The sequence below is a fragment of the Cyprinus carpio genome, chromosome B6 (assembly GCF_018340385.1).
Source record: "Cyprinus carpio isolate SPL01 chromosome B6, ASM1834038v1, whole genome shotgun sequence".
NCBI lineage: Eukaryota > Metazoa > Chordata > Actinopteri > Cypriniformes > Cyprinidae > Cyprinus > Cyprinus carpio.
Window position 1 is genome coordinate 7,221,540 of NC_056602.1, and position 122,412 is coordinate 7,343,951.

A 122,412-nucleotide genomic window follows, 5' to 3' on the forward strand; every position below is an offset into this window, starting at 1 on the left:
ATTAGAGTTCATTATACTGTTGTGTTAGTGGTCCTGTCTGTTACCCGAAGATGGAATATTAGGACTACTAAGCTTGCAGCAGGCTTGAAAGTAAGCCAGTCGGAGTGAGTTTTGCCTGTTCATGATTCTGCTTGTGTTACAGGGGTCAGTACCTGAAGGATGTTCCTGTGACACTTGTGCCCTGTTCTGATCCCTGGTTTTTTTGATCACGACGGCGCCAGCTTGCAACTCAGGTGACAACTGGCAGATGGAATCGTCTTCTGGCTTCACTGGACTGGGGATCTACAGGGTTAAAGCAAGCAAGAGCATGTTGTGATCTTGAAGTTATCTGTTCTTTCTGAAAAAATGACTCTTTAACAATATAGCACCATGTTTCTACATCTATACCTTACATTTAGTTCATTTAGCAGACGCTTTTATCCATGCGACTTACAAATGAGGACAATGTAAGCAATCAAAATCAACAAAAGTCTCAGTTAGCTTAAAGTAGTACATGTAGCAAGTGTGTTTTTAAATGATATAATACATCGAAAGCAAAACAGATAGAATAGCAAAAAGAATAGAGCAAGCCAGCGTTAGAGGCCTTTTTTTTTAGGAAGAACACAAGCAGCAAAGAATAATAGAGTGCAAGCGACTAAAAGGGGACAAGTGTTTTTTTTAAGAATCATAATTAAAATAGAGTGCTAGATGTTGAAACTGGGTCAAATACAAGATGCAAGAGATGTGTTTTTTAGCCGATCCTTGACGATGGCTAAGGACTCAGCTGCTCTCATATTGATAGATGGACAGGTCAGTTCCTACCTCCAGGACAGGGAACATTTAATTTAAAAGTCAGTCATCAGTTGTGGATTTGTTGTGTTTCGTCTTTGGATGGCACCATCATAAAGCGATGTTCACTTGCAGAATGCAAGCTTCTAGAGCGGCACATAACTGTCCTGAAGTACAGTATCTATTAGGTACAAAAGGGGTGCAGAGCAGGTGATTGGTCTTTTGTAGGCAAACATCGAATGCCTTGAATTTTATGCAAGCAGCTTTATTTGTAGCCAGCGCCGTTGTGACGTTTTGCTGCATTCTTTTGGACCTCATATAAAAATAAACTGCTTGCCCTGCCGCTTGCGCGTTTCTTGTTTTATATCCTTTATTAGGGCGTCTTTGATAGAAACTGGCTGGAAGACCTACTACCATGAGAGCTCTGTCAATGGTCCCAGTCCTCCTGACAGAACAAAGAGCTTGAACAGTGTTTGGGGGGCTGTGAAGCATGTTCCGAAAAGAAAGGGCCTTGATCTTCGTGATGTGGAATAAAAGCAAATCTGCAGGACCGGACAGTTTTAGCAGTGTTGTGTCTGAGAAAGTCAACTGATCATCAATCATACTCCTAAGGTTTCTCTGGCTGTTTTTGAAGGAGTTATGATTGATTGTAGCCTAACTGGATTGGTGATTTTGTTGATTAAACGATGGAGTTTGATGGGAACATACTAAGCAGTTCTGTCCTTGGCAAGCGTTGAGTTGAAGATGATGGCCTCATCATCCAGAAAATCTTCATTCTCAGCAAGCTGAGATGCGAGCAGCTACCGTCGGATCATCATGTGGAGATGGAATGAGAGGTCCAGTTGACCGTTGTCATCAAGCATAGCACTGGTATGAAAGCCATGTTCGTCTCTGAATCGTAGAACCTAGTGCTGCTGATGCCATTTATACAGAGAAGATCAGAGTGGCCCAAGAACTGAGCCCTGAGCGCACCCCAGTAGTAGAATGTTGGTGACTTGGACCACCTCACCTCTCCAAGAATACGTATCCTTGAAACTGGACCTATCTACACCAAAGGTAAGACTCAAACCACAGGAGTGCGGTTCCTGAGATAACCTTTGCCATAAGTGTGACAGGTGGATCTGGTGGTGGTTTAACTGTGTCAAAAAGGCGGCAGACGGACAGATCCAGCACCGGCAGATCAATATTCGACTGATCGTTTGCTCCCAATGGACTGCTCTGTTTCTACTGGTTGCATGTCACACAAATTGTACTAGGATTCTTTACCAACAAGGATGGTGAAATGCAATAACCAGAATAAGACTGACAAATGTTCACATTTCGATAAAACAGGTATAAATTCTTTGCAGAACTTACTGCAGTTTCGGAGCGCTGCTAAGAAGATAAAAAAAGGTTACAGTATATTACTACGTCGCGGATCATCTTACCTGGCCTTTTGTTTACATGTATGAGCTAGTGTTTGTCTTCTTTCCCATGCCTTTTCTGTCATTTTTTGTTTCGCCATTTTTCTTTGATACATTTTTGGGTTTGGAGTTGATTGGTGCAGGTTTTTGTTCCCTGTGGGTTTGGGCTTTGATTCTGTTGTGGGAAGATTATTGATATATCTCATCACTACTTCCAATTGCTGAACACTAGAAATTTTATGGATTTTTTAACTAATACTTAACACCTGCTTGGTTCAGCTCGAAGGATCCATTGAGGTAAAGCAGCAATTGGTCGAGTCCTTGTGTGATCGTCGCTCAACCTGGAGGCAATTTTCAATGTGAAAGAATGTCACAAAAGGCTTAAAAAATTTATATACACGATTTTTAGTTCTGTTCAGTTTTATACACTACTACTTGGAGTATGTGTGGCTGCTTTAGTTTACCTGATCTTCAGAGTCGTTGAATAAAGAGAATATGCTGGTTCAAGTGGAGGAACACATCTCCCAGCAACCCTAAACCCAGACACCATTTTCTGTATGTCAAATGTTTGGTTTCAACTATTTAAAAGTGTCTAAATTCACGCAGTATGGACAAGATTCTGTTATCCAGTCTGTTACCTTTTCTCTCTGTATCTGTCCACGTCCAGAGGCTGTCAGCCTGCCTGTTGAGATCACCTGCAAAACATAAGTTTAGTGCTTCAAATCAAAAAAACAAAGTACAGTACCTATATAATTATAAATAATGCTTTGCCACTACCTACTACCTTTGGTCTTGATACCTTCCCTGTCCTTGCCATATTTGATTAAATCTGCAAATTCACCAAGTGCAACCCCTACCAAGTCAACAAATATTTATTCATCGTGATCGTATTGGTCTTATAATAAGTTTGTCATGTCATTGCTTGTGTTTATTGTGCAAATTACAATTCAAACCACAAATACCTTACAATGTAAAAATCCATAACTGCACTCATCTAAAACAAAGCAATGAAAACAACCGCTGCCCTGTTTACAAATCATCAGCAGCATAGTTCAGTTTGCGTTTCAAAAAATCGGAGCCTGAGTGCCGTGGACCAATAGGGAGGTAACATGAGACAGTTTACAATCTGGTGGATTTCATTTGTGGATTCCGGCCCCGGTGGGGGGGGGACATCAAACCTGTCATCTATTGGCCTCTTGGGCTCATGTCAATCAAATTGCGCACTTCTAGCCAACACTCAGATTCCTCAGGTTTAGCCAACGCACCTTTACGGCTTCAGACGCCAAAAAGGGTGTTTTCTATGGAGATGGAATGGCAGAAATAATCATTCTGAATATTCGCGGTTCTGCTAAAATGATATCTCAGCGTTGATGTCAGTTCTAGAATTAACCTACTTTTTAACTTTTATTGTTTTGTTTTCTATTTTATTTTACTTTTTATTTCTTTTTTTGCTTTTTAATCTAACTTTTTTATACAGTAAGGTAAATAACTTCTTTCTATTTTTTATTTTCGGTCATCTTAAATAGTCAATATGTTAGCACAAGAGGCTCATGCACGTCAGCAGAAGTGGTCCACCATATTTCAGAGCAGAGCCCTAGTGCGAAATACCCCCTGCATTACATCCAGTCTTGTGAGGGGCGAGAGCAACACGCTAAAACCCTGAACGCTTACAATGGTTATTGGACTGGGGTGTTTATTGCCCGGTCCTGGGTAATGGGTAGAATGAGGTTACGTTCTGTTTCTCTTCCTCTCGTATCCCATTAAATTCTCATCCAAACACAGTCTTTTCACCCACAACTGATGAAATCAGACACCCTCCACGATGCCATCTATGCCTTCCTGTCGATGAAAGAAATCATAGAGCTTTTTCAGCAAGGAAAGATGGGACCACAAAACTATTCATGTTTTGATCGTTTTATAATGTTTATATCTTTGAACAAACTACATCTGTAAAACTTCCTTTATATATTTTAAAGAAGGTTTATATTATACAGGGTATCCAGATGAGATCCCCTTCTGGGGTCTGATGCGAAATCTCTCTCTGTAAGATAGAATGCTACAGGTCACAGAACATCTCCAAATGGCTAACATACATTAGGAGCACGCACATTGGTTATTGTTCTTCCAGATGTGGCATGAGCCATGACATTTCGATTATTATTACTACATTTGTGTAACTCATGAATCTTTTTTGCATATGTTTTAGATTCAGCGTACTCTCAGAGTCAAGAATATGCAATCACCCTTTGCATGCCCAGCAGGGTTTGGAGATCCATTAAATCAAGCACTTTTTCCTACGGGGCAGAGGGTCCTTCATTACGACCCACTGCTCTGAAGATCTCATTCTCACAAACTGTTCCCCGGCATACTCTGACGAATGTAAATTCTTCCTTATGAATGTTTGATGTCTTATAGATTTGTGATTTCTGCTTTCTCATAGCAGGTTAACTAAATCTACGTAAAGTGACGTGAAGCTGTTCGTTTTGATCCTCCAGCGCTGCGCCTATTCAATGAATGTTTTCCAGCTGGGGTTTTTTGATGACATCCTTCAAGGAGGGATGATCACCTGCCTTGGTGTAAGAACCCGTATAAAAGACCAAGCATACATCAAGAATCAATCCATCTGAATCAGGTTAATTTAATATTAGCCTAAATTAAGTATGTCTACTAGAACACTGCCCCATGCTTTCAGATTGAATTGCTTGCCTACATAGAATTTAAAAACAAAGTGAATACATTTTTTCGATTGATTGTTGGTATCAATTTCTAACAACCACTGAGGCCCTCTATGAAATTCATATTCCTCAAGCAGGGCGGCACTTCACCATTTCTGCGAGCACGTTTTCCTTCACATACCCTCACTCTTTCTAAGAAAGCGTTTTGTCTGTCATTGAACTTAAGTTATGTATGACGACCGATTAATCGTTTTAATATATCATTACAAATCATGCAAGCTCGTGCACGTGTTTTAATTACAATCAATTCAGTGGGCCCATGTCGGCATTTGTTTTTCGCAGATGTTTGAATTTTCACACCTGTAAACAATCCTGAATCACAGGAGACCCAAATTTCCTTGCATGGTATAGAGTCGACAGGGCTATTACCGATAACTTCTTCCAGAAACCACATAACTGTACCCACGCTCCAGCATCAACTTTTTGATTTCTAAACGAACATTCTCAGATCTCGCTGAGTGCGGAGTGTGTTAATGACCAGCAGTGCTACTGGCACATTCTCACCAAACTAAATCATATTGTTACAACTAGAACATTTTTATAGACCTGTACTAAGAACCTGATAATAGGCCCTACAAGTGACACAATGAGACAACACAGTAATATTATGTGTACGTTTCTATATAAGAATAATCATTCAAATGTCTCTTTTATAGGCCTGCAGGTTATTTCCTGCTAATCTGAGGAACAAAGTAGGCTACTTGAACTAATGTCTGTGTTTGCATGGAGCAGGGGAGAGCTTAGGAGGTTTCTTATTAGTTATTTATTTATTGTTTTATTTTATTTATTTTTATTGCCTAATTTTAAGTGGAGTTGTGTGTGGTTTTGCCTCCAGCATTTATGAGCGTTTTTCGCTTAAAAAAAAAATCACCACTCGGCAGCAGGGTTTTCTCTCATCAGCAGCGGAGAGTGGAAATCGGAACACCTGGAGTGGATTTAGAGCTTGGATTTGGAGTTGAGAGGGGAAATCTAACTCTGCTCCACTCATAAATGCTCCAGACAATGATGCTTTGGTTTCTTTTTTTTTGGAACCATTTTCGTTCGTGACTGAAAAAGAACGATAGTGTTGTTTATCAAAAATAAAATAAAAAAAATCTTAAGCAATAAGGTTTCCTTAATATAATAAATAGTTATATAATAAATGTATTAAAAAGTCGCTTTGGATAAAAGAAGGCGTCTGCTAAATGACTAAATGTAAATGTAAAGGTATTATATAGTGTAAAAATCTATAAGTTCTCACGGTTTGTGTGATACTGTTTTAAAAAATCTATTTTCAAAAAAAAAGATTCTAATATCACAAGAATATCTAGCTACCTACTAATGTTATTTTTAAAGAATAACATGACCAACAATTTATTTAAACAACGATATTCAGTGAACAAAATAACCACTTTTATAGAAATCTGCATATAAGTTTTAAATGGATGATAAAAGCATTCTAACAGACCGCGATTCGTTGATTCTAATTAGTAGGCATCCCTTTAACAGGACCGAAAGGTGATGGTTGGGGTTCTCCGGCCTCTTGAAAAATACACACACCCCATTATCAGGAACGCCTGAGCGCATCAGGAGGACAGATTGGTTCCAGTTCTCCACGCTGCGCCACAATAAAGAACCTCTTTCGCGCTAGAACGATTGTATACTACCTCTATAACAGTCGCTGCATTAGCTGCATTGTTTGCATCTGTAATAGTGGGAGGCTGGAGCGTATCGTGGGAGGCAGAGTTTGCGGTTCGCTCGGTCAGTGTAAGTTAAGCGCTGCCATTATATCCACTGGGTTGTGCGAGACATCAACGGATGGAGGACTATACTACGGGTGGAGCTGGAACCGGATAATACGGGATTTTAGAGACCTGCATTAACATTGCATACGCGTTTTTTTTACGGCTCTCTATATCGGGATTCCCCAAGCAGTTGCTCTTGCAGAGGCGGGTAGGCTTTTTAAACAATAGCGCCCGGATGGAGCGCTGGATGCACAGTATCGCTGAGCGCACAAACCTCGTGCATCATCATCACCATTCACTACTACTGAGCGTTCACCGGCTGGGAGACGGCCAACGCGCTCTATGTTCCTCACACATAGAGTTCAAAGAACCGTAGGCGTAAAGTCCGACCATCATCAGAACCATCATCCGTGGAAACGTATCCTGCAATGATGAATTCTGCCGAGTGCGGCTGAGGAAGGACCGAACGATCCGAATACGGCGCCGTTTTGTCAAAACTGGTAGGCTATTATTTTCTTTTGTTACATTTGATGGCAGGGAGTTGATTTTACTCACTAGGTGCATCCATCCGCACACATGCACTTAGAGGTTGCATTACAGAGTTTAACATCCATTATAAGCTGTCGAATTTGTTCCCCATTATGGTCCGAATGGCAGAATTTTTTTTTTTGTAGCGTCTGGATGTGCATCACACCCTTCACATATAGGGTATGATAGCATACATCGATCCTGTGATGCATATGTGTGATAAACCTCCCCTATTCCCTTAAAAGCCTGTGTGTGAATGTTCATCGACGTGCTTTGGCACGTTCCCAACGCCCCGATACATTGCATACTGGGTTTTTTGTGTGCACAAGACAAGGAATCCCCCCTGTAAATAGATACTACCTCACCTGTCACTTTTTCTCACAGCACCGTTCAGCACTTCCTTCTAAATTAACGTTAGCTTCACACCTCTGGACGCGCCGGGGAATCGCGCTCTAGCGCGGCGCGGCGGGCGCGGGAGTGGCCTCAGCCTTTGTCGGGTCGTGACATTGATTCCATGTTTATAAAGCCTGTTGATTCAAACAAACAGTAGATGGTCTGAAGTGCTGTACTTTCTTTTTCAATGATAACAGAAAAGCTTTTTATGATTAGAAAAGTCAGCGTGGAGAGATGCAAGGAAGGGAATCTACTCTTCTGCATCCAGCCAAGCCCCTGCTCAATGTCCACCCTGACACCTCCACCAGCTGTGGTTTCGGTGAATTTTAGTTTCACTTTTATGTACTAAGATTTTTTACCCATGCATGAGCTGAGGACCCTTAAAACTGAACTAGACCACTTCTGGGTAACATAAGCCAATAATGCACATCTGTCTGTATGTTCCCTATGTAAAGCTCTGTGGTGCTTCTGTGTTTGGAATGTGAACATGCATCTATGCATGTCATAAGGTGAGTAATGAATGATATGGCGTGCACTCACTTTGTTTTGTGAATAAATATATATTATGCGTCATTTGCATACTACCCTGGTTTGGTGTGCGGATGGTGTTTGTTGTTTTACATGGAAGATCACTACACTGTTATTATACACACCAGTGTCTGCATAACTTACTGTTCTATATAATCATTATATGAACAGAGATGGCTAAACATATAGTTTTTCTACTGCATGTGAATAAGTGTATTTAGGGCTAGTTGTCATTTTCACTTCTCCTGTTAATAGATTTCTCAGATTGGCTTATATGCCTTAGGTCCTTGCTTTTGAGCATTTCCATCATTGTTGCACAGGTAAAAAAGATACAGTTAATTTAGACCCATATTGACCCAACGATTTGTAACAACATTCCCCAGTGAGCGGGTCAAATTATATGAGAAAGTTGTCACACTGAGAATCTTCCGTTATAGCAACATTTAAACAGATTTTAAACAATTGCAAAACATTTTAATGCAAAAGCAAAAATGCAATATTGACATACAAAAATATTACCATTGTTTATGGTTTGAATATAAACCATACATATATATAAATAAATTATGGTAAATGTTTTTTATGTTTTATAATTCTGTTTTCCTCTTCCTTTACTTTTATTTGCATATTGTGTTTTGAATGATGTGTTATTTGTAATCTGATTGAAGCACTTTGGATACCTTGTGGCTGCGTGTAAAGGGCTACTAGAATAAAGGTTTGGTACTTGATTTAAATTAAGGTAAATTGTATAAACTGTAATAGAATCATAAATAAGTAATAACTTGCAGAAGATTCACAAAGATTGTGAAACACATGACTTGCTTCAATCTAAAATTAATATAAAAATGCCTTTTGTTGTAAAGAAAAACCCACATTATAACACATTTTTTAGTTTATTTTTTTCAATTGCATTCCAAATCTTCATATGGATATTACATTTATGTTATGTCATTGGTGGTTTACTTTTTATGCATCAGCTAGAAAAATATTATATTGGAATTTCTGACTCTGTATAAAAGCAGAATTTATTAAAAAAAACCATTTGCTGGCAAAATATAGACTATGGACATATCTCAATATTTTATTGGTCATTTTTGATTTCTTTTAAGTTTCCAGTAACAAAAATTAAACACTCCTTAATTTTTCAAAGAAAAAAAACGGAAAACACGTTTATGTTTTTCCTCTCAACCTCACCCCCTTTTTTGCAATGTTTTTCCTCTTTTGTTCTAAGCATAAAGGTCATTAAATACCTTTTTCAGAAAAGTACCATATCTTCTTATTTATTTTTTGAGTCTTAATGCAGGTATCTTTGATTTAGGAATGCTTACATATGTGTACTTGAAACAAGACACAATGTAACGTTTGAACCAATTTTTTTTTTTTTTTTTTTTTTGCCAGTGTGTGATGTTTAAGAACAATTTTTTTACAAAAAAAATCTTATATATTACAGAGCCACATACGAAAACCACTACTTCATACCACTACTACACCTGGGGGCTAGAATCAGGATTTTGTGAAAGGATTTTTGACCCAAACCCCCGATAATTACCGCCCTTCCTATATAGCTTGACGTGTGGGGTCAGTCAGCTCCTCTCTGTTTGTCAGGTTTAAGCAGAGGTGTGTGCACAGGGCAGACTCTGAGTGTCTCCCTCCCTATGTACGCGAAGGTTCTCGCTGGCATTTCCTCGCCACAAACCCCTGTGTGTAATCCAACCTATTCACCATCTAATAGTGCCTGTATTTCTGCTTCTCTTCAACGTATTAGCATGAATCACACTTGGTGTGGATACTCCATGTGCCATAGGATTGGACCGTCTTGTGATCACAGTTGTCCCTAATCCCACAAGGATGTCAGACACATGAGAGAGGGCGGCAGATGCATACACCCGCTGTTCCAATGTGGGCGATCACAAATCACACTGTGTGGGGCTGAGCGTTCTCCGTTCAATATCGGCACAGCATTCCTGCAGATGCTCACTGGGGTCTTTGTTTTGAGGTGTAAGAGGGAAGGCATAATGAAACAGATCTTGAATGGTTGGTTGAGGAACCTGAAGCACTTCATTTTTGCCCTACTGGAGTCCCCAGATAGATAGATATATAGATAGATAGATTGATAGATAGATTTATCGTACTACCTGGGTACATAATATACTTCCTACACTTTAATAGAGCTATTATGCGTCTGGTGGGTTCCTTCATGCTTTGCAGAATTTAAAAAAGTAACTAGTCCGTAGAGTTTCTCACTTAAGCATTTTGACACTTTAAAAAGGTTGAGATCTCGCCAGAGAACGGATGTGTTTAGATTGTTGTGGACCGGATTTCTTAGCCCCAACCCCCAGTTTTTAAATCAACATAGGCTATCTCGCACACTGTGAAGCAACACAGCTGTTGAATTTAAAGGGAAACAAATTTGCTCTTTTAATTCACTGTTCATATCTTCCAGTGCATAGAATAAGGGTATTTTGGCCTGTTTCCTGTTTTTTTTTTTTTTGTTCTTTTTCTTTTTTTTTTTTTTTTTTTTTTTTTTCTTTATTTTTTCTTTTGTTTTTTTTGCCTGATGGACAAACCAATTCATTTGGAAATCCGTTCTTCTAACAGTGAAGAAACCACAATAGTGGACGCTGTAAAATGTTTTTTGTAGAGAAACAAACTGGAAAACATGCTGTTAAAACTGAGTAACATGCGTTGACTGCGTGCAAACTTTGGGGGGTCATTAACATGTAAAATACCATCCAAATTCTTTGCTTTTTTGGGCAAGTAACAGGTAATAAGAACCACCAATATCCTCCGAGAGTCCCTGAAAGCACATCTGATCGGATGAGATTGCACTTCAGTATCTGTAATGTACTATTTATATATAGATGAACTACAATAGTATATTTATAAAGTGTATATCTTTTTCCAAAGAAAATGAGTGGTGGCTTTCGTTTTGAAAAAGTCATGTCCTCATTTGCTATTAATATTTGGGTCTCTAACCTCTACTGTAGATGTCTGTAATGTCCAACTAAATCCTAACATGCGAATATCGTCCTTGACTAAGTGACCCTTGTGTAGTGAGTAAATGTAGTTTCTGTCTTATTGGAGTGAAAATCCAGGAATGTTTTGGCTTGTAACTGTGTTCAATGGAGACAAATTGTTTGATGTTGTGGCCAGTCAAACCAGAAAAAAAAAAACTAGTGAACCTGTGTTATGCAATTACACATATGCATGTGTCAATCCGCACAACATGAACTAGACAAAACCTGTGTCTCCATAATTCCATGAGTGCAATAGTAACACAAGTATGCAAATTAGTGAAGAATAATGTTTCAATCCCCTCGGAAATCTGTTTGGAATCTTGATCAATGACTATGACTTTAGGGGTCAATATCACATTGTTTTGATGTTGTGAAGGTTCCCAAACATTCATCTCCTCTGTTCATCTTTTATTCCTTTTTCACACCTCTTCAAACTTCATCTTCCAAGTGCATAAAACAACCTGAAAAACTAGTGCATGAAAATGAACAGCAGAAGTAAAGTGTTAACTATACTGTAGTTACTGTAGTTATACAATAGAAGCTCAAAGTGGCAAAAGAACCGTGCTGCTTGACTGAACATATTGTGACTGAGCAGCCTGAGAATCGAAAAAGTGGTTATCTTCAGCAAACTTAAACTACACAAGCAAATCGCGAGCCCTGTGCTATTATGATTTACTGTAATCCCTGCAACATATGGATTTTTACAAGATGCAAGAGTTACCCGAATCTAGACACCTCGTTCTCACACACGAAGATTACTGTGCTTAAAATTTGAAACATTGTCTTCAGTCAGGAGAGGTCAAACCTTGCAACCACCACACTTCATCCTCAGCAGCAGTCGCTTTCTCCTACTGAATAGGGCCAGAGGTTGCATGCTGTACGCACTCTTTGTCCCTGCCAAGATTCCTGCTTCAGGACGGGAGTTCTCTGAGCAGAGGCTGTACATTCCGTGATTATGTTGGGCCCAGGAGACAGTATGAAATCAATCTCATCGCATGTCATATTTTGATGATAAAATCCAGTTAAGGCAACTCAGCTGCACTTTTTCCATACAATACTTCTGCTTCCTAAGTTCCTGTTCCATCCTGTGTCGGGCACTTGACAGCTGATGAGTGAAACGGTTTCTATAGAAAACCTTTAAAGGGTTAGTGTCGCCAAAAATGAAAAATTATGTCATTAATCGGACTCACCCTCATGTCCGTTCCAATACCCGTAAGACCTCCGTTCATCTTCTGAACACAGGCTAAGAATATTTATATTTAGTCCGAGAGCCTTTTCAGCCCCACGATTATTACTGTAGTACGTTTATACTGGTCCACTCCGAAAGGTAATAAAAACATCTTCAAGTAATCCCTGTGGACATCAGAGGGTGGTCCGTTAGAATGTTGTGAAGCATGTGTCTGTATTATTCGAAAATACATTTTGCTCCAAAAATACCAAAAATTACGAACTGTTATTCATCGATTTTTCTGTGTCTGTCACCGGGTATGTTGGGAACGCGACTGCTGTGACTGGTTGAACGTGCGCACAGACTGCCTAGTAGCTCGACGGTGTTTGCGCCCCTGGTGCGGCCCAATAAACAAAAAAAAAACATGTCATGCAGCGTTGTACGTCAGCGGTTGTGCACTGGCGTCTTGTGAATCGGCGTCTCACAACAGACCCGGAAGAGAATAACATACGATAATAAGTCGTACATTTTTGTGATTTTTGGGACGAAAATAGGTAGCTTTGTCGTTGCTTCAATAAATTCTAACTGAGACCCACTCTGATGTCACATGGACTACTTTGATAGATGTTTTTTATTACCTTTCTGGACCGTTGAACAGTAATACCGTACGCATACATTCTCAGTGGAGGGACTGAAAGCTCTCGGACTAAATCTAAAATATTTCATTAAAAAAAAATGGTGTTCAAAAGAGAACGAGAGCGGCCGGGAGGTCTTACGGTTGTTGGAACGACTATAAGGAGAGACTGAGCGTCCCTTAATGAACATAATTTTGAGTTTTTGCGCCTGAGTTACTGCCTTTAGAAGGAAGCTTCAATAAATGTAATATTTTAAGAATAGTTCGCGCCAAAAATTCTAACTCTGTCACCATTTACGTTGTGTGTGGTCACACTGCTGAACAAACCTCAGTTGTTCTCGTACAGCAGACACGCACGGTTGGAGCTTCCGTGGGCACCATATGTGATGTCCTTTTATGTGTGTGAGTGGTACGTGTCATTGTTTAGATGTTAAAAAAAAGCCTAATGTAAAGGAGACGTTTAGTATGTCCACCTTTTTACATATGGGTAATATAAGTATCAAGTGTCCCCAGAATGCATCTGTGAAGTTTAATATCAACATACCCCCACAGATTTATTTGTTAATTATACTCATTTTAAAAAATGCCCTTGTTGAGTGGCAATCAGAAATATGCATCTATTTTTGTGCATGTCTCTTTTAATTTCAAATGAGCTTGCTGTTTTCCCCACCACCCTTGTCCAGCACCCAGGGGCTGTGCCTTTACAGCATTATACCCTCAGACACATACCAAAAAACATCGATTTGGTTTTGATTACCCATGGTCTATCATAACTGAAAATCATGCGTTTACATACAAAAAAAAAAGTAAAAAAAAAAAAAAAAAAAAAAAACCAGATGATTTTTAAAAGGGATCCTCCATGGCCCCGCAAAAGGAAAATGTTGTCATTTAAATCATCACTTACCCCAGGGTCGTTCCAAACCCGTGAACAGCTTTGGTTCGTCTTCAGAACACATTTAAGATTGTTGGATGAAAGGGACTGGCCTTTGAGACTTACTGAGTGGCCTGTCGCCACTTCGCAATCACTGCCGCATAGAGCTCGCCACAGTCCAAGACAAACAGGCTCTGTCCTGTTAATGTTCCAGGAAAGTATGAAAAGCACTCGTCATAAGAGTCCATTCTGGCCATCAGTGATTCCACGCCGAAGCGTTATAGAAGGCGACGAGTGAATACTTTTGTGTACATGCAGAAAACAAAATAAACAACTTTTAACTTCAAACATCCCCGTCTTCCTCTCACTCTGTGTTTCTCCCAAATCAGTGTAGTGCCATTTGACAAATCTGAGCAGTACGAGCGGCGCGTACCTCTTCTGGGTCAGGCCGCATGACAGAGGAGAGACGAAAACGAAAGAATAACAAAAAGACAAAAAACAAAAAAATAAAAAGAACAAGGGAGGAAAAAGGGGAGAAAAAAAAGGGAGAAGAATAGGAAAAAAAATAAATGTATTTTTGACAGTTGTATTTAACACTTTCTGGATTTTAAAAGAAAACCGTGCCTCGGGCACATGCCCGGCTTATCACAGAAGAGATGTAACGCTGCCTGCGTACAGCCTTCAGATCTTGCCAAATGGGCGCTAGGGCTGCGTTGGAGAGACCCAAAGGAGAGCGGAACTTGTTGAATAAAGCTTGTTATATTTTGTTTACTTCTCATGGTCCAACAAGGGTGGGGGTGGTGTTCTCGTCGCTTCTGAGTAATGTTACGGTGGTGGGCGGAGAGCTCCGCAGGGCAGGGGGGAGGGTGGCGGGGTGTTCTGCACCGATGCGGGGGGGGGGGGGGGGGTTTCTTACGGTTATTTTTTACATTAACAAGGTAGGGGGAGGGAGGGAATATATCATACTGTACGTTCGGGTGGCGCCTGAAAATGTTTTGCATTGGATTTCCAACGCATATGCCAGTGTTGAAAGACATTCAGTTCTCATAATGTCGGGAGGGAGGTGGTGGCGGTTGGGGGGGGGCCACTAGACTAGATTATTGGCGGGTACGATAGAGTTGTATTCCAGAGGCCATTTACCCCAAAGAAGCTGGGGGCGATGTGGTGAGGGGAAAGTGGAGAAATATGGAAGAAAACATGACTTTAACATTGGGACTAAAACAAAGCAAAGCCCCAGTGACTTCATTTTTCAGATGTCCACCACATGCCATTGTGTTTATCTCTATTTACATTATTTCACCGCCCTCTGCCTATATCAAACGATAGTTTCATACCGTTAACAGACTGTTTGAATCACATTACACTTTCTGGCTTTTGACATCACGCTTTAGCCAAAACGTGTGATTTACACCAGTGCTGTAGAGATTATTTTGATTTGCTGGAATCCGATTCATCTTAAAATATTAAGATATTGGTTTCATCCTTTTTTTGGCTCTTTATTTCTTCTGCTCACTAATGTTTTTGTGCTAGGTTAATTTTAGTTATTGATATTTGATGATCTGTTCAAGTATCTTTTCCTTTTTCAGGCCTTGTTTGTCGATTTGTGGTGGGTCTGTTACTCCTAAAGCTAAGCAACACTTCTGAAAAAGCCCCCAATGCCCCAAGTTCAAACCTACATTCCGCCTGAATAGTGACCAGGCAAGACTATCAGGGGACAAAGAAAATGTTTGCGGTTAGTGAGATCACCGGCCATGAGCTAGTTTCTTGGAACCATGGGGAGCCCAAAGTTAATGGAGTTCACAGCATTGGACTTACACAAGATCGTACACTTTACTAACATAAACCACAAAGGAACCTCAGTTTGCCAGGCCGATTATTGAGTCGACTTTTCTGACTCTCCCAGGACTGTAAGAGCCATAATCGTAGACTTTCTGGCCCTGTCACAGTTCTTGCTGTCCTTGGGCAAAGGGATACAATGACCTGTTGGTCCATTTGGCCACCTTTTTGGCAGGAATGGTTTCATTTAGTAATTGCAGAGAGCAGACTGTTTCCCTGGTACACTTCTATGCGCTTATATAATTTACTGTTTAGTGTGGATTCACCCTGTAGACCTGAATAACATGGGAAGTTTCAGAATGACCATCTCATATCACCAACCTCTAGGTCCGGTTGTATAAGTGTGTTAACCGTGGGGAGCGCATTGATTCTTTTTTGTTTTCTGGAATGTTCAGTGAATTTCACACAAAGAGTTTAGTCTGCCATAACCTAATACTAGTACATCAACATGAAGCAAACATGATGAAGAGCTCCATAAAAACCGGCAGATTTAAAACGTAGCATGGCATCCTTTATTAAAATTGTATACTGCACTTTGTGTTATGCAGTGGATTACTCCCCTGACATCCTCAGTGATGCCAGTGTCCGGTTCATTCTGACATCTTAGTGTGACAATCGATCTGCAGTCATTCACAAAGCTTGAAACAATCCCTGCGTCGGCTGGTTTAAAGCAGCAATCCCGCATTTTTGTTTTAGGAGGTCACAACTTGTGGTTTTCGTCCTTGTGGAAACTAATGATACTGTTTCAAAATACATAATGCATTTTTTGCCAAGTTGTGTATTTGGTTGCTTCATGAGTTTAATTTGGAAGCATCAGGTCCCTATCAAGTTTTGTAATAAGCTGCGTCCCAATTTGCACTAGTTATATAGGCACTGCAAAGTACGTTTGCTGATGATGGAAAAGTACTGTGAGAACAGAACAAAACATACAATAAAATTGCACCTTGCTTCACAAGGACTATCTTTGTTCTTACTGATTGCATGTACGCGTTAGCATCTGGCGAAATTCGTTATTACGTAAAACTTTAGAAATGGAAAGCATTGTAAAAACTGGTTAGAAACTAAACCTGAAACATTGAAAGAAGGCAAGGAATTGCAACTCAGCAAAAACTGAAAATAAATGTAAAGAAAGAACTACAATGGAAGATACTGATTACAGATTATTTGTCCAGTGTTATGTTTATATAAACTCTAATGTTGTTTAGACATAGCAGGTATGCTAATTTAAAACTCCTTTGAAAGCAAATGTGTGAGTAGCGAGTGCTTTGCTATTAGGATGAGTTGATGGCAATGCTACCCATGCAAGGTGCATTACAAATCAGTCCCTTAGTTTCCAATCTCAGCATCAGCCACTGCTTTATAAAGCAGGACTGTCACCAGATCATGCAGTGAGAGCAAGATTTCAGTAAGGTTTGTAACTGAGCCGCTTTTGTTGATTTGAACAAGAGCTTGAGTGGGCAATACTAGGCCAGAAACAGTATCATTTGTATCCTCACTGCGTAAAACAATATCCAAAAAAAATGTGACATACTCTGGGCCACATTTGTGGTTAAAGACATTAATGAATTTGCTGTAAGAGTATTATGTGACGCGATTGAAGGATGCAGTGTTACGTTTTTTTTTTTTTGTTTTTTTAATTAGCAATTAAGTCGCAAGGTGTGAATATGTGAGACTTGCAAATAAATACTGTGATTTTTTTTTTGTTACGACCTTGTAAACACACATCTTTGGCCTGGTAACAATCAATATTTGCGTATTCAAGATAGGGAATGGTTGTTTACACTAGAGACAAAAATTTTAAACAATGCATTTCATTCTGTATTAGCATTTAAAACTAACTGGGTGAAAAAAAATATATACAGAAACAATACCTGTATAAAAAAACATACTTTTTTTTTTTTTGATGCAAGCGTATGTTAGATCATCTGCGGATGAATTGATTCTCATTGATTCTTTCGTTGTTTTTGTTTATTAGTCCACGAATAATGAGAAAGGTCTGTTATCCTATTCGAGTATGACATCCATACAGGAGCATTGTCAGATGCATGTGGACTTTCGTCACACAAGTGTAGGATCGGTGAACTGGGTCAGTAAATTCATGAGAAAGATCTGCTGCTATTGAGAGTGTCATTTTCAGTCTTGTTTCTTTCAAAAAACACAAGTCACTGGAGCTGCATGTCTTTAGAAGACTAAGAAATATACAGCATCAGTTGACAGGAACCACATTATGTAAATGCTTATTGTTTTTCAACAGATTATTATTTGAAGCTTGTCAACAATAGTCTTCATCACTTAATTATATTGGCTAAAACAATCGACAATGTTTGTTTGTTTCCACAGCAGAAATATATGTTCTGTGTGCAATCAAGATCCTTTAAAATGTCAAATTTATGGCTTTCATGGTTCAATCCGCGTTCTGTTTCGACAACAAGGTCAGTAAGATTTTTATCCACTTTTGAAAGCAGGAAAATAATACTTTGATGCATGCATGGGAAAAAATTACAGTAATAAAGGTAGACAATTTTTTTTTCTAATTTCAAATAAAGGTTGTTCTTTCAACATTCTATTCATTAACAAAATCTTAAAACTCCTTAAGCAACCAAAACATGTGTATTTCCACAGAATAATTGAACAGCACAATTTAAAAGTGATAATACCACGAGTAATATTTTTGCAGTAATTTTTGATCAAGGAAAATCAACAGTGGGTGATTCATGGAGATACTTCTTTCAAAACAACATGTAAAAAATATTACCAACCCCAAACGTATAAACTGTATAGATTAAATACCTATTTCTTGTCGAGCGTTGTGAAATTTACTTTGCCGTACCACTTCACTGAACCTGTCTGGACACAGGTGTTCACCAAACACTAGGCCATATCAAAGTAATTGGTAAAATGAGAAAATGACTGTGTTCAAGAGTGTTTAAGCAGCCTTGAGTCCTCATTATGTGTGATGTGTGAGAGGAGAGTAGTGAAATATCATCTGCCTCTCTAGGCCGGGCTGTGGACAGTAAAGTTGCGCACAGTAAAATTTAACCTACTGCTGGCCATGTTCCGCATCACACACGCTGGCACTACAGAGTTTAATAGTTTATGTTATTCTGCAGACCTGAGAGTGAGCAAGAGAGATTAAAATTAGCCTAGCCCATCAGCAATGTAAATACCTTTTTAGAGCCCCTCAGACAGACTCAACAATGTATTTTTTTTTTTTTTTTTTTGGTTGCTGTCTGCATAGTAGGTGTGTGAGAGCGCATGCATTTGTGTGGTGTGTGTAAGCAAGTGCATTGTGCAAGTCTGTGAGCATGGCAGGCTTGTGATGTATACTGTTATTTTTTTTGCTGCGGTCTAGATTGTGTTTTTAACGGGTAATTGAAACTTTCCCCACCGGCTGGTCCCGGTGCCCAGCTTGTCAGCCATGGGATTACGGAGCGAGGGAGAATTACACCACTAATGAATCTTAAACAGACAGAAGACCGTGCCAACAGCTGGGCCTCCTCTGACCCCACCGCATTCGAACCTTACTATGGCCTACTACCTTTTTTCCAAAATTAAGCCCATTATTATGCCTAAACATTGTTGTCTGTCCAGTCAGTGTTTACAGAGTGTATGTGTCCCCAGTGGATCCTTATCCAAAACGTGGAAAGCCAGGCACATGTTGGGAACCATCGCCCACACAGCATTCTGGTGTATAATGATATTACCAAGAACAAGAACTGTTGTTGTGACCAGTGTATTTGTTATTTTTTGCCACACATTTGCATGTCAAGGATGCTGTAGTACATACAATGTTTGATGAGCCACAATGACATTACGCAGATTACAGAGAAAACCCGTTTGCTAACGAATAACCTTGGTGCGGGGAGTAAAAATGAGGATTTAGCTTTTGAGTTGAGGGACCGATTCAAGTCAGAATATACCTTTTTTAAAATACCATTCTTCTCGCCTTTTTCCAAGCACATATCAGCTATGCGAGAGACTATTGTTTGTTTTTTTTACTAAAAGTGAAAGTCCAATATATAATAGGTCTATAATTTAAATATGACTATATGGTTTCTTTTAAACAACCAACTTAGGAGGTCAGATACAATACCATGACTAAAAACACGTTTTGCATTCCGTCCAAGTGACATTTGCTGCGGCGTTAGTATGGTTAGGGGGAGAGATGTTGTAGTGTTGATTTTAAGGAACCTCAATATACGTACTCTATACTATGAAATCAAAAGAAGAATAAAATGCAAAGATACTGTCATAAAACTCTTAGATGGCGTTGGCTGATAGGAGTTCTAACTCTATCTGATATAATTACATCTCATTCACATGTCTCAGAGCTGGATGTTGTGAGCTTGCTACGATTGCTGACTGCAGCATTCAGCATATCTCTGGTTAGTGCTCCCTTGTAGCCAGTTTGCAGTGGGCTTCAGACATCCTACACCATGTCCCTCAGGCCCACCTGTATTACTGCAGATCCGGGCTCCAAAAGGGAGTCAGTCCCATATGGACTCCCCATTTTAAGAATGGCCAAGCTTTCGTCAGAAAGGGAAAAAAAAAAAAATTTTTTTTACATGCCTGGTAGAAAAAGGAGGTTTTGGTCCTATATAGCTAAATGTTGCCCTTCCTGACAACTGTGAGGTGGGTGGCATTTTTTTATAACTAATCTTTTTTTAAACTATAGTAAGCCTTAAAAGTCTGGCATAATTAAAGGGTGTGGCCAATTGAGTGACAGGTGGGATTGCTGCTCGCTGTCAAACACCGTCGAGCTAGGTGGGCGTTGGTTTCAGTAAAGATTTCATGTTTTAGTTGTACAGGTGTTATTCATATATGTGATACCTATTCAGCATCAGTATTTGCCTGCATGCCTCACAGCAGCATAATCTCTGGATGTATTAAAAGACTCGGTACTTGCTGTACCGCATCAAGCAGCAGCATTAGCCAATCAAATTTGCCACCAAGACAAGCACATAAACATTGCCCAGGTTTATTTCCCTGCTAGAAGTCCTCAGAGAGCTTGTCATGACAGAACTGTTGTGACGCCATTTTCTTTTAATAAAATCCGGCCAACACACGGTTCCACTTGGAGTTTCATTTGGAAGTTCGAAACATGTTGCCAAAACTTTCTGGAAAAGTTTGCTCTGGGCTTGTGTAAACACCTTCAACTTATCCTATGGTCTTTAGTGCTGTTTCTGGGGCTGTGTGTTCTGAGAGAGTGGCTCATTTGCTTCGTTTAAGGCTCCTCAAGGTCAGAACTAACGAAAGTAAACACATGTAACATACTGGAGAGCTTTTTTATATAGGAGTGAACTTAACGTTTGGTAAGCGACATTGACACTTGTTAATGTTTAATACGGTAAAGCTGTTGACTGCCTAAAGCAATGCTATTATAGAACATGCTCTATAAAATGTGGTAGTGACTTGACTTGCGTGCCGAATTGCAGATCTCGTGCACAACACGTCACTATCATCATGCTTTCTTAACTGCTGTTTTTTTCTCACTGTTGTGTCAAAGATAACCACTTATAATAGTTTTTATGATTGTATACTGTTTTATTCTATTTGCACCTGCCTTAAAAGATCAGAGACCACGGATCGTTTTTTAGTATTTGTGACGAACCCACATGAATATAACCTAAAGAGGATAGTTCACAACCAAAATTGAGCGTTCTGAGATCATTTTACTCACCCTCATGTAACTTAGCTAGCTAAAGTTTTTATTTCAGAGACCATTGTTCATTGCTAGAGACGTTACACGAATGCTAATGTTCTATGCTGCTCTTTATATCATACAATGAAAAGCGAGTGGTGACCCAGATTTACAAGCTTAAAGAATATCTGAAAAGAACTATAAAAATGCATCGATTAGTAGTAAATACACTTCAACTCATTTATCATTGTTATCCATTCAAATACTGAACCACAAAGACATGTCACCTAATTTTTAAGGGATAGTTCACGCCAAAAATCGAAAATTCTGTCAGATAATTACTCACCCTTCTTGTTGTTCCAAACCCGTAAGACCTTGTTTGATGACTTCCACATGGACTATTTTAACGACTGTCCATTAACTACCTTGCTACTACCTTTAAGGTTTTTTTACTTTATGTGTGGTTGCTATTATTTACATTCTTAGAGCTTAACGGGCCCGTGTCACTCAGTTCACGCGTTTAAGTGTATTGAAAAAAGAACAGCAACGCTAACAATTATCTCCAGTAATTTCCACTTCTTGACAATAAACTATGTTGAAATTAAAGTAATATGGTTTTCAGTAGGGACCACATTGAGGTTGAATAAATTATTAACGTTTTCCGGTGAGGAATTCATGTGCAAAATACACTTTCCTCGTTTCTCAGTCAATCTTCTGAAAACATGAAGCAGGCGTGTTTCCCTTCTTGTCCCTGTTGGTGGATTACAATCCTGAGTACTATAATAAAAATTTGATATCCCTTTTTTCCCTCCCTCTCTTTTTCCCTCTCTCTCAGTTCCTTCTTTCTCATCAGGATCTGTCTTAGCGAATGATGGAATAAAGGGAGCTGATGGTCTACAAAGTGTTAAGAGGAGAAAGGTGCCTTTGTCTCCAGGTGGGAAATGTATAATTGCATTGTTAAACGACACCACACACACTCATTTACTGTGGGACATGCTTGTCTTAGCACCCTTCTAAATCACGCACGCCCACACAGGCTCATAGGGATATAACCATAATTAGGAGCCATTGAAGTGCTAGCTGAGTAGTAAAAATTAGTAATAAAATCGGTTCCTCTTCTAGTTTCCAGAGGAAGAGACAAAGTAGAGGGGGACCCGACCTCCTACATGTTCCTTGCAACGAAGTAATCATGACCAGATGGAAAAACAAGAAGGCTGTACCGGAAACTGGTGACCTCCTCTGCTATCCTGTCTTGCCCGGTTATAAAAAATTCCACATTTTTATTTGGAACCACCTCACTTACAAAAATATCCATAAAAGATTTTCCCCTGAAGTAAAAGTGTCCCGCAGTATCAAGCAGTCCGCTCTGTGGACCAGTCCTAGACACTCTAGTAAATCCGCATAAACCAGCGCCTCTGCTTGTTTAGCCCTTCAAAAATCTTATTCAAAACAGCATAAAATTGCTTACAGCAACCACACCCATGCGACACTTTATCTATACTTCTATTACCTATTTCTAAAGTTTGAGTACATACGGGGGAGAATGAGTGGTATCATTAAGCCTTTGATTAGAGCATCTATTGTGATTTTAAGGTCGTTCTGCGATGCAAATGTGATTGCAACTCTTAAAAATGTATAAGCTTCACTGATGCGAACTTTGCGAAGTTTTAAGCAGTTGTTCAGAAGATACTGATATGGCACGGTTTTATTAACAGTTCCTTGGAGTGGCTTGTAAGTAGTTGGGGCTTCCTCTAACTTTCTCAATCTCTTTTATCTGGTGGCCAGTTGAGGATGTAAAGTAGTAAACGAGGGTTTACAGTGATCATAGGACGATTGCGCGGCTCGACAAGTAAGTGGGATCTAATTCAAGCCGTTGCTGAAGACGCTACAAGGAGTCGTTTCCAGCTGAGATCGCGTCGCTCTCATTATCAATACCAGACAACTTCTGGCAGAAAGCAGAAAAAAAGAAGACCAGACGTTGGCGTGTGCCAAGTTCACCTTTGGAGGTATACAAATGGAATTTTTGTCTAATAAGAAAAGGCCATCTATGAAACCGATCGCTATTGATTTATAAGGTATTTTATTCAAAGGAGTTAAGGATCTAAAAAACTGACATAAATTTAAACATTTTGCCAAGTGCAAATGCATTGTGGTCTGTTCTTGCAAAACAAAGTTATTTTTTTGTGACATGTCTTTTAATGCTCACCCAAGGCAAAATAAAGTAAAAACCCATAATATTGTGAAATCTTATACAATTTAAAGATATCAGATGTTTTTTTATTTATTAATATACTGACTTTGGTTACATCAGTGGGTTGTTCTTTTTTTTCATTTTAGACCAGTATATGTGTCAGTGGAAGTGGTCTGACCTAAGTGTTGTGGTGACGCCGTCCTCAGCCTGACAGCAGATCTGGAAGGGACCCTGGAGTACGACAATGTGGAATGGATTGAGCTCCGTGTTTCTCTGGCTCAGAGTTCACTGGATGGGCGCTCTGCACCTCCTTTCTCGGCTGGAGGAGCTGCGTGGAGGTGTGTCTCGCCAGGAGCTGTGCCACTTATGCATGAAGGAAGCACGGAAACTCCTGGAGGGCCGCTCGACTGAGAGGAAGACTATGACGAAGGCCACGGGGATGAGTTAGACCATGAAGGACAGCGCGCTCCTTCAGAAGATTCAGGGACGGGCGGAGAGACGGAACGGCTCTCTCTGCGCGGGCAGACGTCCAGAGTTTGGTACCCTTCGATTTCCCATCCCCTGCTGGATAACACTGCAAGTTACGCGGGCAGCACACTGCTACAGGCTGGCACAAAATACCGCAAACAGCAGCTGGACCAGTGTTTATTCAGCGTTACGACTGTACGAGCAGGATGCAAGAAAAGGTCAGAATGAAAGTCGTGAAAATATGGAGAAGAGTAAACAACCAAAGGATAAAACAAAACTATCAAGTGAATGAAAAAAAAAAAAAAAAATATATATATATATATATATTAGTTGCAAATTAGATCACGATAAACACTAAATTGTAAAACTGTGTAGTTTGGTGTGATTATACAATCACACTACAATAATAATAAATAAACTTTTATCATTTTTATAACTTTTAAGACAACTATTTTCATTTTATTATGGGATGTATTTAAATAATATATTTTTATATTTATTGATTTACGGCTTATTATTCCTTGTTTTAAATTATCATCTTATTCAATAATAATATAATCATAAACTTCTAGTATTAATGCTTTTGTTATATTATTATTTTACTTTTTTAATAACAATATTTTTTTTTAAATATTCTTAATTTTTACTGTCCGCCACCCCCTTTCTGTTCCCCATTACATAAAAATGATTTAGGTGATTTGAATCGAAAATAATGAATCGTTAACATTATAGATTATAGTCAAATTAGATTGAAAACAATGATATAAGCCGAACAATAATAAGCAAACAATAACACTAAACAGTTATTTAGTTAAATTTTATTTATTGATATATTGTGTATGTTTTACTGTACTAATATTACTATTGTATCTTTAATAAATGTATTTAGTAATAAACAATTAAACAAAAACATGCTAAATTACCAAGTAAGCAATTTACTAAAATTTATCCAAATTATGTATTATATAGCCGTAATAAAATTTCTTTCTTAAAAAATACATCTTTGTGTCAATAAAATTTAATTCTAAAAAAGATACAGCAATCTATATTATATATGTAATAAAATTGTCTTAAAAAAAATACATATCTGTGTCAGAAAATAGTGAAATGCATCTCATTTACTAATGAGTATCCCCTCGGCTGTCTTAATGCCTATTGCTTCCGAACTTGAACTAGAAGCTGTTCTCTTTGTTTTACACGCATTTATAATATTAACTTTTTCACACTCATCAGAAAATATATAGGCGGTTTAACATTAGGCCACAAACTAAAGAATTCATTCTAATGAGTTTAAAGTCCACGCCTTTTATTACACATTCCCTGATTTTCTGTTCAAATACCCGGCTGTAAACTATGCTCCTTCCGTTTTACGTATTAACTGCCGCCAAAGCTATGGATACAATACTTGTATTTCCATACACCGTACAATTACTTGCACTAGTTAAACACGACTCACATTTTTTAAAAAAGCTACTGCTAGCATGACTCGCTGAACAGAAAAAATCATGTAAGGTAGCTAGAGCACCTGTGGTGCAGCCCATGTGAAAGTGTTAATAATGAATGCTGGGAATGATAATAGCATGTCACAATGTACTCCCTTCTGTGGCCTGATGTCCTGCGGAAGGCCGTGTGTTCCTGTTTAAAAAGCCCAAACCGCAGGGCAGTCTTCACGTCCCCTTTTCCTGCGACTGACCCCATCTGTGGCCTTCACCAGAGCCCCAACACTACCAAGGGCTATTTGCGCATTTCTCTAACATCCATCCAAAGACAGAAAATCTGTGTTATTAAGTATGAGTCACGTGTGGAATCACTAGAACACTAACTTGGGAGTTAAATCACCCGCCAACCTCCCCTACGAACCCCTTGGTAAGCTAATTTTTCCTGGGCCTTTGTAAATTTTTATGTCCCCCAAATGTGAACCTTGACTGCGTACAGTACTGGGAAAATCTACAGGCCTGTTTGGTCATTCGTGTTGATTTTTTTGTCCTGGAGATTGTAAACAACATTGTGAAGGGTGTTTGAGACCAAAATTCTGAGTGATGCAGCATTTTTCTCTCTGTTTCCTCTCTCTCTGTGAATGTTTTACTGGATCGGACACAATAAGAGCTGTTCCTGCAGACAGCAGACAGACATTGGCGTGATCTACAGCAATGCAGCAGATCGACAGGAACCAGCATGACCACTTGCTATGAACTCTATGGCGTACGGATGGAGGAAAGCTTCAAGAAAACCCCCTGTATTCAGTCTTACTGGAACAAAATTGACAGCTTGTTGTGTCTTCTTGTTGCTCTATTTAATGGGATATCTTGCTGCCCACCTGTTTCTCTCTTTTCAGGAATGCGTTTGTAGGTCAAGATTTCGTCGTATTGTCTCGGTGGCGCAGCATGGGGCTGCATGTTGAGGGCGAGTCATCAGTATGCTGCCGCTCAGATACGCGCAGATCTCTGGTCAGCTGGATCAGGACTGAGATGAGCTGTGCTTCGGCGGGCTGAGGAGCGCAGTTGCAATCTTGGCCATGTCCTCTTGTGTTCCACCAAAAGTCTGAACAGGTAAAACCCTTTTTGTGACAAACATGAATTGTTTTTAGAAATATTGAAATCTATTGCATTGTCTATTTATCATTTGGAAGCCTTTGTCATGAGTGAACAGTTTCCACATATATGTGAGTCTTTTTTGTGGCCATTATCCATCTTTTCTTTTGAAACAACAAGAAATTATGATTTTGCTGGTTATTTTTCAATAGAGAAGGGTAAAAGCAAATTAGAAACACCATTAGAACACAATGCAATATATAAATGTAAATTTTGGTGTTTCTGGGTTCTGTTTTCATTAAATGAAAATATTTCAGTTTAAAGTAAGTTTTTTTTAATGTAATGGTGGTCATTTAATTTTCATTTAATGTTATTACTTTTATTAATTTATATCTAATTTACATTTGATTTTAGTATAAATTATATATTTTAATAAATGTAATATTAATGTTTTATTTAGGTTTTTTATTATTTAGTTTTAGTGTTTACACTATGTTCTAGTGGTGCAAAAAATTGCTCAGACAAGAATGTGATTATTATTCTTTATTAACAATGTGAAAGTCAACAATTTATTCTGAAGAAATTTGGCCCTCAGTTTAATATTCGATTTACGATTGATTCAGTCATTTGGTACATTTCACATTACAATTTAAATGTGTAATATTGGAATCATGTGTATGAATTTAATGAATCGCATTATATTTTTATTGTCAGATTTGGGATGCATTGTGATGAATCATTTTAAATTTTACACCCCCAGTGTTAACTATTTTACCCTGAGTATTCTAACGCTGTAAAACCGTTTTGGGACGGTTACCTAAAAGTGCTCATGTGGTTTTTACTAAAGTGAAAATATGATTTAATATATCTGATTCATACTATGACTGTGCATTAGACTACCAAGGAAAAGTAAATTATTAATCAGATCTTAGCACCTCACCATAAACAGCTCTGCCCGTAAGTACTGTTTATAGTTTTTTGATGTTATATTTTCCCAACTAGTTTGCGTTCCTTGTCCTTGAGTTCATTTGATCCCTTTTTTAATAATTCTGAATTTCTTTTATATGCAACTGTACTTTTATGCTCCACTGTCCGTTTTTAGTCTGTTTCTTCATTAATAATCCTTTGTCGAAATGGGCACACATAGCTTCTTCATGCCTTTGATTTATGATCCCCATTTTGTATGATCCTCAGCAACTCTGTTTAATTATGTCTTAGATTGTTTTTAATGAGTGTGTACAAACTGTGCACCTCGTCCTCTCTGGTGTTATTACACGGACCTTTTATGCATAAAGTTTAAGAGGGTTGTTCTCTCTGTTAGTTTCTTTCCAGCATGGAGAGGATGGGTGAAGTCATGGCGGTGAGGTCGGCTTGCCGACAGCAAACGCAAAAGAACTTGAGATGGCCATTCACACACCACCAGAATCTGTACCGAGCAGGTCACCGTGACAGCATATACAGAGGTGAGCCTTTGAGGAACTGCTTTATTTAGTACACCGTTTAAATCATGAAATGTACGCCTACAAAGCATTTGTGTTGGAGATTATGGAGACACTTGTACATCCACTTGCTCACTAATGAATCCTGGTGTTAGTGAAAATGGGTGCCGTCAGAGAATGGAAACGTCAAACAGCTGAGTAACAACCCATCACAGATAGTACACCAAGTAAATCACAAGACTTCTCCAGTACATGAATTAAACATATTGTGAGTGAAATGCTGCATGGGTTTTGTAAGAAACATAATCCACCATTCCGGACTCAGTTTTATCACTTAAACCGTAATCTTAAACCTTGCAGACACCGACAACTTTTCACTGTAATGGGAAAGTCAATTTTCATCAAATTAAAAATGGTTTTGGGTGAGCTATTTCTTTTAAAACATTCTAGTTCACAAACAAAGATGGCTGTCACCGTCTGTATACCGTATAACAAGAAACCATACTATAAACTGGCAACTTACTATAAAATAGCAACTTACTGTATGTTCCATTAGTCAAATCTTTGCACACTTGAAGCTCTGAGTGTCATATTTGCTTCTGGTTCTAGACTAATTTTGAGTCAGACATGGACCGAAGCTTGATGAAGGTTGTTAACCAGAGACTCGCTCTATGACATGATTCACTGAATCAGTGAGTTGACTCTAGAAACAGCTGGCTTTCCTGATCTTCCCATTCACACACAATGAATCACTCAATGTAATTTGTCGAAGTTATTCATTGAAAAGAACCAAAAGAATTTTTTCAGAAACTGAACTGAATGTTTAATGTGTCTGGGAGGGTGTCTCAATTTCTTTAGTTCGAAATCAATATTGTTTGTGAAAATGTAGTAGTAATGATTTGTTTGTCCTGTCCACCACTGACTATCAGATGTAATATTTCTTGATTGAGGTACGTCAGTCAGAAAGGAAAGGACACTACTGGATGTGTTGCAGAGGCCTCAGCCTCCGGCTGGATCGGGGTCTCTGACGGCAGGGGGCCGACTACAGTCAAGGCGGTGAGGGGGGTCTGGAGGGGTCCATGAGGTGGGTTCATCAGTATCGCAGACTGAGGGCGGGTTGGCTTCGCAACACTGCAAGCTCCGACTGCCACCAGAGACTTCAGCTGTGTGTGTTTCAACAAGATGTGCAGCAGGTAAATACATGTAAATCATGTGTAGAACCAACTCAGAATATGCATGCAGTGCACAAACATGCATGCACTTCACACACAGTATACCCACCAGAATTCAACATCTGACGAATGTGACCCCAGCCTCTCAACCTTTCAGCAGCTGTTTTTAGATCTTTGCATGTAACGATGTTCTCCTACGGCAGGGAACAAATATCAAGTGCAGAGAGCATTAGAAGAAGTGACAAGGATGTGACATGGACTCTGACTCATAGAGTTGACTGAAGTTGCCTCAGTGTCCTCGAGGGACGGCAGTATGTTCCTTTGGCAAATACCTCTCCACATTTCACTCTACTTCCTGAGGCCGTTCGCCTTCAGGGGCTTTTATTGTACCTTCACCTGTTCTCTGTCAGGACTGTGTTGGTTGTTTCTTGAGATTGTGACTTGATCCTTTCCAGGACCTCTTTAGACAGCAACGAGGCCTACATGAGCACTGAGCTTGTGCAGTGAACTAAGAACTTTGACTTCTAACTGACAAAGTTTGCTGAACTAACCTTCAAAAATCCCCTGAGCCTCTTCCCCACTAACTGTTTATTAAGCTCTGACCTTGCTTTTTTTTCTTAGGATGTGTATTTTTTTATATACAGAAAGAAACATCACAAATATAAAAAATTTTAGCATAGTCATAAAACTTTAAGAGCCGTCATGGCCTAATGGTTAGGGAGTCGGACTTGTACCAAAAGTTCACAGGTTGTTCTGGAGTCTCGGTACCAGTAGGAACTTGTTGGTGGGGGGAGGTGAATAACCCAGCATTCTCTCCACCTTCAATACCACGACTGAGGTGAGATGCTTTGAGTAAGGCACCGAACCCCTAACTGGTGCCGCAGCATTGGCTGCCCATCTGCTCCGAAGTGGTGTGTGTTCAACGGTGTGTGTGTGTGCTCACTACTTAAATGCAGAGCACAAATTCAGAGTATGGGACGCCAGAAGTCCAGCTAAACATGCTGCCAAATTAAATTTTTATTTATTTATTGCCATTCAAATATAAATTATTTTATTGTTGATTTTAGTGATGAACATGCAGTTTATAACTGTTAATCCGCAATATTCCTTTTAAATTTGAAATAGACTATCCAGTGTTATGTATGTGTGTGTGTGCAGGGCTTGGACGGGATTGAAAACCATGGCGAGGTATTCCTCAGTAAGCACAAAGGAGTTGGGAAGTCTGTACACAGGGCAAGAGCACTACAAAAACGGCACGATGACTTCCAGGAGGTGGCACAGGTTGGAACCAAATCAGTTTATGTTGTGCTTGAGTGTGTATTTTTTTGTTTGATGAGAGAGGAGCAAATGAGCAGTAGCAGTGATATCATTCATGTTCATACTACTTGAGTTTCCTGTTAATATTCAAGGAAGGAAGGTTTTTAATGTACTACTCTCTCTCCACTCGCTTTCTCTCTCTTTCGCTCCAGAACACTTATACTAATGCAGATAAGCTCTTGGAGCAGCGGAGCAGCTGGCTCAGAAGACGGTAGAGAGGTGATCCAGAAGAGATTTACGCTGCCGCCCATCAACTGGAGGTCACAGAGTTCAGGAGTTTGTACGGAGGTGGAGCAGAGGAAAACTACTGCTGGATATCTCAGTGTCTTTTCACACCCACACTAAAGAGGTATTGCACACACACACACACAGTAAACAGAGCTTCTCAAATAGTTTCTAAGAGTGTTTGACTGATCTCTGTTCATGCGTGAGAGAATTTTTGTTGTTTCGTAAGCTGCTTAACGCCACTTACTGACTGACAGCACAAATTAAAAACTAAACTGAATGGACAACAACAACATAATGAGATTTCTATTTAAACACCTACCTCTTGTTAACCAGTATTTTTAACTGAAAAGAAGAAGAGAAATCTTTTCAGCACTCTTGCAACATTCCAAAAAAAAAGTTCCTAGAAGGCTCTAGCAACAACCCTAGTGACCCCCAACCATGATCTAGAAACTACCCCAGAACACATTACCAACCACCTGTCAATCAACTAGCAACACCCTATCAGCCCCAAAGTGACACCCTGGCAATTGCCTTCCAACAACCAAGCAATGCTTTAACAAGTACCCAGAACACAATTTTGCAGCTGTTACCATAATGGATCCATTCAGAATTACTAAACCACTGACCCTCACATTAAACACACTTTTTAGCCAGCAATCCATAAAAAAAAAAAAAAAAAAATTTTGGCAAACTACACAGAATATCTTGAAAATGTGTTCCTGCAAAATACGCAGATGTACAGCAATCAGTGTGCATCAGATTTGTTTGCATATCGATATAATACTGGACTCGTGCATGCCACCTAATGTATGATTCCTATGTTAACTGTAATTGTCTTTACCTTGATTACCATCGTCATGCATCAAAAACTTTACTAACGCAACAATGGGTTTGTAGTTATCCAGACCGAGAGAGTAGTTTTCTGGTATCATGCTCTCATGCAGTGGTTTGGGTGTTTTGAAGCTACTGTTTCAGTTTCTGTATTTCACACAGCATGATGAAGAAACTGCTTGGGCTGCTCTGAAACAGCATATGAGAGAGGTCAAGGCTTTTGAAGCCAAAAAACACACTTCTGAAATGAATTATGTACTAAAAATCTGGACATGAGTAACTATTCTCTCCACCCATCTCTGATGTAATTCAGCTGGGCTTTTCAGCATTAGCGCTGTTTTTAACTGACTGCTTGAACTGCATTTGCTTCCTGGACGCTTGGACTGAAAAACTTTCAGTTTTGAAAATTATCTGACCACAAACAGAGGAAAGTGGAATATAATGTCTCGTCCAAAAATTGGTCATTCTGTTCTGTCTGTCTGTAGCTGTGGTCGTGGAGTGGAGGACTTGCAGAAGACTCTTGTGGAGGCCATTGGTGAACTCTGAGTCTGGGATGCTGTTCAGGAGCTGATCAGGACTGTTTTCAGCAGCAGCAGCAGCAGAGCAGCACTCTGGGATGCCATACTCAATGTCATCAAAGAAGGAGAGGAGATCATTTCAGCATCTGCGAGTGAGGTTTAACAGCACACTCCTATTGTACAGTATTTCATCATAACCAGTGGTGAAGTATTGAGTACCCCTACTTGAGTACCTACCCTTATAAAATAGTAAAAGTAATAAATAATGCCTTTTGAATTTTACTTTAGTAAAAGTACATACATTTTTTTAATATACATATAATAATTAAATAGAGATAAAACGTAAATGTTTTGTTTAAATTTGTAATTTAATTTTTACTTCTTTATTTTTATTTAATAAATTTTTATAGTATATATTTTATATATTCCTACTGCTCAGAATACCTGGGGAGTTGGGCTTGTTATACACTATCAAAACATTAAATATACTGTAGTAAATATCAATTTAGGTTACTGATAGCCTACTTAATTGAGTGAAAAAAGTGTGTTGACAAACAATAAAAGCAGATGCCACATAAGACAAAATGTATAACATTAAAAGAAGAATGTGTTATTTTTGCATAAAACCTAACCCACTGAGATGGTGATACACAAATATGGACATGTTTGCATTCAAGTATTTCACATACAGAATATATAACAGACATAATAAATCCTTAAATTTGGCATTGTTAAACTTATTTTTTGTGCTATTAGTATGCACATATATTCTGATGCTTTGATGGTCTCACATTCCTGGCTCATTTTGAGTCAGAACTCGTGAATTTACTGGAATTTTTAAGTAGAGATTCACTCTGACTACATCAATTGAATCAGTGAGCTGTCGACTCAAGAACAGCTGCCAATCCGATCAGTTCAATTGGCGTAACAAATCTTTCAATGCGATTTGCGAAAAGATTTGAACAGTTTCATTGAAAAGAATCAGCTGTTTCATTAAATTGCACACTGCTATCAGGTCTCGGAGCAGGGAGACAGTTTTCTCACGTTTTTGACATATTTTTAAGAAATGTAGTGGAGTAAAATGTCACAAAATGATGCTTTGCAATGTAGTGAAGTTAAAAAGTGGAAATTTCTCAAAATAAAAAATTCTGATAAAGTACAGACTACTTGAAAAATACAGTTACAAAGCAAAAAAAATACTTTGGATTACTGTCCACCCACTGAGGCATTAAAACCAACTATTTTCACATCTTTCAATCCAGAAGTTACCAATTCTTCCTAATATGATACTTGAAAACGTACAAAAAACTAGTGAAGAACAGGATTTAGATCCAAATCTGTTAACCATAAAGCCACAGCAGCTCCAACCATTTTCAGTTTTTTTGCAGATCAATTTTTAATAATATTCTTTTCAGATTAGTTTCTGAAACAAGTGCTTTCATGTTATGTCATGCTGATATACTGGTTCTGAATTAACGTGGCCTCTATTGATATTGATTTGCTCTTGGATGTGTTGGCGTGGGTTTGTGTTCGTTCAAACAGGGACTCAGCGTTGGCCTGTAATAAGCTGCCTCATGCCAGCTCTGTGGCTCATATCGAGGGCGTTCTTCAGCAGTTGGATGAGGCTCAGGCTTCAGTTATGGAGGAGTATTTTACACGAGCGCAGGATCAAACTGGACATCTTCCTGCAGCTCCGTATCTTTGAACAGTTACGACCTTGGAGGTGTGTGTGTTTGTGTGTGTTGATGGCCTGAACCTGAAGTCATTATCAGCATCAAACTTTATTTGAACAGATGTGCTTCTGTGCCGTCTGTGTTTGCATATCTGCATGTTTGTGTATTATGTAACAAATTAATGTTTTGAGTAGCGTTGTTTGTTTTACGGTATACACTTTATCTCATAGTTTCATACCCCAAATTCTGTCATCATCTGAGTGGCCTTCGTTCTTCTGTGGAACTCCAGATGAGAATTTTTTAAAAGAATATCCTGCCTGCTCTTTTCATATGATGAAAGTCAATTAAGACGACTGCTGTGCCAAACTTAAGAAAAAAAAAAAACTAACACTGCATATAATAAGTGGTCTGTATGACTTGTACACTGTATTTCAAGTCTTCTGAAGCCATACATGTTTTGTGTGATTGACAAACCAGCATTTAGGTTTTTATCCACTGATTATCCTTGCCTCCAGTGCAGTTATTTTACTATTATTTATATACTATTATTTTTTATATTATTTAGGTTTTTTTTGTTTGTTTATTCTTGCCTCCAGTGCAGTTATTTTACTATTATTTATACGTGAGACCTCCGTTTCATCTTCGGAAACACAGTTTAAGATATTTTAGATTTAGTCCGAGAGCTTTCTGTCCCTCCTCCATTGAGAATGTATGTACGGTAATACTGTCCACGTCCAGAAAGGTAAATAAAAACATCATCAAAGTAGTTCCATGTGGACATCAGAGGGTCCGTTAGAATTTTCTGAAGCATCGAAAAATACATTTTGGTCCAAAAATAGCAAAAAACTACGACTTTATATCAGCGTTGTGTCTTGTCTTCCGTGTCTGTTATGAGCGCGTTCACAGCGCTGCAGTTTAGTGATATCCGGTTCGCGAACGAATCACTCGATGTAACCGGATCTTCTTGAACCAGTTCACCCAAATCGAACTGAATCATTTTGAAAACGGTTCGCGTCTACAATAAGCATTAATCCACAGATGACTTAAGCTGTTAACTTTTTTAACATGGCTGACACTCCCTCTGAGTTCAAATAAACTAATATCCCGGAGTAATTCATTTACTCAAACAGTACACTGACTGAACTGATGACCGAGCCAGATAAATGAACGAAACATTGACTCGTTCTCGAGTCAAGAACCGGTTGCATTGGTTTTTGGATCACCAGTAGTGATGGGAAGTTCGGTTTCTTTTTCCGCGAACCGGTTCTTTCAGAGACAGTTCGATTCAATAAACCGGTTTGAAGAAAACGGTTCACCAGTTCTTTTGAGCTGGACGTAATGACTTCATTGGCGATGATTGCCCTTGATATTCAAGCCTTTTCGTTTACCCGCGCTCATAACATTAGCACAGAATCAGTTCAGAATCAATCATCAAAAGAACCAGTTCGTTCAGACGCGCTGTGTGTCAGTCTGAATCACGCATGTGCAGTATCAGCTCCTCGGTTTCTCGAAACGGGAAGCGTCCGGGACAGAAACGGTTCTTGACTCGAGGAACGAGTCAATGTTTCGTTCGTTATCTGGCTCGGCTCGTGTGCATCTTCAGTTCTCTCTTCACAGCAGTTCAGTCAGTGTACTGTTTGAGGTAAATGAATTACTCCGGGATATTGGTTTATTTGAACTCAGAGGGAAGTGTCAGCCATGTTAAAAAAGTTAACAGCTTAAGTCATTTGTGGATTAATGCTTATTGTTGACGCGAAACCGTTCAAATGATTCAGTTTCGTTTTTTGGTGAACTGGTTCAAAGAAGATCCGTTACATCGAGTGATTCGTTCGCGAACCGGATATCACTAAACTGCAGTGCTGTGAACGCGCTCATAACAGACACGGAAGAACAGACAACGCTGAAATAAAGTCGTTATGTTTTTGCTATTTTTGGACCAAAATGTATTTTCGATGCTTCAGAAAATTCTAACGGACCCTCTGATGTCACATGGACTACTTTGAAGATGTTTTTATTACCTTTCTGGACGTGGACAGTATACCGTACATACATTCTCAATGGAGGGGCTGAAAGCTCTCGGACTAAATTTAAAATATCTTAAACTGTGTTCCGAAGATGAACGGAGGTCTCACGGGTTTGGAACGACATGAGGGTGAGTCAATAATGACATAATTTTCATTTTTGGGTGAACTATCCCTTTAATATTCACATTTTGAATTTGCTTTTATTTGTATATTTTTAGTTTTCATTTTAATTTTAGTTTATGTTTTAATAATTCTGTAATGTGCTTTTGTCATTTTTATTACTTTTCAGGTTTGTCATATTTCTGTTTAAGCTTCAGTATATTTTTCATTTTCAATCTTAGTTTCAGTAATTTTTAGTACTTTACAGTAACTTACATTTATTTCAGTTAGCTGTTAGGCAGGCATTTCTTCTTTGACTTTTGTTTGTTTTATTTTATTTTATTTATTTTATACCTAAAACCTTTTAGTTTTATTTACTGATAACAGCACTGCTCCAGTGAGCACTGAAACCAGATTGTTGAATGAATGAGTTGAACTGGATCGGTCTGATTTATGAGCAAATCATTGAAAAGATCCAACTCAAAAGAATGATTTGTTCACAGATTGGGCATCATGGATGTCAAGATTTCTGGCAATAAGTGACCTAAATTCTGGTTACTGATCTCACACACCATGAATCATATAGATTCAAACTACTTTTATGTTACTTTTAATGGTGCTTTTTTGCATCCTTTTTTAATTATATTGCAAAGATTTAGTAGTTATTTTACTTATATGTGTGAAAACTGGTAATATATGCATCTGTTTCTTAGGTTATGGGTGAGCTGGATGCATGGAAACAGATCTGATCCGACAAGCAACTGATTTCAACACAGAAGAACTTACGCTGGCTGAACAGAGATTACACAGACACACTGAGCGCAAACTCGCCATGAACAACATGACCTATGAGGTTATACAGCAGGGACAGGATCTTCACCAGTACATCATGGAGGTCCAGGCTTCAGGTGAGGAGATATAGAGACAGAGTAAAGGACACAGGAAGAGTGCGAGAGAGAGTAATAGTTTCATACTACAGTTGTAGGGTTCTGCTGAATCAGTGTGTTAATGATTTTGCTGTTTGTTGGCAGTTGTTGCTGTGTGGTATCACTATTGGTGTTTGCTTTCACGCTTGGTTTTTCCGATGTTCATTTCGCATTTGTCGGGTCATGGAATCTTTGAGCAGTGTGGAATAATTTCCTCCAACAAACCCTGATATAATCAGGGTGCTTGATCAGAAGCAGGTTCCATGACAATGAGATACATTTTTATGAAGTGAATTAAATGATTCATGACTCAAATGATTAGGAATTAATCACATATTCAATATTCATGGATAATGTAAAGACATTCCTGTGGCAGGTTGTGGAAAACTATTGAATAGACATCACATGACATAATAATAGACATTATTTCCATGTAATTAAACATAAGCCTATCACTAGCATACAGTCCACAGCAATCCATATTTGTTGGCGGTAGACAAAAGGCCCTTCAGACAGAAGACGTTCTTTTGTGACTTTCACAACATCCATGTGTTCTGTTCTGTCTGCTCACTATAAGTGTGGATTACTGAGTTGCATTTCCTGTGGATTTCCACAAACGTGAAGTTTGGTGAAGCATGTTGATATATCATAGTTTATCGTAGTTTTTGTTTAATATTTCTATTTAGCTTATCATTTTAGTCAAAAAAATAATAATTTAATCTAATGAACTTAGATGTATTGACAGACTGTTTATTGCAACTGGTGGCATGAATGCATTTACACTGCAATTTACAATTGCATTAATAATGGGTTTTAAAAAGGTTTTAAAAAAAATTGTTCACACCAAAACTTTTAAATTATTTCTTCATCTACTCACCTTCATGTAATTTCAGCAGTGTTGGGGAGTAATCAGTTACCTGTAGTGGAATTATTTAATTTAATTACAAAATAAATGTAACTAATCTGTTACGGTTACTGGGTAAGAAAATGTGTCATTAAAGGGTTAGTTCACCCCACAAAATGAAAATTAGCCCATGAATTACTCACCCTCAAGGCATCCTAGGTGTATATGACTTTTCTTTCAGAACAAATCCAATTGTCGTTATATTAAAAAATTGTCTTTGATCTTCCAAGCTGCTTAATGGCAGTCAGCGAGTGTTGCAGTGCATCAGTCCAAAAGAAGTGAAATAAAGTGCATCCATCCATAATAAAAAGTGCCTCACACGGTTCCGGGGGGTGAACAAAGGTCTCCTGTAGCGAATCAATGCGTTTTTGTAAGAAAAAATATCCATATTCAAAACGTAATAATCCATTTAATCTAGCTTGTGCCAACAGTTGTAAACGGAAGCAGCTCCAGGCGGATGACATATGAGGTCGCCATTGCGCATGCGCTGCTCAGAAGTGACAAACGCGGAAGTGCAGCAGAGAACTCAAAACAAAACAACGGTCACGAATTACAAGTACAAAAAATGTACAGATGTTGGTTTTCACGAGACTTACCAGTGGCATGCGCAACGCTGACATCATACGTCATCTGCCCGGAGCTGCTTCCGTGTACAACTGTTGGCACAAGCTAGATTAAAATTATTATTACGTTTTGAATATGGATATTTTTCTTACAAAAATGCATCAATTCGCTACAGGAGGCCTTTGTTCACCCCCCGGAGCTGTATGAGGAACTTTTTATTATGGATGGATGCGCTTTATTTCACGTCTTTTGGACTGATGAACTACAACACCCGCTGACTACCATTAAACAGCTTGGAAGATCAAAGACTATTTTAATATAACTCAGATTGGATTCGTCTGAAAGAAGAAAGTAATATACACACTGGATACCTTGAGTGTGAGTAATTCATGGGCAAATTTTCATTTTTGGGTGAAAACTAACCCTTTAAATTACAGTTACTAAGGAAAATGTTAACATTTACCAAACAGGGGTTACATCTGAATACTTCACACACACAATTTTGATTGATTTCTTTCCCAAATTGCATTTACTGCTCTAAAATATGAAACACCAATGTTTCAGGAGTTTTAAAAAAAAACACAGTAGGGCACATGCTTATTCAGTAACTGTTTTATTTACTGTTTTATTTGAGTTTATGTATATGGTTTATTTAAAAAAAAAAAAAAATTCCCAAGGCATTGTTAGATGCCAGTGTCATAGCTATGCAAAGATTTGATCTCAAAAACATAGCTATTAAACTATCTCTTGTTTATAATATGTAAATAATTAAATTAATATGTTTATAATATATACTGTATTTAAGATGTAATATTTAATTTAATTTCTTTGCTGTTCTTTTTTCTCCGTCCATTTTTTATTTGTGCAAATGCCAGTGGTGCTTCTCTTTTAAAATAAGTGCCATGTCTCTCACACATGTGATGAAAACATCATTTATTTTTTTTACCAACTATAACCCCTTCAAATTTCATCTTGTTGGGTTTAATGTGAACATTCAACATCCAACATCTGACTTAACAAAACGTTTTTTAATTCTTCTGTTTATTGGGTCAGTAAGACGGCTTTGCTAATGTCTGCTGTAGTGTCCAGTGAGAGATGAAAAGAACGCAGGAGTGATGATGAGTTAGTGTTCGGTGGAGAGATAAGAGTGTGAATCAGTCATCGCTTCACTCCTCCGTGCTCTGATGCATGTTTTATTGACAGTTACCATGGACACAACAGCAAAATCCTGCTACCCACATTATATGGGCTGTCTTAGATACGTGTGATGAAAGAAGAGAGAGAGAGAAGCGGAGAATTGGGTGGGAAAGATAAAGATGGAAAATGTGTGCATGACAGCCAGTGAAGGTGAAATGGATTGGAAGGAGCAGAGGGAGGAAGACGGAGCTCCATACTATTAACTCTGCATGCAGGGGTGAGGTTGCTATGGAAACCCACCCCTTTACAATCCCATATACTGAGGTTTCCATGGTGATGGGGCCTTCGCTCGTCACTTTGGGGTTGCCTTGGAAGCTTGGGATACTGCAGAGGCCATCCTGTCACTAACGCATCACGTTCCCATTGGAACCGACTCCTGCGGCCCACTGTGAGGCTGTACTGGAGACAGGTAGCTGAGGAAGTGGGCTGATGTAAGGGTCCAGTAGAAGAAAATGGCCTTTGTTTGTACCTGCATAGAGTCTCTGTCTCTGGAACGCTGTGGTTGTCTGTCATGTGTTAATGCAGTTATAGACCTGCGAAGGCACGTATGATGGATCTAGCTCACCTGTCTGACATGTTTCCCCGCTTATCACCTCACATGCCATCATAACTGCTCACTGAGATCAAAGCCGACAGAAGACCGTCAGCAGGAGGTTTCACAGCACAGCAACCCCCTGCTGGACAGAGGAGAGAAAACTCACTGCAATAATCTATAGTCATCTGAAACAGTTTTAGTTTATCTGATCATAACCTTAAACTAAAACTTATATGTAAAATGTGTAATTCTTTTGATGTATCACATAATGATATACAGAGATAAAAGTTTTGGAATAATTCTGTCGCTAATGCTGACCAAGGCTGCATTTATTTGATTAGGGAGGAAAACAGTTTGATTGTGGAATATTATCACAATTTAAAATAACTGTTTTTAATATATTTTTAAAATGTCATTTTATTCCTGTGAAGCAAAGCTCAATTTTCAGCATCATTACTCCAGTCTTCAGTGTCATATGATCCTTCAGAAATCATTCTAATATGTATATATAAAATTTCTTATTAATCTAAATGATAAATAACTTATAATAATATATAAAAATTAAATTATAAATTTTTTTTTTATATATATTTTTTTACCCTTTAGATTTTTAAGGAAACCATGATAACACTACCCATTCAAAAGTTTGGATTATAAGATTAAAAAAAAGAAAAGAAAGAAAATAATACTTTTATTCAGCAAGGATGCATTAAATTAATCAAAAGTGACAGTAAAGACTTTTATAATATTACAAAATATTTATATTTCAAATAAATGTTATTCAGCGAACTTTTAAATTCATCAAAGATTCTTGAAAAAAAAAACGTATAATGGTTTCAATAAAAATATTAAACCGCAAAAACTGTCATTATTTTTAATACTGATAATAATAAGAACCTTTATTAATTGAGCACCAACCATAAATGATGATACTTGAGCAGTAAATCTGCATATTAAAATGATTTCTGAAGGATCATGTGACACTGAAGATGGAGTAAGTGATGCTGAAAAAATCTAGCTTTGCAGTAGTAATTGTTTCTTAAAGTAACTGAGCACAAAATCTGCATATTAATCATGTTACACTGGAGCAATTGCTGCTTAAAGTTGATCAAATGTAGGCGTTCCATCTCATTTCTTTCAAAAACATGAAAACATGAATCTTTTTTTTCCCACATTTTAAATGGTAGTGTATACCAAGTTCAACTATATTTATTTGTTGGTTTAATCTGCCAAAACAGTGTAAACACTACATCTCTTTGGCAGAAATATTTGATTGGTTGAGCGTCCCGACAGCTCAACCAATGGTCTTTCAAGACTTACTTGAGACTGTTTGACTAACACATGGCCAACAGAGGAAACCTGTTTGAAATCTATAATTGTTTTGTCATTTTATTTTCTGATACTAGTGGCACAGAAATTACAACAGGTTTAAATTGCATGCCTACTTTTATGTGTTTGTTCATTAGTATTTTACAAATGGGGCTAATCTCTGAAATTAGGACATGGTGCTGATTGATGTGTATCTAGTACCAGTATCACTAAATCATCTGTAAAAGAAATATTGGACAAGTATAGCACTTTTGCAAGTAAAACATTTCATGAAAAGAAGTTGATAGAATTAGGATATGATCAAATTAAATGATTATATACTGTTCATGCAGAAGACAAACAGCATTTGGACACTTTCAGGTTGTCAAAGATTTTGTACAGCATGATATTTCATGAAACGGCATCATTTGTTTGTATATGGTTCTTAGATTGATATATTTTATCTGCCGTAGGCGTTATATGTGTCAATGTGTATATGCTGCTGATATTTATTTTTAAAATCTGCGTATGTTTTTCAGGTATGGAAATCACGTTGGAGAAAAAGATGTTGACTTGGCGGCAAAAGTTCAAGAGCTGCTGGAGTTCTTGACTGAAAAAAAGAGCATGAGCTGGAAGTGAGCGCAGAACACACACACACAAACGTCTGGAGCAGTGCCTTCAGCTACGACACCTGCAGGCCGAGGTCAAACAGGTGTGTGTGTAAAATCAATTGCTACATCTCAGCTCATGGTCAGATTTAGAGACCCCTAAGATACACTCATCAACATGTTGTGAGGAACGCCTGACTTTTAGATTCAGGTAAAAAGCTTGTGCTCTGCTTCCATCCAAGATTCTGACTGATGCCATTAGCCTTGAGTACAAGTGCCCAGCTAATTGCTTTTATCTTTGACACTTTGAGCACACACACACACACACACACACTGTCGCTCATATCCAGAGCAGTGCGGGGGTGCAGACTGCAGCCCTGCATTTCAGAAAAATAATAAACTCAATTCACTCACACTATTTCCATAGATGCCACCGCTTTCTTATTGGGAGTGCTGTCACCTCGGGACTTTTCAGCTTCATCTTAGTTCTTTAATTATTTATATTGTATCTTGTTTCTATTTGTACTTTCTTGTACATCAGTAGTTTGGATAGAAAATGAATGTAAATGTAGGCAGGGTTACAGTTTGGATAGAAAATGAATGTAAATGTAGGCTGTTTTTGCATCCTTAATGCCCATTTGACAGATTTTTAAGAATGAAATGTGTTTACTTTTAACTTTAACATTTTTGCTTTAATATGAAGGAGAGACGATTACTAGAATGTTTATTAAACAGCTGCATTATTTAATGACCTCAGAACACGAATAAATATATAATGTAAATTAGAGAAAAATGGCAGTAGTTAATATGCTTATATACTGGACAAACTACTGTTCAAAAGTTTGCAGTCTGAAAGATTTTTTTAGTCTCTTATGCTCACCAAGGCTGCATTTATTTGATCAAAAACAATAAAAACTATAATATTGTGAAGTATTATGCAAGCTATTTTAATATGTTTTAAAATGTAATCTATTTTTGTGATGGCAAATCTGAATTCTCAGAAGCTTTAAACAATGATTCTAGTATGCTGATGTACATAATATTTTTTTATAATGACATTATTGTAATTTTTGTCAACAGTGAAAGTTATGAGAATTCAGTAGATGGAGCTGAAAATCAGTTTGGAAGCATCATACAAGTCTAGATTTATGGTTGAATGCTAGATTTGGAATGATTAATTATTTGACATGGCACATTATTTCTGTAACTGACAGTGTTGAGACATTGAGTTACAGCAAGGAAAAGCACATTTCTCAAATTTTGCCCGAAAATGGAAAAAGCAGGAGGCTGCACCAAAACGTAAATGAATACCTCTGAATGTTAACAGATTAATCCAAAATAATTCATTGAGTTTCATTTTTCACTTTTGTAGCCTGTTTTTTTCACATGGCGCTGTGTGTGGTGTGTGTGTGTGTGTGTGTGTGTGTGTGTGTGTGGTGTGTGTGTGTGTGTGTGTGTGTGTGTGTGTGTGTGTGTGTGTGTGTTTGATGAACTGTGCAGGTGCTGGGTTGGATCCGTAACGGTGAATCCATGCTCACAGCGAGCACAACGAATGCAGGTTCCCTATCATAGGGCGGAACAACTTCAGAGAGAGCATGAACAATTTCAGCTTGCCATGGAGGTCAAAACACACATATACACATTCTCCTTAATAGGTTCTGCAAGGGGGCAGCTTTGTTAAGGCTGCATTATGCTTATGCTGTAATATGAAGATTATATTAAAATATTAAACCTTGTTTACACCATTATCTGCAATAAGGAAATTATTTTTGGCAGGGTTATAAACACATTTTGTGAAATGTCAGAGAAACATCATCCCTTTTGTTGTTATCTGATCATAGACAGAAGGTAAATTGGTCTATAGGTTGTAAAGGCCCTCTTTATTATGTTCATCAAAGAGATGGAATACAAAAGAGTTGATTTAAAAAAAGTAAAACAATTACTCAGCAAATTTATGAGCAGTAAGAAGCACATTAGCCTGAAATGAGGACTGAGTTTTAATTCAGCAAATTGCTGGCGTATAATTCTCCACTAACGACAGCCTCTCTAAATCAAAGAAAGTCAGCGCTGAGTATCTGCCAAAATCTCCCTTCCGCCAAATATATGTTTTAATCATCTACAGCAGCGGTTCTCTACCCTTTTCAGGCCAAGTACCACTTTTCATCAAATAAGACCAAACAAGTACGCCAAAATAAACGTGTGAATCAGGCTGCTAGTTTTATTCATCAAACATGTGCTCTTGTGAAAGCATCAGGCTGTGCTTCACCACTGATTGTTTTGGCCTTGAACGGCAAGGACGTCTAACTGATCGTGTCTTAATTGCTCCTTTAAGGAGCCCCTCCGTGACCTTACCCGCCTCTCATGTGGTCCTTGTGTACTGGCAGTTAACAAACTTAATTTAAGCACACCTCAAGAAATTAAAGCGAGCCACTTTTCTCTGCTGTCCACAGTCTCTTCTCCATGCCGACTCCCTGCAGCGCACCCACCAGAGTGCCCTGCAGCTCCAGCAGAGGGCGGAGCTGATGTTGCAGGCGGGTCACTATGACCCAGACGCTGTCCGGGCCTGCGCTGAGACCGTGGCCCTGCACTGGCAGACCCTCATGCTGAAGATGGAGGACAGATTAAAGCTGGTTAATGCCTCTGTGGCCTTCTACAAAACATCTGAACAGGTGAGTTGTACAGACTATGTGATGGTTACTGTCACTGTCCACAAACACTAGTGGCTGTGATTGTGGTTGAGAATGTGAACTGATGACAAAGTTGCGGAATGATTTATAGCAGTAGTTCTAAACCACTTGGACATATGCATTTTGCAGTTCATATTATGTTTTTTTTTTTCAGTTGCCTCACACCATGAGCACTGCCATTTTAAGATGCCCTGTTTTTAAGTAGTTCATTTTTTTTAAAAGGGGGGTTTCAAGAACCCTTTTGCAGTGTACATAGAGTTACAATCTCGGAAGGATTGTCATGGTAATGTACATGACAATGTATTTGGTCTTAGCGGAATAGATCTGCTATGCTGCTGCTGCTGCTGCTGCTGTGACAGAGCAAGTACCAAAGACTTGCAACTTCCAAAACATCCACAACATGCTGCTGTGAGCATGTAAGAAAATACTGCTGCTGCACATATAACATGAATAACCCCCATAGCATACATGATCACCCCGTAGCAGACCTATACAGGTGGAGCTGGGGAAGGTGGAGGGTTTCTGAAGTGTGCTGCAATGGAAGTAGTCTTATCTATTTAAAAAAAAATCTAATTATGGGACAGTAACCATGCCCTCTTGTCCCTTAACAGAAAAATGTTAGCTCCCCCTAGTATCAGTTCCAGCAATCTACTGAAAACGCACTCTGTTATCAGATATTTTTGTAATGAATTCTGGAATAAATATTATTTACATTGAATTTTTTTTAATGGCAGAAATTTTATACATGTCTCTTTACTGTCATTACATTGTATTCTCTTATTTATGTTGCCAGTATATCTGTGAACATTGTTAACAGTACAGAGACTTGTGTGTGTAACGTACTGTATGTCTGTTGCAGGTATTTAATGTATTGGAGCGTCTGGAACTGGAGTACAGGAGAGAGGAGGACTGGTGCGGGGGGGTCATGATAAATTGGGCTCAACGGCAGAGACTGACCACGTCAGCCCTCTCATCAACAAACACCTGGAGCAGAAAGAAGCCTTTCTCAAGGTACACCTTGCTCTCACACACACAGATTCAAACACCTGCAACAGAAGCTCATCAGCTCTCTCACCAATTTGTCCTTTTTATATTTAAAAAAAAATGCATCTACAGCAAAAAACTAAAAAACTGCCATATGTGACCACATGTGTGTCAGTTTAAATCGGGGTCAACGCATGGAAAAAAATTCCTTTTGAAAGAAAGAAACCTTGAACAAAATTATTAGCGTGTCTAACAATGTCACTGACCATCTTACATCAGCACACTCCTAAAACTTTAGCTGCTGTCAATATGGTCAATGATGATGTCACTGTACAGTTGTTTAACATGTTGCATTTCTCGGGTTCCAGGCGTGTACTTTAGCTACGTCGTAATGCGGAGGTCTTTCTTAAATACATCCATCGAAACAATGTGAGCATGCCTGGGGTCGCTCCCCACAATCGAGCCACTGAGTCCCAAGTCAAAGGTCAGTTCAGGACTACTTAAAAAGCCATTTTACCTGCAAAATATCTGTCCTGTAATGTCTAAAAATGTAAAATGTTTGTCTGATATGTGTTTGTGCCTGAATGTTTTTGTAATTGTTTATTGATCTTGTCTTGTGTCTTCTTATGTATAGCCATTCTGAGTGAGCTCCTACAGAGGGGAAAATCGTGTCCCTTCATTTCTGGACTATGAAAAAAAAGACGTTTAGATCAATGCCACCCAGTACGTTCTGTTTGAACGACATGCCAAACAGGTGAGTGAGAGAGCGTTTTTGCAAGCACTGTTTTTTCAGGATTCGATAATGATGGTTGGTTTGGTTTGGTTTGGTTTTGCCTTCCCTTGTGAAAACGAGCTTCACTTTAGAATACATTTAAAAAGAGTACTTATTACAGAAATAATATACTTTAAAAGAATATACTTAAGTGTGAACTGAATGTTATGTTTTATACTTAAGTGTGTGCTTGTTGTTTTGTTTTTGGTGAATTTGTATTATACAGTTCAAACTATAATCATTACATGTGCTTTAATTAGACCCTCTTAAGTAGGACTTAAATATGTAATTCTGTTGTTTTTTTAAAAGGGTAAAGTATACTGCTAAATGTATTTGAGAAAGAATGTTCTGGCAAGCATTTATGGTAAACTAATATATATTTTATTGTCATTTCTTTTTGTATTTGTATGTATTGTTTTTTAATATTTTTGAATGTTGTGGTTGGGATTTATGGTAATTGTCAGCAAATATATTTATTTAAATACATTTATTTAAAATAAATGTACTTCTTTTAAAGTACTTCATAATGATTTAAAATGTACTTTAATGTAAAAACTTTTAATTTTACTTCACAAAATTGCACTTTTTAAGTGTTTATGAAACAGTCATGTGTGGAAACATTGTCAGGAAAGTGTACTCTTAGATTTGAAATACACTAAAACTGCACATTCAGTACAATTAAGTGCACCTTCTTTTTTTCAACCCAGCAAACTGAGCAACCTTTTATATTTTAACCAGTTAGTCAGTTATTTGTGCAGTAGAAAATATGCTAAAAATATCCCAATAATGAGATTGTAAATCAACACATGAAATGTGTTTTTAAATTTTTTTAAAACTGTTCTCTCTACACAGGCCATAGACTGGTTTACAGGAGACAGGAGAATATTTTTCTGTCCACACACACATCGCCTGGTGATACCAGCGAAAAAACTCAGGAACTACTATAAAGAGTACGAAGATTTCCGTGTATCCAGTAACCTCGAAGATCTGGTAACCAACCTCAGTCAGTGAGGGCAGTTATTCAAAATTTTGTCATCATATATTCACTGTCAGGTTGTCTTAAACCTTCATGCTTTTGTGGTGCATGCAAGCAGAATTATTATGAAGAATATCCTGGCCAGTCTTCCTCAGTCAGTGAGGGCAGTTATTCAGAAAAATTACCGTAAACATAACTAAACAACCAAAAGCCTTTTTAGACTTCATCTAGAGTGAAAAAAGTATATCTGTCTATCACTAAGCTTTGTACAATATATGTTCTATTCCCTTTATTCTCTTTACATATATTATGTAGAGGGATAAAATGTAACATGCATTCATCTAAACCTGTTTGAGGCGTGGGATTCTAGACACGATGGTGGATATTATGTATATAAAATGATTTGAAGGTAAAGCTGTTGATCCAGCTGGCTGGTAGTCTGGTTGAGAAAGGGCATGTCCATGTGACCGAGCTCAAGAGGTGTTTGGGTTTCTACGGTGGACAGAAGGTTACAGAGACTCTCTCTATGTTCCGGATTTTTTGGGTCAGTACCGCTGCCAGCTTGGACCGTCGAGCGGTAGGAGTGTGTTCTGAGGGTGAGCGGCTGAGAAAAAGCCCATCCCCTTTTAAAGAAATATATCCTGCATTTACTTCTTAATTTTGTGCATTATTTAATATATTTATAAATCTTGTATATTTATAAAATACTGTATATAAAGGTTTATATCCTGAGGTACAGTATAAAACATTTTGCATAAACTCACCCTGCAGTTTTTAGTATTTCCTCTGACTCCTCTTCAATAGGGCAGTAAAGATCTAGAGCTGGACATTATCCCAGCCAGCTTGACCCACACTGACCCAGAGGTCAACCTCAGCGATCCCGACCAAGAGGTTAATGAGGAAAAGAAGAAATCTGCCAGAAAGAAAGAGTGAGTGATGAAATTAAGTTCATGAATAAGAGAGATTTTAAATATGACTCAGAATCCTCATAATGTGTGGCAGCTTCCTGTGCGCAGGTTAAGCCGATAGTCCCCAAACTAAATCACAGCATCAATAGCTTCGTCTTTCACATGAAAATCCTTTTTAATCTTTATCATTTTCCTGAGGAATTAGCTTTGTGTTATGAAATGCTGTCTCAGGCGTTCTTTGCATTTCAGTGTCTGTAATTTGCTGGGCTTTCAGTGGGGTGTTTTGGTCTCTGTAGGTATATTATGGCTGAGCTGCTCCAGACAGAAAGAGCTTATGTCGAGACCTACAGGGAGTGTTTGGCAGGTGGAGAGTGTTTCTTCTGTCAAAGGGAAGCTCTAGAGGTTTTCTTACTGATCTCAGGACAGTCATGGCTTTTGATTGCAAGATCCATCCAGGTGGTTGCATAGTGATAGACCGCCTACTGTACGTTGCCTGAAATGCTGGTCTGATTTAACAAAGAATTGTGAACTTAGGATGAGTGATGAACTAACCTCCCTTGTGCATTTATTTGTGCAGACCTTTCTCTGGGAAATGACAAGCGGTGCTGAGATCCCATCTGGGAAATTGCAAACAAAGAACATGTGATCTTTGGGAACATTCAGGAGATTTATGCAATTCCCACAACAAGTATGTTTTCAAAACAAAGCTTTAAAACTGAAATAAAACAAAAATAAAATAGAAATATTGCAGATGAAAAGATGAAATACTTTAAGCTTAAAAATGAAAATATGAAGGACTAATATTTCTAAACTTTTACTCAAAACCAATACTATATATAAATATTAACTAATAAAACTAAATAAAATTAATAAATGAAATAAAAATGAATAAATAAAACAATTAAAAATTCTAAAACGCATAACAAATGTACTAAAACTTAAAATTAAAATACAAAAGCCTGTTCACATCAAGGAAGATAACTATAAAGATAACGATAAAGATATAGTTCTAAAAAATCGTTCTCGATATTAAGAATAGCAGAGTCCACACCACAACTATAAACGATAAAGACAGCGAAACGAAATCGTTAGAATCACTTTCAAAATGACTTTTTCTCCAGCTGATGAACGATAAAAAACTGACAGTCAATCAGAATCCATCCTGCTGTTATCAGCTCGAGAATTTAAAGCGGCAGGCGAGCGTAACGTGCGCTTAGAATAAACAGACAATATTGTTCACTTCTCTGGTGTGGACGCTACTATTGTAATCTTTATAGTTATCATTCTTGATGTGAACAAGCTTGAGAACTGACAAATAAAATCTCGACTATATAGTATTAGACCGTAAGTACACTGATCTCACACAAGGCAGAATGTTCATGCTGATATACTCCAAAATGGGCCAAATGCATTAGTCATTAGCAACAACAACAACCAACTATATTTCTTCAAAAAGTGTCAAATCTAGTTATGTTTTGCCCACTTGTTTGTTTTTAGCGTAGCGTTTTTTTTCTGAAAGAGCTGGCAAAACTATGAGCAGCTTCCAGAAGATGTGGGCCATTGTTTTTGTCACATGGGTGAAGATACAGATGCATCCATCGTCTTTTCCTTTAATTTTTCTTTGTTTTGAGAACATTGTGATTTCAGTATGGACTAGTCATCATCATTTTACTCCGTTATGACCTCAATATTTAAAAACCAATGTGTGCTGCGAGGCCTGTAAAATAGGAAATTTGCCAACGCTGTATTTTGTAAATCATTATTTAAAACTTGAAAGGTCCCAAAATATAAATTCAGGTGTGAAGAATTAATTGTTTTAAGCAGTAGCTTCTGGTTCTCTGGTGGGTTTGCCTACATCATAAATAGTGAATGTGTTTAGTTTTTTCCCGGAGATTACTGCAAGGCTGATAAATTCCCCATATTACTACGTCACCTACTGCAAAAACAACAACCTGACTCCAGTCAGCTCATCCAGGGCCAGCTGGAAGACTCGCGGGTGATTGGATTCGGCAAGATTTCTTTTGATGTGAGTCGGCTCTCTTTTTTCTCCTAGTCCGTTCCTTTTGGAGGTTTTGGGTGGCAGCATGGGTTGAGAGTTGATAGGTATGACTCAATAACACAACAGGGGGCGCCAGATAGCTGCTGTCATCCACCCTTTACTACGTCCATTCCGAATGAATAAATCCAGTTTATATTATTAGTCAGAATTAATCTGAGAATGTTGTACATTTTTAAAAAATGTGAATGACACTGATGTGCTAACCGTGCGACCTGCCCTTGGGTTGGACAAAAAAACAGATAACCCAGGGTGGTAAATAGGTCATGGGAATATTTTGCAGGAGGGTGGTGGGATTTAAAGGGATTTTGGGTACTTGTTTTGAGGACATTTCCAGCTGGCTAACCCAACTAAAAACTAGATATTTGACTAGTAAGGGCGACCAGCTAGATCAGGCTGAATACCATTTTTAGGCCAGAAAAGGCTGGGGTTAACCCTATAGGTTTTTTGTTATCATAATAACAAGGTTTTTCATGCTGTTTTTCTCACAGGAGATACAGCGGAGACATGGATTGGCCAATTCAATCTCCATAATTCGTACCTGATCAAACCCGTTCAGAGAATCACCAAATACCAGCTTTTTACTGAAGTGTGGAGATGAAGTGTGTGTTGTTCAGACTTTACCTGATGTGAATCAGTTTGCAGCACTAAATGGTTGTTGGGTTTGTGTCTCTGCGTGTTGGTGCAAATGTGTTCGTGAACAGGAGTTGCTGACATGCTGTGAGGAAGGGAAAGGAGAAATAAAGGAGGGTTTGGAGGTGATGCTCAGTGTGCCTAAACGTGCTAAATGATGCCATGCACGTCAGCATGCTCGGGAGGGTGAGCGATAATCACGGCAGCTGTACTGAAAACGGAACTGTGTGCAGAAGGGCTTTAAAGTCGCAAATAGCTTTTTTAAAGCATTTTTCTTATGAATGATGACTGTCTTGAAAAACAGATGATATTTATTTGTTTTTGTTCACAACCGAAACTGTTTTTTTAAAGAGAGAATGCATTTTGCCAGATTTTTTTTTTTTTATATTATTTGAAAAAATACAATTTTGTTTGTTTTTATTTATTATTAACACTTCAATTATTATTAAAAAATATTCTTACAAGTTATTTATCATTAAATATTTATATTTGTTTATTTTGCTTGATAAAGCCAGAATCTGAATTTTAGATCGATGATGAGTTTTTAATATTTTGCACTTATGCATTTGTTTATTTGTGTAATTTGTTGTTCTGGTTTCAGGTTTTGATGAGAACCTGGCCGTACAGGGGGGGAGTTGATCCTACAGGACACCTTCCAGGTGTGGGACCCCCAAATCTCTGATCCGCAAGGGCCGGGACCGACATCTCTTCCTCTTTTGAGATCTCTCTCGTTTTCAGTAAAGAGATGAAGACTCGTCAGGACGCACCAAATATGTTTACAAGACCAAGCTGCTGGAAGGAGCTCCAGGATGACACGTTGTCAAGAAGTGTAAACAAAATGAAGTCTTTAGTGCTTTTTTTTTCCCACTTTATTAGTAAGTCGTTAGTGGTAGTGTGATTCAAATGTGTTTTGACAGACATCAGAGTTAGGAGTCACCGAACACATTGAAGGTGATCCCTGTAAGTTTGCTCTATGGGCCGGCCGGACACCTACATCTGACAACAAAACAGTTCTCAAGGTAAGATGTGCTTTTCTGTATGTCTGTGTGTATCAGTGTCAGATAAAACCCAAGAGCAGAAACATAGTGGCCAATGCTAGTAAGAAATGAATATTATTACCTTTATGAGGGATACTTTTTAACATGCATTATTGATATTATGACTATTAAAAAATTAAAATTATTATATAATTGCTAAATTTATTATTACTTATGTCAGGCTTTACAGGGTTCAAACAATTGTTTTTTTTTTAATGCTGCTACCACGTTTAATAAAATAATTATCATGAATAAAAATGCCAAATATTTGATGATTTGCACAAAGGCCTATTATTTAGTCTTCAGTCCTTAGAGAACTGTGAAAAAACTAAAATAAATGTAAATTGCAGCCCAGTTAGGAATAGATCAAATGTTCTCTCAAATTAAAATCCTAACAAATTACATATTAAATACTAAATATCTGGGGTATGTTTCTCATATTTAGGGGTAATTCTGCTCTAAGTTTTGGTTAAATTCTGACCCTGGTGAACATGCTTTGAGCCATTTTTACTCACTTGAGTGATTGTGCATTTCGTGCAATCTTGCATTTTCATCTTCGCTCTCGTTTTACCCATCCTCTCATCCACCCAAAGGCCTCCAGTATAGAAGTGAAACAGGAGTGGATCCGGAACATCAGAAGTGATTCAAGAGCGAACCATTCACCTGAAGGGGGCACTAAAGGAGCCCATACACCCTCCCAAAACCCCCAGCCAGACAGCGCAGCATCAGCAAGAGGTATTTGACCTCACCCACCTTCTGTCTTCATTCCCTTAAAACAGATTTTTATTTTTTCTCTGCTCAGGTTCTACTTTAATCTGCACTGAGAGAATCAATATATCTTTACTCCCAAAATTGCACAGCTCTAATCCCAGACCTTGTTGCTAGGTATTAAAGATTGTGCATGTGATTGCAATAGAAGTTAAGTTTCTAATCTTATTTAATCTTCAGGGAAACGCCCTGAGGACGCAGACAGCCAGGGTGATGCCAGCAGCCAGCCGGACACAATCTCCATCGCTTCCCGCACCTCCCCAGAACACTGTAGACAGTGACAAGGTACAACTACACTACAAAAAACACAATCATAACTCTATGACATCCACTATGTAGACCCTGACACTGTAGTGCCCTTTGGTTTGACTGTGAGGATTTTTTTAACAATTTTTCCTTAATCCCAGAAGCATTGGTTAAAGGGATAGTTCAGCCAAAAATGAAAAAAATTCTGTCATTTATTCACCCTCTTGTCGTTCCAAACCTGTAAGAGTTGCTTTTATTATGTTGAACATAAAATAAGATATTTTGAAGATTGCTGGTAATCAAACAGTTGGTGGTTGCCATTGGCTTCCATAGTATTTTTTTTTACCTACTATGGAAGTCAATGGCAACCACCAACTGTTTGATTACCAGCAATCTTCAAAATATCTTTTTTTTTATGTTTAACACGAGAAAGCAACTCATACATGTTTGAAACGTAAGAGCATTGGTATCAAAATTAAGTTCAAGAAGAGAGTTTTGATTAATTGATTTGAGAGAATTGATGTTAATATAACTGAACAACATGCTTTTTTGGTTTATTTTATATGGTTGATTTCCTTGTTCGTATTTGCAGGTTTGACTGTATGAGGAGGATTTTTTTACATTTCTCCTCAAACATAAGAGAAATATGTTGAAAAACATGTGAAAAACGTGTGCTTTAAAAGTAATTTCTGTTAAATGGGAGTTACTCCCCCATGGAAAATCTGACTCTCTCATACACACATACAGCTGTTTAGACACCAAACAAGTTCATCTGCGGTGTGCGTGTGTTTGATTATAGAGTTTGCTCATGGATATAAGGGTATGTTTTTATATATATTTTGGGGTTTTTGAAAAACAAGACTTTTATGCTCACCAAGGCTGCATTTATACAATCAAAATATCTCTTTTCTATTTTCTCTATTCTCTTTCCCTCGTTTGTTGTTTTCATGATGGTGGTCCAAAATCCTCCCGATCCTTTTTTTGTGTGTGTGTTTGTGTGTAAGTTCATTTCTGAGATTTACAGTTTTGCCCAAATTATTTTAGTGTGCAGGATGAGTCATTTTGTTTTCTTTCTTTCACCAACTTTCTTGTTGCTTGTCTTTGTTATATAATTTTCATCTCTGTCCCACTAAATTTGGTTCTGATTCACTATTATTCACATCCAGTATGTCAGTGCGGCAAAAACTGTATCATCGCTTCTCATCTCTCCCTCTGTCTTTTCTCTGTAATTTTATGATTACTTGCGCCTGCTCTTAACCTCAGGCCAGTCTCTCCGCTCTTGTTTCATTCAACCGTCTAATTACAGCCAAAAAAGCTCTGAGTCAAGAGCGGCTCATGTTCCCTAGAAACACTTTTTTAATAGACTCTGCTGCCAGATCAGTTGTTTTGCGGTGTTCATGTGGTTTAAGTCAGGACACAGACATCAGATGACACACCTACTGACTGTTCCCTGAGTGTCTGACACTGTATGTCACATACAAAATGGCAAGTGTTGTATACTAATGTATAATAGCAAGTGTAATGTATACTAACATTAATAGGATCACATTTTTAAAAGACAATGAAACGTTTGTATAAATAAACACTGTAACAAAGCAGAGATCAGTTAGTTTCCTCCTCACTTTCCTCACTGAAGCTGAGATCGTTCGCCAGCTTAAGTGAAAGTTAATGTGCCTAGCGTTTTCGACTCGTACATTACACGTCACACCCTGATATCACATGTCTTCACGGGACCTTTACGGTTTGTGTGTGAATGCACGCACATATTCCGGGTAATCGCTGGTAGTGTGAAAGGGGCATAATCTAGCGACCTGGGAACAATTGCCAGGACACATTACCCATGTATTTTCCGGAATCGCAGTGTGAAAGGGGCTATAAGCAAATGAGAAGTCAGAACAACTGTGATTGGTCACTTTATATGTCAGTCCTCCTGTCTAAGTGAGCCTTTTTTAGCCAGAATTAACGTGAATGTGAAGCAGACTTCATGCAGATTCAAAATTAATTATATATATTAACAAAGTAACTCAAGCAATCAAGTGATTAGTCATCCAAGCTGGGTTCTTACAAATGTAAATTTCTCAAGTGGAAATGTTACCCCCCTTAACATACTGTGATGCCGTGTCCTGGCATGATGAGACAAAAACCAATAAAACCCACTACAAACAAGGCATTTGTTGCATCCAGTGGGGACATAATCACTGATTATAATGACTTATGCTGTCTTTTTATGCGTTGTGTTGCGTATAGCAATGCGTAAACATAAAACCATGTCTGCATTTGTGATCGGAGAAACAACAAACAAAAAGGGCTACTCTACACTGCTCAAAACTCATGTTTGAATCATCAGTGGCAATTTCTTTAAATATGAAAACGTACTTACAGGCTGTGAGTCAGAAGCACCAGACTGTCCTTGCAAAGTTGGAATTGCTTTACTTCATAGAAACAGCCTTTGTTCACAGAGAACTGAGAACATGTATATGTGATACTTAATTATTAATCTATTACCTTAAAATCTCACAGGGATATCTAGTAAATATATAAGGGTGAAAAAGGTGTGTTTGTCATAGTATAATACATCCTTAAATAAAACTACTCAATAATAATTCAAACAAAGCATTTTAAAATGTAATTTAATCTAGTACTTAACTTTTTGGAATCTGATTGCATAAACAAGATTACATGTAATCTGTTACTACCCAGCTCTGTTAGTCCTATAATTACACATATTATTTTCATTTTTCTGTCTGTCTGTCTCTGTGGAGTTATTGTACTGCTAGGGCCTTCTTATGTCATTGTGGTTTGAGGTTTGTGTGTTGTTTGTATGTATAGCTGTGTGTGTGTGTGTGTGTGTGTGTGTGTTTGTGTGTGTGTGTGTGTGTGTGTGTGTGTGTGTGTGTGTGTGTGTGTGTGTGTGGGAGACCCAATGGACATTCAAATACAGAACTATTTATAGGCTCCTCATATTCCCTATTTTTACAGACTAGACAACGCAGTGCTCTTCACACACATACACAAACTTCTCTTGACTTTTTTGTTGCTTGTGTCTCTGGGTAGTGAGGTTTGCCATGCTGTCAGCATTTGTCCCAGAAGTTAGCTAAATTTGACATAACCTAACCTCCATTTAAAAAAAAAGGTAAAAAAAAGAAATATTCAAAAGAAAACCATGTGTTTGCTTTTGTTTATTTTATTCCAAAAATAAAAAAATTAGGAGTAGCCTTAAGGTTTGGTTTGGTTTGATCTTTAGAAAATACAATTATTTTTTAATAAAAACTGTACATGTCTGTAGTTGGGTTTGTGTGTGTGTCTGTTTCGATATATTTGAGTATATATATAATTAGATATATTTTTTTTAGTTTGACTTAGAGTTGCCACATCAGTTGTTTTTAAAAATGCATGAAATCTATGTGCCTGTGTGTGTGTATCTACCATATGCTCTCTGTCTTTATCTCACATGCACATGTGCACACACACACACACACACACACACACACTTTTTCTTTCCTGGTGTTTTTCCCATGCTGTCACAGGGGTTTCAGATATGTCACTTTCCACTTCTTACAGTCTTTCATATCTTTGATCCGGTCCATTCATCTCTTCTTCAGTTGACCACGTGGCCGCCATCCATCTGGGCTACAATGCAGTGCTCTTCACACACATACACAAACAGCTTTGACCTCACTCTTTCCTTGCCCAGTTTGGGTGTTGCGTCTATTTATTTCATTTTTCCTTCTCTCTCACTTTTCATAGTTCTGTTGGAGTCTGTGCTTGTTTTCCTCCTCTTTTTCTCAGTCTCTCCCTCTCTCTCCTGCATGGGCAGAACCCTCTAAACACTCAGCTGTGCAGATCCATATGACAGCTCAATAATTGTTCTCCGTGCATGCTGAGGATGAGTTCAGTCACTAGCTCTGTGTGAGAATCTGGGAGTGAGAACTTTGGTTAAAGCGTTTTCTACCTGACTGTCGGCCAATCAGAAGGCGGATCTGGTTGGCAGACTGACTTCTGGTTGGTTGGATTGGTGGTACAGATAGAATCATGCCCAGGTGGAGGAGTTTCAGACTACCCAAGAGAACCAGACCTGTGAGTACACATGCTTCTGATGGGTTTTGGATATTAGATTATATTGGCTTGTGATTTTTTTATTGTGAAGGTTATGTATTAGTGGTGGTTTTTAAGGAGAAATGTTTCTGTTGTCTCTTTCATTGTTGTTTTGGATATCACATAATTGTATGGTTTATTTATGTTTTTAATAATTCATAAAGCAATGTGTTTATACATTGACTCTCACATGTGTGTTTCCAGTACAATGCCTTAGTACCAAGATTGATTTAAATTGCCACTTTTAAATTTTTTACACTGCTATAATATCAAACAGTGTTTTAATAATGCTGTTTTTGACAGCAGTGGCTATTTAATCAGCCCAGCCACTAACATCGCCCTCTGATTTAGCAAGAACTGTAAGTGTTTTCCCCATAATCTTTCTCAAATTATTTCAAGTGTCTCTGCTGACATTTGCATTTTAAATGTAGGAGTGCACTTGTGGATCTGTCTGCGTTTGTGTGTGTGTTTTCTGTCCCCATAAGCATGAGCTCACATTTGGACTGTGTTTTTTGAGTTGCTTAGAAGGGAGTGGCTGTTCATATTCTACACCATGTGTTTGTTTGGCTAGTCAGATCTTTAAAGCTATAACATGCATTATATTATAATTAGTATTCGCAATAATAACTAGACTCCTGTTTGTATAATGTATAATATAGTAATTCAAAAATATATTAATTATTTAAAACCTATTTAAAATAATTGAAATATATTAATAATTAAAATATATTAAACAAGACTAAATTATTCAAATATATAATATAATGGATAAACCAATAGATGTCATGTAAATATCTAAATTAACATTTTTAATTATTTAAATGGATATTAACTACTATAGTATGAATGTAAATTACTTTATGATTGTCAAAGATATCAAATTGTTACCCTATTAGTATTATTATTATTATTAGTGACTGATGCAAAACACAGTATATCTGTGTGTCTTCTACTACATGTTATTAATTTTACTTGAACTGCACATGTATATATATAAGTTAGCAGTACATCTTGACTCTAGTCTGCATGATGTCTGTTGTGAAGAAAGGGAAAGTGTCAGCTAAATGTTCTCATATGGCACATATGTAATCCTGTCTGATTCTCTGTGGGGGATTAAGCTTTCCTCATGGTTGAGAGTTCTGTCAGCATGGAATAGTCTGTTCCATATGGCGGGAATTCCTGTCCAGCTGTAAAGAATCAGGGAGGGAAAACACCCTGTGTTCCCTCGAGGAGGGTGTATCTCTCTCTCCTCCACCCAATCACACACTCTTTCGTCTCTGCCTCGCTCTTCAGGGATTCTAGAGTTGTAAATCTAGAGTTAGAGCCTTTTGTATTTCCATTGTAGCTTTGAGAACAGCATTAATTACACACATAATTACAAACGCACTCACACTCATACACAAACTCACACAGATACAGCAAAGACGATTAATACAAAAAAAGGAAAATCTTCCAAAAAACATTTGCATACATGTGTAAACACACACGCATTTAGACAGTAAAGGAAGCACATAGACATTTGTTTTTATATCATGATGTGCACCTCCCACATGATTTAGTGGTTTTTAAATGAAGATGATTGCAATTATCACAGACTAACCCCGACACAACTATTTGGGTGTTTTTTATTTTAAAGCATTTACTATTTTAATTATTTTAGTATGTAATTTATTTATGTGATGGCAAATCTAAATTCTCAGCATCATTACTCCAGTCTTCAGTGTCACAAGATCCATCAGAAATCATTTTAATATAGGCTACTGATTTGAGGCTGAATTCCACATCACTGAATGATTACACTTTTTATATAGCACTATGGTACTAACATGATAAATGTCCAAAAAGCCATGACATGTTGTCATGATATTATGTTTTGGTCCTTTTTTGGTACATTTTTTAAGGTTCTACTGTGGTTATGAGCACAGCTCTAGTGTTTAATATGAGAAGAAGGCGAGTTTTGTTTTACCTTCCAGCTGAATGTATGACAGTTCAGACATAACTACATTCAGGGAGCGCCGCTGTCTAGGGTGGGATGCTGGGTCAGAACAGAACTGGTGCAGACACCCAGCAGCAGAGTCTGAAGTTTTGATGTATTCAGGAAGCAGGACAGAGATGGAGAGGCCTCCATAGGAGAACAGCTGTTCAGTCCTGCCTTTTCCTCACTTACTCATCCTGTTTCTCTTAGTCTTGAGTTCAGTTTCAGTGGGTGTGTTTGATGAAGATTAGAACATGTTTCCGTGTGTCTGTAAATGAGGTTGTGAGGTGTTGAATTGATTTTCTGTCACTGTAGGGTGAGTTTGACTCAGGTGGTGATGTGTATATTTGTTCAGTGAGCTGGTTTCTCTCAGCCTGCCCTGTTTTTCCTTTCTCCTGGGACGGTTTTGTCAGTTCTAGAAAACACTTTTTCTGCATGAAATTTTTAGCATGAATGTGTTATGATCTTTATCCAAATCCTAAAACTTCAATAATGCATTCACAATGCATTTAACTTGCACTGTGACGTGTTTACGGGGTGAACAGAATGTTTTGAGGGAAATAATATAGGGTGGGACTTTATATCCACCAGGATTTGCCTGGATCATGAAAAGACTTTTGTGGAGTAAGAAAGACTTTTTGTGGAGTAAACAATACGTTTTTAAGTTGTGAGGAATAACATTAGCATTTAATAGTGTGCTGAATAAAATAATATATTTTTTTCTTTATTAGTTCCAACTTTTGACTGGTATTGTACTGAGGTTTAAAAAAAAAAATTATATTCTGAAATAAATACAGTTTTCACAAAACTGTTTTCAGCATAGATGCAAACACATATCTAACACATCCTTTCTTCCAAAATAACATTAGAGGCTTCTTTAGAAATCTAAAACCTGTATCTCTCTCTCTCTCTCTGTAGTTGTCGGGTGGCTGTGAGCAGACTGTGGTTCTGCAGGACTTTGTTGCGGGATCGGTGGGTGAGTTGAGCATTCAGTCGGGTCAAACCGTCGAGTTGCTGGAGAGGTCTGGAGAGCGGCCGGGCTGGTGTCTGGTGCGGACCACCGAACACTCACCCCCTCAGGAGGGTCTGGTTCCCAGCAGCACCCTGTCCGTGTCTCACTCCCGCAGTAGTGTTGACATGGACTGCTTTTTCCCACCTGGGAAAGGTGAGTCACACCCACACAAATATTCACCGCCCACAAACACAGATCATGTGTCACTTTCTAATGGTTACGTTGAACCTCCATCCAAAGCTGCCAATAGCAGTTCAATAGCAAGTGCCACTTGGGGATGTAATATGCAACTGTAATGCAATCAGATTTTTAACAAGTCAATATTTTTATATATTTCTTGAGCAAGTCTTTGTCATTTGGAACAAGATACTTTTTGGTGTATTTCTCCATATTGGCAGATGCTTTTATCCAAAATGTCTTACATTCAAGGTGTACATATTTCATAGGTTCATACATTGCTTGGGAATCGAACCCATGACTTTTGCATTGTTACCGCCATGGTTTGCTGTTTGAGCTAATACTTTTATAAAAATTTCACGCTTTTGAGATTATCCTGAGAATTCAGTCAGTTGCAAAACAATTATTTTAAACCTGCAGTCCATAAGTTTTGCCTCTTTGTCACCATCTCTGTTTGAAAACCTGCAATTGCAGCTGTTTGCGGATATCCATACCGTTGTGGATATTTACTGTACATCGCAATCACAGATTCTAGCCTACGTCTTGGAATATATGACCCAAATAAGAATTTTCAGTAAGTCAGTGACAAGTCTGCCATGTTTGTTCTGACCAACTGAGGAAAAAAGCATTACAAAAAATTGCACTACAATGGTGATTAAATCTTAAAGCTCCAATATGTAGGAATTTTGTAATAAAATTTCCGAAAATAACTTGCACAGTGTGATATATTTCCTCCAGTTGTGTACTTACAATATCTCAAAAGTCTCCAAAGATTTTTTATTTCAGAGAAATTCCGATTTTAAATAACTGGCCGTCCCGGAAAAAATATGTCGCCTCTCAGTGACGCAATGTCCGCTCTATATTTTTTTTCCGGTGTAGACCATGGCTGCATCCGAAAACTTAAGCAGGTGACTTGCTGCCTCGCTGCCGTATCAGGCAATGACTTTGCAGGCAGCATTTTTGCACGAAGGCACCTCACGAAACTGATTTTGGACAGGCTTCTGAGGCAGTGTAACGGTTAAATGATCTACAGCTAAATATAGAGAGCTTTGGTGATAACTAAGTGGATATTTAATTACTGCAATATTAATTTCTCGCTAGAAATTACATAAAAAGTGGAAAACTTTGATCAAAAACAAACATTTACACACAAACTGACCACCGAGCGCAACTTTCAGACGCCATCTTTATTTTTTGGCTTAACTGACACGGAATGGAAAGCACAGGATTGTGGGAAATATAGAGAGCTTTGGTGATAACTAAGTGGATATTTCATTACTGCAATATTAATTTCATCTCAGGAGACAGGAACTGAAGCTAACATTGAATTCGGACGTGCCTTGATGCCTTCCTACCTTGGAATGCATCCTTAGAAGGCAGCATTTTTCAGTTTTCGGATGCAGCCCATGTGATGTTCCACCACACCGGAATATCACATGGTCAAATGCGGAAGTGGTGGTTATGTTATAGCCGCGCGTATGGTTTGGTTGTCGTTGTTATGGATCACGATAACTCTTTGGCGAGTATTGAAGTGCCAGTAAAACGTAAGCGTCCATATTCGGATTCACGCAGACTGTGTGACAAACGGAGGAATAAAACCAGGATAAATATCAGCCAGGCGTTTACGAGATGGAGAGAGCTGCACGAAAATCTTGGACTTGACAGAGACTCTGCTCTCGCGAGTGTATTGATAGACAGGTAAGCAAATCAATTACAGGTAATACAAAAACGAATAAATTACCTCATCCGTGATCATGATTCGTTTATCCAATTTAGATACATTGCTATGGTGAAAACGCATTAAAAACGACATCTCCCATCGTCACCTGCTTCATAGCGTCATCAAGCTTCGCCTTTGTTATTGTTGGAAAAGCGCCCTCTTGTGGTCAATTACAAAAGTCACATACTAGAGCTTTAATTATTGGTTAGCTCATATCACATCAAACCATGCAAATTATTATTATTGTTATACTTCATTTTCAAATTATTAATGTTAACAACATCAGCATTGCCTATAGTGTGTATTAGCGTGTAGATTTCAATTTCTGTACAGTCTTATCTCTAATTGTCATACCATTCGAATTTCATATTAAGAAATTCTTTTAACCCAAAAAGCAAATTATGCTCCCTTCGAACTGTTTGTCTTTAAAATACAAATCTTGTGTAATCCCAGGCTATCTGTAATCAGAAGCACATTTAAAACTGGAATTAATTATAACTAATTAACTAATTATTATTCATTTATTAAAACAATCTATCATAATAAAAAATACAATACAAAGACTGAAATCAGATTTCTTTTTTCCTCAATAAGTTTAAAAAACATTAATATCTTAAAGTACTTGAAATAAGTTGTGGTTACTTTACCTATATTGACACTCCCGGTTTCTGTTAATAATATATTGCAGTTAATAAATATATCAAAAGGTTGGGATAAGCAATATTTTTTGTATTTTAAAAAATTATATTTTGCTCATCAAGGCTGAATTTATTTGATCAAAACTAGAGAGTAAAAAACATTCATATTGTGAAATATTATTACAATTTAAAATAAAAGTTTCTAATTTATTATACTTTAAAATATAATTTATTCCTGTGATGCAAAGCTGAATTTTCATCAGCCATAACTCCAGTGTCACAGGATCCTTCAGAAATCGTTCTGATTTATAATTAATATGTTGATTTATTATCAATGTTGGAAACGTCTCGGTTACGCACATAACCCTCGTTTCCTGGTGGAGGAAATTTTTTTAAAAGAATGGATTTCGACCTTCAATAAAAGATTGCTTCAAGTCTTTCCTATTTGTTGTTACAGCTTGGCAGTAACAACAGGGAAGCGAGCCTTCTGGAGAAGGGTGCTACGGAGGCCACATCCTACCTGTAGGGAGGTATCTTGTGGAGATAATGATATTGACTGACCCAGGCCTGGGGCAGCACTACATATGGAATGAGACTACCTCCAGGTCCTACCTGAGAGTAGGGAGGAACGACTGCCAGCAGAGCCTGACAGAATGCCTCCTCCAAGGGCAGTGCTTGAAGGTTCACCACCTGATCGCAAAAAGGCATGGTCGGAACCTCGGGCACATATCCAGGCCTCAGGACAATGTGAGAGTAGGCTGGCCCGAACACAAGGCACTCTTCGCTCACCGAAAATGCTTGGAGGTCTCTGACCCTCTTGGTGGAAGTGAGTGTGGTTAGGAGCACTGTCTTAGCAGACAAGAATTAAGCTCAGCTGAGTCAAGTGGCTCAAAGGGATCCCTGTGAAGGACAGCCAGGACGGTAGAGAGATCCCAGGAGGGCACCAGGGGTGGCCTAGGAAGATGTATCCTCCTGGCACCCCTCAAGAACCTGACGATGAGATCGTGCTTTCCCAGGGACCGGCTGTCCAGTGCGTCGTGATGTGCTATGATAGCAGGCACATACACTTTCAAGGTGGAGGGTGACAGCCTACGCTTCAACCTTTCTTGCCGGAAAGAAAGCACTTCTCCAATCATGCATCTTCGGGGGTGTTCTCGGTGAGAAGAACACCAGATCGTGAACAGACTCCACTTCAAGGCAAAAGCTCACCTCGTAGAGAGGGCTCTGGCCTGAGTGATAATGTGTTCCACTGGGGGTGGGAGATCACTTATGTCTGCTGTGTCCCATGATCTGGACACGGGTGCCAATGAATTCAGATCCTCTGAGAAAGAAGGTCCTTCCTCAGAGGGATGCGCCAGGGAGGGGCTGTCACTATAGTGATAGTGATAGTAGACAACCCTGCTAGTTGATGTAAGAAACGGTCGCAGTGTTGTCCATGCGGACCAACACATGATCGGCAAGCAGCAGTGGCTGGCACCACCACAAGGCTAGCAGCACTGCCAGCAACTCGAGGCAGTTGATGTGCCAAAGCATTCGAGTCCCTGTCCAGAACCTGAGGCTGCCTGCCCGTTGCTTGTAGCGCACCATCCTGCACTGGAGGCATCCATCCTGACTACAACTACTAGTCATCCTGGAAGACTTAGTGTCTGGCTGTGACACGGGGAAGGGGGCGCCGTGCTCCTGCACGAGGCTTGATGTGCCGGCCACAGCATGTTCTCTGCACGGGCTGTAGGAGCCGCAGGTGGGCACCCACGGCGACAGGCAGGCTGAGGTGTGGCCTGCGGCGGAACGGTTGCAGGTGGAGGATCATGCCAGGGCTGGATGTACTGGGTAGGTAGGCTTAGTCTGCGTTTGTACTGCCGAGAACTTCTGGGCGAAGAACTCAACAGTGTCACCGAATAGCCCAGCCTGGGAGATGGGAGCGTCAAGAAAGTGCACTTTTGCTGAGATGTCCCTCATCTCAGCAAAGCTGAGCAATAGATCACTCTTGGGCCACAAGTGTGGACATTGCCTTCCCGAGGGACTGCTTCGCGACTCCCATCACCCGGATGGAAAAGCTAATCACGTTACGCAGCTCTTGCATTATGGTACTCCCCTCGTGCATATGTTTGAGGGCCTTGGTTTGGTGGACCTGCAGGATTGCCATGGCATGCAGGGCAGAGGCAGTTTGGCCCGCTGCACTGTAAGCTTTGGCAGTGAGAGCCACCATCAACTTACAGGCTTTGGATGGAAGACGAGGGCGATTCCTCCAAGTGGAGCCATTTTGTGGGCACTGGTGACAGCCCCAGTTAATATCTTCTTAAATTACATGCTACAGACCAGCTTTCACATTCTTTTCAATAGCTCCTTTTGTGTTCTGTGAGGGGAAAAAGCCATACAGGTTTCAAATAAAGTATGATATGTTCAACAGCATGTGTACAACAGCATGTGTTCTGGATTTTTCCAGGGGAGCCAGTTCTCAGTGGGAAAGGTACAAATAGGGTTTGATCATTAATTAGCAGGGGGCTAGTGTTGCTACGAAAGGCTTGCACCCTGCTTTGATCCAACTCAGGGGATTGATGTATGTGTTTGGTGGAGCTTCAATCTTGGGACACTCACAGGCTCATGAAATGCTTCAAGTCAAGTCAAGTCACCTTTATTTATATAGCGCTTTAAACAAAAAAGACTGTGTCAAAGGAACTGAACAACATTAATTAGGAAAACAGTGTGTCTATAATGCAAAATGACAGTTAAAGGCAGTTCATCATTGAATTCAGTGATGTCATTCATCTCAGTTCAGTTTAAATAGTATCTGTGCAATAATTTGCAATCAAGTCAATGATATCGCTGTAAATGAATTGTCCCCAACTAAGCAAGCCAGAGGCGACAGCGGCAAGGAACCAAAACTCCATCGGTGACAGAATGGAGAAAAAAACCTTGGGAGAAACCAGGCTCAGTCGTGGGGCCAGTTCTCCTCTGGCCAGACGAAACCAGCAGTTCAATTCCAGGCTGCAGCAAAGTCAGATTATGCAGAAGAATCATCTGTTTCCTGTGGTCTTGTCCCGGTTGTCGTCTGAAACAAGGTCTTTACAGCGGATCTGTCTCTACGGCTCATCTAGTTGTCCTGGTCTCCGCTGTCTTTCAGGGCTGTAGAGGTCCTTTCTAGGTGCTGATCCACCATCTGGGCTGGATACATACTGGATCCGGGTAACTGCAGTGACCCTCTGATCTGGATACAGACTGGATCTGGTGGCTATGGTGACCTCAGAATAAGAGAGAAACTGACTAATATTAGCGTAGATGCCATTCTTCTAACGATGTAGCAAGTACATCGGGTGTTATGGGAATCACACAATAGATCCACACCAAATCCACAAGGAAGCATTTTGCTTTCTATTCGCTGTTCTATAAGAGGGTCTTTTATTGTGGTAGTAACTTTTAGAGGTCAGATTAAGGACCACAAGGGTGTAGCTTTGGTTTTTGGGTCAGTGTGGTGTTGATGTGTGCCTTTAGGTCCCCATACTGTCTGAAGCGGAACACTCTGTATTGTAGTCCCTTTACTTCCTGTTGTCTCCCTGCACTGCACTTCCTGTATTTAGAAGAACACATTTCTAAACATCCCTACCAGAACCAAACCTCCCCCCCCAACCTCATGTCTGTGTCAGGATTGGATCTAAAAATAGAAAGAGGAAATGGGGAGCTTGCCTTTTCCAGGTACGTTTCTTTCAAGAAAAATTAATAAATAGAAAATGACAGGTCAAGATAACCGTTGAACTATGACAAGCTGTACTGTCACATTCATAGAGATAAGGTTATATTTAACCTAGAATATTTCTGGAATGATCTCACTTAAAGAGTTTCCCATCTGTTCCCCCTCTTTTTCTGTATTTAATTATCATGTGAATTTTTTATGCCTCTTCAAGCTTCTGCCTTTATATTTTGAGGATGTGATGGAGGTGTGTGTATGTGTGGTGCTGCTCTGTATCTGATTACAACAGAGTAATAATAATCAGATAGTGATGCAGAGTAACATGGAAAATCTTTAGTCAGGGATGATTGATTCTGTCCAATGAGACTGTTCACTGCACGCTACACTACACCTCATTCTGTCAACTGGGCTTTTTTTTTAGTACTGTTATTGGAACTACATGTTGATGTTGTTGGAACTTTGATTCCAAAATATTACCCTGCCAGTTGTCTCATAGTTAACCTGTAGATTGTAGAAATAGTATTCCAAGTATTGCCAGCCCAGAACCGGAAACAAAATGATGCACACTATGGGCTATCCTCCATGAGATACTAAAATCTGTAAAATATGCCACACCTTTACTCATTGGAGCTGTAACTAAAGTTGTGCCACAATGTTTCACATTTTCACACATAGGTTACCCTAACAAACTTTGAATGGGCCCACAACTTAATAATATAAAATAAGACAACAAAGCATTCAAACATGCTAAAAACAACCACTGCCTTGAACGTATTTTTAAAAGTGCAATTTCTAGACCTTGAAAAGTTGCAATTAATACAATCTTTAAAATCCCTTTGTATCTATTTTTATAATTAAAATACATTTTCTAGTTAGGTCAATATGCAATATACCAAAACATTTTATAAATTCTATTTTTAGAAAACATAAATAAAAAAATATCCTTAATCTTCATTTGAAATATCATGAATGACTGGAAAAGTCATGTAAATTTATTAGTTTAACAGTGAGAACTATGAAAAGCATTCAGTTCGTAAAACTTCTGGAATCCCTAAAATAGTATCGCAACAATGGGAGGTCTTGGAGTCAAAAAAAATTGAGAACTAATAACCAAGAAACATTAGTTATGCATATTAATATGGCATGTTGCAGCATTGATCAGCAACCATAAACAAATAAATACGTTTTTCCTCATCTGGGACATGTTCCTGCTTCTCTCACATGTGAATAACAAAGCTGTCCTGCCTATTGAACAGAGCCAGAATATATCTATTACAATATAAACATTAAACGTTATTGTAGGAAATGTCAGGTTGACCCTTGTCCCTAAACTTAGGTTTTTATTGTGACTATCTTTACTCACAAGAATGAGATTCTTAGTGATGTGTGCATATCTTAAGTGTGTCTGTTATTTGATTCGGAAGATATTTAAATATAATTTGACTATTTAGTCGTAATACTAGTAGTTTTTGACCTTGTGGGGATATTTTTTGGTTCTCATGGGGAAACAAGCTTATAGATCACTGAATGATCTCTCTTTTTTTGCAGAAAGTATTGTGTGAGAGGTAGGTGAAAATACAGTTTGTACAGTATAAAAACCATTACATCTATGGAATGTCCTCATAAAATATGGAGCCCAGCGTTTGTGTGTTTGTGTGTGTGTGTGTGTGTGTGTGATCTTGAATCCTCTGAAGTGGGGTTGAAGAACTTGTGATATACTGTAGACACACCCTCTCAAAAATGGGCCACTGCAGCATGCAGACGTAGCTGATTTCAGGATTTCACACACACACACACACACACACACACACACACACACACACACACACACACACACACACACACACACACACATGAAATACACTCGCAATGGTACTTTTCCCTGTCTTTGCCTGCAACAATTTCAAAACTGTAACTCCTGTTTCTGCAGAGAGTTTTATTTTTGCATATTGGTTTAACAGACCTCAATGTGAATTCAGTGGAACCTTCCTGTATCGCTTTTGAATGTGTGTGTCTCTGTGGCCCCTGGCCCCACCCCCTGGTCCCTCCCCTTTATTGTGAAGAGTAGCGCTGAACTTCCAGCTGAGCTTCAGTATTGAAGCAGACAGAGCCAAAGCGTCCTTCACCTCCCAATACGTCCTTCGCCCTTTCTCCTCCTCTGTCTCTCACCTGACGCACATATGAGACAGTGAGCGAGCAGCATGCGGAGCGGCAGGTCATGTTGCTCTTGTGGAGTTTGTCTCAGTTGGATTTTGGGAAAGATTTGCTGTTGTGATGGCGCAGGTGCGTAACTCAACACGCTGGAATGTATGCAGATGCATTCAGCTGAATTTTCTTTTCGCAGTGTGTGGAAGCATGTGATTCTGTGTATGTTGCCTTGTGGGAGTTGGGTGTCTGGGTTAATGATTATGATTGAGTTTTGTGTGTTGGTGGAATTTTATGTGGATCTTTTCATCTGAACTCTGGTATTTAATGTAACGGTTCACTGATCTGAATCCTGGAGATCTCAGATGAGCTCAGGGGTGTGTTGTGTGACTCAGCTGACGGTTACAGACAACTGGGTTTTGTGTTTAATGCAAAAGCATTGATGAAAAGTGAGTTCTTTTCAAGGTTGATAAAAATTTAAATTGTAAAAAGTGAAAATGTGCATTTGTTATATACTTTCATCCAAAGCTATTATGCGTGTAGGGTATATATTTTATCAGTCCATTTGTTGCCTAAGAATTGAACCCATGTCCTAGGTGTTACTCGCGCCATGTTCCATGAGTCGTGCTGCAGGAACACCTCAAGGAGCTTTTTTTTTTTGACTGACCCTTCAAAATGACTTTCTCTAGTTTAACCGCATGCAGTCAGGTTGCAGTTGTTTTATGAAAAATTATATTTTTGACATTTGACATTCCTTTTTTACTGTTACAGTTTCCCATTATTGTCCCTTTTTCCTATCTTTCATACAGTATCTACTGTTTTTTTTTCTTTTCAAAGCGTAATTATTGAAAAGTGTTAGGGAAAAATATCAAATGCTGTGTCTGTGAGTATGTATTGTACGTGTGAGCAATATACTGCCCCCTCAAGCTTCTTTGTTTTCCTGTAACCTAATTTCTCCATCAACAAACCAATGTGTCTGCTGTTCCCTCTGCTTTGAACCTCAAATCAAGTCCCCTGCTCCGTTTGATCATTTCTCGCCCTTTTTATCTTGAAGAATAACATGCTCTTTGAAGGTTTGGCACATTTTGGTGATTCAGTGTGTGAATTAGCATCAGGGGTCTTCAGTCTTATTCAGGATAAGGACCTCTTAGTGGACAGATTGATGACACCTGACGGGTCCCCCTGTACACTTATGGACTGACTTATAAAATGTTATTATGTTAATAATACCAATATTTACATATATACCACATAGATATTAAGGTAACACTTTATTTTGCAGTCCTGTTCCTCATGTATGTACTATGTATTTATTATAGTAATTACAATAACTTGGTACTAACCCTGAACTTACACCTAAACCTAACTCTACCCTATGTAGTTACCTTATATTACCTGTACTTTCGTAGGTAAGTACACTGTAAGTATACACAGTAAGTACATGTACTGTAAAATAAAGTGCAATCGAATTTAAGGTAGCACTTTACAATAAGATTCCATTTGCTAAAATCAATTACATAAAAAAAAATCCTAAAATGAATTACTAAAATATAAAAAATTAATTACTAATAGTAAAACATTACTAAGTAGTAAACATGAACTAACAATGAAAAATATTTTTAAAGCATTTATTAATCTCAGTTCATGCTAATTTTAACATTAACTAATAAATTATTAAAAACAAAAGTTGTATGTTCATCTTATTTAATGAACCTGAGATAAATGAGATAATTTTTTTATTGTTCATATTAATAATATGTATATATATATATATATATATATATATATATATATATATATATATATATATATATATATATAGATTTTCTAAGTAATTTTTTTGTAATTTTTATTTTGTATTTTTTTATGTTAGCTAATGTATTTAATTGTAAGGAGTGACCAAATATTAATTATGGGTGTACAGAATCACATGTACATTGTGGTTTATTTTAATTTAGCATTCTTTAGCATTGGTCGAAATTCATGTTTTAATAGCTTAATATTGTATATTAATTGAATGCTTATTGTCATGCTTTTGACTGAAAAAATAGCTTGAGAATCAATAGTAATAATAGTACTGTTGATGAACCTAAAAAGCATGAACACAACACATTTGTTCCTGTATTTTCTACAGGACTTCTAGTGCTGTCTTTTTCACTGTTGTTTTTGTTCTGTCTAGAATGTTACATCAGCGACTTGTGTACATGAGTGTGGCTGACTGTTTATTTCAGGTGGCTGTCTCATTGATATTAAGAGAGAAATTTAAATAAAGTAGCAGTATGGAGATTCGGTTTGTCTGGAATGCTTAACATGAGGCGCCTGTTCTAATGACAGCAGTGGAACTTGAGGAAATAAAGCGTAATTCTAACAAAGGGGCATTATCTCGGCACATGATAAGCGTGGATCCTCCCTGGGGCTGTCAGCACAAGCAGAGCGAGATCTGATTGGTGAATACCTGAAAGGGGGTGTTGGCGGGGCAGTTTCAGGGGTGCATTGGGTAAAGGGCTCTTTGAAGAAACGCGTAACAAGGAAGTGACCTTTGTCCCATTCTCACCCCATGGGAAGTTACTTACGCAACATCTGCAGTAACTCCGTATCGCAGTGTCTGAAGCAGCATTGAGTTAATGATCTGTGCTCAAGCAGACAGCAGTGAGCATGACTACACTTCAGCTTGTTTATTTCAGCTCATCCTCTAAGGAGTAACCATATTCCTAGTTATCTGTTACTTGCAGCAATGTCAATGGATGCTGTTAATTAGCACACATAATCGTTTGACTCATCCCTTTGCTCTTTACAACAAATATAAAATGCAGTTACTGCAATATGCTTACAGTGTTAGCAGCTGTTAGGACTGGTGGGTTTAAAAGCAGAAACAGTAAGCTCATAATTTAGCTACTTTTTAGCACTTACAAGAATTCCTCCTGGGAAAAAATGTTGTTTGAGCTGTAAAGTTGTCTCAGTTGTCTGTTTTAGGAGGGAATAGTTTCCGGGTGGATGAACAACTGTTCTGTTTATGTTTCTGATGTAATTCTCTCTCTTTGTTTTTTTTTTTTTTGCAACTCTGTAATCAACTCAGCAGGTTGTAGTTGCTTTAGAGCTCAGAATGTTGAAGGATAATTTGAGGATGGCATAAATAACCAGTATTTCTATTTAACCAGTATTTATTTGAAATAGAAATCTGTTATAACAATGTAAGTCTTTTCTTTCATTTTTGAGCAATTTAATGCATCCTTGCTGAATCAAAAGTATTTATTTGTAATATTAAAAATCTTACTACTGACCCCAAACCTTTGTATATATATACATATATATATATATATATATATATATATATATATATATATATATATATATTATATATATATATATCTATATATATGTATATATATATATATATAAGGTTAATTAATGCTAAATTGTGTAATCATTTATTTGGAAGCCAAAATACAAGTTATGCTATTTCACAGTGAACATATAGCTTATTCATTGGGTATTTAAAATGTGTTTTCCAGTTAAAATAAAAAAATTTGTTGTTTAATTACTGTAACTACTCTGGGAAATGGATAACATGCCATTAATTTACTCATTTAATATACATATTTTCAGAAGCATTCTTATATTTTATTTTTTTAAGTAATTTGGTAAATTGATATTATTTTATTAATTTAATATTTTTATTTTTATATACAGTAGGTGAACCACATAGTTGGTTCAGAATTGACTTTAACTGAAAAATGTACTGTTTAGTATTGTCCTCTTGCATTTTCAGCATGTTTTTCCTGTTTAACACTGTAAAGCTGCTTTAACACAATCTGTATTGTATAAAGAGCTACATAAAAAAGGTGACTTGACTTGACTTACGTAACAACTTCCATGTGTGTTTGTGAGAGTAACTAGGTTTGCTTCTTTAGCCAGTCGTAACATGAGTTGAAAGATAGGAGATATCTTTACAGAGACAAGACTGATAAGCAGTTCTTTTCCACCAATTTTATGCTAACGTCATGCAATGTTGATGTGTTACGTACTTCAGGATGATAGTTTAATAGGTATATGACTAGATATTTGATTTTACAATCTGAGTGACAATTAAAATTATTTTCTGTGATAAATTCCGCAAGCTGTAAACCCTGCAGTTTCTTGGTTTTGTACTTTCCCTTTGTTGTGATGTGCTGCTATATGGAGTTACAGAACACCTTTATGCTCAGATCAGGTCAAGCTGGTTTTTTCACTCTACAATTGTGTCTGTCACTAGTAGCCTATAGACCAGACAACTGCTTTGCCTTTCACCTCAGTAGAGAGGTTGCTGTCCAGCACAGTGCTCAGGTCCCTTGGCTTTCTGTTTTGATGTTTTAGCTGGAGTGAATATTTCTTCAGGTGGTTAACATGAGGTTATGTCATGTTCGCAATGTTTTGAGGTTGTGTATTACATGCCAATTTCTGAATATTATGTTGGAATTGAATTGTTTTAACTGGTTGTCTGTTACTTCCAATCTTTATTCTGAATATTTCTATATGATTTTTGTTGTTTTTGTTCAACAGAAAACTATCCTGTGGGAAGTTCAGAGGTCAAATCTGAGTCCGCCGCATCGCGCTGCAGCCGCAGACATCGGTGACCTCTTTGCCGACCGGTTCTCCAGGACCTAAACGCTCTGGAACTACTGGAAACACACTAAAAAAAATGGCTCACACAGCCCAGTACGACGTCTCAGCCACGGCAAGGGCGACAACACTAACGCCAAAAAACCCAACAACAAACAACGTAAGCGAGACGGCCGGAAGAGTGTAGAATTGGGCCCGCCGCACCAGGATAGCACTGAAGAGGTACAACAATTAACCATTAACCATTTAGGAAACATGATGCATAAGATGGCAACATTTCAACACTCCAGCTTTATAACAGTACCCCACATACCAAAACGGTAGGAAACGCGTAGAAATGCACTCTCTTTAATCTGGGACCAAACCTAACATCACATATTTTAGTCTACTCAACCGTTTGCATGTAGAAGAGCTTCCTGTACAGGTGCATGTTTTATGAGGAGCATGCATACTGTTGGAGGTTATGAATGATAGATTCCTCTCGGCTCTTTAATGAATCCATTGAAACAACGGGTGTGGCGTTTTTTTCTGTTGTTTTTCTCTGTTTCTCCAAAGAGAGGAGTGAGAGGAGTGGGAGGGGGAGGGGATGAAGAGGAGCCCCACACACCCCTCCCTCCCCCCATGGAGATCATCAAGGACCCCTCCGCTCAGGAGGAGAAGGTGAAACATAAACTTGCTTTAATTTTTCATTGTTGTTTTGTCCTTTTCCATTTTTTCTCTGCATAGGAATAGCTCACTCAAAAAATTATGAATCATTTACTCATCTATCCTTTTTGTCAGCGGAACCTGTTAGAACTAATTGAAGTTAATATTTCAATAATTCAACAACAAATTTACATGTTCACAGTTCTCTGATGTCAGTTAATGATCACATATATAAAGGTAAACCAATAAAATGTCAACTTTTTTACTAGCTATTCTATGAATTTTTTTAATTTTGTTTTAACGTTATTAACAATTTTGCTTTAAAAAATGATTAGCCTTTGATCAACTCATAAACCCCCTTCGCTTTCTTCAGTCAACCCATGACGTTTTTTTTCTGATCTTTGAACGAATCATTTGATTCAGTTCACCAAACCTGTTTGTATGTTTTGTTCACAAAAGAAAACAAGTCAAACAGGTTTGAAATGACATGAGAATGAGTAAATGATGACAGCATTTTAGCTATTCCTTAAACACCTTGTACCTTGTGTGTGTGTGTTTTCTCTTTCAGTTTTGATTCTTATCGCTCTCTCTCTCTTTCTCTCTCTTTCTTTTCACTTTCTCTTTCAGACTCCAGAGCCTGGCTCTTTCCCAGTGTTGGGGTAGCGTCCACGCCGTCTGATCAGACGCCCAGAGACCCAGAAACAGAGCAGAAGAACAAGGCCATGAGAGGACGAATGTAAGAGAAACTGCTGAAAGACTGACCAAATGAATTCAACAACAAATAAAGATTCAAATCTCAGTGTGCATATTCTGATATGTCTCTCACATCTCCCCTATTCACAGGTTTGTGTTAAATGAAATGGTGCAAACAGAGAGGGACTACGTGAAGGATCTAGGTGTCATAGTGGAGGTATGTTACAGATATGTGTTACTACTGATTTATAGAACATAGAGTAGAGAACTGTTTTAATCTTCAGGGAATCACGGTGCAAAATGGTTATTGATAAGGTTTCTTCTGAACTCATAAGTGCTACAAAGAGTCATTAAGGAACATTTATTATGAAGTAGAGTCTCCAAATGTCTGTTTTCCTCCTTACCCCTAGGGCTTTATGAGGAGGATTGGGGGAAAAAGGTGTTCCGGAGGATATTGACGGGGAAGGATAAGATCGTATTCGGGAACATTCATCAAATCTACGACTGGCATAAGAGTTAGTAAACCACATCTCCTTTGCATGCTGTCAGAAAGAGCTGTTGGAATTCAAATATTTTCTTGAACTAAACCTAATGCTAGACTAGAAATGATGACACTAATAACTTGTTGCTTTTTATTAGGAGCTAACAGAGTATTCAACATCCTCATTAAATAAGAACTGAAAAGTCCAAAAATCCTTTTTGCAGGACAGCAAAAAATATAGAATTTTATGTATACAACCATTAAAAAGTTTGGGGTCAGTAAGGTTTTTTTTTATTACTTTTAGCAAAGATGCATTAAATTGTTCAATAATGATAGTAACATTTATATTTTAAATAAATGCTGTTCTTTTGAACATTCTATTCATCAAAACACGGTTTCCACAAAAATATTAACTGTTTTCAATATTGATGATAATAAGATATGTTTTTTTGAGCACCAAATCAGTATATTACAATAATTTCTGAATGATCATGTGACACTTAAGACTGGAGTAATGATGCTGAACATTCAGCCATCACAGAAATAAATTAGATTTTAAAATATATTAAAATCGAAAATAAGTTATTTGTATTAAATAAACTTATTGTTTTTTAAAAAATATTCAATTATATCAATATTTCACGATATTACTTTTTTAAACACCCACCCCCCACACCAGAAGAAAAAAATTAAATAAATATATAATCATAAAAAATAATAAATAAATAAATGTTACTGTTTTTACTGTATTTTTTTTAAACAAATGCAGCCTTGGTGGACATAAATTATTTTTTCAGCAACATCAAAAAATCGTACAGACCCCAAACTTTTGAATGGTAATGTATATTGACTCCACAATGCCCTTGCAGTCTTTCACACTATTTTCATGCAACAGTTTGTCATTTTGGATACCAAAATAATCAGCATGCAAAACTTAAAATTCTAAATTTCCTGGCTGACATGAGCAACGGCACATGCTGAAGAAGGAAATGGACTGAATTTCAGATGGGTATCTAATTTGGCATACACATGATAAAATGTATTCTTTTGTGATTTTTAAAGGTTCTTCCTCTGTGAACTAGAGAAATGTCTGCAGGACCACGACAGACTGGCTGAGCTGTTTATCAAGCATGTGAGTTCAACAAAATGAACTCTGTATGTGTGTGTGTGTTGTAGTAAATTTCATTCAACTGTCTTCCTCTGTTATCCAGGAGAGAAGATTACACATGTATGTCATCTACTGTCAGAACAAGCCCCGCTCAGAGTTTGTCGTGGCTGAATATGATGGATTCTTCGAGGTGAGTGTTATCTGAGCAGCTCAGTTATCTCTTCTGAAGTAAAGTGCTCTGTCTGATGATGATGTTGTTGGTGTTTCTGTCAGGAGGTTGCAGCAGGAGGTAAACTCCAGACTGTCCATCAGTGATTATCTGATCAAACCCATCCAGAGGATCACCAAATACCAGCTCCTGCTCAAGGTATTAGAAACTGAATTACACAGTGATTGTATACTTAGTTTAATACTTACCATGGTTAACATAGTTGCTACCAAAATAGCATACAGTTGCATTTAAACCATATACCACTTTTCTGAAGTTTGGGGTCAGTATTATTTTTTTTAATTTGATGCATTAAATAAATAAATAAAATTGCAGTTAAAACAGTAATATTGCTAAATATTATTGCAATTTAAAACAATTGTTTTCTATTTTAAATATATATTTAAAATTTAAATATATTCCTGTGATGGCAAAATTGAATTTTCAGCATCATTACTCCAGTATTCAGTGTCACATGATCCTCAGAAATCATTATAATATGCTTATTTATATAAGAAGCATTTCTTATTATTATCAGTGTTGATGTCAGCTGTGCTCCTTAATAATTTTTTGTGGAGAGCTTGATGCATTTTGTTTTTGATGCATATAAAGACAGCTTTTATTTGTACCAATGCTAAAGTCTTCACTCAGTCCTTGCTGAATAAAAGCATTAAGTTGTTTTTAAAAACGTCTTATTGACCCCTTACTTTTGAATGGTTATGTATGTACGGAACAGAACATCAGAGAGACATTTGACTCAGCAACCAATCAGAATACAGTAACCATGTCATGGCAACGCACTAAAAACTCCCAGATAACATTGTCAGCATCAAACTTCATGGTTTTCAAGCCTAATTTTATATAGTCGTTGGAGAATCGGGGATTTTTTTGTGGTCCTTCTTTCCTTTAGTGACTAATAAAATAAGTCAGAACAGTGTGTGTTTATGAAATTTTAAACCCTTTTCTGACTAAAGCTGCATGCACAAACAAGCCCTGAAGGAACAAAAATGCATTCATAAGCCAGTCTGAACATTGTCCTCATTCAGTCTATTACAGCTTCATGGTGGTCCTGTTTTAATTTTGTATTTTTTTGACAGGGAATTGAACAAATATGTCAGTTCAGTCTGTCACCCCCTCTTCTGTTCCTAATAGTAGACAGATAGCAGAAGAGGGTAGATTTTAGCAAAAACAGACACTCAATCCAAAATCGATTTCAAAACACATTTTTGCACATACTGCTCGTATTTATATTATTAGTAGTAGTAGTAACGTATGGCAGTTTTATTTTAGTATCATTAATATAACATTACATTATTTGGTAATATTTTGAATTAGATTTTTATTTTGATATTTTCCACTTTCATTTTACTTACTGTAAATTAGTTTTTGTTAGATTTTTTACATTTTTTTAATTTATTCTTTAACTTTAATTATATATATATATATATATATATATATATATATATATATATAAATATAGTTTTGGTTAACAATAACAATGCAATATGGTCAAATTATTATATTATTTTAAGTTTCTTGTCTTGTTTTATTTCTTATTTGAAGGACTTTTTGAAGTACAGCACTAAAGCAGGTCTGGACTGTAAAGAGATTGAGGTAGGTCACTAAAGCAATTTTATATTAATATGTATAAAATTACACCACATGCACTTCTATCTTTATTGTCCTTCATGTTTTGACATTGCTGGTTTTTAATTTCTGTCCTGCAGAAAGCAGTTGAGCTGATGTCCCTGGTGCCCAAACAATGTAATGACATGATGAACCTTGGACGATTGCAGGGCTACGAGGTAAACTCATCTCTTTTGAGGTACATTTAATTGTTATTTAACTGTAATTATTACAATTAGATATGTAGTCACAAAGGTGAGTTACATTACAATGGTGAGATAAGAAATTGCAATTAGCTTCTTTTATTTTTTCATCATTCTACTACCAAATCTGCTTCCAAAAAATTCAGGCATTGCTGGAAAATCACAGAAACCAAAGTATACAACCTTGACATTCTTGAAATATCAGGTGATGAAAAAGTACAAATGTACTGTATGTATAAGTGCTTAATGATTGCTTTGTTTTTTCTCTGCCCAGGGGAAGTTGACAGCTCAGGGAAAGTTATTGCAGCAGGACACGTTCTTCGTGACAGAGCAGGACTCTGGCGTTCTGTCCCGCAGTAAAGAGCGCAGGGTGTTCCTCTTTGAACAGATCGTCATCTTCAGCGAGCTGCTTCGGAAAGGCTCGTCAACACCAGGGTACCAGTTTAAAAAGAGCATCAAGGTACATTCAGCACAAGTTGATTCAAGTTCAATAAAAAAACAAAATACCCGACTTTTTTATTGTCTTTTTTGTTAACCCCTTGTGTGCAGGTGAGCTACCTGAGCATGGAGGAACATGTGGAGAGTGACCCCTGTAAGTTTGTGTTGTCATGTCGCGGCTCATCTGAACGACTGACGCTTCAGGCCCGCTAACATCGACATCAAGAAAGAGTGGGTTCAAAGCATCCGAGAACTGCTGGACTTGCAGATCAACTTCCTCACAGGTAGCGCAATATGAAAGGGTAAAGGAAGATGGCAGTTGGTTTGGTATCTTCAGTTGTTAGTTTATACACAAACAGATCTCAGTGCTGGTTATATTTAATTACACTCATGTTCATTACCTGCTCCTCATCTGTTTCTGATCAGCTCTCCAGAACCCACAGGAGTACCAGAAGAAAGAGAGTGGAGGTTCTTTGAGCAGGCAGCTGTCCAATAGCAGCCGTTCCTCATCCTCTCACCCCTCCACCCCCCCCTCAAACCCAGCACCACCCCCCAATGGAAGCCCCGCCGACAACCCCAATAAACATGTAGAGGAGGTGAGCATGATTCCAAATATTACATAATCTCACATTAATTAATAACTACGACTGTCAATCAGTTTGCAATATATTATACATTTTATAGAAGAAGATTACTTTAGATAACAATTTATTAATCAATGTGATCACATATTAATAATCGCTAAAGTAAAGGTTCCAACATGATGATAGAAATCAATGAAAAAAACTATAAATAAATATTTAAATTAGTGCTGTCAAATGATTACACCGTGATTAATTGCAAACAATTTTGTGTACATAATATATATGTGTTATTTGTATATTTATTATGTACGCTATATAAATACAGACACATACAGCATAGATTTTGAAAATATTTTCATGTATATATGTTATATTCTAAATTTATATCATATATAAATATATTTAATATATAAATGTAACATATTTTCTTAAATATATACATGCATGTGTGTGTATATAAATATATTTAATATATAAATGTAACATATTTTCTTTATTATGTAAACAAAAACTTATTTTGGTTGCGATTAATCATTTGAGAGCACAAACTAACACTAAACAAAAAAAAAAAATTTTTAATAAGTTTTAAATATACCAAATTTTACTGTTTCATTCTGCTTTCTAAACACTGGGTCAGAAATAATGAGAGTAATCACAAATTCATTTTTTTTCAGTTTTTTTTTTTTTTTTTTTTTTTTTATACCGTTATAAATGGTGTTTTTATGCCTGGAAAATATGTACCATTGAAAGGCTGGGGGGTCGTTTTTTAAAGAAGCTTCTTATGCTCATTAAAGACTGCATTTATTTTATCCAAAAATACAGTAAAAACATTAATGTTGTGGACATATTATTGCAATTTAAAAAAAACTGTTTCCCATTGTAATGTCATTTATTCCTGTGATGCAAAGCTAAATTGTCATCCGCCATTAATGCAGAGTCACATGAAATCTTTTTAATATGCTGATTTAGTAATGAAAAATTATTATTATTATTATTTTCAGTGATGAAAACAATTGTGCTGCTTAATATTTTTGTTGAAAGTGTACATTTATTTGTTCAGGATTCTTTGATGAATAGAAAGAAAGTTCAAACGAACATGCATGGTTAAAATATAATTTTGTTGTGACAATGTCATATTTGATCAATTTAATGCATTCTTGTTGAATAAAAGTATTAATATTTACATTTTAAAAATAAGATTTTACTGATCTTAAACTTTTGAATGGTAGTGTAACTGCCTTTATATATATATATTTGTGGTGTTTGATCATATTTTGGGGTCTTTTGCATCAAAAGACCACCTTTCTCAACCACTGAACTGTGATGGTGAAAAACTGATGTCCACAGCAAAAGTTCTAGAGTGAAAGCACACTAATCCCCCTGTGTGACAGGAGACCAATTATCTCAATAGCATTCTGTGCTTAACAGGCTTGTGTAATCTAACTAAATCAATTAGTTATCCGGGACCATTTTAATTAGTGTCTAATCCAGGCCAGATAGATGTAATTAAACATAATTAGTTCACACTGCACTAGTCTCCCTCGATGAACTGGATGTGTCGGTGCTGCAGTGCTGTGAAGTTCCTCCTCTAATTGTCTTTGAGGGGAAGAGAGGTGCTGCTATAGTTATTCTTTAGTGGGGAGAATGGCCTAGTTTTCCAGCTCTGGCCCGTGTTCTGTACCTGTTTTCTCCTCTCAGTAGGGTCTCTTTCTTCTGTTCTGTTGCTCCGTCGCTCCTTGTTCTCTTTTTTTTCTCTCTCTCTCTGGTGAGCTTGTATCTTGGCCTTGGCACACTCTGCAGTTTTTTTCTGTGTCTACTAATCAAATCACACTGTCACTGAATAGCAGACTGAAGGAGCCGCTTGCTACCTTTTTATTTTTAAATGTCTAAGCTTTTCACCCAGCTATTTATTTCTCATGCCAGGTCAAGGCTGACAGTGAGGAAGAGACTTTTGTCTGTGTGAAGCTTTGTCCTGATTCGTCCGAAGTGTTCGACCCATATGATGAAGGACATACGTTCAAGTATCTTTAATTTGTATCAAAAATCTATTTGATTTCAGTTCACCAGCTTGCAATTCGATTCGATGCAATTCTATTCCTAATTGTACTGTCGTTTTTAAATTTGTGGCGTATGTGCGGTTGAACTAGACGATTTGGCGATCCATCGTGAAGTTGACCAATCAGAAGAATGACAAAAAACACATATTAGGTATAGTAAATAGTCTATATAGTAAATTTAGTTTAATTATACAGCTCTATATTTTCATTTGTTATTCGAAAATTGTGCCACATTTGCCGTTCAGCTTTATGAATGAATATAGGGCTACCTGTTGTATTTCCTGCAAAAACGAGCAGAAATTCAGAAATATCCTTCTCACCTAGAGTTGTTTACGAAGAACAGAAGTCAATGCTTTTCTCTTCTCTTTCAGCCATTCTCTTTGCCATGTCTTCGTTTCTTTTTTGAAGTCACAATAGCTGCCACAAGAGAAAACTATTTTTCATCTTCAGAAATCCATATTTTTTATGAATGGCGCGAAATGTAATGCTTTATGTCAGAGTTTGTTCAAAAATTGTAGTAAATTCGTGCCATTGTGTGCCTGCCTCCGTACGATTGTCGGATAAACTCAATCGTGACATGTGCGAGGGCTCACGATTGTCGCACGCTTGTATGCCCGCCTTCAGCTGTTATATAAATTCACTGTAAACCCTGGCTTTTTGGGGCTTATTGCTTTTAATACTGGTTCATCAAAATGAGACTGGATTAAAATCCATATTTTCAACCCAGCTCAATTCATTTGTATATCTTGATTCAGAATGTTTATTTCATGTTTTTGTGTTTCATGTTTGTGTTTCCAGGAGCTGGACGAGGGGGAGTGTAATGGCCTGTCATCGGTGCTAGTGTACCGCAGGATTTACAACGCCGTGAAGGAGGACGAGATCTGTCGTGGTGGTTGGTGAGAAGGTACAGATCCTGGCATCCAATCAGCAGAACATGTGCCTGGGTTTACCGACCTGCCGACAAACAGCCAACTCGCCTGCTGCAGAGGGCTGGGGGTGCCGGGTCATGTGCTCTCCTCGACCCGGTAAAGCCCCCTCAACACCTCGGAATAAACCACTACTCACATTCACGGTTCACAGTTTCACCAGCCTACTCTGGGAAAGCATGCCAAGACATGCCACTCAACCTCCTGCTAAGCTACTGTTGGTCAGTCAGAACAGGAAAGTCCCGCCCCGTTCCCCTGTCGCCGGGTACAGTTGAGGACTTAAAATGCACGAGCTGCGAAAAAATGGTGTTATTTCACCTCCATAGTCGATAATGGGCAACAACACCAAAAAAAACTAACTACAGAAAAAAAGGAAGTTCAAGAAATATAATATACTGCGAAAATTTTAAAAAGATTGTGTTGTATAGAGAAGGAAACGGAGATGAATTTGTCATGAATTACGTGTGGATCGGTGTTTGGATGTTAACGTCGTCCTTTCTCATCAACATGCTCCATTACACGAAACGGACTGTTTTGAAAATGGGGCTCTCCCTTTTTTTCCCTGTGTCTGTGCCAAGTCATTTGCACACTGTGTATATTTTCTTTTACTGAGATTTTATTTTTGGAGAGGTTTTTTTCTTTAAGTGTCTTATTTTTTACAGCTATTAGGTGTGGCACATTTATTATTTTCTTTCAGTTCTGTCAACCCGTTCATGTTCTGTACAAAGTATTCTGCACTTTTCCAACAAATAGTATCGCAATGACGGCAAGTTTGTGCAGTATCACAAATCGTCACAATGCTCTAACTGTAACTAAAGAATTTAAATGTATTATTCTGTATCATTTTAAATTTGTACATAATATTTTTGACATTGCCATAATAGATGCACAGCAGAGGAACGGTCTCTCTATTCCTGTCAGGCTCAAGAGGGGAAAAAAAAAAACACATCAACTAAGCTCTGGTAGTCTGCACTGCCTCCAAAACCCAACCCTCTGATTTTACATTCGACATCATCTGATTTAGTATGTAATAAGTTATCATCTGAATCATATCAGAACAGATGTCTACTCAAATTAGTTGATTAATAATGGAATGTTGTTTGATTTGTTGAAGAGTAGTCTCTGCTGTCAGCGTTCAAATCTCAGATATACGTGTAAATAAACGTATAAAAATACAAATAATTCTAGCAGGTATTTCACACTTGTTAAACTCTGGAATGTTGTTCATAATAAAGCTGACAATTTTTCATCTTGGAAATGATGCGTTCTGTATCATTTGAACCATCTGTGAAATGGGAATATAAAAAGTCAGTCTATATATACACACACACACATACATGTATGTAGCATATACAAATTTTTTCAATATTACAGTAGTTATTGTATGTGCAGGTTACAGTGGAAAAACTCCTGAAGAAAACAAAATTGCTACTGCGGTTTCTTGTACAAATATATACAAGTACACATGAAAACAGTATAACAAATTGTGAACAATTGTTTCTGATCATTCACTCTGAAAGCAAAACAGTGGATCCACCATATGAAAATATGAAAAAAATGCACAAACATAGCTGTCATCTACATGCTGCTCTCCATCCCAGTGATGCATGGTAACAACCACGTTCAGGCACAAGGGAGTTACTTTTTCCATTATTACAACAATAAGGGTGAGATGGATTAATGTTTAAGGATTCATGAATTAAAGTGTGTTTAAAAGACACCTTATAATAGCAAGGAATTGCATTGTGCCATCTCAGGGTATTTTACGACTATTAATCTACCTTGTTTTTGGTATTTTTGTCTATCCATATTACAGAAACAAGCATTACTTTATACTAGTTTAAGTAGAAAATATGTGACAGCTCTTTTCAACAAATATGAACAGCATTTTTAGTCCCTGATTTTCACTGGGATTGTTTCAAATTTTTTATTTTTTATTATATTTTTTTAATATACTAAGAACATCCTAATTATGGAGGGTGACCGCATGTAAAATTAAGGAAATATATATATATATATATCATATATGTGTGTCAAAAGTCACCGGACCAGAGTAACAGGGATGGACAGGACACACACATTTCTTCAGCAATATGCACATATTTGTTTACATACTGTAGGACTGTAAAGTTTTACCATTTTAAATTTAATTATATTGTGTTTTGTACTTACTTGGCATAGTTGTATTAAAGTCAAGTCACCTTTATTTATTAAGTGCTTTATTCAATACAGATTATGCCAAAGAAGCTTTACAATGCTAAACAGGAAAATAGTGTTGATAATGTAGGAGGACAATAGTAAATAGTTTTTTGTTTTTTTTTTTTCAGTTAAGTCATTCATTGTTGTTTTAGCACATTAAAATAAAAGAGATCTAATGTTATTGTAATTATTGTGTCCATCACTTTTGTCATCGTCCCCTCACAGAACTGATCTGGTGCTGATCTGGTTCAATTATTAGGCAAGGAAGATGATCAGATTGACACTGCATGATGCCATAAAATTAATGAATAAGTGAGAATGATGCTTTCATTTCTACAATGGTTTAACTGACAATGTTTGTGTGTGTGCCTGCTGCATCCAAACCACTAGGTGTCAGTTTAAGTCCAAAATGATTGCCATATTGGCTAGTGCAACTACAGAGATGTGATGGTAGATCCAGACCAGTTAAGACTGTTACCTATACAGCCTGAACCACAATAATAATCTACAATTCAGGCCTGCAGATATAAATTTACATAAACTCCCACAATACATAATTCAAACTATTGGGGTTATTATAGGCCTTATCCTTTGAAGAAAAGAAAACAGATTTCTTTTGCTGTGTGAGTCACTAATTCATGCATCAGAGGATTAAATACAAGAAAACAAACGATGAAATATTTACTGTTACCCTCAAACAGAAAACGATGGGATGCCTGCGCGCTCCTTCCCTTGTTGTATTGTTGTCATTACTTTATATCAAAATATTTTATTCATCAAAGCCTGGTTTGGTTGGATCTCCTCTGATGAGATTTTATACTGGTGAACATTTCACTATCATCAATACAGACCAGACAAATGAATAGGTCATTTTTTTTAAGATAACCTCCAACACCTTTATATAAGCTTGCTTTAGCTTTTTATTTACCCTTATTCATTTTGTCACTGTGTAAATAAGAAAGACACACGCCTTATTAATGAAGTGAGCAGTCAGGAGAAAAATCTTGTGTACTTCAGTAGAAATATTTTCATTTAGTAGAACAAGTTTACACATATAAACTGGAACGTACTAGAGGTATATTACGTGACTGAATCACTCGGCTGATTCTGTTGCTCAATCAGCTCATCCAAGTCACTTCAAAAGCGGACATGTCTGACAACTTCTGAGCAACAGAGAATCACATGCACTTAACTATTATAGCTGTAGTTAATGATTCTTGTTGTAATATTATTGCACTGCAACTGAAACACTGAAATGGCCCTTTTACTGATACAAAACCAAGCTCCACTGTTATGTAGCATCTGGGTAGCCTACTATTATAGTTATTTTAAATTAGTTTAATTTTATATTTTTAATTTATAATTTCTGTTTTCATTTTCTTTTTAGTAACTAAGTGTATTGTCATTTTATTATTTAAAATGTGTATAGCTTTTTATTTCAATCTATATCAGTTACATCAGGTACGCAAAAATAAAATGTGATTTGCTGCCTTAGCGATAGCTGAAATGCAATAAGCTTTTCACAGATGCAAGTCAACATGTGAGTGGTTTGGCAACAGGTTTATTTACATACACTATCATTCTAGTTCATTCCGTCTCTAGTTAACTTTCTAGTTGATCCCTGGCTCAGAACCAAATATCAAGGGAAGAGTAGATTTTCCAAAGAATGTCTTTGATTAAATGTTGAACAAATGCCCATAACATCCAAAATTAAATATATTAAAAACAGCAAAGATAGCATTATTAAAAAAAATAGTATTTTTAAAAACATTCTTCCAGCTTGATCAGACACTTGATGGGCATAGCAAACAGCAGGTAATGTTTATCTGTAGTATCTCTGCAGACTCACTGAACCCAACACATGACACAGATGTTCTTTTGTTTCTTCTGTCTCTTCCTGCTTTCCCTTCAACACTGTTTAAAAAGCAATAGGGATTTTGCAAGAAACTCTCGGGTACCAATATCTCTCTGTTGGATTGTTTTGACTGTTTCCCAAATGTTTCTTTAATAATGAAACCTAGGTGATTTTGAAACCACCTCAGCTGTAAATATAGTTTATAATATTTAAGCTCAGTTGTGATTTATTTTTTTCACTTTTAACTTTAATTACCACAGACAGCATTTCACAAAAAACTTTTAAGGCAAACTTTAAAAGGTGCTGTATGTAGGATTGACACCGAGTGGTTGAACTAGGTATTGTAGTCCAAATTCAAAATATTGGAGAGGGTTTTTTTCACACGGCTCCTCCTCCTCAGACTTGCACAAGCAGGTTGCCAGATTGACGACACCAACAGGAACGAGCGCACTTGACGTGGAATGAAATGAAATACGCTGTGTTTTCCGCCAACTGGCAACCAGGGTGACAAAATACAATTGGGTAAACTGGCAGTGGGCGGGTTTCACAAACTGGGTAAGATACCGACATTCTGGCCCAGAACGCATGTTTTCAAAGCAGAAATAACTGATTGTAGCATTTGTTTTAAGATAAACGAGTATGTTAATTTAGCATGTTTCTAAATATCTGCAAAACATATTATGGTATTTTTATGCTTTATTAGAGTCAAAAACTTACATACTTCACCGTAAAGGCAAAATTATTTGAATTAAAATTACTGATTTTTGGTTAACTGATTGAGCTGGCTGGGATCAAGCCCGAGGGATAAACTGCAGGTCAATAGGTTTGGAGGGAATGAGCAGGGTTTGGTTTGGGATGTATCGATGTGGGCTCCCTCCTCCGTTCTGACCTCAAAATAATGTTGCATCAGCTGTGGGGTAAAAGGGCACAGTGTTAAATTAATGAGAGCACGAGAGAGATAAGATAGTGAGGTAACTGAAGATTAAACATTAACATCAAATTAGATAAAGAAGTTTGGATGCAACGTGACTATATATTTAGAACCGTTTTTTTGATTTAAAGGTTTCTTTAAAGTTATCTAAATTGTGGATATATGGATTTTCTTTAACAAATCTAAACCGTCTTGAAATTGACTACAATTTACAAGCTTTTTGGTTTGATTTTTGCCAGTTTGATATAGATGCATTTGTAATTTTATCAGGTCCAGTACCACATGTAAATTTTTCTCAAAAGAACACTTTAATGCTGTAAATTATAGACCAGGAGAAACCCTGTCACATGCTACTCCTTTAAAATGAATGGTTAAAATGAACAGTTTTTTAGATCTATAATAATCAACACTCAAACTGAGTTTGTATACAAACATTTAACCTGTACATAAGGCAGTTTTTATGCCATATATGAAACTTTTAATTTATGTGTTTCTACTCCAATTCGATGAGGTTTTTAAAACTTGCAACATTTAAATGAAGAGATGTTCTAAAAAATGTTTTGATGATAGATTGATTCAATCGTACCATAAATCATAAATATATTATATAATATAGTGCAAATATTCAGCAAAATGCACCTTTCTAGAGTCTTTTTTTTTAGCTACCTCAGGCTTTCCTGAGGTAATGATACCAAATTACATAACATTGTTTACAAGCTGTGTTTATTGGGTGCTGTTGATAGACTGATTGAGCGATTATGAGGCATATGATACATTTCAGTGAGTTGTACTGTAATTTTTAACACACCTTCTGATGTACATTTATGTTATATTTCATGTTATAACTAGTAACTAAGAAGAACTGATGTGCACTTGCCATAGTGACTGAGGCAACACCATATTAAAGTGTGTCAAAATTGTTATAAAATTAAACAGAATTTGAAAGCTTAGACTTTTGAAGAATATTTATCAGACTTGAATGTATATTTGGAATTTAGGGATCCAAAATGATGACTGAATTGAAAACAGCTAATCAATATTGTCAACAAATATTGTCTTTGGTTTTTGTTCTTGGTTAACAGAACATTTTGACTAATGGGTGTGAAATTGAAACTTGCAGATAGTGTGAAAGCGTCATACTTACTCTACTTAGAGGGCAAAGTACATCTCCAGCTCTGCAACCCTCTTCCCCACGCAGGCCCGAACACCCACCCCAAACGGGATAGAACTGTAGGGGTGATGCTGAGAGCGAGACGGACTGTCTCTCAACCAGCGGTCTGGAACAAAACGCTCCGGTTCAGGGAAATTACTCTCATCGTGACTAACAGCGTAGTGACAGAGATGGAACTGTGTCTGTGAAGAGCGAAAGAGAGAAGGAAAACACATGAAGGCTGGAGTTCGGCCAGGTTTAAATTACTGTATATTAGAAAGTTTCAATAGAACACTTTGAGCTGTGTACTTCACGTGTCCTAAAAAAAAATAAATGGGTACCTTCTTAGGGAAACCAATAAAAAATTATCCATCCATTACATTCTGAATCCACATCAGTCGTCCCCATTACCAAGACAACAGGATAAATCCTATGATTAAAAAGCACGCATATTGTGAGAGAAAATCCATTTTAATCTATCTGTAAGGTGCTGCACAAAGTACCAAAGTACTTACATTTTGAAATGAGTCTATTAATGCAGTGAATCGTTTTTTTTAGATAGAAAACCTGAAGTTGGGGACACTGTACAAATTGTGCGAGTAAAAAAGGAATGGAGATAAATTTACAAATCTCATAAAACTTAAACATTTTATTCCCAATAGAATATAGATTAACAATATCAATGTTGAAAAGTGAGCATTTTGAAATGTCATGCCAAATATGGCTCATTTTGGATTTCATGCGAGCTACACATTCGAAAAAGTTGGGACAGGTAGCACTAAGAGGCCGGAAAAGTTAAATGTACACATTAAGGAAACAAGCTGGAGGACCAATTTGCAACTTATTAGGTTAATTGGCAAACATGATTGTGTATAAAAAGAGCCTCTCAGAGTGGCAGTGTCTCTCTCAAAGTCAAGATGAGCAGAGGATCACCAATTTCCCCCAATGCTGCGGCGGAAAATAGTGGAGCAATATCCGAGAGGAGTTTCTCAGAGAAAAATTGCCAAGAGTTTGAAGTTATCATCATCTACAGTGGCATAATATCATCCAAAGATTCAGAGAATCTGGAACAATCTCTGTGTCCTAAGGGTCCAAGGCCGGAAAACCATACTGGATGCCCGTGATCTTCGGGCCTTTAGACGGCACTGCATCACATACAGGAATGCTACTGTAAAGGAAATCACACATGGGCTCAGGATACTTCCAGAAAACATTGTCGGTGAACACAATCCTCCGTGCCATTCGCCGTTGCTGGCTAAAACTCTATAGGTCAAAAAGAACGCCATTTTCTTAACATGACCGTCCAGAAGCACAGCAGCTTTGTCCCTCTGGGCCAAGGCTCATTTAAAATGGACTGTGGGCAAGTGGCAAACTGTTCTGTGGTCAGACAAATCAAAATTTGAAGTTCCCACTTTTTGGAAAAAACTGGGACCGCCGTGTCATCTGGACTAAACAGGCCAAGGACAAGCCAAGTTTGTTATCAGCGCTCAGTTCAGAAGCCTGCATCTCTGGTGGTATGGGTTGCATGAGTGCGTGTGGCACAGGCAGCTTACATATCTGGAAAGGCACCATCAGTGCTGAAAGGTATATCCAAGTTCTAGAAAAAACTATGCTCCCATCCAGACGTTGTCTCTTTCAGGGAAGACCTTGCATTTTCCAACATGACATGCCAGACCACATACTGCATCAATTACAACATCATGGCTGCGTAGAAGAAGGATCGGGTACTGAAATGGCCAGCCTGCAGTCCAGAATCTTTCACCCATAGAAAACAATTTGGTGCATCATAAAGAGGGAAGATGCGACCAAGAAGACCTAAGACCTAAGTTGAGCAACTAGAAGCCTATATAGACAAGAATGGGACAACAATTCCTATTCCTAAACTTGAGCAACTTGTCTCATCAGTCCCCCAGACGTTTGCAGACTGTTATAAAAAGAAGAGGGGATGCCACACAGTGGTAAACAGGGCCTTGTGCCAACTTTTTTGAGATGTGTTAATGCCATTAAATTTAAAATCAACTTAGTTTTTTCCCTTAAAATGATAATTTTCTCAGTTGCATTCTGTTTTTTATTCACAATTTGTACAGTGGTCCCAACTTTTTGGAATCGGGTTTGTAAATAGCATTTTTAAATGTGTGTTAAAACTAATAATTAAGATGTAAACTGTCACACATGGTACTGTATCCTAAAGTATTTGGCCAGTATCTTTTTTTAAAGGGTAAATAACGGTATAAACGAGCATCCTTTTATTGGTTAACAAGAAACCCTGAACAGTTTTAGTAGCACATTTCAATCAGCCGATTAAGTGTTTTTCCTGTTATCTTCATGTGTTGGAAAGGGGATTTTTTTTTAATAAGACATTAGGCCTAGTCCCCTGACTCAAGATGCACACCATTGACTGTTGTTTCTAAGGCATGTTTATAAACATTACCACTCCCTGCATTAATGTGGAAACCAACTGACCTCTTTCATCAACCCCTTTCAAGATAGAATAGCACTGTTTTCCCCTGCACTAAGTGTTTGGGGGTAGACTAGGACGGATTGCCCTTACCTGAGGAGTTTCTTTGATGACAGCCTTCAAGTAGGGCATCCTTGGTCAGGTGTGTTCTGCGGTCGGCAGCTCTTTATTTCGGACCACACAGTGCGATCTCTATTATAGAGGACGGTTCTGTAATTCTGCATCTCGTGCAAGGTGGTACAAGGTCCATGATAATGTGTTTTTTAGACGTCTTTCAAGGACATAAAAAATAGGCTTATACCATATAATGCATTTCCAGGATTTCAGTGATTGTCATTCATTACAGACACCTGGATTGCGCAAGTGAAATTATGCCCAGGTGAGGGTTCGGGGCTCTCTCAAATCAGCAGCTAATAGTGCAGAAAGACAGGTTTAAGATATCATCCAAGGAATGCTTGTTTAGCAGGTTTATTGACCGTGTGTTGTCTATAATGTGGGACATAATTTAGCTGAAACACACGGAAATCTGATAAACAGCGCCTTGACGGATCCTGAGAGGACCTTGACCAGACATTTACCCCAGAGATTAGGGAAACATAGTACATAATTTAAAGGTTTTTAAAGTCATGGATGGATAAGACCGGCGAGTCGTTCTGTCCATGAAACAATAGTTGGGACACATCGGTCCCTCTGTGTGAACTCACCTTGACCGACAATTGATTAAAAATAAAACATTATAAAACATTTATATATAAAAAATTGTCTTATGCAATCCAACTGTTACTGAATTTTTGATAAATACTGAATATATATCGACACAAGACAGCAGATGCTTTTTGCCATCAGAATTTTAGTAGAAAGAAATTTTGGGTCATGATAATTCTGTGTTTTTAAGAAGGTGCATCCAGTTAAAGGTAGTTCAGCTTTTTTTGAAAACGTGTGAACAAGATCCTATCCTAATGGGAGGTGTCAGGGGGTGTCCCAAACCCTACTCTAGAGGTACTCCTTCAAAGCGAATGTGAGTCACACTTCAGAATCTCTAGATGAGAACATTGTATGTTCCATTATAGAAGATTGTATACTTCATGCAATTCGGAACCTGGGACTGATGGAACAACTAGTTAGTCAGAAAAACCACCAACCAATTAATTTTTTAAAATATGTCATTTTATACATCACTACTTCTTGTGAAAAAAAAGATCGATACTTGGAAGATTTAAACGGTGACAAGACAATGTTTCATAGCACTTGCACTTGTACAAATGCCAATCAAGTTTTTACTTTAAAGTACATTGAACCATTTATCATTTTCATAATCTTTTGTGTTTCGTGCTTTAAAAAAAAAACTTTTGGTGATGACCACCGCAAAGTACTTGATTATAATCTTACTGTAGGTTTTCAGTGATATATTTTTAACATGCACGGTTATTATGCAATGCCTAATTACCAATATATTTAAATACGGACATACAGTTTTTCAAACAGAAATGAGTTTAGTATAATCGCAATATCAAACTTTTGTGCAAGTACACTAACTATATTTAAAAAACAACAGAATTATAAACTTGCATATAAAAATGTACTTATTCTAACCTTAAGTGGTTCAAACAGCACAAATTGGATTTAATATGATATTTGGAACTAGAATACATTTTCACTTAATTTTAGTAAACATGTTAATTAGCTGTCTAATTAACATTCAGTTGGCACATGTTTATTATTTTAAAGTATCTTATTTCTGTAATAATTACTCTATTTAAAAGTATGTTATAGTGTACTGTTCTTTTTTACAAGGAAAGTATCATGTGGGATGCAGCAATATTAACTTTTCTGGTATCATTTAAAAATTTGTTTCACCATTTGTGCCTGTGTTTCTCTGGTGTTCCTTCCTTTCTCAGGAATTTACCTGCTCTCTTGTTTTCGGCAGGTACATTTAGAAAACACCCCATTTTCACAACAGCTGAACCAGTAGTCGCAGGTATATTTTGTTTTTTTTGAACATGATTATTTTCTGTACTAACAGCAAATCACGTTGCTTAATCAGCTTCCTCTCAACTGGTTCCAGATTAAAATAACCACCCGTTCTCACCGTATCCACACCTCCCATCAGAAGTTCCGTCAGGCTGATGTAAATCTCTCCTAAGCTAGAGTTTATTGCTGGACAGCAAGTAGGTGAGATACATTGCCCTCCACCTCCTCTCGCACGCTCTATCTCTGATCATGTATCTCCTCACCTTCTTAAGTCAATCAGACGCCGGGACTGGACAAGAGGTACACAGACAAAAAGAGAAAGGACAATCAGTTATGCTACTGTTTCACAACCACCGATGCACACCATTTAAAAGTCTGCATTCCGATTTTTTTTTTTTTAAGAAATCAATCAGGATTGCAGACTGGGGATCAAAGTCGTGACAGTTAAATTATTTATAAAAATTAACCATGTATATATGAGAAAGTTTCTATATAACACACACAGATAGCGTAAATGTGTATGTATATAAATATATATATATATTTATATATATAATATATATAGTATATATATATATATATAATAGAGCCATATGCTAATGATATATTGTGAGTCCCTAATGCAGGCATGTAAACTTTAGTCATACCTACGTCATACAAGTCATCCCATCCTGGACAAACCGTTTCCAGAACGGGGGGGGGGGAACGATGTGAACGGGGGGTCCACGCGTGGGTGCCAAAAGAACCGTCTCTGGACAATGCCAACATGTCATTAACGGCAGATATGGAACCGGCAGGTTGTCTGTGGTGAATTTCCTCCTGTAAACATCCTAACCGAGTTTCACAACAGGATCGAGAAATTCCTGAACAGCAGGAAAGAAATAAAAATTCTAGAACTTCACAAGAGTATAGTGCTGTTTGTTTAAACATTACTGTTACGCGAAGAGCTCACAGGATATTGTTACCATTATGTATCCATACACACCCTCAAAGCCAAATTTGTAGAGCTCAGAGGCGAGGTCCTTGACGGATGACCTGGTCTGGACTGCGCAGTAGACTGCACGATTTCCACACCGCTGCAGGAGATCAGACAGTCAACCGTCGTGAATTGATGGGCGCATATGCTTTTACTTACTTTCCTTCAGTTACGCATCTTAGTGGTTCAAGAGCACTGCGGGATGCGATACCCCTCAGGACCTGTGCTGAAAAACGAAAAAATAACAATCTATATTGGTGATTATATCAAATATTGGCATTAAGAAATACATTACTATCTAGACGCCTGGGATCATTAAGACATTTTTTTAAAAGTTTTTAAATTGAAGTACTCTCACCAGGGCTGTATTTATTTGATTGTAACACTATACAGTTAAAAAAGGTGAACTTATAAATATTATTACAGTTTTAAAATACCTAGTTTCTATTTTAATGCCTTTACAAATTAGAATTTATGGTGTAATGTTTATGAATTTATGGCAAAGTTTTAATCAGCCAATTGTGATATTGTGTTTTCAAGAAACTTTTGTCCTACTTCATTTTTTTTTTCGTTTTTTTTTTTGTGGAAGTCATGATACATTCTTTAGTATTCTTTGCTCACAAGAAAGTCCAAAAGAAGCGCATTTATTTGAAAAAAAAAAACATTTAACATTATTGAAGGTCTTTACTGTCACTTTTTGATCAATTTAATGACAGTCCTTTAGCTGAATAAAAAAAAAAATATATGCATCAATATGTTCTTGAGATCATTTTGCACACTAGCTGTGTCCTGCTTTTACAGCTGCTATGTAAGCAAGACTTACGGTTTTTCTGTACAGGTACTCATTACTGCCAAAACAAATGAACTGACTACAATAAACACAGAATCACAGTTTTGTTGCTACTTTAGTTCGCTTCTTCACTTACATGTAGGAATAACTGTAATATTTCTCTTAAAATGTGCCCTCACAAATGTCTTGTAGTAAATCCAAGAAGAAGTGTCATCGCAGAAGAAATGGCAGAAGTTTCCTCAGACACCTGTGAACCTCGAGCACAGTGCTTGGTAACGTCAAAACCAAACAGGTTTTGTCCACGTGTAGACGACATAAATGGTGGGGGTGAACTCTTTAAATTAGGATGATACACAACTTTAAATTTCAATAATACTGGACCTTATTTTTTTATTAGTATTGTTGTTAAATAATTATTTTTTTTTTTTTTTTATTACTTCATTAATGACGTCTTTTTTTTTTATTATACTTTTTTTTTTTTTCTGAAATAATAAGAAGAAAGCTAACACAAGGTCCTTCCAAAGAATGGTGGCCCATACACAAAAAATCACGTGGACTGAACCCATGACACGAGTGTAACCGTCTTTGATGTCTATCGGTCACCTTGGGGCTTTCACCTCAGCCTCACACGAGTAAAGATGATCATGTCAATATCGTACAGGTTTAGTGGCTCGGGTGGCACACAAGAGCCTACTTGTATTGCTTGGACGATTTGGTGGACGAGTCATAACAGGCTTATTTTATCACTAGCTTATTATGGTGATCTTGGCATCTTCAAAAGATTGAGAGCTCCGAAAAAATAGTCAAAAGAAAATCAGGTGCTTTGTCCCGTGCTGACTCAGACTGGGTGTGAAGGAGAGCGGTGCTTACTCTACATGAATCCCGCTATGCCTGTCCGCTCATGGCCTCTGTATTTCTGGCTTTCCAGTGCGGCAGATCCTTCCGCACTGGAAACGGCCCTCCTGTCTGAATCACCTGTGCAATCCTTCAAGCCGTCGCCACATTTACCACATCAACGGCCCAGCGAGACGCCATATCGGACATACAGGGCCTATGAATCTCCACCTCAATAGACGTGGATGAAAACATCAATGTTTGTGTATTTGCCAATTTATTTATCATACATAATAGGCCATTTAGCTAATTACATTACAGATAATAAATAGACTTTCCTTCCTAGAGTAACCTAAGGTTAAATATGAGTTGTGTCATTTTGTAAAATGTTTAAATACCATCTCCCATTTTTGTTTAATGAGGTGATTCTAAACTAGGGGCCAGGGTCCTCCAGTGGGCCTCAGCAAACTCCAAAGGAGACCTCAAGATTATTATATTGTTGGTTTGTTGCTCAGGGGTGCCGCTACAGTTTGTGGGCCCCCTGAACAGCATAGCAAACTCCAAAGGAGACCCGTGTCAACAGTGGTAAAAAATAAAAATACAAATTCTGGTCTGGGGGGGTGGTTGGGGGTTACTGCGAGGGTGCAGGTAGGCAGGGGTGTGTTTCCCCCCTCTAACAGGCAGTTAGTTAGTGTGGTGTCTCGTTAGTTGGTGAATGTGCTGATAGATCTGAAGTGAACTAACCCTGAAACATAATCCGGAGCAGGTTATGTCCAGAGATAATGTTGCTATGGCTACTTACATTCCCTGAAAGCTACTTCTGTTTTTGGAACCGAAAGCTGAGTTTATCCGCTTACTTGCCATTACACATACCCTGCTTTGTCACATAACCTTTCTCGAATACCCCCCAGTTTTAGTCTGGGTCTTTTGCAAAGATACAATCAATTAATGTAATGAACAGATATAAACCATATGAACACACACATAAAGCTTCCATGTTTACAATAATGTGATGTTCTCTGTGTGCATGTGTAGATCATGGTTTGAATGAAAAGAACAAACCCTAAATTGAAATCTTTTTATCATCATTTAGCCTAAAACAATTGCAATCTCTTCACAAGACTGGGATTAAACTGCTTTATTCATATGGGCTTATTTTACAACAGACCTTTGTTGTATAATGTTTTAAAATTATCTTGGACATTCAATGGAGGGACAGAAACCTCTCAGGTTTTCATTAAACCAATCTCATGTGGGTTTTTGAAGATTAACCCCAGATGTTCGAAAGGACATGAGGGTGAAGTAAATTCCAGAATTTTCTAATCTAATTACTGAAGGAACGGTCCCTTTAATTAAAGCTTGATTTCTATCATCATAATACAGCACAAACACTCCCCTGTCTTCCACTGGTTGGACGTACAGTTTGGAACACTCTGCTCCTGAAAATAACACCATTTATTCAAACCCGAACTTGACATGTCATTCCCCTCAAACAAACAAAAGCGATGTTATGACAGAACAAGTTTCCTGATTGGCTAAATTGTGTGGGCCGCATATTTTACTTCCATGTTTGCTGTTCACCGGGGCTGGACACACAGAAATAAGTGTGATTTTTTATCTGGCCAGTAGGGTCATTTTATCCAAATGTCGCATTCCGAACAACACTATATTCCAGCAACTTTTACTTTGACCACAATGGTGATTTAGATTCTGTCATCCTAAATGCCTACCACCCTTTGAACACAGGCTACTGGACAAGGTCAGCCCCTACTAATGGTGCTCGGTGTCTGCCCTATATTTCTCCATAAGTATGGCAAGTTAATTTAACCTTTATTCCCAAAAACTTTCTACCAATTTTGTTATAACTACTTTTTTTAATTCCTACCAAGTGTTCATGAGGTGATGTTCTTTACTTTTAGTAGCTATTATAATTTTTACCTTTACTACAGTATAGTCTAGAAAATATAAATACTTTTGTTTATGCCTTTATACCTGCCAGTAACTATAGTTATTAGTATATATCCCTACTTTTTAGGACTAAAATAATAGAAATTAGTAGGAATTTATCAGACAATTGTTTTATACAATTTATAGCTTTTTAATAAGGTGTTTTTGTAGTGACTAGTTATACAAATATATAATAAAAGCACTGTAATTAGTAGTGAGGCAATCGATAAGTAACCATTGGATAGATTGCTAAAGCTAAAAAAGGTCAAAAAAATTTTTTAATATTAACCTCCTCTAAAATCTAATTATAGCCTCAATAAATACTAGTAACCATTGGAATAGATATTAACTAATGCTAATCAATTCAACAGCTTATATTATGGTACTAGTGTGGTGGCAATTTTCCAATTTCATGAACGTAAGACAAGTCTTTTTGTTTGAAGATTATTGCAAGAAAAGGTCTGCACTCTACAGAAACAATAGTCATTCAAGTTGGCTGCAAAGCTTAACAAAAGAAGGAAGCCTTTGACTCCGTATTTATATCCCAATCAAACAAGGAGCCTTCAATCGTCATCTAATCCTACTGCATTTTCAAATATATGCATCAATTTAAAGGCATATAGTTCACCTAAAGATTCAAGAACTAGGAGACTTTTCTTCAGTAGAACACAAACAAGATTTTTAACTCACACCATACCTTTCAGTCAGTCATATCATGGAAAGGAATGGGAATCATGGCTTTGACTTGTCAAAAAACATAAATGCCCAAAAACCAAATTCAAACCTAGCAGCCTATGACAATATATTGATAGTGTAAAGATAGAACGATCGGGTCTCGCAGCAAGAAACTGAACAGTATTTATATTGTATTTAATATCCTTATCTTTACACATCACTGTATCGCCACGGGCCTCAGGGTTTTAATTTGGTTTTGTTTTGTGTATGTTTTTTTGACTCAAAGCCGTGATTCCCATTCACTTCCATTATATGACTGACAGATAAAAGCAATGGTTTGAGTTAAAAAATTTTGTTTGTGTTCTATTGAAGAAACAAAGTCACCTACATCTTGACGCCTGGGGTAAGCAGATAAACATCAAATTCCACTTTTGGGTGAACTATCCCTTAAGGTATCTATGTCCCCTAGAGGTGTTTTTAATGCAAATCAACTTCTAAGAAGCCAGGATGTAGGGTCTCTAAAATAACATTCCTTTTCCCAGGTGTGTTTCACACTTGTCTGCAACATTTTCTGTTGGTCTTTAGCACATCAGAATAATTTTCAATTATACTGATGAAGCATTCAGAAAGTTTAAAGAACTCTGTTTAGTAAAGCAAATAATAATAAAATAATAACATTTCCTCACAACTAGCAAAACTAGAACAATTTACAGAAAGTCGAAATTACAGAATTATGCGCAACAATAAGTACTAGAAAGACTATTGAATAATTAAAAATAATAATACCAAATAGCTACTAGTGAAACTGGAAAAGATACTTAGCTCACATTTATATTATTAACATACATTTAGATATTATGTATTTAAGAACATATTGTACCGCTTCTGTTACTGATTTCCCACATCTCCAGATATCAGCTGTTTATCAGGCAGGATTTCCGAGTCTACGTAGCTTCCATTTTCTTAATGCTTGTTGAACATCATAAAATGTTTCTACTAAATCAGCCTTATATGCACGAGAAGTTAGGCAATGTCTCAACACTTGCTTTGCAGTAGATTCATATACAGGCTATTTATATTTATATGGACATTAATATTTGATGTATTAATGACTGCGTACATCTTAAAACACTCCAAAGAAACATTATTCCTGTTACGCAGTAGTTTGAGTGTACAAACTTGCAAAATTAAAATAATTTATAATAATAGATAAATGTGTCTTCCCTCATTGCATGACTTTATCCGCGTATCCTTTACCGAAGAGCCATACGAGTTGTGTCAGGCTGGGTCCCGGTAATCATCCATGGTTTTATATATTTCCAGTGATCGATGTTGCGCTGTGTAAATCTACATCGCCTGCTTGAGACTTGTGGGGTTCGCGCCATATGAATTCATAAAATGCCGCATATTTTTTGCCAATGTTAGCTGGCGAGACGATCAGCTTTTTTACAAGAGAAAACAACATGATGGGCTGGTGTCTGTCGAATGAGATCTGAAACTGGGGGGGGCGACAGCTACTAAGGTGGTTCTGTGTCAACCCCTGTGCGGATTCATAGTGTCCTCAAAACCTAGTGACTGCCTACATAGACAACATGCCAACGTTTCAAACCAAAACGCCTAAGATGCTCAACAAAGCTATCTAGTAAACGGTTTCACTGGGTTTGAGACGAAGTCCCGGTGTTCTGTCGATTTGTCCTACTCTGTCAGATTTTCCTACCTCCCATTAAAAAATGGGTATTACATCCGACAACGCAGCATCGCCGCTCGATAAAAGTATGTGTTTTAGTAACATCTAACACATACCATAACCCCAAACCACCCTTTAGAGTAATGCATACATTAATTAAATGTGTTATATTCGCGGTTAATCTAGAGGGTACATTTTAACAGGAAACCAACAAAATATGTTTTTTTCTATATAGAAACACAGCCCAGTTGTTTTGACACGTAACTTCAGAAGAAAACACGAGCGCTACTGTTTTAGTCCAACCTGTATGAGTATAAAACTTGAGAACTTTTTTAATTTTCTTACAGCTGAAAAAAAAACCTACTTTTATTCAGAAAAATGTGCAAAAATTGAAAAAAGTTACAGTAAAGACTTCATCCCATTTGCTTTTCAAAAAAATGTTTATTTTTTTTGGGAACTTTCTACCTCAAAAAACCCTAAAAACCTTTGTTCACAGTTTCCAAACATAATATTACCAGCAAAACTTTTTTAAACCATTCAAAAAAAAAAAAAAAATTAATTTTTTAAGACATAAAAACGCGGGTAGGGGATATCTGGGGGATCGGGTTTCCTGAAGACTGGGTAAAAAAATAAAAAAGGGGAAAATTTTTGTCTTTTTTGAACTTAATTTTTTTTTACAAATATTGATAAAATTTAAAATGTCCCTTGGGGGTTTCGGGAAAACATTTTAAAAAAACCCAAAAAATAAAAAAAACTTTTGCATCCCAAATTGGCTACAAGAAAAAAAAATATATAATAATTTAAAATTTAAAAAGGAAATAACCCAGCTATTGCACTCACAGACCCAATTTTCTAGCTGAAAAATATTAAAACAAAAAAATCCCTGACTCTAAAATTAATTTTTAAGCAAAAATATAGCCCCAAAAAGGTGAAATAAATACTTTATTTTTTCCCTTTTCTCCCCTTACCCAAACCCTTTAAAAAGGCCACCGTCATAGACTCTCATGATGTCACCTGAAAATAGGCCGACCCACCCCCTCCCCATCCCCCGACCCCCGGAGCCCCTGGGCCTTTTGAGCCAATCATGCTTAAATTCGGGATTTTAAAAAAAACCCAACAACAAAAAAAAAAAAAAAAAACAGAAAAATAAAAATTATATATAAAAAAATATGTACCACTAAATTATACAGATTTAAATATAAACGGCTTATTGGTCAAAAACCCAAAATTAAATTTTAAAGAAAAACAGGGTTTTTTCCTCTTTCCCAATAACAAAAAGGCCCAAAAAACAGATAAAAGGGTTCTTCCCAGTAAGTGTACGGCCCAAAAAAAAAACTTACATTTCTTTTCCAGGTTCAAATTTTTCTTTTTTTTGTTCTTTTTTTTTTTTTTTTTAGATTTTATATTACTTTTCTAAAACATTTTTTACAAGGCGAAAGGGCCCTAATTGCGCTGGCAAAAATTTCTCCCCTAACCCGGGCCCCCCAGAAAAAAATTCTCTTTGAAACACAGACAGTCAAACAAAAAACTCAAACGATATAACATCACCCCAAACCAAACCCAATTGATTCAGACCCTGGAGTTGCAGCAGTGGCGTGTTCATCACGTGACGACTCCAGCCTGTTTGAGTTATGGCAAACTTTCCTGTAATTACGTTCATAAATAACAATGCATTTCTGCAGCTAGGGAACTCTACTGTTAAACGGAGAGTATTTCAAAGAAGACAATCCAACAATTTATATACATGCAAATAGCTGAATTGATGCCACCTAGTGGTGAAAAAAAAATCTGACCTACTTCCAGTAGGAAGATTCCCTCATTTGCGCCAACAACTACTACAACAAACTCCGGCCAGGATACCAGTCATGTTGGTCAAGTCAGTTTCTTTCTTTGGCATACCAGGTTTTTTTTTTTTCCCCCCCAGCTTTAAACGGTCGGCTCTCATTTTCTAACTCTGAATGTACAAAAACCAGACATCATTTATGTCTGTTTCATTCGCAAGCATGTTCATTTGAGGAACAAGTTGCAGGTATAACAGTGGCAATGAATTGACCACAGACGAGAGCAGACTTTAGATCAGGGAGTGACCATGTACCAACCTAACCAACAAGGCTGGTAACCAGGGGTAACGGGTTTTCATATTCTATCCGCCTTGGAACAGGAAAAACAAGCATTCAGTACTCAAGCAAGTATCGCACGTCACTTACAACACACACACACACACACGACACACACACACACACACACACACACAGAATGACTGACTTAACACTGGCAAAAATATTCAAAATCAGTGTAAAATCATGGTCTCAAAATGTGCAAACATTTCAGCATCAAAAAGAACATTTAACCAGTACATACATACATTACAAACCATACCACTGCCTACTTTTCGTGTAGTATGTCTGTAACATCGTCCCTAACGGAAAGTAATGCTTAAATGAAAATAAATGTGGCTTTAGTTCTTTGAAACTGGCACTTTAAAACTCGACCGACCAGAAATTTGCTATTATACTGGGTGCGGATAAATTCCTTCAAAGACTGGCCACAGCAACTTAGTGTTGGCAACGGCGGGCCCAAATCACATGGCATTAAACAAGATAAGTTCCCGCGGCAAGGGATAAGATCAATCAAAGTGGTCCTGCCCATGGTAAATGACTGAAGGGGGCCCCGACGGAGACTGCTAATACAGTAGGTCTATTGTTGAGCGGGTCTTCCATGACTTCCTCCCAGATATCTGATCCGCGGACAGCTGCATGAAATCATTCCTAAGTAACTCTACCAATGGCGGTAAACTTGCTTAGTCCCAACCGAAAACTGTAAACGTTTGGCTTTGAGTGATCAATACCATCTGAAAACGAGTACCACATGCAGCCTCATTGCTATAGTTACTCTTACTGACAGCAAAAAGCTAGTTTCTCTCATTTTATCACAATCTATCGGCCCGGGGTAGTTCACTCTGCTACAGTTACAGCGTTCACACAGGACGAGTTCTTGCACTGACACAGCTAGACTGATCATATTTGAAAAGAACGGTTATAGATCGTGTTTGTTTGTTCATTGTTTTAATATGAACAATGAGCCGAGGACACATGGGTCAATGATATATAGTAGCATTCATGATTCTTTAAAAAAAGTATGTTTGTTCTCATATGAGCTGGTGTTTAATAACTTAAAAATGGTGTAACCAATAACATTACTTGAGTACAACTGAGTGTACATTTTAATCATTAAAAAAAAAAACATTTAAGTAAAAAAAATACTATATTTTTTATTACATTACATTTTTATTAATTTAATTAAATATAATACGTTTTTTGGGGTACTACTAACACCACATGATATTTTACAACCTAAACTAACCAGTCATAAAAATAGGTACTTTCATAAATTTTCTAATCTTTTTAGAAATGGGTTTGCAGGGGCCCTGTATGAGTATAATTTCCTAGCTTAGAGTGTTTTTTCTTTTGCGACTATCAGCAGATAGTTTAAGGCCAAAAATTTATTAAAAGCAAACAACATAGTTCAAAAGTTACTAAGGCGTTTTGGGTAAAGTTTTTTAATAAAAAAATAATACAAGACTAAAAATAAATAATTTACAAATATGTTTTTTTTATCTTTATCTTCGAATCAAATTATTTTTGTTTTAAGTACTTTATTGAAGCATTTTCTTCATTATTATGATATCAGGACAGTCATTACAACTTTTTTTTTGGCCAGAAAATTATGGCATGCTGTAATTGACCCACATGTGTAAAACAAATCATCAACTCACAGTAGAGAGAAACCACAAGAGCGTGTCCTGTGTGAGCGGCAACACAAGTATGAAGCTTATTCTTATTCTCAGGTCACTATAAGTAAGCCATATGAAATAAGCTGCTTAAATTTGAATTGTGTTTCCATTCAATTTATTAAAATTAACATAAGCATGTGCTAACTCACTAATACCCTACTCCCTCATAATTATGAGAGGAGAAGAATAAATAACTTTCCTAATTAAGAAGCGGCAGACCTGTGACACAAGGAATGGAAGAAAACAAACCTAATGGATTAAGTACGGGTGCGAGGGTAACCCCAAAAGGTAGCGTTAATCACCTAGATCTGAAGGCAGGCACTACAGCACTATGGGTGGGAAGTCTCTGAAGAAGCGCTCACTAAAATACTCAGAGCGGTCACTAGCGAATCAGTGTGTTAACCAAGTTTCTTGACAAAGAGTGAACCGGTGAAACGTCCCTGTCCCCAATGCACCGTGGGATAGCAGGTTAATTTAGAGGCAAACCGTTAGTACTGTCAAGTGCTGAGGATTGTTAGGATTTGTGGAAATTCTACCTATCTGAAAGCTATATAATACATTATAGCGAAGAATACTTCTGATGAATTGGACTCAGACGTCTGTTATGGAAAATATCACAGAACGGATCCCAGGTTGTGTATCTGTTACTAGAAAGTGCACTTACAGTGTCACACTTTCATATTGATAGCATTCCCATTCTATAGTCAACTCTAGGGTCCTTTGCACACTGAGTCTGAAAATTTCACAACGTTAAAAAAATAAATACGACCTCACGTTATATCAATCACGTTTCCACACTGCCCTACGAAACGATCGTCCATCCTAAAAAACAACAATAAATTTCCGCTCAGGTTCGATTTTCGGCGTTGTCGCACATGCGTAGCAAGCAGTTTGATAGGACAGGATGACGAATACAAAAAAACGCATATGAAAAAATTTCCGGACTCTATGTGCAAGGACTCTCTATGTTCTTTGAGATTTATACTGGAATCAGAGTGATTCTTACTGTAAAATAGTCCAGGCACTAAACCCTGCATGTGTGGTTTCTGGGTTTTTTTTTTTTTTTTTTTCTCGCTTTGGTGAATGAGTGTTTTCCAACCTGCCTACCTGATCAGTTGAAGTGTACGGCACTGTGTTAGAGAAAGCACAGGGGAACCTTCCCGAGATCAGTTTGCCAGCAGAGGGACCAAAGGGGAAAGGCAGAGGCTGTTTATGCTGATCTAGAAACAGTATGAAGAGCCGAACTGTCCTAAATAATTCCAGACAGAAAGACTTGTGAGTAGCTGTGCATTAAACTTATAAAATTCTAGAAAAAAAGATCAATGATCGAGACAGAGCAGCATACAAAAAAAGAGGAAGGAGACGTCATAAAAAGGCACACAGTAAAAACTGAAACCAAGCAGAAAACAGGTACAAGATCCTGACGAATTCTAGAGCTAGAAAGAGCGAATACACTCCGTTATGTGGTTGCGATCAGAAGGTGAGAGAGAGTTCAGCAAACGCAAATGTTTGTACAGCATAGTGAGTAAATATTCTACAGTGAGATCTTCCATCACAGTTCATGTACTTGTGTGTGTATGTTCTAGGAGGACTGTGCAAGAAAATGAGAACTTTAGAAGCCATGACAGCCGCCTGGAGAGTCCCATGCATCCTGTCATCTATTCTGTTCTGTTTCATTTTTTTCTTTTACCCTTTAGCAGCGCTTGGTGTACCGCCTTGTCTGGGGTTACATTCCAAGATCTTCGGCATCTAGAAACCCAACCTGACTCTCCCCAGAGCAAATACTCTCCACAATTTTGGGTGTATCAAACATTAAACATTAGAAAAAAGCCTTAAAAGACAACATCCTCAAGTTTTTTTGGTGTGCCGATATCTGTTTAGTCGTTAGGGGTACTTACCCCTGATGACATAAGGTGCAATGTTTTCATATGGAATCCAAGCTGCGTCCAAATCAACCCTCCTGCTCCAGCAGAGGTGTAGATCAGGCCACTGACCCTCTTCACTAGGGCCGCTCTGATCGAGTAGGGCTCGTAGGCTGCTGGAATGAGTCTGAACAATGGAGGGTCTCTGCGTAACACGTTTGGCAGTCTCTGTTGGTCAGAGATGGCAAGGGGGAAAGAGTGGCTGAGTAGACCGAAAGTGGGCCGTATAGGTCCTCAGCAGCTGGACGGCTGTTTAGTCTCCACAAAATCCGTTTACGGAAATCGCGCGCAGTGGTCCGACACGTGAGGTGGCCGAGTGGGGTTGGTGGGCTGTGTGGCGATTTTAAAAATGGCTGCCATTGCTTAAAAGTACTCACCGCCCAGGTTGGCCGCTGAGTCAACATCTCCACACCACGTTGCAGCCGATGCTGCCTGAAATCAGGAAGAATTATTACCATAGTTGAAGTATTAAGACACAAAAATATAATACATCAAGCTCTTTCCGGCTCATAGTTTTCTAAACATGTTAGAACTGGACAGTCTCTTTTATACTGACCCAGGAGCCATCAGAAGTCCTTATTGAAGAGGCCCGCAAGTATCACACATTTCAGCTTAAAAAGGTTTAAAGTCACAATGAAACAGAAGTAGCCTTTTTTAGCTTCCATGTTGTGATGGACAATCAAAGTTAAACTGAATATTATAATAGTAAAAAATTTGACCCCATCGGTTTTGTTGATTGAATGGAGACACAAAATTGTAAGAAAAGGGTTGGGTTTAAGCAGATTAAGTACTCTCACCCAATGGAGACAGAGGAGTCTGTCATTGGCAAACTGCCATCATGTTATTATGACATTTTAATTTAAAAGTTAGCAGGTAAAAACTAATTTTTAAAAATGATTGATGACATGCATGGATGTGACAGTTCGCGAGTCAACATGCATTTACAAAAAAGATGGAAGTGAATTTTAATTTCATTGGCAGACTTTAAGGGCTTACCAGATATCAGCTTTCCCTGCCATACCCCTCTCCGCTGATGACCTCTGGGCTCATCCAGTAAGGTGTACCTGTCACTGACTTAATGCCCGTTCCGGACAGGCAGATGGTCTGGCAGGCCGCCCGACAGACTCGCTCCAAAGTCACCCAGCTTCACATTTCCTGCGTAGGAGTCCCCGAAGGATAGTGGCACCTATATGAATGAAAGAATAGGAAAAAGTGTTTTCATCATGGAAGGAAGGAATATTTGAGATTGCAAACTAAACAAGATGTCAAAAAGTAACTGTTCTCTGTTAAAAGTAGAAAACATAACAACAATAGTACTGACTTGGTTTCATTCACGGATAGAAAAATGACAAACAGTGAACTGACTTCTGCAAATGTTCATTTTAAAAAGAGTGAATATTTTGCTAAGGTACATTTCAGAAGCATTAGAAGATTAAGACATTTGAAAGACAGTTACAAAAGAGATTTAAGTGCTACATGTATTTGCTTCTATAGGTGTATACATAAATATATATATATATTAAAAAAAACATTCAGTTCATCATAACTGACAACATCACATGCAGTTGGCTCACCTTTGATATCTCTATGGGACGATCATGTTACTATGCAGGTAGCACACGCCTTCTAGTATTCTGGCCCCGGGTATATTACGTGTGACGTTCTCCGGTCAGAGCACCATAAGACTTCAGCTGGTCTTTAATGGAGCCCTATAGAAAATAAATTCCAAATTTATCAAAAAGAAAGACACAGTATTTACACAGCCCTGACTGGAAGTAGTTTCACACACACCACGAAACAAAAAATTGTCTGCAGGAATAGTTATTCAGTAAATGAACAGTAGGGATTCCATACTGTATTAATGTCCTAACTGAACGGTACATGATTCTTTTAATAATGTTGATTTGAAACAGACTAGCAACTGTTATTCTTAGAACTCCAGAACCTCATCTTCCCACTGGTCGCTCTGTTTCGAATAACCTTCTCAGTTTGGGTCGCAACGAGCCGCTACAACAAGGGATTAATCAATGCATGCCTGATGAACTTTTATCATAGTTTAATAGTTAGTAATGGAAACAAAGTGGTTTATACAATTCACCCAATTCTTTTTCTTCAGTAGAATTATTTGTGATTAGAATTTTTTGTTGATGGGAGTTCCTCTTTTGCTGTGTTATAAGCCTGGCTTCGTATGCTTTCATTTTCGAATTCGCAATCTTGTTGTTCACGTTTTACCAAGAAAAGATATTGTCTGTTTTGCTTAATACATCTAGAGAGTCCTTTCACTTTATTAAAGCCTCAATTAAAAGATGGATTTATTGGTTATTTCTTATACTTCATACTGCCATTCTGATACTGTTAGATTTGAGTGCAGTCCTTCGACACTATTGACCATGAATCCTCTTGAATCGACTACAATGTGCAGGTAGGTTCAAGGCGAACTCCTTAACAGTGGTTCACCTCATTATTTACAAGGGTATGACAGTTTCAGTAAAATATTGCTATCGTTCACCTCCCTTCTGCACCCATCCCTTAGGTGTTCCTCAAGGTTCTATTCTTGGCCCTTTATTGGTTCCTCAGCAAGAAATATATCCTGTACCATATCCTGAAATATAATATTAACTATCATTGCTATACCGATGACGCTCCCAGCTTTATACTTCGCAAGATCAAACTGGAAAATGACTCTTTTTTTTTTACAATTTATTTTCTCATGTTTTTTACGAAGTTGAGAATTTGATGGTAATAATTTTTTTGCAACTAAACACTAAACAAAAAACTCGAGGTGCTTCTGCTAGGCCCCACTGCACTCAATATTACTCTTACTACTAAGTAAGATTAGGGTTTCCCTTGTGATAACTTACAACACCATGTAAAAAATTCTACGGGTCCCATTTTCGATCCATTACGGACAATTTGACAAGCATAAAGAGTAGCTTCTTCCACCTCAGATAATGTTGCAAAGTAAAACCATTTTCTCTCTCGAAAAGATCTTGAAATTGTCATCCATGCAGCGAATCTCTCTACCAGGCTGGACTATTGTAACTCTCTGTATGTCGGCCTTTCCTCAAAGCACCTTTTCTATCCTCCGGCTTCAGAATTGTTCAACTGCGGCAGCCAGATGTTGACAGGAATAAAAAGAGAGGAAGCATAATACTCCTGTTCTTGTTTTCCATGCACTGGCTCCCTATCAAATTCAGAGATGATTTTCAGGTCCTTCTTTTTTGCATACAAGGCATTGCCAAAGTCGCCCCGGATTATACCTATGATCTTAATCCGCCATATAACAACCTCTAGGTTCATTAAGATTTTTGCAAACCAGCTTCTTTTATCTGGTCCCTCCATTCCCTCGCTGAAATCTTAAAGGTGACACAGCTTTCAGCTGTTGCTGCCCCCTAACTCTGGAACAGTTTTACCCTTTCTATCAGGGCCTCACCATCACTCTGTGTTTTTTAAATCACACGTAAAGAATCATTTTTTACAAAAAAACCCTTGCATTGGGAGAGTGATGCTGTGTACAGTACTTTTGATGTTTGTGTTGTTTTTAAAAATGTATATATAAATATTCTTATTTTATTTCTTTTCCCCTTTTAATTTTTGATCTCTTTTGCTTTTTAAGTGCTTTAAAAGCACTCTGGATCAACGCTGGTTGTGTTATGTTGTGCTCTATAAATAAAAACTGACTTGACTTGACTTAATTAAAAAGCACAACAACAATAAAAAGCTAAGTTACAATGGCAACTAGCTTACAATAAAACATTTATTAACAAAAAACGAATAAATGAGAGCATGGCATACACTCACCATGATGTATTATATTACAGACTAATAAGTTACAGGAAATTTTAGCAAACACTGAGGAAATCAAAGAATTAAAAGAACCTCCATAGCGAACGTGAGATACCAGCACAGATAACAGGATTTTTGCAAATCCAAACAAAAAGTTAACGCTACATTTGGAATGTCGGGGACCAGTGCTCGCATTATGTTTTTTCCACATGAATACCACATGTTTCACCATTTCTGGTTTAAGAAGCAGTCTTTTTGACTTTAGCTTAAAACCATCCATCCTTCCTCAAATATTTCGCGTCTTTTTGCTGCGTACGACCTTCACATCCTGCGGACGCTGCAAGTATAAACCAGGCTCTACACTCCAAGCGCTGCGCAGTTCAACGAGTAGCGCGCGTTTGCTTTCAGTTTCGTTTGCCATTTGATGTTTCTCATAATGCCAACAGAAATGCAGCGCTTATGAGTTGAACAAATTTAGTCGCACAGGCAGAAAAATGGTCGCATTCTGGAGACCTGAAATTATATTTTTAATATTAAAAATGAGTCAGGACACGAGGCTTTATTTAGTGCCTGCAAAAAGTTTTCAGAAAACCACAGTAAGCATACAAGTAACATGTGTGTTTCAAGTGAATTAACACATACTTACCCCGAGCCATGTACTCCATAAAATGGAAAGAGTTTCTTCTTTCATGTGTGTCCCGCAAGCAGCCATACGTACTGACTAATGCGCTCATGGATAGCATTTTTCAAGCAGCTGAAAATTTCACACTCCGAAGCGCGTTGCACCTCCTGAATCACACCTACAACACCATAATAAATTCAAGGTTCAACTAGACACCATACTAGCTGTAGCAAAGCCTTTAAAGAACCCATGTTTCACGCTTGCTGGTTTCTGGGCTATCCCGGTCAAACTGCAACCTGTTTAAACAGCCAGTTCTCTGCCAGTGTCAGCATCGTAGCATAAAACACACCTCGCGCCGAATGCTCCTTGCCCCAAAAGCTTCCCTAGACGACAGTTTTGTGGGAGCCCGAGGGGCTTTAAAGCAAAGGACAGAGGGCAATTACACACAAACAACACACGTACAGAGTTTCCCCTCAGCTTAATTTGACCAATTTAATGAAATGAATTTGTAGTCCAACGATGTTTTTAACTGGATTTACAATTTATTACAGACCCTTAAAATCCATTTATAGATAATGTACTCACGAAGAGCAATTTCAAGAAGGTTAATAAATTTTGTAGTTTAGGACATGATTAGATGAAGAAAACAAGCCTAATATATTACTGGTTGCCCAAGTACAATATTTTTGGGTCCCGAAGTTGCTTTAAATGTTGTTGGAAGGCTTGTAGCCTCATCTAGCAACCTGGTTAGATATTTGATCAAAAATACTGTAAAAACTGTATAATACTATTTCAATTTAAAATAAACTTTCTTTCCTCTCTTAAATATATGTAAAAAAATTTAAATTATCCTATGATGGCAAAGCTGAAATTTTCAGCAAGCCCATTACTCCAGTCTTCGGTCTCACATAATTCTTTCAGAAACCGGGTCTACTATGCTTTCCTTATTAACCAGTTAAAAACAATTAGGCGGTTTAATTTTTTAACGATTAGAAAGCTTAAAACAGCATTCTGAAATACAAACCCTAACCCTAGATTTTCTATTGTGACATTATACTGAATATACTGTTTACTTTGTTCAATTTAATGTATCCTTACTGAATATGTTTATTTTAAAAGGGAGTGTAAAAAAAAAAAAAAAACAAAAAAAAAAAAAAATAAAAAATAAAAAACCTTAAAATATTCGGGTTATTGGAAAGGCACATAATTTGTAGCTGATCAAATTAGTACAATGCACACCTCAAACTCATAACAATTAGTAGTGTCACAATCTCGAACAAATCAGAACATAATAAGCTTCATCTGCCATGTCAACACCAAGTAAACATTAGATCAACCAACACATGTGGAACAATGTAGTACAAAGTAAACTAGGTACAAACAGGAAGATGTTCATTCCTCCAAACCCTAAATGCACTCACAGCGGCTAGGAGGGCTGATGTCCAATGACTGAGAGAGTGGGTTAGAGCTGGGCTCTATGTCGCTGCCGCTGGCGTCTGACGCCCTGGTTCCTCTAGCTCGGAGTGAAGTATGCTGCTTCCACTGCTAGTACTGGGGCTCTGCTGCTCTGTTGGACTAGAAACTCACTGGAGAAACGAAAACCATGAGCCTGAGTCACGCCGCGCCCTAGGAAAGGTCTTTCGCCCTGGAGTGGACAAAGATGATGCCAATTTAGGACAGCGCATGTTAGCTTGGTTTGCATTTTGGGAAAACATAACCAATACTTTTTTGGAAAACTTCTGTTAACTCTGTTTGGCCAAGGTCCAACATACCTCACCATCGCTGTAGTCGTGGCATGACCAACGCGATGGGAAATCGCCTAGGCTAGGTTCCTCCCTTCCCTGTTTTTTTTCCAAACACTGGTCTATCGTACTCTGTGAAACAGCAGCAGAAACCATCAAGATGAAATGCAATGCTAACGTTAAGTTATTCATGTGACATCAAGCCAGCGAAAGATCAGCAACAGCTTACCAGGGAACTCTTGATGGTTACTCAGGGTAGCTCAGGGCTCGAGGCATACGGGATTTAAAGGATAGGTTATCACTGGAGAGATTCCATCAGGAAAAAAAATAAAAATCACTTAGTATTTTAATTTATCTATATGCAGGAACTGTTACATTACCGTTCATAAAATCTCCTCATGCTCACCAAGGCAGCAATTTATTTTTTATCAAAAAAGCAACAACTGTATTATTACTATTTTAAAATAATTCTTTTTCTATTTATTATATATGTTTTCAAATGTTAATTTATTACTGTGACGCAAAGCTGGAATTTTCAGCAGCCATTACTTCAGCCTTCAGTGCCACATGATCCTCAGAAAAATCATTCTAATAGCTGATTTGCAGCTCAGGATCATTTCTCCTTATTATTAATGTTAAAAAAAACAGTTGTGCTGCTTAATAAAGAGATTGCACCGATCGACCAGGCAGGGACCGAACAGCCCGATTTGTCCGCATGAATTGCCTGGACAAGTGAGTCTGCCGCGGTCGCGCTGCCGATTTGAGCTGGTCCATTTTGACATCACACCTAGTCCTTACCACTCTGCATGTAAACATGTCACTTCTCCACTGCGGTCAAGAAGACCCAAAGTTCCCAATTTGTAATGCGTGTAGGGCCCACAAGTAAACTGTGGTGGACCACAGGGCTCCATTACGCTGGTCCAAGTAGATTTTTTAAAGGCACAAGTTATGCGAGGATTTTACTTGCTCTCACCAGACAAGAACCTGATTAAACCTCATAACAAAAATACACTAGTGAAGCACTGAAACTGGCAACCAAAATGTAAACGCGAGAATGATTCTGAATTTATGCATTCAGAGTAAACGTGACTGATAATGTAAAAGCCAGATGAGTGCTTGAGTATCCTGTCTGAATGAGAGTTGAGAGAGAGAGATTTGTGCCGAAAGTAAATCAAAACAAATGAGCGCAAACCACATATATGTAGAAGCATAAGATTGTTCCCTGAATATCAACCACAACTGCAATGTAAACACTGATTTTATACAATAGTAGCTCAATAAACAAGAAGTTAAAATTAAGTGACTTCACATTTAGGCCAATAGGGGCTGTTTTTTTTGCTCAATTTCGCTGAGAGAAATCATTTCTAATCAAAGCCACAGAAAGAACTGGGGCCGCTGCATAAAGGTTTAAGACTAGTCTTATAATGATTAGTCTTCTCATTTTTTTTTTTTAAGACTTGTCATTTTTTTCAATTCCGTAACCTAAAAGCATATATTAATCTAAGCTGATCCAAAAATACAAAATGATTGCCCGTTGGCTAACGCTAGTTTGCTCAAACTCATACTTTAAACTAGAGCGTCTAGGTTTTGACAAAACTGGCCCCCCTGGCTCTAGCAAAAACACAGCAGTGTTTTGTTACTGAATGAATCACATGTTTTTTGAATGATCGAGTGGAGTCAATGATGTCGTTAACCCATTCATAAAAGAAAAGTCATTTGCCATTGATTCTGATGATGATCCACTTTGAACAAATTGTTGAATGAATGACTAAACTAACGACTCACTCATATAAAACAGTCATTTGCTGCTCCTCCTGGTGGTTGGTTTCATATTTAAAATATCATTGCATTTTTTTCAAATTTCTTCTTTGTGGTATATTCAAGCAAATATTTAAAACATTAATCTTATAAAATTAATTTATGCATTTGACAATTCTGCGGTTGTAAATGCATTTATGGCACCCTCAGCTTCATCAAGAACATCCTGTGTACATACAATCTAAATGGCCACTTCAGATCAGGGGCTTTCCGTTTCCTGCAGTAGAAAGATGAGTTTGTTGGATACTGATTCACTTGAAATGACAACACACTCTACAGTTTCTCATATTCTAAAGTGAATAAATTGAAACAATGTAAGAATTTTGATGTAAAAAAATAACACATTTTATAAGGTTTAGGGGAAAAAAGGACCTTTTACAAACAGTGGGAAATATCATCTGTTTTGTTATATACAGCAACTCATTTTCAGTACATTTTTTCTAACTCTTTCCAGTCACAGAGCACTTTATTTTGAGAGCTGTTTATGTGAGAGACATCTGTAACTTAGTCCAGATTGGGGGGGACTGTAATGTTCAATAATTTATTTTATTAAGCCAATATTTTTTTTTACACACACACAACATAAATATATATGCTGTCAATTACGTTCTTAGGAAAGAAAATCAGTGTCCGCAGGTCAGTCTTACAAAAAAAAACATTATCAGCCAAGAAAATTGCAATCAGTGCATCTCTACTTAAAGGGGTCCTATTATGCTCTTTTACAAAGTCTTGATTTTGTTTTGGGGTGTACTAGAACAGGCTCTCATCCTAGGTTGTTCGAAAAACACATAATTTTTCACAAATTTTACATTATTACAACACCTCTCTCCCAGTCTGACATGAACAGCTCAAATAGTTCTTGTATCAAATAATTTGGCCCGCCTTCTGAAATACAAAATGTGCTGTGATTGGTTAGCTGGGCCAGTGTGTTGTGATTAGCAGCACTCGGCACCTGGTCGGGAAATGTCATGCCCCTTACCATAGCTGCCTGCTTCAGTATAAATATTGCATCAAAATCAAATAAATTTGAGCGCGGTTTAAACCCAGATGATTGTAAACACTCTAAGTTCGCCTGCCTTGGGAACACTAGCGCGTCTCAAACTCATACTAAAATTCATCGACTGGCCGCTTTGAGGCTGGCTGCCCAGCAAAAGGGAGTCAATCCCATAGACTCCCCATGGTTAAAATGGCCCAACTTTACAGCAGGAAAAAAACATGTTTTCAGCCTGGTTCAAAAAACTGATTTTGGTCCCCCCCACCCCCCCCCCCCCCCCCCCACCCCCATATATAGCTAATTTTGCCCTTCGTGGCAACTGTGGTGAGGGGGTGATTTTTTTTTTTATAACTCATCCGTTTAAATTATATTAAGCCTTAAAAGTTCTGCATAATTAAGGGGCGCGGCAACTTGAGTGACAGGTGGATTGCCGCTGCTGACACTGCTGTCAAGATAGGTGGGCGTGGCTTCAGCAACCAGCTCCCGCCCTTTTGCCCATTTTCATTATACCAGGAGAGTCGCGCGGTGATGCTTTGCCCATCCACACTGCACACTTTGAGCTTCAGAAATGCTCTTCAGGAGTCTATGGGTGACGTCATGGACACTACGTCCATGTTTTTATACAGTCTTTATGGCAGGATAGGGCAACTCCGGTCCTGGAGGGCCACTGTCCCTGCAGGAGTTTAGCTCCAACCCTAATTTAAACACACACCTGAAACAAGCAATCAGTTTGTTTTTGGGATATACTAGATAGATACAGGCAGGTGAGTTTTTATGAGGGCTGAAGCTAAAACTTGCAGGATAGTGGCCCTCCAGGGGACCGGAGTTGCCTATCCCTGGTCTATGTCTAACTCAGTTGTTTTCAACCTGTGGGCCGCGGGCCTCCTGGGGGGGGTCGTATAGTATTGCAGGTGGGCCGCCAAATACTATTAAAATAAAAAATATTATTGTTAATATATGTAAAAATGTCTAAGTCATTACATAATATCATTGATATATATAATTAAATAAGCCCCGAGTTATTTTTCTGTTCCTTGCCAGTTCATTCTAGTGCTGTGGCGATAGAAATCGTTCATAAAATCACGATTTTTGAGGCGTTGCGTGATTTCTAATCCTCGCTTTATAGCACGATTTTCCGGGGGCCCTGACCTCCCGCAGCTATGCCATCCGATCTAATTCAGAATGCACGCGCCTAGCGCGAGAACAGACAGACTGGGAATATGCCTACGTACTCCAGGGTTCACACACTGTCTGTGATGAGCCTTTTTTCGCGCCCATGTTATTACGGATCAGAGCGTTCACACCTTCACGCCGCGGTAAAAGGCTAGAAAATAAAACGTGCGAAAATAATTAATATGAGCATAGAGAGAGTTGTGAGTGCACAGGACGAACAAGTTTTTGAGGGAAGACACGTTTTAAGTGCGCGCACTCTCTCCAGGTGAGAGCAGCGTGTATCTGAGCAGCGTGCGTCGGGTTTTGTGACAGAGCAAAAAGAAATCTGCGTGCGACGCGGATGATTCGCGCTCGTGCATTAATTTAATGTGCTTTTTGCGCTACATTAATGCGCTCTTGCTGCTGCTTCTGCAACCAACGCATACACATAGGGCCTACTGTGTACGCCACTGCAAACGGAGTAGGCCTACCGTGTGAACCTGTAATGAATGTATAACAAATCTGTTTCAACACCTGAGGCATCAGCTACAATTAATGAGCTCTATGAAACAATGTATGGCAAAAAAAAGACACAGGATTTATTTATATTTTTTTGCCACAAGTCTAGAAATTTTGTTACACCTTTACTTATAGTGATTATTTTGACTTATGTCTGTTCTAGAGACGTTACAACTTTTGATAAAGCTCTAATTGTTTTTTTGGGGGGGAAATATGTCAAATTCATCCTGAATGCATTTATGACTGTAAAGCATATCTGTGTGTGTCAAAATTGTGATTAAAATCGAAATCGAAACGCCAAATTGACTTCAAAGAAATCGCGATAGGGTTTTTTTGTCCACATCGCACAGCCCTAGTTCATTCAGTAAATACAGTTAACATTCTAGCTTCTGAATACTAAGTTATTAATAGCGGGGTCAGTAAATTTTTTTTGCAGTGGGCCGCGCAAACATATGTGTTTGGTTGTGTGGGCCGTGAGTTGAAAAAGGTTGGGAACCACTGGTCTAACTAATAGCACATGCGGTCAGTGATTTCAACCACTAGAGGCCGCTCTCGCACTGTATAATGAAAACAGACCCTTCTCAGCCGCTCCAGCAATGGACACAACCCAGAAAACTATTGGCATGGATTTTTGCCCAATAACTGATTGGTCCAGCAATCAACTATTGGTGCCAATTAATCGACAAAACCGACACATTGGTCAACCTCTATTTGTGACATCACAAATCCCAGAAAATATGTGTTGTAGTCCAAACGAGCTGTTCGTTGTAGTTTTTGAAAAGTAATTTCTGTTAAATAAAATAACTTCTTTTGAAATGGATTTTGAGCTTTGTAACTCTGCAGATCTTTTTTGTGCTCAAACAGCAACATTACAGACTAACTAAAGTTGAAAAAGCACAATAGGACCCCTTTAATACTTTCCTGCCCAGCATATTCTGGCTTTAGTGCTAAATCTAGATATACAGTGCCCTAACAAGTAGGGGTGTGCAGGTACGAGTATCCCCCTTGGAGTGGGACTTTGGAAGTGAGCAGGGCAGGTGCATGCCATTGTGTAGTCATTTGGAATGCTCTGGGCAAAGGGAGCGACGTAATTTCCATCATTATCTTTAGCTGGCATGTTCCCGTGACAACGCAGCACTGCCCATGAAAAAAAGATCATACATTTTATATTTTAAAAAGATCTTTTTATATATATGTTTTTATATATTATATAGCATATTATAAAGACTTTTTAAAATATAAAATGTATGTTTATTTGCAACAGTTAAGCCTGTGTTATATTTTCCGCTGTGCCGCTGTGTCCGCATAGTGTCCGCTCTGTGCGGACGACTGCATGCCTCCCAATTTTTGTGACCGCACATAAGTAGGCTCAAAAGCACCGATTGCACATGTTGCAGGCTGTGTGAAGAAGCCTGTTACTACTCAAACCTGTACAATCCATTGATAAAACAATATAAATTCTGGGCAATTGTTTGTTCACATGTTTGTTGCAGACTGCGGACCATCAGTGTACGCTTTCGGTAGTATAAATGCAAGCAGGTCCGCGTAACGCGTCTGGAATGCTCATGCGGAAAGTATAACAAAGGCGTTATGCTAACAACAATAAAAAGACATTTATGACAGTAAAACAGCGACATCTGCTGACGGACACCATTCTGCGTTGTCGGAGGAACATGCGTAGCTGAAGATAATGAGGAAATTACGTCGCTCCCTTTGCCCAGTGCATTCCAAATGACTATATAATGAAACACACGTGCCCTGCTCTCTTCAAAGTCCCCACTCCAAGGGGATAGGGATGACACTTCCATTTGGTGTTTGCCCCGGTGAACCATTCGGTACCGATACTTGTACGGCACACCCCTATTCCTGACATACTAAAGGAATGTTGTAGATACAAGTTCAGATTGCATTTTTCAGTAATGCATTTGTAAAGGGCAAGGCACCATCTTCAGTAATAGTTTGATTGTGGCTACATGTATGTGTGGGTTAGTTGTTCACCTATCAAGTGGACTGTCAGTGAAGCGACAGCTCCCTGAAGCTGAAGGTCTCTGGACTGCTCATAGACAGAGGGTCCAGACATCTATAGAGAGAAAAACAGGGAAAAGATAAATGAGCCATCAGGACTCAGGCTGATTATGCTACTGCTTAGTAAGACCACATTTCAAGCTCAACACAGATGTGTGGAGACTTTGTACCTGGTCCATGCTCTCTGGTATTGAACTCGCCCTCACTGTTGATGCTTGTGCTTGAAAGAGCCTTTTTCTGGCCACTGCTGACAGAGCATCAGGAATAATAGCTGGAGGAGGCGAGCTACGTATCGGTTGACTGAGAACCTGGAAAAGCAGCAAGGAGCACAAACACCTTACGCACTTTCATAAGCTTGAACAGAATGGAGTCAGGTAGATCAAGGTGAGGGTTCAAAATGTTATCAAGTGATTTGTCAGATCAACCCAAGTGGAAAGTCATTTCAGAAGAAGCAGTACGAGTCGCTATATTTTGATAAAAGATAATGAAGAGATTTTTTCTTTCAAAGAAAAATCTTCAATTAATTGAGCAACAATCAGGCCAACGAGTGTGCATTTAAAAGAAAATAAGGTTAATATCGCATTTTATGTTGACTTCTCTGTCAAGGATGCAATTCAAAACCACTGAGTGCAACCCACCTATGAGTGCCAGCATGTTTCTTTTATCTGCAACACTGAAGTCTGTGTTGTCCACAGTTCTCGTGAGCTGGCAACAACGGTCCTGTACTGGAGACAGTTGTTCTGAAAGCCACAAGAACATGTTGATACATTAGCTTTTTTAGATTAGATTACAGGTCTCAAGACTAGCACGTTTTTCTCTGAACGTAGTTTATAATGACCTGACACTGACCTGAGTACAGGAAGGGAGCACAAGCCGGATTTTTAGGCTCTTCCTTGATGCACTGATCGATTCCAACCGCTCCACAGCTTTATCCAGATCGTCCTGAGTTAACTCAACGGAATCACAAGCTACAGGACCAGAGAAAAGGACAGCAATCTTTCCGTTAAGAAACACATTAAAACATATAAACATATCAGAAAATAAGCTAAAGCTGTAGTAGCAATCTCTTTTACCTCTTATTGGTGTAATGTCAAGGTCCATGGTCTGGCCAAATGCTACTTTAGCTTTGGCGCTCAGAGTCGTTCCAGACTGACAGGTCGAGCGGAACTGCAGAATCACTAAAATAACACATACTATATTATAAAAACCCCCATCATCTGCTTACTTTGACAAAATCCAAGCAAAAACGGTTCCTCCAAATGCCTTCTCTAATTTTAATAATTACATAATTAGGTTTGTATTAAAGCTTTCTACGATTATTGCGTAGTTACTACATAAAAAAGTATTAACTGTTTTTTTGCACCTGGACTGGCTTGTGTTTAAGTTGTTTTTTAATAACAAAAAACCCCAGCAAGGTTCGATTTTTGGCAACTGTTTAAAGGCCCTTTGATACCAGCAGTGCACATTAATAAGCCTCCAAGCTAAGAAAGTGCCTCTGCACCTCACTCCCAAATTTTTAATAACCACAGCAACAGGACGGAGAGGGTCAAATGAACTCATGATAAACACTGAATAAAGAAATTACGTCACTGTTTGAAAAAGTAACTCATTTTTCAATGTTTGTAAAATGAAAAGTAAGTTGCATTACTTTACTAGTTACTTTGAGAAAGTACTCTGATCTGCTTAACTCAAATGACCGGTAATTGCTGATCATATTCAAATTTACAAAAATAAATAAAAAATCATTCATTCATATTCCAGCATGGCATTATCTACTCTAGGCAGTGTTTGGTTCTTAGTATTTGCATAAACACACACCAACATTACATAAGGACACACACTCAGATGCACACAAACACATGACCTACCAAAACTACAACACTAATTCACTAAACCACTTTAACTGATAAGAAGTCCCTTAGTTAATTTGGCTTAGACCAAAACATTTATGTAAAGTGAATAAAAGGGGGATAAAAATGCAGGGTTTGCGGCTAGCTAACCACAAGATCCATTACACAGCATCGTACATGGCTCTGTCGGACAGGTTTAATTAAGAGAAACCTCTAGAGGGTAATACTCTAAAAATAGGATAGTGATGTAGAGCAAAACAGGAATTGTGGTCTTACCTCTTCTCTCCTCTGTACTCAAACTTCATCACCCTGTACATCATTGGCTGTGGACAAGAAAACAGTTTGACCCATCTTCAATGCACAACGTGTGAGACAGCGCTGGGAAACACAGACAAAATTCAATACAATGTAGATTCACAATGATAATTGTGTAACAGAAAATAATGCATTGATAGCAATATTGCAAAGATTTTAGCGCACTTTTTTATGTGCCTGTGACTGTGTTCATGGATAGTTTTACAGACTGTCCTTGTCTCACCGTTTTTGGTAATATAGATATTTTTAACAGTAATGCCTCTTATTAAAAAAGGGCATTAAAGTTGGTTATTTCCCTTAATTAGTTCAAACTGTCTATTTCAGATGTATTGTATTCAACAAATGCAGCATCATGCTGATCGCTCTGAAGTCTATGGTAGTTTTCATTTATTAAAATGTGTATGGCAACTATATTTAGAAAAAATATTGCTTATGATAATATTACTATATATGCTATTTACATTAACTACTTTGTATGTAAAATTATAAATATGCAATATAATTGAAAGAAAATGGAAAAAAAAGGAAAAGAATACATCCTCTTGATTTGCAGACAAGTCTGATTATTTTCACCAGATTGTTTTTGTATTGTACATTGCCATTTTGGATCAACTTATGCTGTTTAATATCTGCTGTTGGTGTTCCTCAGACTAAACATTTGTACATGAATACTGAAAAAATATCAAGTCATTTAAACTACATTGACCCCTTACTATAAAAGAACTGTGTACAGTTGAACAAAGTCACGGTCATCACTCTTATTCAAACTGTGGTCACGTTTACAGTATATCGTTTTCTTTGTATAGTGTTCAAGTGAAAGATGAGTGGTAAATGCTGTAATAGTTTGTGAGTTTGTAATGTGAGTTTCTTAAAATAAAAAAAATAAACACCAAGTAGCTGCTGCTGATGTGAATAACGAAAGAGTCAATGCAGACCTGGTTCTTAGGAGAGGAGCCTTGGGTTTGCCCAGGTCAGGCAGAACAGATGGTCGACTGGATCGGTGCCGCAGCACCCCCAGGTCTTGCATGATGGAATTCAGGGCCTCCTGCTCATCTACAAGGTATTTTTTATTACAAATTCTTATTATAATTAGATTCTACAGATAGAGAGACTGAGAGAGAGTACATCATTTGTTCAACTAAAAATTCTTTCAGTATTTTGACACATTTTTAAAAACTGAGCACATACCCATTTTGACAGATCACCGGTTTCACCAGGAGTAAAGGAAGAGGATTCTCCCATGAAAGGGATCCTTTCTCCTATACAAGAAAACAGTGTTTTTATTACAGAAAATAATATCATTATTTATTAATGAGATTAACATAAAATATTTGTGCAATCTATTAGTGAAATCACTTGCACTAAATTGTTCTCCTTTACTGCAGAACAGCAAAAAAAAAAAAGTTAATCTTTATGTCCAATGTTGTTGGATATGGAATTGCAACTACAATGAGTACTTTTTTTTTTTTTGCAAAAAAAAAAAAAAAAAAAAAACACAGAATTGGCCATCATATGAAAGTCCAAACATCACATATGCATCCACGAATGCAAACCCACGCATGACTCTATTACATCAGTTAACAAAATTGTGAGGCCGAAAGGCGAAAGCTGGTGTGGTTTGTAAGAAACAAATCTGTCATTAGATTGTATGTTTTAACTTTAAATCGTTGCTTCTGGCCAAATAATAGTGGAGTCTATAGTCCATAGTAACACTTACTTGAGGTTAATAATTATTTTTTTAACCCCACCCTCTGGTGTCCTCCATCAAAATCCACCAACATATTCGTTTTATTACTGTTTTTAGACTGTTTTCACTTGTAAGAGTTGCTTGATCTGTGTATATTTCTCTCCTCATTCAGATGAAATGACTTTTTCAGGGGGGGGGGGCTTTGCCATATTGCAGATATAGGAGTCCTATATTTTAGCTGGACACAGCAGTTTCAAGTTAAAATTTAGTTGATGAATTTGTTTATTCACTTCACAATACATGACTGTTATCATGGCACCCATCACTGCAGAGGGATCCAATGGTGAGCAGTCGAGGAAACGCTAAATTTCATCCGAATGTGTTCATATGAAGAACTAAACTCATGTACAAATTAATATGGCATGAGGGTGAATTTTTTTTTTTTTTTTGTACATTTATTTTCATTTTTTGGGTGAAACTGTTCCTTAAAAGACCCAGTACTGTCTTCAGGCAGGCATCTGTCAAAATCTGAACTGAATCACGCTAGATGACAGCAATAGCTACGCAAACACATAAGTATTTGATTTAAACTCACAAAAAAAATCAAAAAAGGACATACAAAATAAAAGTAAATGTAAAATTACAGAAAATATCTTATCAGAAGTCGCAAGGCGAGACAAGGTTCTACCCCATTCATGCCATGTATGACAGTTCAAGTAAAACAAAGTAACAACTGCAAAAATACACACACCAATATGACAAACTGTAAAAGAACGATTTCAGAAAAGAAGAGTTCAATTAATGTACCGATACACTGTAACGGCACGTAAAGCTAATTACAAAGCTAATC

General features: G+C 37.8%; 3 pseudogenes; 1 reads left to right on the forward strand and 2 right to left on the reverse strand.

Moving 5' to 3' along the window:
- Window positions 1-21,968: 21,968 nt before the first annotated feature.
- On the forward strand, window positions 21,969-81,997 carry LOC122134572 (annotated as a pseudogene).
- An 11,078-nt stretch (window positions 81,998-93,075) lies between these two features.
- On the reverse strand, window positions 93,076-95,229 carry LOC122137586 (annotated as a pseudogene).
- A 9,903-nt stretch (window positions 95,230-105,132) lies between these two features.
- LOC122137587 lies at window positions 105,133-118,811 on the reverse strand (annotated as a pseudogene).
- Between the last annotated feature and the right edge of the window lie 3,601 nt (window positions 118,812-122,412).